Consider the following 144,179-nt stretch of genomic DNA (forward strand, 5'->3'; position numbering starts at 1 on the left):
AGGGGGTTGATCTCTTTTCCCTAGGACCACGTGATAGAGGAAATGTCCTGAAATTGTGCCAGGGGAGGTTTAGGTTGGAGACCAGGAAAAGATTTCTTCATTGCAAAAGTGGTCAGGGATTGGAACAGGCTGCCAGGGGGGGTGGTGGAGTCACCATCCCTGCAGGTGTTCAAGAAATGTGTGGACATGGCATTTTGGGACATGGCATTTTGGGACATGGTTTAACAGCCATGGTGGTGTTGGGTAGGTGATCAGACTCAAGGTCTTTTTCAACCAAAACAATTCTATGATTCTGTGATAATTCTGTACATCTGTCAGGTCAGTTGATCTATTACAGCAGTGCCAGGAGCAGCACAGAATTGTGTCATTATTATTGAAATATGCTGAGTGCTTCTAACTTACCAAATTTGATACTAATCCCAAGCTCTTAAAAATGCATTGATATCATTTATTCTTCAGAGATTTTGAAAGTAGGGTAGAGGAAAATCTATGCTCAACTGGAGCTCATTTACAGTAGTAGGATACTGCTGCTGAAATCTCTGGGATGGTTCTCAGAATTCATGAGTAGGGTTTAGTTGAGGAGGAATTTTGAATGTGTTGAACTGGGTGAAATGCAAAGTCTTTGTGCAAAAAACCCACTTCTAATCTTAGCTGAGTAGCAAACACACTGCCCTAATGCCCATGCAATAATTGCATGACATGATGAAACACAAATCCATGTGAAATGTCAGTTTGGAAGGGACTTCTGGAGATTGCCTAACCTGGCATGCTAGAAATCCTGGGTCAGAATGTTGTAGAGATTAAAAGTCATATTTATTATACTTTACAGCTCCTCCTCATCCAGATAAGGCTTCTGAAAACATCTTCACCTTCTGTTTTTACCTCCATCCTAGTTTTGATAGAATTTCTACCTCCTTTGCAGATCCTATTCTTTAAAGTCAACAAAAAAGCAAACCATCTCCTGAAATGTTATGACTGTGGATGCCTCCTCCCTGGGGATGTTCAAAACCACGTTGGATGAGGCCTTGGGCAGTTGAGTTGAGTTGAGAGGTGTCCCTGCCTCTGGCAGGTGTGTTGGAGTAGATGAGCTCTGAGATGCTTTCCAACCTGAGCCATTTTACAATTCTATGAATAAAAAGGACATTTGCGAAGCTGGTAACAGGCAGCAAACAAAATGGTTGCACAGACAGGAACAGTGGCTCTTCTCTGGACCTACTGCAGCAGGTCAATGTCTCTGGTTTGGGCCCCAGAGCTGGACAGAGTACTGCAGAGCAAAGCAGAGGGGCAGAACCACCTCTCTCAACCTGCTGACCACCCTTCTTTTGATGCAACCCAGGTCATGGAGACATTGAATAGAAGGTTGGACTCAATGATCTTGCAGGTCTTTTGCAGCTTAGTGATTCTGATTCATAATCCTTCTTCAGATCAAGTACCCAGACTTAGTGTAGCTTTTGAAGAAAGGTTGAGCTGTTAATATATAAAATGGCATTTTTAATAATTTCTATATTATTTTTTTATCCTCCTCTTTTGTTGCCTTCTCTTGCCGGAGCTGCATCTCAAGGAAAAGAATTTATTGATCTGCCAAAATATCCTGTGTGCAGTTAAAGATCTCATTCTTCTACACTTTACCTTATAGCCTAAAGAAAAATCTTTCAGATTCTGAATTCAGAAAAGCCCCCTAGACAGAGCCATATGTACTCTTGCTGTAACATTCCCTCAGAAGATGGTCAATAGGGTTGTAGAAGCTAACCATAACATTTTGAAATACCATCCCTTCTTCCATATGACTACTGCAGAGGCTGCCAAAGGAGAACAGAGTGGAGGAGGAGGATCCTCAAAAGCTGTTAGCTTTGGACTAAAATCCATAAAATTTGGTGTGAAGCTATTACAGCTAGAAGGTTTTCCACGTTTAATGCATGCTTCCAAAAGAGTTGCCCAACTAACATGCTGCCAGAAGGGAAGATTTTGCTCCCTGCATTCCTTGCTCTTTCAGGAGAGGGCTGTGTTAAGGTGAGGTAATATTCCAGATTTAAGCCTAGCTTATGCGTTCCTGAGGGACTATACCCAAAAATTCTGCTTTCTGAAAAGAGAAGGGTAAGGAGAATGATCAGAGGACTGGATGTCCTGCAATGTGAGTAAAGGTTGAGAGAGTTGGGTTTGTTCAGCTTGGACAAGAAAAGGCTGAGGAGAGACCTTATTACCGTGGACCAGGAAATAAAGGGTGGCTACCAGGAGGATGGAGACTTGGAGACTTCCTTTTTTACAAGAAGCCCCATGGAGAAGACAAGGGGTGATGGGGACAAGTTACTGCTGAGGAGATTCCCACGGGACTCCAGAAGAAAATGTTTCCCCACGAGAATAGTTGGACATTGGAATCATCTCTCAAGGGAAGCAGTGGAGTACCTGGGAGTTTGAAGAGTCATCTTGACAGGATGCTGGGCCAGCTTATTTCAACTGTACTGTTAGCTCAGAAAAGTTGGAGCAGATGATCTGTGGAGTCCCTTCCAACCTGGCATTCTGTGATTGTGTGACTTTTTTTGCCAACAACTTAGGAGACAGTACTGTGCTATGGCTGCAGTTAACATCAAAGGCTGTCCCATCTCCCTGTTTTCCATGACTGGGAATTCTTGTCTCATGGCATTGGAGTACTTTGGAGGGGAAACTGGGACAGGCAAGGGAATTCTTCATGTGTAACTTTCAATGTGTTTCACTTTCTGGTGGTTCATATATGAGCTGAATAAATCCAAGTGATACATAAATTTCTGAACCTGGTATTAGAGGAGCCCAGCCCTGTGCTTAGCCCTGCTGGGATCTAATTTTCTCTGCACTCTTGATTTACTTGGAAATTTGGATTTTATTTGGCTGACAGAAACTGTATGGTACTAGTAAATCCACCCAGCCCAGCTTAAGGTTGGAAACTGTTGCCATTATAGTGCCAAGAGATAATTAACTCAGCAATGTTAACACACATGCTTGGCACTCAGTTATCAGACAGGGTAGGAACTGGATGTGACAAGATTTCCACCACAGCCTTCTACTGACTGTGCTGTCTGCTCTGTCCCAGCTGCCCTCGCACCTACTCTTCCTCTGCAGCCACGCATCAGTTTATTCAGGTATCAGTGAGAAAAGATGGAAAAATTAGGTGCCAGGAAGCACTACTAGAAACCCATGCAACTGTGCTTCCTCTCCCAGGGCAACTTTCCTTCCCTTTGCTCCTCAAAAGCTACCCATTGTCTGGCTCACCTCTTCACTCCATGTTGACCAACAGAATCCTGCCTCCTAGGAAGAACAAATGAATTTCAGAAACATGCACATACTGTGAAAATCTTTGTCCTTAAAATGATAGTTTACTACAGACGCCAGCAGAAGTGATATTTAAATGCCTATGATTCGAAAGCTTTTTGTTGGAAAGCCACCATTTGGTGCATTTGATTCATGCATTTGGTGCATTTGGTCCTTGCATTTGGTATATTTGGTCCATGCATTTGGTGCATTTGGTGCATGCATTTGGTGCATTTGGTCCATGCATTTGGTGCATTTGATCCATGCATTTGGTACATTTGGTCCATGCATTTGGTGCATTTGGTCCATGCATTTGGTGCATTTGGTCCATGCTTGGTGAATTTGTCCAAGGAAGTCTGAAGTGAGTTGTCTAAATCAGAAGACAGCTTTGCACAGGAGATCTAAATGGCTTGCAAATATTTCATTATTGACAAGATAAAATGCTCTATGCTTCAGAAGTGGCTGAAATCTACCTGCTTGGAAACAGTACCTATGGTATTTAGAGACTGGCTACAAATCTTTCCTTCAAAGCAGTTTTACTTCTAGACCTCAGTCATGGTGTTAAAAATCCCAAGAGTGGCCTGCTACTGCAGTTGTTATCAATCATTATTCATTTATCTCTTCACTATCTCCTGCCCTGAGAAAATTATAGAATCATAGAATGGTTTGGGTTGGAAGAGACCTTAAAGACTGTTTAATTCCCCACCTTCATGGACAGGGATACCTTCTACTAGACCTGGTTGCTCAAGACCTTGCCCACCCTGGCCTTGAAAGCTTCCAGGGAGGGGACAGCGACAACCTCCCTGGGAGGTTATCCTTTACTTGGTGGCTAACTTCAGGTGACAGGATAAATTCCTAGACAGGCTGGGTGATATAACAGTTATCTGAGTGAATAATTTATGAACACTTCCATCCTGGAGGAGGTTTTCTAAAGTAGGAAGAAAGAAAACAAATTCCTCAAAAATGCCTCAACATCCCCACCACTGGAAAAAAAAAATAAAAAAAGGAAAAGAGAAGCTCAACAGATGTTTTCAACACACCCCACATGAACAGTCTTCCAGTAGAATGAAGGGAGACTGTTGGATGAAAGGAGAGGGCTATGAGAATGATCAGAGGACTGGAAGCTCTGTATGTGAGGAAAGGCTGAGAGAGCTGGGTTTGTTCAGTGGAGAAAAGAAGGCTTGGGGGAAACCTTATTACCATGGACCAGGACAGAAAGAGTGGCTTCCTTTTTACAGGGAGTCTCACGGAGAAGACAAGGGGTGATGGGGACAAGTTACTGCTGGGGAGGTTCCCATTGGACTCCAGAAGAAAATGTTTCCCCATGAAAACAGTTGGACATTGGATTCATCTCCCAAGGGAAGCAGTGGAGTCCCCTGTACTTGGGAGTTTGAATAGTCATCTTGACAGGGCGCTGGGCCAGCTCATTTCAACTCTATTGTGACCTAGAAAGGTTGGACCAGATGATCCTTGGTGTCTCTTCCAATCTGATGTTCTATGATTCTGTGATTCAGAACCAGTAAACCGCACTAGAATTCATATTACAAATCTCAAAGTAACAGTATAGTTTAAAACCAGCACATAAAATACTTTACCTGGCTTGGGAGCAACAGCAAATCAAGTATCCTACTATCTAGCAAAGAAAAAAAATCAAAATACTTCTGAAAAAGCCATGTGGAAGGTAGAGCTAAAGTAAGATTTGGCAGTCCCAGCAATACCAATGGCAGCATGCTGTATGAATCTGAAACGTGAGCCCAAAAAGAATCCAAAGTAGTGAGAGCAGCAGGATAAGGAAGGGATTCTGCCCCTCTGCTCTGGTCCCACACGACCCCACCTGCAGTACTGCATCCACTTCTGGAGCCTTCAACACATAAAGGACATGAAGCTGTTAGAGCAGGTCCAGACGAAGCCAGGAAGATGATCAGAGGGCTGGAGAACCTCTGCTGTGGGGACAAGCTGAGAGAGTTGGGACTGTTCAGCCTGGAGAAGGGAGGGCTTCAAGGAGAGCATAGAGGAGCCTTCTAGTACCTGAAGGGAGCTACAGGAGAGCTGGGGAGGGACTTTTGACAAGGGCTTGGAGTGACAGGATGAGAGGCAATGTCTTTGAGCTGGAAGAGGAGGATTGAGACTGGAGATTAGGAAGAAATTGTTTAGAGTGAGGGTGGTAAGATACTGGAACAGGTTGCCCAGAGATCTTGTGGATGTCTCCTCCCTGGAGGTGTTCAAGGCCAGGTTGGAGCCTTGAGCAACCTGGTCTAGTGGAAGGTGGCAGGGTGGTTGGAACTAGATGAACTTTAAGGTCCCTTCCAACCCAAAACATTCAATTAATTTATGAATGGCACTGAAATGTTTTGGAAATCCACTTCTAAATATTTGTGACAGAGATGTTGGGCTGTGAGTGTTTTTGGAAAGCCAGGGGAAAGCCTTAAACTTTGGAGTCGGTGGGTACCTACAGTTCTTCTCCAGTTTGACCTGGATAAAGGAATGCTACTTGGAACTTAACTCTTCCAGATCTAAATTCCAATACTCCAAACTTAATCACCTAAACCAGGAGGGTTGGCATTTTTTTCAGTGATAGGGTGCCTAGAATGGCTGAGCTATGGGCAGGCAATCTGGACAGAGAAGGAGATAACGCAGCTGCATTTCAAGATGCAAGTCATGCTGGTGTATTTGGGCAGCTCTGTGATATTACATGAGCCAAAGCCAACACCAATTTCATAGGAGAAGGGTTAGAATTTAGAATTAAGACAAAGGGACACAGCTAGAGAGCTGATGATACTGTGGGCTGAGATTTCAGATTATTACAGAACAGATATGGAAGAGGGTTCAAATATGCAATTATTCATTAGAACTAGATTATATATTTAAGGCTAATATTTAATAGCAGAAGACATCCTTGGCTACAGAAGCAATGATTGCTAGTAAACTCTGTGCCTAATTTTAATCAATGTATTCTGTATGAAATGTAGAGAACTGTAAGGAATTCAGAATCAGAGAACTAGAGAATGGTAAGGGTTTGGAAAGGACCAACGGAGATCATCCAGTACAACCCCCTGCCAAAGCAGAATCACCTAGGGCAGGGCACAGGAATACATCCAGACAGGTCTTGAAAGTCTCTGAAGAAGGAGACTTCATAACCTCTCTGGGCAGTCTGCTCCAGGGCTCCAGCACCCTCACAGTAAAAAAATTTCTCCTCGTGTTGAGGTGGAACTCCCTATTTCTTGTTTGTGTCCTTTGTCCCTTGTCCTTTCACAAGACACCACTGAAAAGAGCCTGGCCCGTTGTTCTTGACACCTGCCCTTCAGATATTAGGTGATCCTGCTCTGGGAGGGGGATTGGATTAGATGATCTTTGAAGGTCCCTTCCAACCCCTGCCAGTCCTTGCTTCCGTGATTTTGTGTGAGTCCAGTAGTAAATCCACTACCACCTTCTTTAAAGTGCCTTTCTATTCCAGGCAGATACAAACAAACTCTCTATACAGTTTTCTTTGTAGTAATATTTGTTTTGGAGTGGGATCAGCAGTATTCTCTAATCCCCATTTTTGTTAGTAGTCCACAGAAAAATATCAAAGTGACAATTATAAAGTACAGAACCCCACTGCATCAGCAGAAAGTACATCAACATGCCAAGCAACAGTTCTTCCCCTACAGCAATACTGCTTTGTGTAGGAGATATTTTCTATTCAGGCAGCCACCTTAGAGAAGTGGACAGTATTTGGGATAATTCCCAAATATCAAAGACTGCAAAGTAGGCAGAATTCAAAGAAGACAGCCAAAATATTTCTCTTTCTTTAACCCTGAGAAAGAGTCTTTTAAAAAGTGCCAGGGTAGATTCTATTCTCACTGATGAGTTTGAATAATATTTTGTTCCACCAAATCTACCCATTGAAATGAAACTGAAAATGCTAAGAATCTCCATCAGAGTTGTTGGGCTCAGAGGAATAAATATGAGAAGAAAGAATGAAAATAGTGTTATAAACTGAAAGAAAAACAACAAATACAAAACTACCAAGAAATTAACAGACTCAAGATAAATATATGGCAGGGTAAAAGAAAATTGAAATCTTATTTATTTTAATATTTTTTCTTTTCTCCACTTCTTGTATTAACAACACTGAGCTATGATTCTGTGGTTTTATGATTCTATGACTATGGCATTTGTGAATTTGCCCCACAAGTTATAGTTAACTGAGTGAAACAATTCAGAGAAGATGACAAGAAGAAGCAGAAGTTCCAGACACAGTGGCAGAGATTAAATCTTTCAATGGAAAGGAAGCAGAAATAGAAGAACCACTTCTTTTCCCTTGTTATTTTTCTTTGGTACTTGTAATGTGAAACTATTTTACCCTGCCCAGGCTCAGCCAGCCATCAGGAGAAGGTAGGCTCAGCCTGTGAAGGGACCAGTGGCAGAAATACATAACATGGACTGATTCCCATGAAGGATGAAAGGAAATCTAGAGGAAGCTTGAGTCTTATTTCTACTGAGTGCTGGCTGCTACTCTCTGAGAAGCTGAGGCAGGAGCCCCAGGTAACATGCTACAAACTCCACTGAGCAAGAGAATCAGGACTGAGGTGAGAAACACAGCCAAGCACGGGACCGGTTAGAACAAAATGAGAATAACAGGGGAGCAGCACTAAAGAGGAAGGTTTTGTAAGAAAAGAACAGTCAATATGCTGCCAGACATCTGTAATGCTGGGGGCAGAAAGAGAGAGAAAAGCTGTGGGAGATCAGCTTCTGTAGAAGCAACAAAAAGCAGTAGCTGGAATGAAAGAAACCAGAAGTCATAAAGAGATAAATAGACTCTATAAAATACAAAGAATCAAGGCTTGCAATGTAGATGCCATTGCTGAAGATCATGATACTGACAAAGTCCACAGATATACTTCTTAGATTCAAAGATTCATAGAATGGTTTGGGTTGGAAGAAACCTTGAAGACCACAGGCAGGGACACTTCCACTAGAACAGAAATCTTGTAAAGCAAATGAAAAAGCTTTTTATTGCCTCACATTCACTTCATTGTGTTTAATTAGCCATGGTTTTATTTATATGCTTCCAGTACCTGAAGGGCCCTACAAGAAAGCTGGGGAGGGACATTATATGAGATCTTGTTGTGATAGGACAAGGAGCAATGGCTTTGAGATAGCAGTAGGGAGAATTTTTTCCTAATCTTCATCCTAAACCTCACCTGGCACAGTTTCAGTCTGTTTGTCATGCTGCCACCTGATACTAGGGAGAAGAGACCAACCCCCACCTCACTGCCACTTCCTTTCAGGTAGCTGTAGAGAACAATGAAGTCTCCTTCAGGCTAAACAACCCCAGCTCCCTCAGTCTCTGCTCAAAAGACTTGCTCTCCAAACCCCTCACCAGCTTTGTTTGCCTGCAGAATTATACTTGTTCTTGTGTCATATTTAATTCTTTCAAAACTAGGTATGTTTTTACATATCCTCTGTTTTCTAGAGCTAGAGTGTAAAGCAAACAAAGTGATAGAGCACCAAAACAGCAAATGACATCTAATAGCTCCCAGAGAAAATAGGCAGTGGTTTTACAAGAAGGAAAAGGGAGACAGAGGCATAAAATGGAAAACAAAGGAAAGATTTTTATGGAGGGTTTTTAAAAACAGAATCATAAAAAATCACCATGGGAGCAAAGAAGTCAAGAAAGTTGGACTGGAAGAGAAAAGAATATTTAGGAGTGGCAACAGAGAAGAAAATATGTCAAGGTTGTATGAAAAGGATGTATTATGAGAGACAAGGAGGTAGGAAGAGTTTGAGCACAGCAAATGGTGAGACACTGGATAGATTGCCCAGGGAGGTCGTGGATGCCCTCTCCCTGGAGGTGTTCAAGGCTAGGATGGATGAGGCCTTGAACAAGCCAGGAGAGTGGGAGATGTCCCTGCTCATGGCAGAGGAGTTGGAACTAGATGATCTTTGAGGCCCTTTCCAATCCAAACCATTCTATGATTCTATGAATTTCTACGATGTTGGGGGCAGAGATGCAAAGAAAAGAGGAAGAAATAAGAAAAAAAAAATAAAGTAGTAGAAAAGCAGGGGTGCACATTCAGAAACATCTACATACACACCTGGTTTGGGCTAAGAAACCCAGTGGCATCCTAGCTTGTATTAGAAACATCATGGCCAGCAGCCACACAGTTGTGAACACTCCCTTGTGCTCTGCACTGGTGAGACCACAGCTTCAGTGTTGTGTTCAGTTCTGGGCCACTCTCTACAGGAAGGACACTGAGGGACCAGAGCATGTCTAGAGAAGGGCAACAAGTCTCATGAAGGGTCTGGAGAACAGGTCTGGAGAGGAGCATCTGAGAGAACTGGGGTTGTTCAGTCCAGAGTATAGAAGGCTGAGGGGAGACCTCATCACTCTCTACAACTACCTGAGGGGAGGTTGGGGCGAGGAGGGGCAGCCTCTTCTCCTTGAGGTCAAGAGACAAGACCTGAGGAAATGGTTTCAAGCTGTGCCAGGGGAGGTTCAGGCTGGATATTAGGAAATATTTCTTCACTGAAAGGCTTCTCAAACATTGGAATGTTCTGCCCAGGAGAGTGGTGGAGTCACCATCCCTGGAGGTATTTAAGCAACATGTGGACCCAGTGTTTAGGGATGTGGTTTAGTGTTGACCCCTCAGTGATGAGTGAAGGGTTGGACTGGATGAGCTTGAGGGTGTCTTCCAACCAGATATATTCTGTGATTCTGTGATCTCCACTGAAACAACAAAGCCAAGAGGGAATTTTTGAAGAACAGTTTGGGTTTTGTTTGGGTTTTGTTGGTGATTTGTCTGACTCTTGGGAAGTTGAGAAAAGATGGTAATAAACTGTGAACGTCTTCCTGACCAGTGTTGATCTCTAGCAAGAATGCATGGCTACTGCTTGCTTGAAAATGTCTGATTAAATCCTCCTGCAGTAATAATATTCTGTACATAGAATCATAGAATCATAGAATCATAGAATCATAGAATCATAGAATCAAGAAGGTTGGAAGAGACCTCAAGGATCATCGAGTCCAACCTGTCACCCTAAACCTCATGACCATCTAAACCATGGCACCAAGTGCCACGTCCAATCCCCTCTTGAACACCTCCAGGGATGGTGACTCCACCACCTCCCTGGGCAGCACATTCCAATGGCCAACCACTCTCTCTGTGAAGAACTTTCTCCTCACCTCCAGCCTAAACCTCCCCTGGTGCAGCTTGAGACTGTATCCTCTTGTTCTGGTGCTGGTTGCCTGGGAGAAGAGAGCAGCCCCCTCCTGGCTACAACCTCCCTTCAGGTAGTTGTAGACAGCAATGAGGTCTCCCCTGAGCCTTCTCTTCTCCAGGCTAAACAGTCCCAGCTCCCTCAGCCTCTCCTCATAGGGCTTGTGCTCAAGGCCTCTCACCAGCCTCGTTGCCCTTCTCTGGACATGCTCCAGCAATTCAACATCTTTCCTAAACTGAGGGGCCCAGAACTGGACACAGTACTCAAGGTGTGGCCTAACCAGTGCTGTGTACAGGGGTACAATGACCTCCCTGCTCCTGCTGGCCACACCATGCCTGATGCAGGCCAGGATGCCATTGGCTCTCTTGGCCACCTGGGCACACTGCTGGCTCATGTTCAGCTGCTGTCAACCAGTACCCCCAGGTCCCTTTCCACCTGGCTGCTCTCCAGCCACTCTGACCCCAGCCTGTAGCTCTGCATGGGGTTGTTGTGGCCAAAGTGCAGCACCTGGCACTTGGATTTGTTGAATGCCATCCTGTTGGACTCTGACCATCTGTCCAGCCTGTCAAGGTCCCTCTGCAGAGCCCTTCTACCTTCTAACAGATCAACACCTGCTCCCAGCTTGGTGTCATCTGCAAATTTACTGATGATGGACTCAATCCCCTCATCCAGATCATCAATAAAGATATTGAACAGGATGGGGCCCAGCACTGATCCCTGGGGGACACCACTAGTGACAGGCTGCCAGCTGGATGTGGCACCATTCACCACCACTCTCTGGGCTCGGCCCTCCAGTCAGTTCCTAACCCAGCGCAGAGTGCTGCTGTCCAAGCCACAGGCTGACAGCTTGGCCAGGAGTTTGCTGTGGGGTACAGTGTCAAAGGCCTTGCTGAAGTCCAGGTAGACTACATCCACAGCCTTTCCCACGTCCACCAGGCTGGTCACCTGATCATAGAAGGAGATCAGGTTGGTGAGGCAGGACCTGCCCTTCCTAAATCCATGTTGGCTGGGCCTGATTCCTTGGCTGTCCTTCAGGTATGCAGTGATTGCCCCCAAGACAATCTGCTCCATGATTTTCCCTGGCACTGAGGTCAGGCTGACAGGCCTGTAGTTCCCAGGTTCTTCTGTCCATCCCTTCTTGTGGATGGGCATCACATTGGCCAGTTTCCAGTCTTCTGGGACCTCTCCAGTGAGCCAGGACTGGTGGAAAATGATGGAGAGAGGCTTGGCCAGCTCATCTGCCAGCTCTTTCAGCACCCTAGGATGAATCCCATCAGGTCCCATGGACTTGTGAATATCCAAGTGACTCAACAAGTCTCGAACTAATTCCACATGGATTTCAGGAGTACAACACTGCTCCTTGACCCCATCGACCAGCTCAGGAGGCCAGTTATCCTGAAGTCCTCCTGCCTTACTGTTGAAAATGGAGGCAAAGAAGGTATTCAGAATCTCAGCCTTCTCCTCATCCTTAGTTACAATGTTACCCTCCACATCCAATAAAGAGTGGAGGCTATTCTTGCCCCTCTTTTTAGCATTAATATATTTATAAAAATGCTTTTTGTTGTCCATGAGTGTAGACCAATAATCCTAATACATAAATGGAAGCTTTCTGTTCATCCTCTCCTCCAGCAAACCAGAATAAGCAAATATTCCTTATAGCACTATGTGCAATACTCAGTACAAACAAGACGACTACATAAATCTCTATGTTCTCTATGTTTGATACACAAAAGGGCTACAAAGATGATTAGGGGTTTAAACCTCTCTCTTATGAAGAAAGGCTGAGGGGCTTGGGGCTTTTGAGCCTAGAGAAGAGAAGACCTCTCAGTCTCATATGAAGAGAAGACTGAGAGAGGGTCTTATCAAGAGAAGACTGAGAAGAGATCTACAAGGATAGAGTTATCTCTCTTAAGATATTTGACTGAGAGACCTGGGGCAGTTTAGCCTAGAGAAGAGAAGACTAAGGGTGGATCTTATCAATGTCTACAAATATCCCAAGTGTGGCTAACAGGGGGATGGAGTCAGGCTCTTTTCAGTGATACCCAGTGAAAGGACAAGGGGCAATGGATATAAACTCAATCACAGGAAATTACATCTCAACATGAGAGAAAACTACTTTACTGTGGGGGTGCTGGAGCCCTAGAGCAGGCTGCCCAGAAATGTTGTGGAGTCTCCTTCTCTGGAGACTTTCAAGACTCATCTGAATGTGTTCCTGTGTGACCTGTCTTAGGTGATCCTGCTTTGGCAGAGGGGTTGGACTTGGTGATCTCTGAAGGTCCCTTCCAAGCCCTAGCATTCTATGACTCTATGACTATGATCAATGCTTATAAACCCTTAAGGGGTAGGTGTCAGGAGGATGGGACCAGTCTTTTTTCAGTGGTGCTCAGTGACAGAACAAGACATAATTGGCACAAACTTGAACATAAGAAATTCCATCTAAACATGAAGAGGAACTTCTTTCCTTTGAGATTTGTAGAGCAGTGAAACAGGCTGCCCAGAGAAGTGGCAGAGTCTCCATCTCTGGAGTCATTCAAAACTTGCCAGGACACTGACCTGGGCAACCTGCTCTAGGTGAACCTGCTCTGTCAGTGGGCTTGAATTAGATGATCTTTGGAGGTCCCTTCCAACTCCTATCAGTCTGTGATTCTTTGAGAGGATGAGAAGCAGACTCCCAATCTGCGTGGATGCACTGCCATAGGTTTGGAGCTTAGGATGTCAGTATAAGAATGTCATTTCCAGAGTAGCCTTTATATCATGATGCACAACAAACTTTTCCCATCCCTTTGAGGGTAAGATTTATGACAAACCCTCAAGTAACTTCGGGCAATTGCCTTCGACTGCTCTGTAGTGTAGTGCCTAGCATGATGTTGGCTTTACATCTGCTGGAATAACAACACAAAGATCTCACAACAGGCTTTCTGAGGAAACGATAGCTTCAGCCATCTGGAAAGAGTTGCAAGGTTCCTGCCTGCACATCTGATTTTCCTAGAGTATTCCTATCAAGCATTCAGTGCAAAACTTGAGAGGACAAGAATTATCTATGTTTCTCTGCTTCTCTGGAAGTGTGTCATGTACAGGCTCTTCTGCATAGCTCTTTTTCCCTTTTTTAACTTTTTTTTTCAAGGGGAAAGACTGTTAAGTGCTTTAGCAGTCAATGGCACCCCGAGTCGTCTGCCTGTGTAACTGCACAGTGAATCTCTTTAGCACTTCATGTGAAAGATTCCTCCACATCTCTGGGTGCTGACTCATATCCTGCAGCATCACTCAGGAGCCACTGCTTCTACCTGAGCAATCCTCAAGCTTTCTGCAGCAAAGAATGTATTTTTAGATATTAAGTTCCCAGTTTAGCAATGTATAATGGTTACTTCTCTTTCAGAAAGAACATTTCCATTTGACTTAAAATCTGGCCATCTCTGTGGGCTCTCAATTATTATTTGATAGAATGTTAGGGGTTGGAAGGGACCACCAGAGATCATGGAGTCCAACCCCCCTGCCAAAGCAGGGTCACTTAAAGCAGGTCACAAAGGAATAAGTCCAGGTAATTTTTTTAAAGTAAAAGATGTTTTTTTTTCCTCATGTTGAGACGGAATTTCCTGTGATTGAGTTTACATCCATTGCCCCTTGTCCTATCATTGGGTATCAATGACAAGAGCCTGGCTCCATCCTGACAGCCACCCTTCAGATACTTGTAGGCACTAATAAGATGTCTCATCCTTCTCTTCTCCAGACTAAACAGCCCCAGGTCTCTCAACCTTTCCTCATCAGACAGATATTCCAGTCCCTTCATCATTCTCTTAGCCTGCTTTGGACTCTCTCTAGTATATGCCTGTCCCTTTTGAATGGGGAAGCCCAGAACTGGACACAATATTCCATTTGTGGTCTAACTATGGTTGAGTAGTGGGGAAGGAGAGCCACCCTTGACCCAGCTGGCCACACTCTTCTTAATGCACCCTAATACACTATTGGCCATCTTGGCCACCAGGACATGTTGCTGTCCCTTGGATAACTTACTATCAACCAGGACTCCAAGGTCCTTCTCTGTGGAGTTACTCAAGCAGGTCAACCTCTAACCTGTACTGGTGCATGGTCTTGTTCCTCCCCAGGTGTAGGACTCTATACTTATCCTTGTTGAATCTCATTAGGTTCATCTTTGCCCACCTTCTGTCTGAGCAGCACTGCTCTTTCCTGCTCTATTGCTGTGAAAGAGGGGATTGTTTGCTCCTGAACACTCCAGTATAGTCAGGGCACTCCTTTAGGAAGTGGAACACCTCTGATTCAGTCTCCCTGTGCTGGTGTGAGGTAGAGTATAACTGATTCTGGTCAGTGCTGTGGCTTTTTAGCTCTACTCATTCTCTGCACCTTCTGCAGCTCAGGGAATGTTCTCACAGACAGTGGCTGCTCCTAGCAGTGAGAACACTGATGGGCAAAGTTAGTCCCAATAGGTGGGGTGCAGATCAAGGGCACTGCTATATCTTGTGTGCTATGTGGGGGTGCAGGGAGGATTGGAGAGTTCAGGTGACCCTAAACTGACCAACAAGGGATTCCATCAGATGGACATCATATTTGGTGTAAAGCTGAGACATCACAAGGGTCAAGCTTCTTTTTCTTCTTCCTCTTCTTCAGTGGCCAACATCTAAGGAGGGCTCTGTTCATTCTGCCTTCGGTCTCAATCCATGAGTTCCTGAGTCCATTTCCAGAATCCAGCTCCCAAATCCAGTTTCCATCTGTCACTGAGTGCAGTTTGGGTCCTCTGGCACAGCATTAGTGGTGACAGTGACTAACTGCTATTAGGGTGTTTGGATCGGTTTGTATCTACTTGTATCTATTTTATTTGATTGTTATTATTTTCCTTAAAGCAGGTTTAGTTTCTTTCCCAACCCATCAGTCTCTCTCACTCATTCCCTTTTTCTTACCTTTGGGAAAGACAAGGGTCTGGTAGAGAGCGTCTGACATTTGATTAGTGGCCAACCCAGCCATGAAATCATAGAACAATGGAATCATAGAATCATTAAGGTTGGAAAAGACCTCTAGGACCATCAGGTCCAAATGTCAAACCCTTGGCACCCTGCAGTCTCTGGCAAGAGGAGGAAACACCAGTCACTGGCTTCCTGGGTGGAGAAGTGATGCTTGGGTTTATCCTAACACTGAATAAAGCAATTTGTGGTTGAGAATTTTTCAAAAGAAGGAAAAATTATTTCAGATTTTTATTTACAGCATCTGAGCTCATTGCTGTTCAGCTTAGTGACAAAGTTTATGCTAGAGCTTTTCATGCTGGCCAGTTGTCTCTTGACAACACTTCTGGAGTGCTGAACTTGTGACTGTATCTACTTCAGTCTTAGAATCATAGAATGCATTGGGTTGGAAGGGACCCTCCAAGGTCCTCTTGTCCAACCACCTTGCAGTCAGCAGGGACATCTCCAACTAAATCAGGCTGTCCAGGGCCCCATCAAGTTATACCTTGAATGTCTCTAGAGATGAGACCTCCATTACATCCCTAGGCAACCTGTTCCAATTTTTCAACACCCTCATTGTGAAGAACTTCCTCCTGACATTCAACCTAAATCTCCCCTGCTCCAGTTTCAAATCATTGCTCCTTGTCCTGTCACACAGACCCTTCTAAACAGTCCCTCCCCAGCCTTCCTGTAGGTCCCGTTCAGATATTGAAAAGCAGCTCTAAGGTCTCCCTGGAGCCTTCTCTTCTTCACCTAAATTTCTGGTTAATTCAACCATGCTTGTTTCAAGCCAGGATTACATTGTAAGGCACAAGTAGGAAACCTGGCTTCCCAGACATACAATCTGTGTGCTCTTGTCCTCAGCAGAGTAATTTTTGCCCTCTGAACACAAGTCCCTGGAATCAGAAGGGGATCCATTTGCTAGGCTGTGGAGTGGTCCAGTCAATTTCCTGTCTACATTTCCATTTGAATCAGCAATCCCAACAATGCAGTTACCCCATGCACAGCAGGGGACAGCCTAGGCTGAGGTACAAAGCCTCACTGAGAAAGAGCTATCAATTAGCAGCCACACATTTACTATTCTAGCTGCATTAGAAAGTCATTAAGTTTACTTGGTCCTTCTTTCAAAGCTGCAGGGGCAAGTAAATAAACTTCAGAGAAGCCACAGCTGTTAGATGAAGATGTTTGACATAGGCACTGAAAGGCTTCTAGAAAAAAAAAAAAAAAAAAGAAACTCTTTCAGATCCAGCTTGGGGAGGGAGCATAGCAGTGGACTCTGATCACAGAAACCTTGATCCAGGCTTTGGGGGCACTTGCTTACGGCGTCATAAAGTTGGGGTTTTGTTCTTCATAAAGGGCTGGGGTTACAAAACCACAGTGTAACCTCTGCAAGCTGACAGCACTAAATTATCTGGGCACAGCATGAATGTTTCAAGGCATTAACAAGTAAACCATTAGTCTGCATGTTCCAGTGAATTAAAGTGAGCTCCTTAAAGCACAGGTGAAGTTTCATGGTGTGGCCATGCCTGTTAGAGCAGCCATGCGAGAGAATTTCTCTTTGCTGGTGCCAGGGGAAGGCAGGGAAATAAATCATGGGGCCTTTAACAAAATGGTTCAGTTTCAGCTGGGTCAAAGATATTCAAGGGCTTTTGTTCAAATCACATTGGTATTGCACAACATTGCAAAGGGACAAGTTAAAGTTTTATTAGTGCCAAGAGCATGCACTTCCAAGTCTTAATGTGTTGGAGCTTTTCCATGTTTAACACTTAATTTGCTGGGTTTAAAGAAGACCCACGAAGAATGAAGAAAGACTGAGAGAACTGGGGCTGTTCAGTCTGGAGAAGAGAAGGCTGAGATGGAACCTTATCAATGTCTATAAATACCAGAGGTGTGGATGTCAGGATAAAGGTGCCAAGCTCTTTTCAGCAGTGCCCAGAGATAGGATGAGGAATGATGGGCACAAGCTGGAAGACAGGAGGTTCCACCTCAACATGAGGAGAAACTTCTTTATGGTGAGGGTCATGGAGCATTGGAGCAGGCTGCCCAGAGAGGCTGTGGAGTCTCCTTCTCTGGAGACTTTCAAAACCCACCTGGATGTGTTCCTGGTTGGCCTGTCTTAGGTGATCTGGTTTGGATCTCTGACAGCTACTGTCTTAAATCCAAATGTTTCATGCCCTTAGGGTGGTAATTATTTTACACTTACTGCTTGCAGTGAAAGCTGTTGCAGGCAGTATGGATCACACATTAAGAACTCTTGGGTACATCTCTATAGGTCTCTTTCATCATGTAGATTCCTCAGGCACCTTTGGTGCTTCTGACCAGTAGAGGTCGCTGACCATACTGCTCTGGTCAGCAACCTCTAATGATGTTGTAGCTCCTTTCATGATATTTCAATCTTCAAAATTGTTCATGAGATCCATCCCAGCTAATTCTACCATCTCCTTAGACATGCAATCCCAGCTGGCATCCAGGCTCCTTTATTGTCAAGGAAGTTTGATAGGTGCCTCTCTTCAGATGTTAATTTACAGACTCACTGTAGATGAATCCTTTTTGTTTCAGGCTAGACAACCTAATTTTGAGCTGGCAAGGACTGGACCAGAGGAAATATACCCTGGCTGTCCATTTCCCTTTGTATACTGTGAGGGAAAGAAGCTGAAGATGGTTCTTATTCTTCCTCCCTTCTTCAGAATGCAGCTGCTACAAAGAAAGGAAGTCTCTGGGGAAGTGTCTGTGCTCACACTTAGATTTCACTCCAGCTGCTGGTAGAACAGCAGACTCATGTTCATTTCAGCAAAAACCACATTTTCAGCTTGTTTCTTCTTCTTTATGTTTATGAAATTTTATAATAGTCTTCATGGTCACAAAAGTGATCCTATTACCCAGTAACTTGAGTTCTCAACTGTCTGGCAATTCAGGAAGGGACAGGGTGCATTCCAGAGGTGCTGGCCAGTGTTTTGGGAGCACTAACTAAAATACTTAACTAAACTGGAACTTTCCAGCCTTTTAGGAATGACATCCTTGAGCAATTCAGATATCAGTTTCCTAACAGGTTAAGTTGTAGATACCTTGCACTTGATGTAGTGTATTTAAAACAATAATGCTTGCAAAATGCTTTGATTCAGAGCTGTGAGGTGGTAACCCCTGAGGAGACCTCATAACAGCTGGTATGCACCACCTAGAAACACCTATTTTGTGCACCAGAACCCTGACACCTTCAGGAAGGACAGGGTTGTGTTGAAAAGAGCACAGAAAAGATGCTGAGGGGACTGGAAGATCTCTCTGATGAGGAAAGACTGGGAGAATTGGGGCTTTTTTACTGGAAAAGAGAAGACTGAGGGGGGATCTCATCAATGCTGATCCATACTTCAAGAGTGGGGGTCAGGAGGATGGGACCAGGCTTTTTTTCAGTGGTGCCCAGTGACAGGACAAGGGGCAGTAGGCACAAACTTGAGCATAAGAAGCTCCATCTAAACATGAGGAGGAAATTCTTTAATTTAGGGATGGTAGAGCACTGGAGCAGGCTGCCCAGCGAGATGGTGGAGTCTCCATCTCTGGAGACATTCCAAACCCACCTGGATGTGTTCCTGTGTGACCTTCTTTACATGATCCTGCCTTGGCAGAGGGGTTGGACTCGATGATCTCCAGAGGTCCCTTCAAACTCCTACCATGCTCTGTGATTCTGTTTCTGCATAGCTGGGGTAACAGAGCAGGATCCTTATGCAACATGTACAATGTTAGGTCACGGCCTTATGTCCTCTGGAGGGTAGTTACATATATAAAATCATATTGTGCTCTTTATTCTACCTTTTCTCCTGCCATCAAACTTCTAATTATACTGAATATATTTATTTTAGGACTTTGCCCTGTGGAACTTGCATATATACTGGAAATTTGCTAAGGGCTGTGGTTTAGCACCAGACTTGGTTGAGCTGGATAATGATTGGATTCAATCATCTTAAAGGTCTTTTCCAACCGAAATGATTCTATGCTTCTGTGATTGCTTTTTCCTTATTATTTCCACATTTACATTTAGTCCAGATTTCCCCCAGCTAAGCTTTTCAATGGGGATTCCTATCCCTCAACTGTAGGTTTTATCTCTGGGAAACCTGGTTTCAGGCATATTTTCAGCCCCCATCTATTTTCTAAAGATCCCCAATCTTTGCTTTTTTTTTGTTTTGTTTTGGTTTGGTTTGGTTTGTTTTTTCCCAAGATTTGCTTTTATCTTTGTCCTAAGATTGAATGTTAGGTATGTTTGTGTTTGAAGCAGGAAGCAAGCAATCACTCTTGCTCCTTTTTCTAGTCCAGTGCTGGCTGAATGTTGAAGGATCCTTTTACTCTATCAGTTTTGCTTTTGACTCTATGTGATTTGTCACTTGGTAATCTAGTCCACTAAGCACTGAGCATTCTCTCCAATGTGTTGAGACTGAGCTGTCTCTAGTCTGCACACTGACATTGTTTTATGTTTTTTTCTCACTATGCTTCAGCCAAGAATGCCTCAAAAATCCTTCAAAAATAACATGAAATTAGGAATGTTGTAAACTCTCCCTCCCTGTACAAAACATTGCTTGTGTGACTCAGAAGTCCCACAACTTTTAGAAAGGCTTGAAGTGTTTCTTCCTCTTGGTTTCACTACAAAACTTACCTCCTGGTAAGGCTGGTATTCTTTCTGGTCATGCAGAATGTCCTGGGACTAAATTTGCTCTTTCTTACCTAAGCTAGGCTGTTAAACAAATTTAGTGGCATTGCTTCAATAATGCTGAATTTAACAAGTGCCCTTTGTTTAACTTTTTCTCTCATGCATCAATTAATTTTCGTGCTTCAACAGCTACTGGATTTTTGCTGCACTGCTGGAGCCTCTCTTCATCATCTTCATCCCAGTGGTTCTCTTTCTTACAATTAGACAGTAGTCTTTTCATAGAATCACAGAGTACTAGGGGTTGGAAGGGGCCTCTGGAGATCAAGTCCAACCCCCCTGCTAAGGCAGGATCACCTAAAGAAAGTCACAGAAGAACACCACTAGGCAGGGTTTGGAATAACTCCAGGAATGAAGATTCCACCACCTCCCTGGGCAGCCTGCTCCAGTGCTCCGGTAGTGGTAAATTAAAGAAGTTCTTCCTCATGTTTAGATGGCACTTCTTATATTCCAGTTTGTGCCCATTACCCCTTGTCTTGTCACTGGGCACCACTGAAAAAAGACTGGTGTCATCCTCCTGGCATCCACCCCTTTAAGTATTGATCACAATTGATGAGGTCCCTTCTCAGTCTTCTATTCTCCAGACTAGAAAGCCTCAATTCTCTCAGTCTTTCCTCATCACAGAGATGTTCCAGTCTCCTCATCATCTTTGTAGCCCTTTTCTGTACCCTCTCCAGCAAGTCCCTGTCCTTCTTGAACTGGGGAGCCCACAACTGGACACAATGCTCTAGATGTGGCCTCCCCAGGGCAGAGTAGAGGGGGAAGAGGACCTCTCCTTGCCACACTCTTCTTGCTGCATCCCAGGATGCCCTTGGCCTTCTTGGCCACGAGGGCACATTGCTGTCTCAACTTTATGTTTCAGCACACAGTAAAAATGAGTCTTCATCAGGGTAACAGATGAATAATACAAAAATCACCACAAATATTTGTAAATGGGTAAGAATGTGGCTCTGTCTCTTAGTTAGCCTAAGTAACATTGTTAGCACATTCTGGCAGTAGATGACCAGGCAAAACCAGAGAGGAAGATATTGTAGGCTTCTGGCCTACCTTTACAACTTCATAACACATCACGTGGGCTTCAATCTTCTCTACGTGAATTTGGGTTAAAAGCTCCATGTGCTTCACTTTTCGGAGCCCCTCTGCACTGCATTTGTCCAGCTGCCACACAACATTACAAGCCACAAAATCAGGGAAGCCCTGAAGCTAAAGCCACATGAAAACCAAAGAAAACCTCACTTTGCTGTCACTTGGCAAACAGTCAGTTATTAGAAGATTCTGATAGCTTTTGGCTCAACCCTGCTGCTGTCGCCAAGGAAAAAAAAAAAAGAAAGAGTGAACAATTCCCAAAGCACACCACGTGAAGTCTGATCTTCCAAAGCAACACTCTGGAAAAGCTGATAGCAACCAAAATCCCTGTGATGAGCAGGATGAGGGAGGGGATTCTCTCCTACGCTGCTCTCTGAGACTCAACCTGGAGCACTGTGTACAGTTCTGGCGCCCCCAGAATAACAGGGGAGTGGGTTCAAAGAAGGACAAGAAGATGATCAGAGGGATGCAGAACCTTCCTTATGGGAACAGGCTGGGAGAGTTGGGGCTGTTCAGCCTGGAGAAGGCTCCAGGGAGACCTTAGAGCAACCTTCCAGTACCTGAACAGGACCTACAAGAAAGCTGGGGAGGGACTTTTGACAAGGGCTTGTAGTGATGGGATGAGGGGCAATGACTTTGAGCTGGAAGAGGGCAGATTGAGACTGGAGATGAGGAAGAAATTCTTTCCAGTGAGGGTGATGAGACATTGGAACAGGTTGCCCAGGGAGGTTGTGGATGCCCCCTCCTTGGACATGTTCAAGGACAAATTGGACAAGGTCTTGAGCAACCTGGTCTAGTGGGAGGGGTCCCTGCCCATGACAGGGAATTGAAACTAGATGACCTTTCAGGTCTCTTTCCAACCCAAAACATTCTATGAATCTGTGAATTACCAACTTAACATTACAGCCAGAGCCGAATGAGCCTCCATGTTAAGCAGATATTAGAGGCACGACTAAAGCTCAAGTATACATGGTGAATTCCATCTGGACTTTTTTATAACTCTTCATGGGATTCAAGCAATTATTTCTTTTTATCTGGAATTCTCCAGGTCTATGATGCCTTAAAATGCTTAATACATTTGACATTCAGGCACTGGAATGGGCTGCCCAGGGGAGGTGTGGAGTCACCATCCCTAAAGCTATTCAAGAAATGTGTAGAAATGGCACTTTGGGACATGGTTTAATGGCCACAATGGTGTCAGGTTGAAGGTTGGACTTGATGATCTTAGAGGGCTTTTCCAACCAAAACAATTCTAGGATTCTATACTTCTATGACTGGGCAAAGGAGATGCCTTGTAGTGAAGTATAAACCAGGTATCCAGTACATCTGGATGGCCTGTGGGATCTCTTTCATAAAATCACTGCCACAAGGGCAGTAGATAAGGAGCATGAACCAGGAAATCATCATCAGGTTTTATTCTGAGATTTTCTCCAGCAGCAGAGAGACAACATTGGCATCATTCCCACAGGGCTCAAATAATGCAGCAGTTCTGAAAGTCTGACAGTGGATGACAAAAATCTGATGATACCCAACAAATTTCCCAGTGCTGTGATCATGCAGCTGCAGCCAGCTGCTCAATTTACTCCTTGTAAATCCTTTTCAAAGTAGAAGGAGAAAAAATAATCCATAGCAAGCAATGTCCAAACCTAACCACTCTCTTCCTTGTTTCATCCTGTACTGTGTCCAGCTGGTTCTTGGACATGGCATTGGAGAACCTATTGCTTGTCCAACCTTTAGTGTTCCCTTGTCAACCACTCATGGAGCCCTATAGTGACTTTATGCCTCTAAGAGATTCCCAGAGGCAGCTACTGGCTGAAGCAGCTGCTCTAACAGGAGTCTGAATGGAGTTTGCTTTTTATTTCTAGTTTCTGGATAAGCCTGTAAGATTTTCCTCCTTTTTATTCACCCACTTATATGTACCTCATCTTACTGTCTAATACTAAATATCTTTGTTCCCACATATAGCAGAATTCATGACTTTGACTCCAAGCCTTCAAAAGCGATCCTGACCTAGAAAAAAGAGTTGTTGAATACTACAAACCCATTGATTTGGGTTATGAAAAGTTCTGATTTTTCTAAATGACAACACATTTTTTTACTTTTTTTTTTTTAAATGCTGAAATTTTTGTCCTGTTGGAAGAAGGAATGTAGGAATGTGCCTGGGATAGCTGGCATCCCATCAGCTTCAGATCAGCCGAGCTTCAGCTTAACTTTGCTCTTCTGAGTCCCCACCTGGAGGACTGCATCCAGTTTTGGTGCCCTCAACACAGGAAGGACATGGAACTGTTGGAGGGGGGCCAGAAGAGGACACAAAGATAATCAGAGGGCTGGAGAACCTCCTGTATGGGGACAGGCTGGGACAGCTGGGGTTGTTCAACCTGAGGAAGAGAAGTCTCCAGGGAGACCTTTGAGCAGCCTTCCAGTACCTGAAAGGGCCTAGAAGAAAGCTGGGAGGGGACTTTTAACAAGGGCTAGTAGTGACAGGATGAGGGTCAATGACTTTGAGCTGGAAGAGGGGAGATTAAGACTGGAAATTAGGAAGAAATTCTTTCCAGTAAGGGTGGTGAGACACTGGAACAGGTTGCCCAGGGAGGTTGTGGGTGACCCCTCCCTGCAGGTGCTCAAGACCAGGCTGGATGAAGCCTTGAGCAAGTTGACCCAGTGAAAGGTGTCCCTGTTCCTGACGGTGGGGTTAGAACATCTACTACCTCTCTGGATGACCTGGGCAAGTGTCTCACCACCCTCAGCATAACAAATTTCCTCACATCCCATTGGAATCTCCTTCTTTTAGTTTAAAACCATCACCTTTTGTCCCATGACTCCATGCCTTTGTCCCTTTCCAGATCTCCTGTAGCCCTTTCAAATACTGGAAGGCTGCTCCAAGGTCTCTCTGGAGCCTTCTTGTCCTCAGGTTGAACCACCCCAACTCCCTCAGTGTTTTGTGACAGGAAAAGTGCTCCAGCCCTCTTGTCCCCTCATCCTGGACCTGCTTCAACAGATCCATGTCTTTCTTGTGCTGAGTCTTGATTTTACCAAGTTGACTCTTAAATCTGGGATAGAAAAATCCCATCTTGGGTTGAAATTAACCATGCAAAATTCACAGGCAAAATGAAAGCCCTTAAAAGGCAAAGGAAAGGGGCTGGTTCTGAATGCTATAGCTAAAGACAGAACAAACAGGCTGGTTTTAGGCTCCACTCTGAAAAAGAAAAAGATAATTTGGCAAGAGATTGTCTCATCATATTGTTTTATTTGGCTTTTCAGCCAGTGTTCCATTTTTAATGCTCACAAAATGAATTGTGAGAGAGCAGAGGAATGTCTTACAGAGCACTTTGCAAGTCTACTGTCACCAAAAGGTATAGCCTAAAATCACTGCTTCACACCACAGGTGCACACACTGCCTGCAAAACTCTCTCCATCTGCTACATGAAAACAACCCTGAATGCAGTGGATAGGAATGTAAATTATTTTAAAAACCCATAGAAATAAATTCTTCCATACTCCTGTCACTATGCTGCTGATCCAGAGGAAACCTCCTTGGCTTGTCAAGTGGCGTATTTTTAATTATTTTTTTAACAGCTTAATATCTCAGGGTTCCCAAGTGGGATGTTTTAAGAAAGATTTTGAATTAATCCATTAATTATAGACTGGAGAGATGTGCAGAAGACAGACTGGAGATTACGTCTGCAGAGCAAAACTTGGTTCTGATTTAAACCAGAGATTACAGAGAAATTCTATACAATGAGGGTGGTGAGACACTGGAACAGATTGCCCAGGGAGGTTGTGGATGCCCCTTCCCTGGAGGTGTTCAAGGCCAGGTTGGACAGGACCTTGAGCAACTTGGTCTAGTGGAAGGTGTCCCTGCCCATGGCAGGGGAATTGGAACTGGATGATCTTAGTTCCTTCCAAGCCAAACCATTCTATGAATTTCTTTGCCCATTCAAAACTTGATTCGTCAGTTGGAGAGTCAGAAGGTCATCAGCAAAACTCATTCACCTTTCAACAGTCCAATCTGGCCTGTGCGAAAGCAGAATGGAGAGTGGCGTCTGACAGTTGATTTCCGTGCCTTGAATGAAGTAACTCCACCCATGAGTGCAGCTGTACCAGACATGATGGAACTCCAATATGAGCTGGAATCCAAGCAGGCCAAATGGTATGCTACCATAGACATTGCTAATGCTTTCTTCTCTATTCCCATAGCAGAGGAATGCAGGCCTCAGTTTGCTTTCACCTGGAGAGGCATTCAGTACACATTCAATCATTTGCCCCAGGGGTGGATTCACAGTTCAACCATCTGCCATGCAGTGATCCATGATGCTTTGGAGAAAGGTGGAGCTCCAGAACACATTCAGTTCATAGATGACATCATTGTCTGGGGTGAGACTGCTGAAGAAGTCTTCGAGAAAGGTAACAAAATCATTGACATTCTCTTGCAAGCTGGTTTCGCTATCAAGCGAGACAAGGTGAAAGGACCTGCCAGAGAAATCCAGTTTCTGGGAGTGCGGTGGCAAGATGGTCGCCGTCACATCCCAATGGATGTGATAAACAGAGTCTCCACCATGGCAAATCCCATCAACAAGAAAGAAACTCCGCGTTTCTTGGGCATAGTGGGATTTTGGAGACTGCACATTCCTGGATACAGTCAGATTGTGAAACCTCTCTATGATGTGACTCGAAAGAGAAACAGTTTCCAATGGGGTCCTGAGCAACAAGCAGCCTTTGACCAGATCAAGCGAGAGGTAGTCCAAGCGATGGGTCTGGGACCTGTCCGAACTGGTCCAGACATTAAGAACATTCAGTACACGGCCGCGAGTGACAATGGTCCAACCTGGTGCTTATGGCAAAGAGCTCCAGGGGAGACACGAGGACGTCCTCTTGGTTTCTGGGGTCGTGGCTACAGAGGCAAACTACACTCCAACAGAGAAAGAGATTTTAGCTGCTTATGAAGGAGTGAAAGCTGCTTCTGAAGTGATTGGAACTGAGTCACAACTTCTTCTAGCTCCTAGATTGCCAGTTCTGAATTGGATGTTCAAAGGCAAAGGTTCTTCACCACATCATGCAACAGCTGCTACCTGGTCTAAGTGGATGGCTCTAATAACACAGAGAGCTCGAATGGGAAATCTCGAAAGGCCTGGTTTGGTGGAGGTGATCACAAACTGGCCAGAAGGCACAAGCTGTGCTAAACCTCCAGAGGAGAGAGTAACTCACGCTGAGGAAGCTCCTCCTTACAGTGATCTGTCTGATGATGAAAAGAGATATGCTTTGTTCACAGACGGTTCCTGTCGTCTTGTTGGGAACAAGCGGAGATGGAAATCTGCAGTGTGGAGTCCAACGCGCAGAGTTGCAGAAGCGAGAGATGGAGAAGGAGAATCCAGTCAATTCGCAGAGGTAAAAGCTGTCCAGCTAGCTCTTAACATAGCTGAACGTGAGAGATGGCCAAAGCTTTATCTCTACACTGACTCGTGGATGGTAGCCAATGCCTTGTGGGGTTGGCTGAAAGACTGGAAGAAGAATGGCTGGCAGAGGAAAGGAAAGCCAATCTGAGCTGCAGATCTGTGGCAAGACATTGCTGCTCGCATTGAGAGAATCCCAGTGAAAGTGAGACACATCGATTCTCACATTCCTAAGAGCAAAGCTACAGAGGAACAACAACACAACCATCAGGCAGATCTAGCTGCAAGAGTTTCCCAGGTGGACACAAACTCTGATCCTGATCCTGATCTTGACTGGAAACACCGAGGTGAGCTGTTCTTAGCTCGGTGGGCCCATGACTCGTCAGGACATCAAGGCAGAGATGCAACCTACCGATGGGCTCGTGACAGATCCATTGACATTTCCATGGATGCTATCACACAAGTCATCCATGACTGTGACATTTGTGCTGCTATTAAGCAGGCAAAGCGGATCAAGCCCTTGTGGTACGGTGACCGATGGTCCAAGTACAAGTATGGTGAAGCCTGGCAGATTGACTACATCACTCTACCTCGTTCTCCATCTGGTAAGCAGTATGTGCTGACTATGGTAGAGGCAAGCACTGGATGGCTGGAAACTTATCCAGTTCCTCATGCAACTGCACGTAACACCATTCTTGGTCTGGAAAGACAAATCCTGTGGAGACATGGAACTCCAGAGAGGATTGAGTCGGACAACGGAACTCATTTCAAGAACAATCTTGTAAAAAACTGGGCCAAAGAGCACGGCATCGAGTGGATATTCCACATTCCCTACTATGCACCAGCTGCAGGGAAGATCGAACGCTACAACGGTTTGCTGAAAACCACTCTCAAAGCCATGGGGGGTGGATCTTTGAAAAACTGGGAGAAACATTTAGCACAAGCAACCTGGTTGGTGAATAGTAGAGGTTCAGTGAATCGAGCTGGACCTGCCCAATCAGATTTGTTGCGAAAGGAAGAAGGTGATAGAGTTCCTGTTATCAGAGAAAAGAATCTGTTAGGCAAAACTGTTTGGGTATTTTCTCCTTCAGGAGAGGCCAAACCTGTCCGAGGGGTGGTTTCTGCTGAAGGTCCTGGTCACACCTATTGGGTGATGCAAGAAAATGGTGAAATTCAGTGTATTCCACAAAGAAATCTAACTTTGGCTGAGAGAGGTTAAATTCAGAGTGTTGCACAGATACAGCATCGCGCCCAAGAGGAGAGTTCATGAGACATACGGTGCACGAACCCTGAGAGCCCTGAGTCACCTGAGAGTCCCTGTTCCTTTCTTTGCTCCATCTGCGAGGAAACAAGCTGTTTGCTGTTTTTCCTGTGATTTGACTCTTTTGAATCATCTACATCTGAGATAGCCGGAATGGACTATGGTCTTTATTCACCTATTGTTGTAGATATTATTTTAGATTAGATAAATGATAGTAGCAGCCAATGGAATTGTTTAGAAGGGGTGGACTGTGATGGTTTGAAACTGTCTTTTTAATTTTTCCTTGCAAAGTTCAGAACAGAGAAAGTGAAAGAATGTAAATAAGTCACTATTGGGTGTAAGAAAGCAAAATAACGATTGTTCTAAACACTTCCATTGGATAGATAGAAATGTTTAAGAACTATTACCCAAAACAAAGTAGGCACTCTGCACATTCTGCGTTCGGCAGTGGGGGCAGTTGCTGGGCTGTCTGGCTGCTGTTTCTTCTTCTCCTCTGGCTGAAGATAACACACACTGACCTTGGCAGCTAAGTTAACAACTTTCTGCTTAACTAACTCTGCTTCTCTGTCCAGGGGGTCTGGGGGGAAGCTCCTGGGAGAGAGAGAGGCCCCTTTGGGAGGGTCCCCTTGGGGGGAAGCAAAGGGAGATTGGTTGTGCTTTTTCTGTTGATTGTATATATTTGTGAATGTTGTGAATTTTTTATATTTGTACATATTCATTGCATTTCATCGTAGATTTGAGACTCTGCTTGTAAATACAGCTTTCATTTGCTTCCAGACTGGGCTAGCCTGGTTACTTGGTAGTGGTGGTGGGGGGAATTTCAGCTCACACCAACACATCTATGAACTTAGGTTGTAATGCAAAAATAGTGTATTCTACAGGGCTGGTGAGGTCTGTGTTGTTTACTCTGGAGAAGAGGAGACTGAGGGAGTCCTCATTGCTCTCTACAACTCCCTGAAAGGAGTCTGGAGTCAGGTGGGAGCTGATCTCTTCTCCTTTGTATCAGGTGATAGAAAGAGAGGAAATGACCTGAAATGGTGCCAGGGGAGGCTAAGGTTGGAGATTAGGAAAAATTTCTTTGCTGCAAGAGTGATCAGGGATTGGAACAGGCTGCCCAGGGAGGTGGTGGAGCAACCATCCTTGGAGGTGTTCAAGAAATGTGTGGACATGGCACTTTGGGAAATGGTTTAAATGCAATGGTGGTGTTAGGTTGAAGTTGGACTTGATGGACTTGGAGGTCTTTTCCATCCGAAACAATTCTGTGATTCTGCATGTTGACAAATATAAGACCAAGGTAGGCATCATACTTTGAGTTTATTCCCCAAATCATTGGCCAAATCCCATAAAATCTCCCCAAATATTCCAGTTCAACTCTTTAATTAAATAGAATCTCTGTGTTCTGAATACAGTCTCCTCATCCCAAGGGGACAGCACTGAAAATCTGAAGACACTGGAGAACAGATGATTAATCTTCAGGAGAAATAAAATATTATAATAAATCCAGTATAATCTTAAATATCTTTCCACAAACTTTGCAGAAATGCCCTCATACATTTTTAGCATGACTGGGGTAATTTTCAGTCTAAAACTCTTTAACATAGAAACAAGAAAATTATTAGATGAAGTTAAACTAGGATTTAATGATGATGAAAGCAATCTCTAACTACACTGTGCAAGAATAGTTTATTACTTCTTCAGAAGATACAGCAAATCTGCCTGTCTGCCAGTGCTCTTAACAGAGACTACACAAAAACCTGTGTAATAAAAACAAGTACCTAAAGGTTTACCTCTGACAGGTGCTGAGTGCCTGACAGAAGCTGTCAGGATGCTCCTCAAAATGTCTGATTTTCACAGAGGCAGAATAACTGTGAAAGAACGTTTCTGACCTCAAATAAATGCTACTTTACCAAGCACTTTCTAATTTGAATTGCAATGAAACAACATTGTTTATATGCAAGAGATTTCTTTTTTTCCTAGTCCTTGTTCTTTTTCTGTCAGGAGGATAGAGCCAGGCTCTTTTCAGTGCTACCTAGTGACAGGATATGGGGCAATGGACAGAACCTCAATCGCAGGAAATTCTCATTCAGCAGGAGGAATTTTTTTTTTTTTTTTTACTGTGAGGGTGCTGGAGCCTTGGAGCATACTGCCCAGAGAGGTTGTGGAGTTTCTTTCTCTGGAGGTCTTCAAAACATGCTGGATGCAGTCCTGTGTGACCTGTCCTAGGTGATCCTGCTTTGAAAGGGAATTGATCTGGATGATCTCTGGAGGTCCCCTCCAACCCCTACCATTCTATGATTCCACAAGGACTTTGTTGCGGAGCTGTGCCCAAGTAGTTCTCTGTGCATATGATTCTGAAATAAAAGTGACTTTATGCTGGAGTGATTATTCCCCCTTGCAAGCAGAGTCATTTTTCTGGAACTGAATGCCTGCACTGGGGAGTTATTCCAGAACAGTTAAATTATATCAAAATTGCAATAACAGAAATTATTAGGGAATAGCTCTGCTGGTTAATTTCCCCTGTGTAGTGCAGACCAAAGGTTGAGTTACATCAGAATGTGTTATAGATCATTATGTGATCGATTGATGTAGGGTGAGAGGGATTTTAAAAGGGAATTGCTGCCATTTAAGACAATTCCTCATACAACTCTTTCTCCCTAAAATAAAATGGCAGTTAATTAAGCTCTCTATCTAAGAAAGCTTAGTTAAAAAAAAATAGCAAGTTTAAGCCCAGGAGATTAAATTATTGTATCAAACCCCATTCAGATTAGAAAGAGCATCTTTGATTGCTGTTCCCCTGTTTACTGCCTCATGCATGTGTCTTCCAGATCGGGTTGTTCCCCTTCCCATTCACAGTGACAGCTGTCATCACACCCAGGAAACAAAACCCTCTTGTCTCTGTTCTGGCTAAGCTTTGGCTCTTTCAATAGGTTTCACTTTGTGTCCTGCAAAGCGTGAAAAAGCAGGAACAGCATGTGAATCTGCCTCTCTGACACAAGTCTTGCTCAAAGGGCCTCCTCCAGATAATGAGAAACAGGGAAGGGAGAAAAGAGGGAACCTCCAGCACTTCAGAACAGGTCTTTAGAGGCTGTTAAATGAAACAAACAGAAGGTCTGTAGATATGGTGAAAAATGTAGAAAACAGGTCTGGTGAGGAGTAGCTGAGGGAACTGGGGTTGTTTAGATTGGAAAAGAGGAGGCAGAGACTGCATAGCTCTCTACAACTCCCTGAAAGAAGGTTGGAGTGAAGTGGGGGTTGATCTGTTCTCACATGGTGACAAGAGACAATGTCCTCAAGCTGTGCCAGGGAAGAATAAGGGCAGAGCATTCAGGGCAGAGGATTGGAACTTGATGATCTTTAATGTCCCTTCCAACTTAAACCATTCTATGATTCTATGAAAGAATTTACAAGATTCTCCTCTGTTTCATTTTTAGTATATTTCCTAAGAAACTCCAAGTCTGCGATGCCTTGTCCCTAGTAACAAGTGATGGCCCATGAGAAAATGTCCTCAAGTTGCACGAAGGGAGGTTTAATTTAGAGATCAGAAGAAATGTCTTCACTGAAAGGACTATTAAACACTGGAATAGGCTCCCCATGGAGATGGCTGAATCCACATCCCTGGAGGTGTTTCAGAGAGGCAGAGATGTGGTACCAAGGGCCATGGTTCAGCATCAGACTTGGTAGAGTTAGAGAATCAGACTTGGTAGAGTTAGAGAATGGTTGGACTGGATAATCTTTTTTCAGCTGTAATGATTTTCTCCTTCTCTGATTCTTTAGCACAGTGTGATTCATGCCTTTTTTCAAATGGTGTTAGGTTTCCAGTTTTACCATACCCCAGTCTACTGCAACTGAGGGTCTAACCAGTCACCTCTCTGTTACCCAGAAGGGGTAAAAATGAGAAGATGCTGTATGTGGTCTGATGGCTGAAGAGAAGTGGAGTCTCAGTACATGATATGGTGATATTGATGCTGTAGTCAGGCTGAAAGAAATTATTCTTTCCCTACCCTGGCTGACTGCCTGGCCCCTGGCACTGGCTCCCTTTAGTTCTAAGGTAACACTGAAGTTGCTTTACCATTTTGTACCTGGTTAACACTGATACCATATCTGCTCTGATAGTTCAGGTTGCCATCTTACTCCAACACCTGCCACGGGCAAGTGACCCAGTAATTTTCATCAACTGAAAGGCTTTTAGATTACAGGGTCTGCTACAATCTTTTAATGTGACTTCCAGCACAAACCAGACTCTTTGTCCTTGGACTACACCTTTTAAAGGACTAAGCAACAGCCAGGAAAAACAAACAAGATGCTACATAGTAGGTATTCCTCTCCAGCTGACTCAATTACCTCTCTGCCCTTAAGCCACAGGTCCAAGGATATTTGGTTTCTGCCCTTTAATAGCTTCTCAGTTAGCACAAACAAATTCCAGAAGGATAGCACTCTTCTTGGGAGAAGTTTTGATGGATACTAGCACATTAAATGTCAAAGAGAAGAGAACTCTCCTTGTGGGGGTCATTTGCTATTACAGTGTACAGTATGACTGCTTATCTCGGGTCGCAGAGGTTCCTTGCTGCAGGGAAGGCTGAGAATGTCATTAGTGCACTGTGCCCTGAGATAACCTGCAGCATATCATTAAAACATCTAATGACTGCACGACCCATTGACCTCCATCACTCATTTGCTAACAATGTTTGTTAGTTACAGGCACCAGGGAAATCACTGCTGAGTGATTGCTTATCCTTCTTTTGCTGCTGATGATATTTGCTGATATCTAACAAACAAATAAAAAAAATAGAAAGCCTTTAAATTAGCTTTAATTATATTATCATAGATTCATGGACTGGTTTGGCTTGGAAGAGACTTTAAAAACCAACCCCCCTACCGTGAGCAGGGACACCTTCCACTCAACCAGGATTCTCAAGGCCCCATTCAACATGGTCTTGAACACCTCCAGAAGGCAGCATCCACAACCTCCCTGAGCAACCTCTTGCAGTGTCTCCCCACCCTCACTGTCAACAATTTCTTCCTAAGCTCCAGTCTAAATCTCCCCTCTTCCAGCTTCAGTCCATTCCCTCTTTCCCTGTTACTACAAGCCCTTTTGTGTCAGTGTGAGCTGAAATTCCCCCCCCCCCCCCCGACAATAACCAGGCTAGCTCAGTCTGGAAGCAAATGAAAAGCTGTATTTACAAGCAGAGTCTAAAATCTACAATGAAATGCAATGAATATGTACAAATACACAAAATTCACAACATTCACAAATATATACAATCAACAGAAAAGCACAACCAATCTCCCTTTGCTTCCCCCCAAGGGGACCCTCCCAAAGGGGCCTCCCTCTCCCAGGAGCTTCCCCCCCAGACCCCCCTTGGACAGAGAAGCAGAGTTAGTTAAGCAGAAAGTTGTTAACTTAGCTGCCAAGGTCAGTGTGTGTTATCTTCAGCCAGAAGAGAAGAAGAAACAGCAGCCAGACAGCCCAGCAACTGCCCCCACTGCCGAACGCAGAATGTGCAGAATGCCTACTTTGTTTTGGGTAATAGTTCTTAAACATTTCTATCTATCCAATGGAAGTGTTTAGAACAATCAGTATTTTGCTTTCTTACACCCAATAGTGACTTATTTACACTCTTTCACTTTCTCTGTTCTGAACTTTGCAAGGAAAAATTAAAAAGACAGTTTCAAACCATCACACCTTTTAACAAGCTCCTCCCCAACTTTCTCATCAGCAGTATTCTGATGATCTGATGTGTATGTGAATTAAGTGTATGTGAGTGTGTTTGCTGGGTCTTTCCTGTCATCATTCCTTCTTCTCCCTCCTCTCCACACTGTTCTGCCACATCATTCTTGTTACTGAAATAATATTTTCACTTAGCCATGGCTTGCCATCCAGTTTTGGGTTCTACTAGCTGCACTTTTCTTTTAAAAGCATGTTATACAATAATCTGGAATAGAGATTAATCCAGTGAAGAGGCTAAATACATAAATAATTGGCATCAGTACTGAAAATGTCCCTTTACCCCAAGCCTGTTAGAAAAAGAGCAGTTTGAATTCTTAAATTACTATCTTTTTCTGCTGGTGTGAAGTATTTGCTACTTCTCTTAATAAAAGACTGCTTCCATTAATCCAAGCACTTTCAAGGGCGTTTAAGGCTATTAAGCAGTTAAAGCTGACTGGAACTGAAAGGTATCAGCTTAGGGTTTTGTTTGTTTGTGATGTTTGGGAGTGAGGGTGGGTGTCAAGAAGGTGAAGATAAGGTAGCTGTTTATTTAAACTATTTTGCAGCTGATAATAAACAAAATTGGTGGTGTTTTCAATAAAACTTACATTTCCCTTGTGAGTAAAGGTCTGTTCAGCAAACCAAATTAACCTGATGTTTATCCCAATTACGAGCAACTGAATTTTCTTTAGATATAAATCAAGGCTGAAGAAGAATGTTAAATACACAGAATCACAGAATGGTAGGGCTTGGAAAGGACCAATGGAGATCATTGAGTCCAACCCCCTGTCGAAGCAGGGTCACCTAGGGCAGGTCATGCAGGTACACATCCAGACAGGTCTTGAAAGTCTCCAGAGAAGGAGACTCCACAGTGTCTCTGGGCAGCCTGATCCAGGGCTCCAGCACCCTCACAGTAAAAAAGTTTCTCCTCATGTTGAGGTGGAACTTCCTGGGTTCCAGTTTGTATCCATTGCCCCTTGTCCTATCACAGGACACCACTGAAAAGAGCCTGACCCCTTCTTTTTGACAGCCACCCTTCAGATACTTATAAGCATTCATAAGATCTCCTCTCAGCCTCCCCTTCTCCAGGATAAACAGCCCCAGGTCTCTCAGCCTTCCCTCATCAGACACATGTTCCAGTCCCTTCAGCATCCTCATAGCTTCTGTTGGACGCTCTCTAGCATATTCCTGTCCCTCTTGAACTGGGGAGCCCAGAACTGGACACAATGCCCATATGGAGTCATATTCTGATTTTGTGCTTCCTTGAAACCTGACAGAGAGGGGTGTAGCTTTCACTGCCTTCAGTGAATGATGACAGCCCAGAAGAAGGCATTGTGCACTGCTAGAGTTAATTAACATTGCTGGTTCCATTCAAGGCTGAGCTGATGTCCATAGCCAAATCAGGACATCTATCTCTGGCTGCCAGATTTCATGAGAACAACAATGTGCAACTAAAGCCAAATTATGTTGGTACTTCAACAATTGCCTCAGCTTTTGAGATTTTCTTCCTGTGCAAAAGGCAGTAGTAAGATAAATAAGGGTGCTTGAAATTCTTCTGTGGTGTTTGTGCTTGAGAGAATTTGATTCTCTTAACAGATTTTTTCCTTTTTGAAGCAGAAACAAGTATGCTGGGTTCTTCAAAGTCCCACTCACAATGATTTTATCACTTCAAATCACCATCTGTGAATTTAAGTTAATGACTAATGATATTGTAAAGATAACATCATGAAATGCATAGGAATGTAATGTCTGGAACAGAGGTCCAGCAAGAAACAACAATCAGACCAGCTAAGGATATTCTGGGCATGGGATCAAATCAGTGAGTAGAGTACCACAGTTTGAGGATGCTATTAAGAGAGCAAACAATATTTGACAAAGCTGAAAAGAGTTACAACCAAACAGAAGAGCACTTGTTGCAGTCTGATAATACAAAGTTGATCATCATCTGGGATACAGCAATAGCCAGGAAAAGCTTAGCATGAAGACATACAAACAAATGACTACAGCTTAATGACATCTTGTGCATCACCTGATCTCCAGGAACTGACTACAGCAGCATGCTCTGCCACCAGCAAATGTTATCTAAAATGCATTACAGAATCACAGAATTGTGTTAGGAGTTGGAAGGGACCTCTAAAGATCATCCAGTCCAAGCCCCCCTGCCAGAGCAGGATCACCCAGGACAGGTCACACAGGAACACATCCAGGTGGGTTTTGAACGTCTCCAGAGAAGGGGATTCCACAACCTCCTTGGGCAGCCTGCTCCAGAGCTGCAGCACCCTCACAGTGAAAAAATTTCTCCTTATGTTTACGTGGAAACTCCCCTCCTCTGCTCCAGCTTGCACCCATTGCCCTTTGTCCTGTCATTGGACATCACTGAGCAGAGCCTGGCTCCATCCTCCCAACACTGCCCTTCACATCTTTATAAACATGAATGTGGTCACCCCCCAGGCTCCTCTGTTCCAAGCTAAAGAGCCCCAGCTCGCTCAGCCTTTCCTCAGCAAGATGTTCCACTGCCTTCAACATCTTTGTGGCTCTGCTCTGGGCTCTTTCAAGCAGGTCCCTGAGGTCGTTCTTGACTTGAGGGGCCCAGAACAGGACACAATATTCCAGGTATGGCCTCACCAGAGCAGAGTAGAGGTGAAAGAGAATCTCTCTCAATATACTAACCACACCCCTCATAATCCACTATGACACTGACCTTGGCTACAAGGGCCACTGTTGGCTCATGGTCATGCTTCTGGCCACCAGGACCCACATTGATCTAAACCACAGTGAACTTCCTACACTGCAGTAATTCTATCCAGTGTTGTGTTACAACACTTAAAACTTTTAACTAGGTTTTGTTTAAGCCAATGCAGATTTAGTCACTAACTTCAAAACTGAAATTCCCAACCCAGGGAACTCAGAGGAGACACTCATTCTGACTTTACCTTTCTTAAATTTCAGAGCAAAGACTCTCGCTTTCAAATCTCCGAACTCTTGAAGAAATATTGACCCAACACAAGTCCCTTTATTTTCTTTCAGTCTGGTCAGTCATTTAATAGAGATATTCTCTATGGGTCTTTATATTTCACTGTTGATTTTCTTCAAGATTGTGAGATGATGCACTAGTACCAAGTTCCTCTGAAGCACTTTTGCAGAGAAAATGCAACCATCAAGTGCTACCCTTCCACAAAGTAACACTACTATTTTTTAATCCAATAAATAATCTTCCAGTCAGTGCAGTCTACTTCTGAGTACAATCCTAAGAGGAGGAAGAAACACAGACCTCTTAGGACTTGCAAATTTATCACGGCAATGATGGAAAGCTCACCATGAGCTAGCAATGGTCTCTGGCAGTCCAGAAGGCAGCTGTGTGCTGGGCTGCATCCAAAGCAGTGAGAGCAGCAGGACAGGGAGGGGATTCTGCCCCTCTGCTCTCTGAGACCCCACCTGCAGCACTGCATCCAGTTCTGGTGCCCCCAGAATAAGAAGGACATGGAACCACTGGAGTTGGTCTGGTGGAGGCCATAAAGAAGATCAGAGAGCTGGAGAACCTCTCTTATGGTGATAAGCTGTAAGAGTTGGGGCTGCTCAGCCCAGAGAAGAGAAGGCTCCAGGGAGACCATAAAGTGCCCTTCCAGTACCTGAAGTGGGCTAGAAGAAAGCTGGGGAGGGACTTTGCAGAAGGACTTGTAGTGACAGGACAAGGGGCAATGGCTTTGATCTGGAAGATGGGAGATGGAGACTGGAGATTAGGAAGAAATTCTTGACAGTGAGGGTGGTGAGACAGTGGAACAAGTTGCCCAGGGAGGTTGTGGATGCCCCCTCCCTGGAGGTGTTCAAGGCCAGGTTGGACAGGGTCTTGAGCAAACTGGTCTAGTGGAACATGTCCATGCCATGGCAGGGGGTTGGAACTGGATGATCCTTAAAGTCCCTTCCAACCCAAACCATTCTATGAATTTCTATGACTCTATGAATCTTGTACTACCAGATATGAGAACAAGTACTTATAGAATCACCTTTGTGGCTTTGTGCCTGTTTGTTTTTAGCTAGCAGATGTCCTTGAAGGGTCAATTCATAAATCTGGAGAACCTGCAAAGTCTGGGAGGTGAGAAAGTTTGCTTAAAATTCCTGGACAATCAGGCAGCAGTAACTCCAGGTTTGTGGCACAGCACTACAGTGTAATCTTGTGTCTACCAGGGAATAATGAGGTGGACGCATCATAAAGGATGTGTAAGAGAAAGAGGAATTTGCAGTCCTCTCAGATGAATGAAAGGCATGAGACTGGCTTCCTGGAATTTGAACACATCAGACTGGTAAAGTTCTCAGGTAAAAGAGGCTCAGCCAAAGCTGATAACTACTTGTAGACTGTGACAGAACTCCTGCCTTGCTTTCTCAGAGCTTAACCAAGGAACCTAGCAAGTGTGAGGCTGACTAATTAGGGCCCTTGTGAGGGATCCAAAAACAAGCTGAAAAAAATGCGAGAACAATCATCTTTTAGGTGAGATTTGGGTGCTAGCCACTTTGGATTCCATCACCATCCCTGGAGGTGTTCAAGAAGCATGTGAACGTGACACTTTGGGACATGGTTTAATGCCCTTGGTGCTCTTAGACTGATTTGATGATCTTAGAGGTCTTTTCCAGCTGAAACAATTTTATGATTCTATGGTCCTGTTGATTAAGCACCAGACAAAACCCACTGATAAAATAAAAAAAAATACTCAACTAATCACATGAATCCAGGAGCCAGGGTAAGCTGAACTCAGAGATCTCTTCCAGCCACAACAATTCCATGATTATAGACTCTGCTTTTCAAAGTTGCTTACACATAACAATTGATGTGGTGCTGATAGTAGCTGTGTTGAACAGGGCACTTCTCTTTTTGGTATCCTTCAGTACTTCACTGCTTCCTCAGCAGTGGGGAGAGGTGATAATTGTGTGTAGAGTAGGTTTGCTGAGGGCTTGATTTTTTTTTTCCCATACCTAGTATCTATTGTATATTTCTGTCACAGCTTTTATTATGTTCCAGTGATGGTTTGACAGTTTTTTATTTTCAAATTGGCAGTTCCAATAATGATGTACTGCTCAGGAAATCTGTAAATCTTCTGCTGGATAATTCCCCTGTATATTTTTGTTTAATGTACTCGGCAGCATTGTAATGGATTTAAAATTACATTTATTGTGCATGTTACTGGGTGACAAGGGATGGATTTCAACCATTCCTTTCCCAGGAAACACAGCATTAGTACTTGAGGCAGGAATACTGCTTTTACATATAGGCTACTCATCACAATTTAAACTTACCCTCTGACAGTGATTCAGGTAAACCTCCTGTGTTCTGTAGCCAAACTGGAGAGCTCAGCAGGCACTGAGTATTATCAGATTCTCATGCTTCAAGGGAAAATGTTTGTGTTATGATTACATTAAAGCTGCTGTTCCTGATTCTTGCTGTACCACCTTAATATTGTCCAGTCTGAGAGCATCTCCTTCTGTGACCCACATGGAGCCTCTCTGTCTGAACATGCTGTTGGAGTGGGGCTGTAGTGAAGTGGGTGCTGGTCTCTTCTCCCAACAGCTAGAAATAGGATGAGAAGAAATGGTATTAAGTTGCACCAAGGGAGCTTTAGGTTGAATATTAGAAAACTTCTTTGCTGCAAGAGTGGTCAGGGATTGGAACAGGCTGCCCAGGGAGGTGGTGGAGTCACCATCCCTGCAGGTGTTGGAGAAAAGTGTGGACTTGGCACTTTGGGATATAGTTTAATGGAGATGGTAGTGTTGAGCTGGCAGTTGGACTTGATGATCTCAGAGGTGTTTTCCAAACTTCATGTTTCTATGATTTCCTATTCACATGTACCTGACTGCAGCAGGGGAGGAGGGAGATGGGAGGAGAAGGGTGGGACACCCAGCATCTCTCTGCTCTTGGGCATATTAAGGGAAGATTTTGTTGACCAGTGCTCATCACTCTCATTTAAATCTAACATTGCGTCTGAAAGCAGAACCCTATTGCTGGTGCAGGCTCAGAGACCAAGCCAATCTCATCAGGATAAGTCATGGTGAAGGCAGTAATATTGCCAACCACAGAACTGGAGAGGAGCCCTTCCCATCAATTCAGTCATGAATCATGACAGCTTCTGCCCACACTTATTCCTGACAGAGCTCCTCCTAACAGGAGCTTGGTGCTTTTTTGGCCACCCATCAGACTTCACTGTCATCAAGGAGACTTACAGAACCTTTTATCAAATGCCTCTAAATATGTTACCACAACAAATTATTCTTAAGTTATGTTCGGACAGGCTGATGGCTTCTTGATTAATTAACCAGCATAGGCTAGAAAACAAATAAGATGGGCAACCATGCCTTTCCCCCCTGAAAGAATCATAGCATTTTTTAGATTGGAAAAGACCTCTAAGATCAAATCCAACCTTCATCTAATTCTACCAAGGATGGTGCTAAACCATGGCCCTCAGCACCACATCTCTGCCTCTTTGAAACACCTCCAGGGATGGGGACACAGCCACTTCCCTGGGCAGCCTGTTCCAGTCTTTGAGAACTCTTTCAGTCAACAAGTTTCTTCTCATAGCCAACCCAAACCTCCCCTGGAGCAACCTGAAGACATTTTTTCTCATCCTATCACCTGATAGTAGGGAGAAGAGTCCACCCCCCACCTCAGTGCCTCTCTTCAGGTAGTAGTAGAGAGCAATGAGGTCTCCCCTCAGCCTCCTCTTCTCCAGACAGAACAACCTCGGTTCTCTCAGCTGCTCCTCACCAGACCTGTTCTCCAGACCCTTCACCAGCTTCATTGCTTTTCTCTGGGCTTGGTCCAGCACCAAAATGTCTTTCTTGTAGTGAAGGGCCCAAAACTGAACCCAGTACTCAAGCTGTGGCCTCATCAGTGCTGAGTCCAGGGACACAATCACTCTCCTGGTCCTGCTGGCCACACTATTGCTGATCCAGGCCAGTATGCTGTTGGCCTTGTTGGCCACCTGAGCATACTGCTCATGTTCAGCTGGCTGTTGATCTTTTTCCTCCTCACTCAATGAGCATCTAACAGATCCTGCCTGCATATAACCATGGATGCTATTAACATGTTCTCTGATGGGTGTTATACTCAGGACATAAACTCCTCTCTCCTCTCTACCTGTGATTCCTTCATGGCTCCCACTGGCCTGGACCCAAAAAGGGGAAAATGTTCCTTGAAGATTCTTGTACTATTTGTTCCCTAAAAAAAACAAAACAACAAACCCAAACAACCAAAAAAAAAAAAAACCCCAAACCTTAAGAAACGAATGAAACATCTTCATTCCAAAAATCTTCCTTAAAGGATGTGGGAAGTGGTAACATTACAATTCAATCAGCAGATTTTATTCTAGCATTGATGTTTTTTCCCCTGTGATTTAGACCTATCTTTCCCCAGGATTCTTTTATTTATTGTGTGGGCACAAGGGCAGGAACACAGACAAAATTGATTTTTCCCCTTCTTTCTTCTTTTATTCCCTCTGGTGAAAGTTGCAAAACAGTTTTTGTTTTATTTTTTAAAAAAAGAAAGGAAGAGAAAGTGGCAAGAATATCCCTTTTGTCTCTAGTTGGAGAAAATCAAGTGTCAGCCTATTTCTACTTTAGTGCAATAAAGTGTTGTCACTGCTGAACAGAGTGACTGCTTCTCTGGAATATTACCCTCTGATGCAGACATTTTACTGGCCTAAGGAAAATAGCATCAGGTTTGGTTTTTCCTTGCTCACAGTAGCTACAGCTGCCCATTTGTCTCTGCAAACAGGCCATCCTAATGTCATACTTCGATGGTGGGCTTGCAGAAACCATTGAGAGGGCTGTCCTTGACCATTAGTTTCAAAACATTTCTGTGGTTGCCTAGCTAAAGATCCAGCTGGGTGCTTATTGTGGTTTGAGCTGGCTAGAGTGCCCCATCACCTCTAAAGACAGGAAGCTACACTGTCTGAAATGACTCTGCTTTGGAAATACTGAACCAGGGACTCTCCTGGATGTGACGGGGTTCCTTCAATGTCCTAGTGAAATCTTCCTTTCTAATGCCAGGAAAGCTGCTGCCTGCCTAGGATCAAAGTAGTGCTGCCTGGACCTTCTCTGTTTTATCTCCTCTTTTTCCTTTTTCCCCAGAATTTTCCTTATTGTCTTTTCTACCTCTGATGATAGTAACTTCTGGGTAAACTGCTAATGTGAAGGAAAGTAGGCACTGGTCAGGCCACACCTCAAATACTGGGTTCAGTTTTGTGTCTTTTGCTACAAGAACATTAAGGGGCTGGAGGAGTTCCAGAGAATGGCAACAAAGCTGGTGAAGGATCTGGAGAACAGGGCTGGTGAGGAGCAGCTGAGGGAACTTGGGGTGTTCATCCTGGAGAAGAGGAGGCTGAGGGGAGACCTCATTGCCCTCTACAACTCCCTGAAAGGAGGTTGCAGTGAGGTAGGGGTTGGTCTCTTCTGCTTAGGATCTGGTGACAGAGGGAATGGCCTGAAATTGTGCCAAGGGAAGCTTAGGTTGGAGATTAGGAAATATTTCTTTGCTGCAAGAGTGGTCAGGGATTGGAACAGGCTGCCCAGGGAGGTGGTGGAGTAACCATCCTTGGAGGTGTTCACAAAACATGGGGACATGGCACTTTTGGACATGGTTTAATGACCATGGTGGTGTTAGGTTGAAGGTTGGACTCAATAATTTTAGAGGTATTTTCCAACCAAAACTATTCTATGATTCTATAATAAATATATCCCCACAGTTTTTCCAGGAGCCAAGGCTCTTTATGAACCATCTAGTTTCAATGTACTTTTGTCTCTTCATATTATTTTTTAAATTTGATGCTCATTTGCTCTTCTTTAAAAAAAAAAAAAAAAGAAAAATGTTTATATTTCACTTTAAAATTCATGCTACCAATCACAATTTCTCAGACAGGAGTTAGCAGAGGATATGTTACAAACTAAATCAAAACTCAAATAGAAGCATCATGTGTGGTAAAATTCAGCTGAACACAATCATCTTTAAATCATCCATGAAGCTACAAAAAATTTTTTTAAATGTTAACTTTGATGTTATTCACTGGGACTCTAAAGAGAGTAATTAGCATTTTTTCTCCTTTGACACCATGACTGATACTCTCTCATCTTTCCTGAGAACCTGCTTACAGAAACACAACAAAATATTATGAACAAATAAGAAATGAAGTGTGGGTGAGTAATGTTGACTACAAGTGACAGTGAGTGAAGTGTTGTCATGTAATTTCTTTTTCCCATCAGCTCACACAAGCCACATTTAGGAAGGTCACAGAATCACAGAATGAGGGGGGTTGGAAGGGACCTCTGAAGATTCATGGATGCATAGAATGCTTTGGGTTGGAAAAGATCTTACAGATCATCTTGTTACAACCTCTCTGTCATGAGCAGGGACACCTTCCACTAGCCCAGGTTGCTCAAGGCCTTATCCAACCTGGCCTTGAACAGCTCCAGGGAAGGGACATCCACAACCTCCCTGGGCAACCTATTTCAGTGTCTGTCCACCCTCACTGGAAAAAATTCCTTCCTAATCTCCAGTCTCAATCTCCCCACCTCAAGCTTCAATCCATTCCCTCTCATCCTGCCGCTGCAAGCCTTTATAAATATCCTGTTTCTGACTTTTGTGTAGCCCCCTTCAGGTACTGGAAGGCTTCTATAAGGTCTCCCCAGAGCCTTCTCCAGGCTGAAGAGACCCAAGTCTTTCAGCCTGTCCCCATAGAGGAGGTGCTCCAGCCTTCTGATCATTTTTGTGGCCATTTTCTGGACCTGCTCCATCATTTTGATGTAGTTCTTGTATTTGGAGCACCAGAACTGGACACAGTATACCGTGTGGGGTCTCATGAGATCAAAGTAGAGACCCCTCTGCTGGAGCTGGGTCACCCAGAGAACATGTCCAGGTGGCCCTGGAATGCCTCCAGAGAAAGAGGCACCACGACCTCTCTGGGCACCCTGCTCCAGGGCTCTGTCACTCTCAAAGGGAAGAATTATTTCCTTATGTTGAAGTGGAACATCCTGTGTCCCAGTTTGTGTCTACTGCCCCTTGTCCTGTCACTGGAAAGGGCTGAGAAGAGTCTGGCTCCATGCTCCTGACACTGGCCCTTCAGATATTGATAAACATCAAGAAGAAGATCCCCTCTCAGTCTGCTCTTCTCCAGGCTAAACAACCCCAGCTCTCTCAGCCTTTCCTCATAAGACACATGTTCCAGTCCTCTTAGCAGCTCTGTGGCTCTCTGTTGGACTCTAACCAGTGGTCCCTTGTCCTTCTTGACACAGAAGCTCACAGTTGGATGCAGTATTCCAAATGAGTCCTGATTAGGGCTAAGCAGAAGCGGAGGTCACCCTCTTTGTGATCTGTTCCACTGAGCACTAACCTTTGCCGTTCTGCTGCATGCTGACCACGAATTCCTTCACCCTGAGTTTAGTCTAGGGTTGTGACTACTTGTTCTCTTTTTAAGCCGACTGCAAGGGTTGAAGAGCTTCACGTTTCTTACTAGGAGCCACCTAATTCATTGCTAGAGGATACAACACTTCCTGGTTTCTTAAGGAAAGAGAAGAGCTAAGCGGATGGGGGATTTAAATCTTTCCTCTGGAAAAGATGGGGAGAGAAGTTTATTCTTAGCAGGACTCTCCTGCAGTTAAAATCCATCTCCCATCCCAAGTTTTGCCTTTGTGTCCACAAAGGAGAGCAGTCTTAAAATTGAGGAAGGCTATTATCTAATGAGATCAGAAGAAAACATTTTCACCTCTGCTTGTAGCTTTTAATTCAGTCTCCCACTGGTTATTTTTAAGGTGTGCATCCTCATGACCTCGGGCAGCTCAGAAATTGGACATTCCTAAAAGCCTTGCAATGACTGGAGATAACAGATTTCCTGTAACAGGGACTGGAAAATTACTTCCAAGAACTTGGACACAGTTTAATATGGTTCCTGTATTATTATTTGATTATTCTGTTTCCTCTGTAAGTGCACAACTCTAAGGCAGCACTGCAATTACAGAATCACAAAATGGTAGAGATTGGAAGGGACCTCTGAAGATCGAGTCCAAACCCCTGTGCTGGAGCAGGATCACCTAGGGCAGGTCACACAGGAATGCATCCAGGCAATTTTGGAAGCTTCCAGAGAAGGAGACTCCAACACCTCTCTGGGTAGGCTGCTCCAGTGTTCTGCCACCTCAACATAAAGGAGTTCTTCCCCATGTTTAAATGGAAGTTCCTATGTTCAAGTTTGTTCCCATTACCTCTTGTCCTATCACTGAGGACCACTGAGAAGAGTCTGGACCTATCTTCCTGACACCCACCCTTAGATATTTGTAAGCAGCCTCCTCTTCTCTAAGCGTCTTTGATTCAAAAATCCATTAAGGTTGTTGACTTAAAATTATTTTTTTTTTCTGTCCTCTAATGGAAACACACAGCAGCTCATTTTCTATCATCAGGCCATTTACTGGTATCAGGTGCAAGTGTTATTTACCCACTCCCTAGGGAGAAATCCAGCTAAAGAAGGCAGCCAAGTATTTTGGTCCAGTTTTTCCTACTCTTAGAATCATAGAATGGTCTGGGTTGGAAGGGACCTCTAAAGGTCATCTAGTCCAACCCACTCTGCAGTAAGCAGGGACATCCTCTACTAGATCAGGTTACCCAGAGCCCTTTCAAGCCTCACCTTGAATCTCTCCAGGAATGTGGCCTCAACCACCTCCCTGGGCAATCCATTCGAGTGTTCCACCACCCTCATGGTAAAGAACTTGCTCCTAAACAATCTTATGAAAGTGAATAAAGGGAACACAATCCACTTATCAGAACTGATCTGTCTCTGTTGAATTCAAACAGGTCATGGTTTACTTCATACATTCCTAAAAAGATATACTTTTCACAGGTTCATAAATTGTATTGTGTTGGATGGGACCCTCCAAGGTCACCTTGTCCAACCCTCCTGCACTTAGCAGGGACACCTCCAACTAGAGCAGGATGCCCAGGGCCACATGGAGTCTGAGCTTGCATGTCTCCAGGGATGAGGCTTCTCCTTCTCCTTCTTCTTCATACTTCATACTTCAGACTTCAGACATCTTCATCATACTGCTCCTAACAAGGACTCCAGAACTGATTTACATGAGCAAGGATCTCCGTTTTAGCCTTATCCACAGTGACTAACTTGTGGACAGACACTAGTTTATGTGTGGATGTCAGGAAGAAATTCTTCCCAGAAAGAGTGACTGGCCATTGGGATGGGCTGCCCAGGGAGGTGGTGGAGTCACTGTCCCTGCAAGAGTTTAAAATAAGACTGGATGAGGCATTTAGTGCCATGGTTTAGTTGATTAGATGGTGTTGGGTGATAGGTTGGCCCTGATGATCTTAGAGGTCCTTTCCAACCTGATTAATTCTGTGATTTTTTCTTTTAAAATATCCATAAATATGTTAAAATTGGACTCTTGCTGTTTCATCCTCTTCCTGGACTACAATAGCATATTCAACATGACTAAGCCATTCCTAACTGAGTTTTTGTACTACTCAGTGAAACACATCCAATTAGAACATTTAGTGACACAATATAAAAGAAATTTAAAGAAAAAAAAAAAAAACAAATTACACTTCCTCCTCTACGATTAGCCATATGAGAAATTGATTAACAAATAAAACCCAATTAGTGACACAGTAAAACATTCCAAATACATTCCCCAAACCTAACCAAGCTGAATGATCAAATATTGCTACAGATGAGTAGACTGCTATGGGATGGGTTCCAAAAGTGATTACAAATGGCAACCAAGGAGTCTGCATGTTTTGATACCTGAAGATTACACACTCTCTCTCCCTCCCTGTCTCTCACCTTATTTTATTTTAGTATTTTATCTTCAAAGACCTGATTAAGTTAGAGGCTTGAGTTTCTGAATCCGTCACTGTAATCATGATGTTGAAATCCTAATGACCCTTGTTACTGCTAACAACTGGATGCTGAAGAATAGGCTTCCTTCTGCTACCATTTCTAGAGATATTGCCTAGATGAATCCCTTGCCTAACTTCATCCTTTCCCTAAGGACATAGAACTGTTGGAATGAGTCCAGAGGAGGACCACAAGGATGATCCAAAGGCTGGAGCACCTCTGCTATGAGGACAGGCTGAGGGAGCTGGGGTTGTTCAGCCTGGAGAGGAGAAGATTCCAGGGGGACCTTAGAGCTGCCTTGCAATAGCTGAAGAGACCCTACAGGAAGGCTGCAGAGGGACTTTTCATAAGGGTGCCTAGAGACAGGACAAAGGGAAATGGTTTGAAACTGCAGCAGGGCAGATTTAGATTTGACATCAGGAGGAAGTTCCGCACAGTGAGGGTGGTGAAACACTGCACAGGTTTCCCAGGGATGTGGCTGAGTCCCTGTCCCTGGAAACATTCAGGGTCAAACATGATGGAGCCTGAGCAACCTGATCTAGTTGGGGAAGTCCATGCTGAAAGCAGTGGAGTTGGACAAGGTGACCATAAAGGGTAAACCTTATGCACTCTGGGATTCTATGATTTAATTCATCCTGTTAAGAGCCACAACAGCAGCCTCAAGCTAGCAAAGGTATCTGGACTGCACTTGTAGAATTCTTGGGGAGGGCATCTTGGTGAAGTTTTGTGGCTGAGTCGAGTTGTGAAGGTGCCTTTCAGCCCCCTGCTCACCCATCAAAGGAGGGTGAGCAACAAGACATCTGCATTGCTAAGGTATTGAAGATTCTCTCATATATGTTCTCATTCCACAATAGAATTGAAGTGAGGCTGTTCAACACTTTTCAGCAAAGGCCTCAATAAAAGCAGAATGTCCACTTCTCTCTTCTCAGAAACTGGAAGAGGAATAGATCAGCCCTCTCTCTGGAAATATCTGGGTTTGCCTCTCTGCTCCATCCTCCACGTAAAATATATTTGGAAGACTTCTGGTTTTTCAAAGGAAACAAGTTTTGTATTGCTCTGTGTTTCCTTGGTTTGGTTTGGGGTTTGTTTGTTGGCTTGTTTATGTCTGTGTGATTAATCCCAGTACTGACATGCCAGGGAGGCAGGCACCTTTCACAGCATCACAGAATGCCAGCGTCATCACAGGGACACCAAGGATCATCTGCTCCAATACTATTACTTTCTAAGTAATAGTAGAGTTGAAATGAGCTGGCCCAGCACCCTGTCAAGATGACTCTTCAAATTATCTGATGCAATAGAATCCACCACTTCCCTTGGGAAATGATTTCAATGTCCAATGTTTGTCAAGGGAAATATTTTCTTCCTGAATCCAATGGGAATCTCCCCAGCAGTAACTTGTCCCCATCATCCCTTGTCTTTTCCATGGGACTCCTTGTAAAAAGGGAGTCTCCATCCTCCTGGTAACCACCCTTTATGTCCTGGTCCATGGTAACAAGGTCTTACCTAAATCTTCTCTTCTCCAGGCAGGACAAACCCAGCTCTCTCAGTCTTTCCTCACACGCAGGGCTGGCAGACCTCTGATCATTCTCCTGGCCTTTCTCTGGACCCTTTCCAGCCTCTCCACATCTTTTTTATACAGCAGGGACCAAATCTGAATGCAGTGCTCCAGGTGTGGTCTGAGCAGTGCTGAGCAGAGTGGGACAATGACTTCTTTATGTCTGCTGATGATGCTTTCTGTTACCAAGGATGACAACTCCTTACCTTCTTGTATTCTTTTCCCACACAAATACCAGCAGAGTTAAGCCACTGTAATCATGACTGTCATAGCAAGTGCCTTGAATAACCAGTGGAGAGGAAAGATTTCCTGCTGAATAGCTGAGCTGGCTGCCAGCACCCAGTCTCATTTTTCAGCTGTTCCTTCAGACTATTAAGTTATCAACAGGTGCTCACTAATGGGCAGAGTCAGATGGTGTTGGTGCTGCTGCGCTGATTCATTCTCACCCTGGGCTCACCACACACCTTCAGAGAGATGTGCCACCAAGGCTGTGGCAAGCAACCTACAATCTCTTTTCCTTCCAGCCACTGTAGTGTTGCTCGCCCTTCCTTGCCTTCTCCCCGGACTCCCACTTGGATGACAGCTTAGCAGTTTTGTGTAAGTGTTGGCATCCAGCTGAGAGACTTGGTAGAAAGCCATCGCTGAGAGGCTGGGTGTTTGCCTGGGAGTGAGTCTGAAAATTTCAGAGAATCCCTGTTTGGAGGTAGATTTCTTGAGGATTAGGTGAACATATCACAGAATCATGGCAGATGAAAGGGACCTCTGAAGATCATATAGTCCAATCTCACTACTAGAGCAGGGTCACCCAGAGTAAATTACACAGAAACATGTTCAGGCAGGTTTGGAATGATGACAGAGATTCCACAACCTCTCTGAGTATCCTGGTCCAGAGCTCTGCCAACCTCAAAATGAATTGTCTCCTTGTGTCTAAGTGGAACTCCTCTGTTCCAATTTGTGCCCATTGCCCTTTGTCCTGTCACTGGGCATCACTGAGAAGAGCCTGGCTTCATCCTCCTGGTGTATAAGCATTATAAGCATTAATGAGACGTGCCCCTTCGCCTGCTCTTCTCCAGGCTAAACTGCCCCAGGGTCTCTCACCTTTTCCTTGTAAGGTAGATGTTCCAGTCCCCTCAGAATCTTGGTGTATCTCTGTTGGACTCTCTCCAGTAGTTCCTTGTCCTTCTTGAACTGGGGAGCCTAGAACTGCACCCAGTACTCCGAATAAGACCTTAGCAGGGCAGAGTAGAGGGAGAGGAGAACCTCCCTTGACCTGCTGGCCACACACTTCTTAATGCATCCCAGGAGACTGTCATCCTTTTTGGCCACCTGGGCGTATGCTGACTCATCTTCAGCTGCTGTCAACCAGCACCCCCCAAGTCCTTTTCTGTCAGGCAACTTTCCAGCTACTCTGCCCCAAGCCTGGAGCATTCATGGGGTTGTCATGACTCAAGTGAAGGACCTGGCATTGGGCCTTGTTAAGCCTCATACAACTGACCTTAGCCCATTGGTGCAACGTACACGGATCCCTTTGCAGAGCCTTCCTGCCCTCCAGCAGATCAACACTCCCACTTAATTTAAAGTCACCTGCAAATTTACTGAGGGTGTCTCAATCCCCAGCTTACTGTTCTCTGCAAACTGACTGAGGGTGCCTCAGTCCCCTCATCCAGATCATTGGTAAAGACATTAAAGAGAACTGGCCCCAGCAGTGAGCCCTGGGAAGTACCCCTGGTGACCAGTCATCAACTGGATTTAACTTCATTCCCCACCATTCTTTGGGCTCAGCCATTCAGACAGTTTTTCACCCAGGTAAGTGTCTACCCATCCAAGCCACGAGTAGCCAATTTCTCCAGGAGGATGCTGTAGGAGACTGTGAAAAGTAAAAAGACAATTGGGCTGCAAAATAGGCTCCTCCTGATGCTGTACACCTGCCTAATAAGTTAACACCACACCTTCTAATGGTCTCTTCTTGCTCTGAGAAATAAACAGATCTCTGTGATTAAGATGCCCTTTAGGAAAAAGATAGCATCATTCCATTACAGTCATGATTCAGATGGAAGGTGATTACAGAAGATTTGTTGCCTTCATGTCCAAATTCCAAGCAATCGATATGAGACATTAGCCGCATATGTGTTTGGATCTGTGGAGGGTGAGAAGGTTGCCATGCTTCAAAGATAAGCTGTTTTTAAAAAACACTGTTGGCTATGCCACAGAAACACAGCAGAGGAGCAGTAGCAGTGTGAGCACCAACTTGTGGTGCTGAATCTGACAGCTGGTCCATCCAGGTCTGTGTTTCCCCCAAACAGCAGCTTTCGGTTGACATTTCAGAGTGAGATAAGGGTAATGACCAGACATCAGTCAGGCCTATATCCCTTTGGTGTTGATACAGTATAAAACCCTGAGCAGTTTCCATAACTACATCTTACCCCGAGTGCTTTTGAGTTCCTGATTCTAATAACACTCTGCAGCAATAACTTTCTCAAGGGAATGTATTGGGTGGGAAAGTTTTTTTTCTCATAATTGTAGAATCACAGAAAGGTAGAAGTTGGAAGAAACCTACAGAGATCATCAAGTCCAATCATTCTGCCAAGGCAGGGTCACCTAAAGAAGGTCATATAGGAACACATCCAGGTGGGTTTGGAATGTCTCCACAGATGGAGACTCCATCACCTCTCTGGGCAGCCTGATACAGGGCTTTGTCAATCTTAAATTAAAGAATTTCCTCCTCATGTTCAGATGGAACTTCTTATGTTCAAGTTTGTGGCCATTACCCCTGGTCCTGTCACTGGGCACCACTGAACAAAGCCAGGTCCCATCCTGCTGACATCCACCCTTTAAGTACTGATCAACATTGATAAGATCTCCCTTTAGCCTTCTCTTCTCCAGACTAAAAAGCCCCAATTCTCTCAGTCTTTGTCATCACAGAGATGTTCCAGTCTCTTTAATCATCCTCATAACCCTTTTCTCTACTATATCCAGCATGTTGGTTTTGAACTGGGAACCCCAGACTTTGGCACAATACTCCAAATGTGGCCTCACCAGGGCAGAGTAGAGGGGGTGGAGAACCTCTCTTATCATAATGCATCCTCAGGCCTAGAGGATACATAACCTTAAGTTCTAAAATGGTTATTAATGATCAGCTCTGGGTAAATGTGACAGAATACTTCAGGAGAATATTCAGAATTTGCAAGGATATCTTCTGATTGTTTTCCATTATGAATTTGCTGCAGATTGATCATCAGAAATGGTGAATAAAGGGTATTCAGGTTGGAGGGGAAACTAGGGTTAAATTCATGTTCCACAAGCTGGTGGGGGTTTTTTTGGGTTTTTTTTGGTTGGTTGGGGTTTTTTTTATGTTTTTCACTATGAATTTACTGGAGACTGATCATCAGAAATGGTGAAAAATGGGTATTTGGGTTGGTGGGAAAACTAAGATTAAATTCAAGTTCCACAAGATGTTTATTTTTATTAGGAAAAAAAAAAAAGTATGTTTTCAACAGCTAAGTGAACTTCGGTGATATCTACAGCTCAGTTTGTCACTTGTCCTCCATTAAGACCCCATTCTCCAAGTGATCCCGGTGGAGGGAATGAATAAATGCAATTATTTGAACAACAGAATCCAAATTAAACTTGGAGTTCAGTCCCACATAAAACATCCACTCAAATCAAAGTACCACTGCCTGAAGAGTAAATACTAAGTATGATTTTTAGTAAAGCATTAATTCATTAATATTATTTGCAACCCAGTTGAGGACTTTCTAATAAAATACAGATTAAACATTACATTTTACCGACTGCTCCACTACCTGAATGAGTCAATGGATGAAATCATGCATGCTGGAGTACTTCATAAGCTCTTAAACTTTAACTTTCACAGTTTAATCCAGTGATTGTTTAATGTGAAAAAAGAAAAGAAAGCCTGGGCCCATTTTGCAGCTCTTGTACATCACTTAGCACTAACTATTCAGAATGACTGCCCAGACCATAAAGACCTTCCAGTACCCGAAGGGGGCCTACAAGAAGGAGGGAGAAAGACTGTTTCCAAAGGCCTGCAGTGATAGGACAAGTGTCAATGGTTTCAAACTAGAGAAGATTTAGATTGGATGTTAGGAATGAGTTCTGCCCCATGAGCATGGTGGAACACTGCAACAGGTTGCCCAGGGAGGTAGTTGAGGCCACATCCCTGGAGATATTCAACATCGGGCTGGACAAGGCTCTGAGCAACCTGATCTAGTTGAGCAGAACTTGTTCCTAACATCCAATCTAAATCTGCTCTTCTCTCCTTTCAAACCAATGTCACTAGTCCTGTCACTGCAGGTCGTTGGAAACAGTCCCTTTGCAGCTACCTTGTAGCCTCATTCAGGTACTGGAAGGCTGCTCTAAGGTCTCCCTTGAGTCTTCTCCAGGCTGAACAATCCCAGCCCCCTCAGCCTGTCCCTGCAGCTTTGTATCCTTTGGTCCATTTTCACCCTAGCAAACCAAAATAGCTTTCATAGCAGTAAATTTTTCGAGTTGTGTCTTTGCAGTGACAACAAGCACATCCTGATGAATAATCAAGTGAGCTGATATAAATAATTAACAGGTTTTCTCAGTATTTTTAGAACACACTAATTCTGGCTGGGTCCTGGCATACAGAACAAGAGGATGCTTTGTAAAATCCCCTCTTGTATTCTAGAAGTGTTGCTGCCCCCCCCCCGCCTTTTTTTTTTTTTGTTTCTTTTTTGCTTGACTTTCAGATTCTTCTTTCCTCTTGAAGTGCAACACAACAAAGGCAACCTACCACAGTAGATTTTTTTTTCAGTCCATGACTAATTAAGCATTCAGCTTTAATTTAAAAATAAATTGCATTAAAAAATATAGGTTTTTTTTTTTTTTTTAATTTCCTGGATGAATTTTTCCTTTTATAAAAGGGAAGGTTAATTAATTAAACATCACAGGTTATGCTTTCCTTCTTCCCGCAGATTTGTTTTCGGGGTGGGGGATGTGGTCTTGCTTACTGTTGTGAAAAGCAAGAAATCCTGCTACAATAAATCAAAAAGTACAGCTGAATGCCAAAAGAAAGCACTTCCTGAATGGCTCTCCTGTGTAGCCACATGATTTAAACTGATATTGACAAGCAGTACATTATATTTTGGGTGAGAAAATGTAGTTGGCATCGAATCACATAGAAATGGAAAATAAATGAGAGTATTTTTCAAAAAGAAAAAGAAAAAAATATATATATATATTTAGAGCTCCCAAGGCTTTGGGGGTGACCATTTTTCTACCTTCACACATTCTAACAACAACCCGAAGAGATGCGTTTGCCATTTCTGGCAAGAGGACTCTGTGAGCAAAGCACATGATATTTGATAATGCTGGGCTCTAATTCTCCCCACCCTTGTGACTTTCTTTTCAAATAACAGCACGTCTTTCACTCATGAGTGCTTTACACACACACCCTTTTGCGAGGATGAGGTGATTGAATATATGACATCACTGCTGCTAACAGCAGGAGACAAAAGAGAGGCATTTGCATGAGAAGGGTGGCTTTCTGGAGCAATGGAGAGAGGGAGGGTCATAGGGTCACTCCTCTGTTTGCAGGCTATGGATAGTGCTATAAGCTTTTCCATTCTGTGGGGCTCACAGTCAGCAAATAAAGCCCTGGGCCCTTTGCTGACTACAAAAAGACCATTATCCCCTGATAACAGTTGTGCTGGCTGTGACTTTTTCATTGCACTAGGAGTTCATGTTCAATGGCTCTCTGAGAGAAGCACAAGCCATTCTGCCTCTCCTTGCTAAGGGTTTGCTGGGTGAGAGGAAGGGATGAAGAACAGGGGGAGTTGGAATCATAGAATCATATAATCATAGAATGGTAGGGGTTGGAAGGGACCTCCAGAAATCAAGTCCAACCCTCCTGCTAAAGCGGGATCATCTCAGGCAGGTCACACAGGAATACATCCAGACAGATCTTGAAAGTTTCCAGAGAAGGAGACTTCACAACCTCTCTGGGCAGCCTGCTCCAGTGCTCCGACATCATGTGTTCAAGAATTTCCTGTGTTCCACTTTGTATCCATTACCCCTTGTCCTAGCACAGGACACCCTTGAAAAGTGCCTGCCCTTTCTTCCTAGCACCCACCTTGCAGATATTTTTAAACATCGATAAGATCCCCTCTCAGTCTTCTATTCTTCAGGCTAAACAGCCCCAGGTGTCTCAACCTTTCCTCATCAGACAACTGCTACTGTCACATAGCCTCCCGCACAGCTTGTCTTTCATTTGACCTCTTTATCATAGCAAATGGCATGCACATGCTGTGCAGGAATGAATAGATGAGGTGCTGGATCACAACAGTTCCTCAAAATGCCAAATCCAACCCAACATAATCCTTCCTGCAACTTAAGAGGTCCATAATGACCATACAACAACAGGAAATGTTCAGTACTGGATGCCACATTTTAATAAAGACATTGAGGGCATGGCATACAAGGAGCAGCTGAAGGGACTGGGTTGTTTAGTCTGTCAAAGGGGAGGCTGAGGGGAGACCTCATTGCTTTCTACAGATCTCTGAAGGTTTCAGTGAGGCAGGGTTTGGTCTCTTCTCCCTAGTGTCAGGTGTTAGGAGGAGAGGAAATGGTCTGAAACTGTGCTAGGGAAGGTTTGGATTGGAGATTAGGAAAAATTTCTTTGCTGGAAGAGTGGTCAGGGTTTGGAACAGGCTGCCTAGGGAGGTGGTGGAATCACCATCCCTGCAGGTGTTCAAGAAGCGTGTAGATGTGGCACTTCAGGTTGCAGTTTAGATGGTTTGTGGTTGGACTTGATGGTCTTAGAGGTCTTTTCCAACTTTAATGATTCTATGATTCTATGAATTTGTGTTTCTTTTGAGTGTTTTTCTTCTAATACAGAAGTATTGGCTCATACAATAGCTTTGGATGAAAACCAAGTAGCAATGTACTTTTTGTTTGCGAAAAGAAATCATGATCTGAGATTACAAAGTTCTGGGTGTCTGAAAATATTTTTGTTTGTTGCACAACAAGATACTCTTCTCAGCTTCAGGGAGAAAATGGGAAGCAGGCTGTTCCTTGTCATAATTTTTTAATAATAGGGAGAGGAGTACTTTAGGTAGGAGTAGCTCTTCAGGCTCTGGAAGCACTTTCCCTGGTTGTGGAAACAGGCAGAATTTGTGTTATCCCTTTCAGCAACATCAAAGTGATTCAGTGTTATAGAAGGTTTCTCAAAAGGACTGGGTGATATTGCAAATGAGGTACACCCAGGCTGCCTCCATAAAGTGACAAAGGTAATGGGAAGGAGTACAGCTCCTCCTGAGATGTTTCTTTAAACAGATATTGTACAAACAGGCCTTGTCAAAGTTCAAATCAGGCAGCTTTAGACCATCAGAAGAGTTTGATTAGTCTCCTCTTCCTGCTTACTTTTACAAGCTGTCAATGTCTGTCTCCTTGTTGCCAAAAAAAGGTCAAAGACTTTCCCTAATGTTTTTACTAGCTGGCTGACCAGAAAGCCATCCAGACAATACTGCATCAGTAAAGTACTCTGAAGGGGACACTGACATCTTAAAATAACAAAAGCTGTGTCTAAATTCAGAGTCACAGAATCACAGATTAGTAGGTGTTGGAAGGGACCTCTGGAGATCAAGTCCAACTCCCCTGCCAAAACAGCATCACCTAGGGCAGGTCACGCAGGAATATTTCCAAGCTGCCCTCCTTGGAAGTCTCCAGAGGAAACTTCATCACCTCTCTGGGCAGCCTGCTCTAGTGCTCTGCCACCTTCACAGAAGTTCCTTCTCATGTTTAGATGGAACTTCCTGTGTTCAAATTTGTTTCCATTACCTCTTGTTCTGTCTCTGGGGACCACTGAGAAGAGCCTGGCCCCATCTTCCTGACACCCACTTCCTAAATATTTGTAAGCATTAATAACATTTCCCCTCAGCTTCCTCTTCTCCAGGCTAACCAGCCCCTGCTCTCTCAGCCTGTTCTCATATGAGTGATGTTCCAGATCCCTCAGCATCTTGGTGGCTGTATCCCAGACTCTCTCCAGTTGTATGAACATCCTGCTCCAGAGGTCAGTGAAACAAGACCAACGATTCCTCCCTATGCACCAAAAGCCCAAATGGGCCACACCCCCCACTTGTTCTCCTGCTGCACCTGAGGTGACCCTAGCACAAGAAAGCATCATATGTTGCTGGTGCTGCAGTCATAAGCAGAAGAGCCAGACTGCTCTGCAGAGCAGGGTAGTTATATATTCACTGTGTGTGACCAGCTGCTCAAAAGAGGAGATGAGCACAGCACTAGAAAAACACGAGGTGTGTTTGTGTGATACAGCTGTGTAGGTAGACAGCTCCAGCACTCTTCCTCACTTGACCCCAGGAAGTTTCCATCATTCATTTATCTACTTATTCATTTTAGTGGCTATTTGACACCCCTTCTGAAGCCTAAAAAAAATCAAGCCTCCTGCTTCAGCATTTGGCTCTCTCCCTGCCATATGGCTGCTCTGATTCATCCCAGCCATCAGCTGGTGAAGTGCACAGTTCGGGGATGTTTTAAATTTTTCCATATTTGAGGGCAGGAGGATTTATGTGTTGCTCATCTTTTTGATGTCCTAGACTTGGATGTGCCAACTAACAATACTTATTACTGTCTAAATTAATGGTGTGGGGTTTTATTCTCTCAGAGGAGTATGCAGGAGACAGGAAGGCAAAAATGGGCAAGCACTTCTCTTCAGATTGTTTTTGTAGAAGAATTTCAATTCTAATTCTCTCATGCCAAGGCTGTGGGATCCTCTCTCTTCTGTAGATTTAACCTAATTCCCTCACAGCAAGTGCAGCTACATTAAGAAAGAATAGACCTTGCTGTGTGCAAGTGATTTAAGCTGCAGTTGCCAAGGGTTGGAGTTATATTTACTCTCAAAAAAAAGCTTATCTAAATGTGTTTTAAAATGTAGGAAAGAGATGACATTAGACAGCATTACACACTGGCCCCTTCTGTAAGTACCAACAAATCATTCAAACAAATATACAGAGGGAAATCCAGGCAGGAAAATTGTTCTCTTAAAAGGCACATTGCAGGGCTTGCCCACTATGGAACCTCAAAATTCATGGCTACCCTGTTCCCCAGAGGCAAGATAACACTTCTCTGCCAAGCCTCAAATTGTGAAGTCCAGAACTCATGCTGCCACCAAGGCCAACACCAATATATTGGCCAGGCATTGGAACAGGCTGCCCAGGGAGGTGGTGGAGTCACCATCACTGGAGACGTTCAAAAAACATGTGGCACTCTGGGACATGGTTTAATGGCCATGGTGGTGTTGGGTTGATGGTTGGGCTTGATGATCTTAGAGGGCTTTTCCAAGCAGAAAAATCCTGTGATTCCATGACTCTGTATCCCCCATCTACACTGTAACTAACAGATAGACACACTCTTGTAACCACAGCTGCTTCAGACAGATGTTGTGCACACATCTGCCAACCACAAATTCACTGGGAATCAAAAGAGTTTACTCAATCTATTACCACAACATCAAGTTGATCATATGAGTCACCAAGAGCAGCTGCTTTGGAACTGGTCTATTGGAGAGGTAGATCTTGGTGTACAGAGGGTTTGCTGAGGTGTTCATTTGCTAGGGAAATGCCAGAGAGACCCACCAGGAGCTGGCAGCTCTCACAGGACAGGCTGACCAGGCATGGGCACTGCCAAGGCAAAACTGAAGCTTGGCTAAGAATGTTGAACTGCTGGATTTGGTCCAGAGAAGGCCACAAAGATGAGCAAAGGCTAAAGCACATCCTCTAAGGGGACAGGCTGAGGGAGCTGGGGTTGATCAGCCTGGAAAAGAGAAAGCTCCAGTGAGACCTTAGAGTAGCCTTCCAGTACCTGAAGGGGACTACAAGAGAGCTGGGGAGGGACTTTTGACAAGGGCTTGTAGTGATAGGATGAGAGGGAAGGGATTGAAGCTTGTGGTGGGGAGATTTATGCTGGAGAGTAGGAAGAAATTGTTTACAATGAGGGTGGTGAGACACTGGAGCAGGTTGCCCAGAGAGCTCATGGATACCTCCTCCCTGGTGGTGTTCAAGACCAGGCTGGACAAGGCTTTGAACAACCTGGTCTACTGGAAGGTGTCCTTGCCCATGGCAGGGGGGTTGGAAATGGATGATTTTTAATATCCTTTCCAACCCAAACCATTTTATGTATCTATGAATTCTACAAATCTACGACAAGGACATGCAATATTTCTAGACCTCCACAGTGACCAAGGGTTCATATAAATCCACTGCTGTGTGCTTACATCTTTATTCAGCTACTGAGGGAGTCACATCAAAGCCCTGTTTTGGCTTGGCTCAGTGAACAGAAGCCAGCAGGTGCTGAACGTTTTTGCAAGTTGGACAGATTTGTTTTCAGCCAGGCTTTGTCTGTCTTGTTTATTCAGAAGATAAGCTTTTGGAGTCACAGGCTGTGTCTGTCTCCGGGTCCAGTTCTGAGTCACTGAAGCTAGGAGATTTATCTTAACAGGGGCTCAGGCAGAGTCTATTGTGTAGGACTTGGTGTCAGAAAGAAGATGTGGGTAGTACTCCAGAGGTGTTAATGGCAATTGACTTCTGCAGGCAGAAGTGGGTGCTGAGTACTTCTGATGTGTGCACTTCTGATTTAACACTACACAAGAAAATTGAATAAATAGAATCATAGAATCACAGATTGGTTTTGGTTGGAAAAGCCCTCCAAGATCATCAAGTCCAACCTTTAACCTAACACCACCCTGGCCATTAAACCATGTCCCAAAGTGCCACGTCCTCACATTTCTTGAACACCTCCAGGGGCAATGCTGCATATATGCCATTTAAAAAAGAAAAAGCTCTTTAAAGTAGCCCCAAGTTGAACTTCTCAGAAGTGTGACCCACAAGATTTCTGGTCTGCAGGAAAATCACAGCTGTGATTCCTAAGTAGTGTTTATCTTCTGTTGAGCTCAGCCACAGTTGGCCAGTTCAGCTATCCAGCAACAAAATGTGAAAAATAGGGATTTTCATTTTTGCAATATGAAAGCCCTGTAAACTGAACAAATCATAGAATCATAGAATTGTTTAGATTGCAAGAGACCCCCAAGATCACTGAGTCCAACCATCAACCCACACCACTAGGGCCACTGTACTGTGGGGTCTTTCAAAGCACTGACTGCTAGCACTGATGTCAAATGAAGACTCCTCAGAGTTCAGATAGCTGATAAAGGCCAGCATGAAGAGCTTCTGAAAATCTCAGCCCTATAATCCATTTAATTGAATTAATCAATTTCCTTCAAAACATAGAAAACTGAATAGAACTTTAAAAGGTGTGGTGCTCCTCTCATCAAAAATGTTGCACACTTACCTAACATCTTCCAGCTCTTGAGCTATCCATAGAGTGCTGGGATATCCTGATGTAATGAATGATCAGAGGACTGGAAGCCATGCCATGTGAGGAAAGGCTGAGAGAGCTGAGTTTGTTCAGCCTGGAGAAGAAAAGGCTTGGGGGAGACCTTATAACCAAGGACCAGGACAGAAAGGTTGGCTACCAGGAGGATGGAGACTGCCTTTTTACAAGGAGTCTCATGGAAAAGACAAGGGATGAAGGGGACAAGTTACTGCTGGGGAGATTCCCACTGGACTCCAGAAGGAAATGTTTCCCTGTGAGAACAGTTTGGTATAGGAATCATCTCCCAAGGGAAGCAGTGGAGTCCCTTGCGCTGGGGAATTTGAAGACTCAGCTTGACAGGGTGCTGGGCCAGCTCATTTCAACTCTACTGTGACCTAGAAAGTTTGGACCAGGTGATCCTTGGTATCCCTTCCAACCTGGCATTCTGTGTTTCTGTGAATGCATCAGTGAATTCTGCTTAGCAGAAAATGAGTTGGTGACTCTAGCAAGCATCAGCTGCTGAGCTGCTGAACAGTTGCTGCAATCAAGCCTTTGAGCAAGCACATTAAGATAAATCCCCATTCTTAGTGAGTATCTCACGAGCAGTTTAATGCAGAGAGGCTAGGAGCTCTCTTTTTTAACTCTTACCTGGTAGATCCCAAATCACTGCTTATTTACTTCTGCTGAATAAAAGCATTAATTGATCCTGCCAGGATAGGTAGCTGTGGATTTTAAGGATGGTAAGCATTCAGTGATTAAGAGACTTGAACATCTCTCATATGAAGAAAGACTGAGAGAGGTGGAGTTGTTCAGTCTGGAGAAGAGAAGGCTGAGAGAGGATTTGATCAAACTCTATAAATATCTGAGGGGAGGGTGTTAGGATGAAGGTGATGGTCTCTTTAGTGGTGCCCAGTAATAGGACAGTGAACAGTGGGTACAAACTGGAAGACAGGAGATTCTACCTCAACCTGAGTAGAAACTTTGCTGTGAAGCTGAGGGACCCTGAAGCAGGCTGCTCAGAGAGGTTGTGGAGTCTCCTTCTCTGGAGATTCTCAAGACTCATCTGCATGCATTCCTGTGTGACCAGCCCTAGGTGATCCTGCCCATGGCAGGAGGATTGGACTGGATGTTCTTTTGAGGTTCCTTCCAACCCCTACCATTCTATGATTCTATGATTCCGTCCTGGACTTTGGGAAAATATTTTTTTCTCTTTGAATAATAGGAGAAAATTGAGATTTTATATGCACAGAATTATTATTGTGCACTCCTAAGTTCTTATTCTGTAGGAGAAGAGTACAGCAACAAATGTGATAGAGATGAAACAGGTAGCTCTGAATAACCAGGCTGCTCAGACCAGTTGTGGAGTCTTCTTCTCTAGAGAGATTCCAAATCTGCCTGTTCATTGTGATCCTGGGAAACTTGCTGTGAGAGACCTTGCTTTAGCAGGGGGTTTGGACTTGATGACCTCCAGAGGTCCCTTCCAACCACTACCATTCTGTGATTCTCTGAAACTGTGAAGTAGGGGAGCAAGAACCATAGCAGTGACTGTGTAACAACATGGAGTGCTTCCATATTACATGTCACAGACCTTGCCCTACACCTGTCTGACAGTGCAGTCAAAAAATACCTGACACAAAACCTGCCAAATCAAAAGTTATCTGCCAGAGGAAAGGGAGAAAATGTTGCCAGTGGATAACCGCAGGTGTTTGTCTAAAACTGGAGGAGGTGCAGGAAGCAAAGATGAAGAAACAAGAGAGATTCACGTGCTATGACCTACCACAGTAGAGGGACAAGCAAAAATTGACCTAACCGATCGAAAAGAGGAGTACGGAGTATGTTTGGTGAGGGTTGAAACCAGCTGCCAGCTGGAGACTTTCAGAGTGGGTTTTAAATATTGATGAGCCTACATTGCTCAGAAGCTGACTGAAACTTCTGGGCATAATATTTCATTTAGCACATTGCAATAAAGTGCTGCAGTTGTCTGCAAGGAATCATAGAATCATTAATGTTGGAAAAGACCTCTAAGATCATCAACTCCAACCTTCCACCCAACATCTCCATGAGCATCAAACCATGTCCCAAAGTGCCACAGCTACTCTTTTTTGAACACTTCCAAGGGATTTTGACTCCTCCACCTCCCTGGGGAGTCTGTTCCAATCCCTGAACACTCTTGAAGCAAACAAATTTTTCCTAATCTCCAACCTAAACATCACTTGAGGGGATTACCTTTTGCCCTATTGTTAGTTACTTGGGAGAAGAGCCTCACTACAGCCTCCTCTGAGGTGAAAAAGTTTCTTATCAAGCTTGTACATTACACCCATGGTTGTGATATCTGTCAAGTTTGGGCAGAAGGTGACCTGACAGACATCCCCCAGGCTATTCCTCCTCCCAGTAGGACAATTTCCTGTGTTTTATTAATGGATACATTTTGTACTCTGTTGGCTTTTATTTCTTTTGTACTTCCTTTATTAGATCAAGAGCAATCAGAGAAATAGCTGGTAAGGTTTTCCTTCTACAGAAGTCTTAATCAAAAGCAATTGATTTTGTTTTCATAGTCATTGTAATTGAAACATGGGAGGCTTTTACCCTAACACTGATGTATTTTGATTTGAAGTACAATTAGTGCAAGTTTCCATTTACCTGAAAAGATAGTGGGGGGGGTTTATATAGAAAAAAATAATTAAATATTCTTCACACAATTCCTTAACCAATTAAAGAAAAACATTTTTTTCTTACTATGTCATAGGTCTACCACTGCACTTCATGTAATCATATAATGTTAGGGGTTGGAAGGCACCTCTAGAGATCATTAGATCCAAAACCTTCTGCCAAAGCAGGGTCACCTAGTGCTTGTCACACAGGAACACATCCAGACAGGACTTGTCAGTCTCCAGAGAAGGAGACTCCACAGTGTCTCTGGGCAGCCTGATCCAGGGCTCCAGCACCCTTACAGCAAAGAAGTTTCTCCTCATGCTGAGGTGGAAATTCCTGGATTCCAATTTGTATCCATTGCCTCTTGGCCTACCACAGGACACCACTGAAGAGATCCTGAGCCCTTCTTCTGGACACCCACCCTTCAGATATTTATAAACATTGGCAAGTTCCCCTCTCAGCCTTCTCTTCTCCAGGCTAAACAGCCCCACATCTTTCCTCATTAGACAGATGTTCCAGTCCCTTCATCATCCTCGTAGCCCCCACCAGGCATTGCCTAGTCTATTCTTGTCCCTCTTGAAGGGGGGGCCCATAACTGGACACAATACTCCAGCTGTGATCTCACAGGGCAGAGCAGAGGGGGAAGAGAACCTCCCTTGACTTGCTGACCACAGTCTTCTTAATGCACCCCAGAAAACCATTGGCTTTCTTGGGCTGAGCGGCACATTGCTGTGCTATGGATAACTTCTTGTCCATCAGGACTCCAAGGTCCTTCTCCATAGAGCTGCTTTCCAGCAGATCAAGCCCTAATCTGCACTGGCAAGTCTGCACTTGTCACCCTGAGGGACATCAGACTTAGAAACTAGGCATTACTGGGAAGCAGTTTGGGAAATCTTCAGCATCCTAAAAAAGGCAGTGGCTGAGTTTAAGTAAAAGAATATTGTTGAAGTTGGAACCTCAGCCTTAATGCAGGATCCTATCTTGACTGAAGGTGATGTTTAACATGCCAAAATCCTTTTTTCTGTAGCTGAGTTGCCAGCAAGTAGGTGTGAAGGTGAGCATTAATAGGGCTGGTCTCCTGTCATCTAGAAATGTCCCAAGTCTTGGTAATTTGTGCTTATAAATGTGTATCACAGGGGTCAAATACCAATGAAAGGACTTGGGGAATGTCAGAATAATGGGGGAAAAATCTGTTTGGATATGAATTATAAGTGCATGATAAAACACTGGTGGATATTTTATTAGAATTTTGTAGGTTTTCATAGATTGATTCATAGAATGATTTGGGTTAGAAGAGACTTTTAAAATCATCTTGTTCCAACCCCCCTGACATGGGCAAGGACAGGCTGAGAGAGCTGGGGCTGTTCAACATGAAGAAGAGGAGACTCCAAGGAGACCTTAGAGCAGCTTCCCAGTACCTGCAGGGGGCTACAGGGGAGATGGGGAGGGACTTTTTACAAGGGCGTGTAGTAATAGGGTGAGGGGCAATGGCTCTGAGCTGGAAAAAGGCAGACTGAGACTGAAGATTAGGAAGAAATTCTTTCCAGCAAGGGTGGTGAGACACTGGAACAGGTTGCCCAAGGAGGTTGTGAGTGACTCCTCCCTGGAGGTGTTTGAGATCAGGATGGACAAGGCCTTGAGCAACCTGGTCTAAGTGGAAAGTGTCCCTGCTCATGACAGGGGTCTTGGAACTAGGTGATCTTTAAGGTCCTTTACAACTCAAACTATTTTTCAATCTTTGGTTTTTTTGCCTTTTTTTCGTTTTTTTGTTTGTTTGGGGTTTTTTTTGTAACTGAGAAAATTTGTCAAGAATTGTCGTTGGGGATTTTTCAGAGAGCTGTTAATTCAATGCTGTGTGCAGCTGCAGAGCATCATTATGCCAAATGTACTGAAATGAGGCCCTGATTTAGTTAGAGGGATTCTGCAGGAACTGATGAAGGCATCCCTTGAAGAAGAGTTGAATACATGTCTCCAGAGCTCCTGAAACAGGCACTTGGACAGTACACCAAGCAATTTAGAAAACCAAGTGAACACCCATAAAGCCTATACCAGGTAGCTGGCCTTCTCTAATGCCCTAACTCAGTACCCTCTTCTCATTCAGATCAGATTACCATGCATTTAATCTTAGGTCTGAGTTTAGGCCTTGATGACTTCATTAGGAGTTAAATCCACGCTGAAGTTAAGAACAAACATGGAAAAATCCAAAATCCAATGTGAGATGCAGCAGGTATCATAGAATGGTTTGTGTTGGAAGAAACCTAAAAGATCATCTAGTTCCAACTCCCCTGCCACGGGCAGGGACATCCCTAGTAGGCAATGTTGCTCAAGGCCCCATCCCAGCAAAACTATTTGATAACAATGTATGAAACAAGTCTGCCTCTTGGGCTTGAAAATATTATCCCTAAGCTATAAGAAACTTTAAACTTCACATGTACTTAAGCACCTTCCTTCTAGCCATGTCACTGGGTATTTGACATTTAAATACTGAAAAGGCAGAGGTCCTCAACACCTTCTTCAGCAGAGGAAGTTGGAATGAGGTGGGAGTTGGTCTCCTCTCCCTAATATCAGGTGTTAGAAGGAGAGGAAATGGTCTGAAATTGTGCCATAGGAGATTAAAGTTGGAGATTAACAACAATTTCTTTAATGCAAGAGTGGTCAGGGATTGGAACAGGCTGCCCAGGGAAGTGGTGGAGTCACCATCCCTGGAGGTGTTCAAGAAATGCGTGGGCATGGTGCTTTGGGACATGGTTCAATGGCAGTGGTGGTGTTAGGGCAGTGGTTGCACTCGATGAGTATTGAGTCTTCCAACCAAAACTATGGTATAAATAATGTGTCAAGATGAGACATTAATTTGCCTTTCCACAATTTGGAAACAATTTCAGCAGAAGAGTAGCATGATGCCACCCACACTGTCTATTTCCCCTTCTTTCGTTTATTTATTTTTAAAATCAAGTGCAGGCTGAAATTCTGGAGATACTGTTGTGTTTCCACAAAACAAAGCCACACAGGCAACCAAGCTTGCCTTCATTCACACAGTTTATCACCTCAGGAACGTGAGACTCATTAGCATTCACCTTGCAAATGTGTTTGAAAATCTGTGCAAACAGATTGCATTTAGATTTTGGAAACCTGATAGACTAGGAGGAATATCAAATGAAACTGATCTTGTAAAAATAAATCCAGTAACAAAAGACAAGAAGCAGCTTGCCTAGCAAGTCACTGAATCATTGGATCATAGAATTATAGTCATAAAACCATAAAGTCATAGAACCATAGAGCCATGGAGTCATAGAATCATAAAGTCAGAATCACAGAATCACAGAATCAATAAGGTTGGAAAAGACCTCAAGGATCATCAAAGTCCACCCTGTCACCCAAGACCTCATGACCACTAAACCATGTCACCAAGTGCCACGTCCAATCCCCTCTTGAACACCTCCAGGGATGGTGACTCCACCACCTCCCTGGGCAGCACATTCCAACAGCTAACAACTCTCTCCATGAAGAACTTTCTCCTCACCTCCAGCCTAAACCTCCCCTGGCATAGAATTATAGAATCATAGAGCCATGGAGTCAAAGAATCCTAGAATTGTTTTGGTTGGAAAAGATCTTTGAGATCATTGAGTCCAACCATTCTCTAATCCTACAGGGTCTGGTGCTCAACCATGTGCCTCAGCACCACATCTCTGTGGCTTTCAATCAGAATTTCCTGTTGTTTCATGCATCCAGATGCCTCTCTGCAAACCACTACCCACATCTTCCTTTCCCAAGAAGGGTTAAAGTCCTTCTACTCTTGATGTGACTTCAAGTAGGCACAGAAGTTGTGCTTGTCCATGTGAATAACTCACCCCTCTTCAAACCCTGTTATACTCTTTTCTTCAATGATTTCCTGTAGCATTGAATTCCATGGGCTGATAATGTGCTACTTTAAGACACTTTCCTTTCTCTTAGTTTCACATTCTCTGCCTGCCAGTTGCATCAACTTTTCTCTTCCATTTGTGTCATGGGGCTGGGGCTGGCTGTGGAGGAGTACCAGATCTCTTTCCCCTAAACCATTCTTTATTTCAGATGGTCCTGCTTATACTCCTGCTTTCTAAACTAAATAGCCTTGATTATTTTAATTGTTCCCAACATTTTGTCTCTTTTCTACTCACTTATCCCTTATCTATGTAAAGCTTTACTGCCTGTGGCACCCTGGTGCTTTGAGTTGAGACAGAGTACCCTGCGTACAGTATAAAGGAATAAAAAATGTAACAGCAAATAATGAAATCCCAGGCTGCTCCAATATTTCATGGAGTCAGAGATTGCATTGGGTTGGAAAGGACCCTCAAGGTCATCTTGTCCAAGCCCTCTGCAATCAGCAGGGACACCTCCAACTAGAGCAGGTCCCAAGGGCCACATCAAATCTGATCTTAAATGTCTCCAGGGACGGGACCTCAACCACATTCCTGGGCAACCTCCTCCTGGAGCACCTTTTGAGAAGATATGACATCTGAGATGCTCAAGAATCTTCCTCACAGGGAGGTCATAGAATCACAGAATATTTTGAGGTGGAAAGGACCTTAAAAGTCAACTACTCAGGAAAATTGCTCCATCAACTACAGCATGAAGCCCATTGCAGTGAGACCTTCCTTGGATGGGACTGGGCCTGAAGCTGTAGGGATGAGAAGTTTTAAAAAGAAGGAAAAATAGAAAAAGAAAAGACAAGAAAAGAAGAAAAAAATCTATGAAGGCTATTTAAAAAAAATTAAAGGTTATTCCTAATTTCTCTGCCAGAGGAAAACTGAGGTTTCAGACAGGCTGGGGAAAAGTCCCATGCTGAGCACTGTTTAGTAACTAAGAATGGTGCAGAAGACAATTTCTTTCTTTTAGCAATCCCTATTAATTATTTATTTGAATCAATCATTCCCTTCTTATACACTCTTAGCAGCACATCAGCCTGCTGGTATTGAGTGTTAGATCCTGTTCCTGAAATACTCAAGATAATTTAGGTCTCCAGGTAATTTAGATCCCAACAGCCTCTGAAAAGCAGTTGGGCTCTTTCTCCCACTCCATAGCACTCCACATTTATCTACTTTACATAGTAGCTGCCACCTAATCATGTTGCTGGAAGGTTTGCTCAGTCCTGTTTGGTCTCACACAGAATCACAGATTGACAGAATGCATCAGTTCAGAAGAGAAGCCTCAAAGGTCATCTTGCCCAACCACCCTGCAGTCAACAGGGACATCTGCAACTAGAGCAAGTTGATGAGAACTCCAACAAGCTTGATTTCGAATGTCTCCTGGCATGGGATCTCCACCACATCTCTGGGCAATCTGTTCCAGTGCTCCACCACCCTCATTGTGCAGAACTTCCTCCTGATGTCCAACCTAAACCTACGCTAGTCCAGTTTCAAACTACTGACCCTCATCCCATCACTACAAGCCCTTCTAAACACTCACTCTCCAGCTTCTTGTAGGCCCCCTTCAGATACTGACATGCTTCTGTACCATCAGCCCAGAGCTTTCTCCTCTCCAGGCCCAAACTCTCCCAGTCTGTCTTTGCAGCAGAGGTGCTCCAGCTCTATGATCATCTTCACGGCCCTCTTCTGGACCTGCTCCAGCAGTTTACTCACGTTGGAGCCCCATAGCTGGACACAGTACTCCAGGTGAGATCTCACAAGCAGAGTAGGGCAGCAGAATCACCAGCTAGCTTTTATTTACTGTCTAGAGGTAGTCTAAAGCTAAAGGGATAACAGAATCAGTTTCAGAGCCAGGCAGGCAAGGTGCCAGGGGATTATTCCACCTGTAATTTGCCCCATGCAAGACATCCAAGGTATGTGTAACCCTTACCTTGCCACAGTGATATGTCAGCATATATCAGCATACCTTGGGAAGAGTGTCTGTGAGGGTTTCTGCTTTGGGTTTTCACTTTTACATTTTATTTATGTATTTATTGCTAGTAGAACAATGACAGGGCAGTTCTTAGGTCTCTCAGACATACTTAATGTGACAAATAGGACTGGGGAAGCAATTGTCCACCTCTACCTAGCAGTGCTGAAGCCACACTTCAGTTCAGCTTTGGAGTCCCCACTACAAGCAAGACATTGAGATGTGGGAGAGTTTCCAGAGAAGGGCAATAAAGCTGGTGAAAGGTGGGGAGAAGAGGTCTGGTGAGGAGCAGCTGAGGGACCTGGGGTCGTTTAGCCTGGAGAAAAGGAAGCTGAGGGGGGTCCTTCTGACTCTCTACAGCTCCCTGAAAGGAGGTTGGAGTGAAATGGGGATTGGTTGCTCCTTTCTAGTAATAAGTGACAGAAGGAAAGGAAATGGCCTCAAGTTGCATCCACAGGAGGTTTAGATTGGCTGTTAGAAGAAACTTTTTCCCTGAAAGGGTTCTCAAAGCCTGGAGTAGGTTTCCCAAGAAGGTGGTTGAATCCTCACCCCTGGAAGTGTTAAAAAAAGGCAGGGCTGTGATGCTGAGGGCCATGGTTTAGCACCAACCTTGGTAGGGTTAGAGAACAGTTGGACTGGATGATCTGGAAGGGCTTTTCCAACACACAAATACTATGATTCTAGTCTGTAATTCTGCTTGCCACAATCTTGGAATCATATTTTCCTTCACATTTGGTTATCCATGAGGATTCTTTTCAGCTCTAAAAGAGTTGTGTTGGGTTAGAGGGCAAGGAGGTGATAGTTACTGAGGTCTAATGCATGGACTGGCAGCCTACCCTGCACTTCTGTCTCAATTGAGTGAAGTACAGATGTTTTAATTAAGCTGGTTTGTTGTGGGTTTTTTTCAGGATTTGAATTCTTTGGAACTTGAATCTAAACCATCAGCTGGTAGGTGCATGTGAATCAAAAGTGAATGCAATGGTCAAATGAAGAAAAATGCTGGAAAACTATCTGTCTTGGTATTCTTCACAGTGTCTGTTACCATAGCATCTAAACAATTAGGGCAGCTGGTGCTGGCTTGGAGAATACTTCTAAATTCTTTAATAAAATACATCTGCATTTTAGATTAACAGCCTTTCATACCATGCTTATTAACACCCACCTACCTTTTTTTTTCCCTGGTGTTCAGCAGATTTTTGCACAGACCTGACAGGATGTTTTTATAGCCAACAAAACAAGAAGCATCAAAAATGGAGCCCATTTCTCATTCTGAGGACATTAACGCTCCTGCATGGACTGCATGAAATCTACGGCCACCAGGTTGTTCAAAGGGCTGATTGCAAGCAACCTAATACAATAGAGCACTCATTTTAATTGCCTGATATACTTATTAGTAGCATATTCATTGCTGATGAGCTAAAGTGTCATGTTATATTAGCAGCTTGATCAGTGACAGTGAGATAAACTGGTAAAATTTCTTTCTGCTTGGCAGTTTGATTACCTTACAGTTATCACCACCCTGCAGATCACTGTCCAGTTGACAGGAATACTGAAATAGTCAACAGCTCATCAGCTATTTCCATATTTCTTTCCTATTATCTGCTGGTGTCCATAACTAACACACTGTTTTTTTTCTGTAAAATATTAGATGTGGAACAGTAGAAATTATTGGTACTTACTAAGCGCTTTGCACAGATTACAGAATCATAGCATGGTCTGGGTTGGAAAGGATGTCCAAAGGGCATCCAGTCCACCCCCTCTGCAGCAAGCAGGAGCATCCTCAACTAGATCAGGCTGCCCAGAGCCCTCTCAAGCCTGAACTTGAATATCTCTAAGGGATGTGGCCTCAGCTTCCTCCCTGGGCACCCTGTTCTAGTGTTCCACTACCTTCATGGTGCAGAACTTTTTCCTAACATCCAATCTAGATCTACTCTTCTCTAGTTTGAGGCCATTGTCCCTCATCCTATCACTACAGACCTTTGTAAACACAGTTACAGAAGGCATCAAGTTGGAGGGGACCCTCAAAAGTCATTTTGTCCACCCCCCCTGCAGTGAACAGGGAGATCTCCAACTAGATCAGAGTCACATCAGATTTGATCTTGGACGTCTCCAGGAGTGGGGCCTCCACCACATCTCTGGGCAACCTGTTCCAGTATTTCACCACTCTCACTGTGAAGAACTTCCTCCTGATGTCCAGCCTAAATTTACCCTGCCCTAGTTTCAGACCACTGACCCTTACCCTGTCACCACAACCTGCCCTGGGTGATCCTGCCAGGGATCTGTCAGGGGAGCTTGTATTTAACTCCAAAGATCTCTGCTTCTCTTCCAAGCCTGAATAATCATTGAATGGCTTTGAATTGGAAGTACCTTCAAGAGATGGTAACAATGAGGGTAGTAAAATACCGGAACAAGTTGCCCGGGGATGTGGTTGAGACCCCATCCTTGGAGACATTTAAGATCAGACTTCATGTGGCAGCCTGATCTAGTTGGAGGTGTCCCTGATCATTGCTGGGGATTGGACAAGATGACCTTTGAGGGTCCCTTCCAACCCAATGCAATCTGTGAATCGTGCCTATCTCAGGAAGCATACCTAGTTTTTTTTTGGACAGAGTCAATTAAATATTGCAAATCCCACGTGGGAACAGACTTGGGATTTTAATACACAATGAAGAAGAAAGGGGGAAAAAGTGTTCTAACCTTTGAATTAGGGACATCCAAAATAATTTCTCACTTCAGTACTTGAAATAGGATGTAATGATAGCTATAAAGTTGATATTTATACTGCTCTGCAGAAGGCTAAAGGAGATAAAACTCTCTGATAATTACTTCCTGTTGTCTTCTACAGATTTTACAAACCATGTGGGGCCCTGTTTGAATGAGGCAATTTAACATAAAGCAAATCTTTTAGAAGCTCCAATACATTGTGTGAAAGTTACACAATGTTAATCAGTCAAAGCATTCAAACAATTTTTATTCATCAGAAAAAAGAAAAGATTCCTTCCCTTTGCAAATATTTCTGAACATTTAAACACTTTATTAAATTGCACAAAGCAGTCAGTGGGCTTTGCCTTCAAATAGAGTGAAAATAAACATTGTTTTTCAAGTGATCGCCCTTGTTTGACTTTTTCTTCCATCTATGAGGTTTATCTAGTGACCAATCAAAATTCCAAGGTAAACTCAGAATTCTTTTGGTTGGAAAAGACCTTTAAGATCATCCAACCCAAACATTTTGTAACTCTGGTGCTAAACCATGGCCCTTAGCATCACATCACTGCCTCTTTGAAATACCTCCACAGACAGGGATTCAACCACCTCCCTGGACAGCCTGTTTCACAGATTGACAACACTTTCAGGGAAGAAGTTTCTTCTAAGATCCAACCTAAACCTCCCCTGGCACAATGTGAGTTCCACACCAGGCTCAATCCTCCTATCACGGAGCTGTAGAGAGCAAAGAGGTCTCCGCTTAGCCTCCTCCAGACTAAGCACCCCCAGTACCCTCAGCTGCTCCTCAGCAGAAATGCTCTCCAGACCCCTCACTGGCTTCCTTACCCTTCTCTGCACCCACTTCAGGACCTCAGTGTCTCCACTTTTACTTCCATTCAGTAGCAGAATGAGTGGTGGCAGGGGAATAGAACATTGGAAAGCAGTGCTGGGTTGGTACAGGTTTCTGTGAACAGCTCTTGGTACATCTAGTGAACCTTCCTTTCCTGTCACTTTTCTGCTGTCAGGGGAGGGAGAGCATGTCTCCTGACAGGCAGTTCAAGGCCACCAAGGTGTGCACTTGGTCAGAACTTCCCTTGCCAGGAGTCCCAATCTTTCTCCACTGATCGCAGAGGGAGCTGACAGATGCTGTCTAATAACAGTCACTGAGGATATTTTGCTTCCCTCACAGGAGTCAAGAGCCTCAGGAAGTCCTGGGCTAGCTGGCTGTGACCCCTTAGTGCAGATTTTATGTCCTACATCCTCACCTCTTACCAGCTGCCTCTGTGGTATGTCACACAACAGTGATGGCATCTAGCCAAGGTAGGGTAACTAAAGCAGGAGGAAAGCAGCAAATGCTGGCATCATGTTGCTACTGCCAGCCCTATCTCAAAGCCCCTGCATTGTACCAGATCAGATCAAGCTCTCCTTTGAGAGAAACAGTCCTTATTAATTTGATGGCATGTGCACACAAAAGTTCTTGATTCCTAAACAACTCCCCCAGTGCCTCCCCCAGAAACTGAATAATAACCATCTGGTGGTCCAAATTTTACAAAGCATAGATATGCCAGAATTTGCTTGGCAAGATTTTAATCAAAATTAAGGAGGCAAACCTGCCAACAACAGCCTCCTTCACTCTACAAGCCTGAGTCATCTACAGACACCATCCCTCCTGTGCTCTGGAGGAGACAGGTGTCCTGTGGGAAAAAAAAATAGAAAAAAAACCCCACAGTGTATGATTGTTTTGTTAAAAGTTATACTTAGTGGGGAGCAAAATACATTTCACAGATATTTGTATTTCTAACATTTCTCAGCTCACAGTTCTCAATTCTGAAAACTTTTCAATCCTTTCCTCTATTTCTTCCTCTACTGTCTCTCCTTGCTCTACTCTTACTTCTCTTCCCCTGTCCAGTTCTGGACACCCCAGCTCAAGAAGTGTGTTCAAGAAACATGTGGACATGGCACTTGGGGACAAGATTTAATGGCCATAGTGGTGTTGGTTTGAAGGTTGGACTTGATGATCTCAGAGATCTTTTCCAACCAAAACAATTCTATGAGTGAAGCTGTGCTGCACTTATGCAAAGGCATAAGGCTGCCTCCACATCATGAAGATGACTCCTCTAGCATGGACTGTGGGTCACAGTAATCAGCTCCTCCCTTTCCACTATTTACACTGCCACTGGTGATGGATAGGAAGGCAGCTGGAAGCAAGCAATGCCTACTTTTCAGGAACTGGTAGCATTCAATAAGTAAAAGTGTTTAAAAAGAGGTTGTGCTGGGCTGAAAGGTCAGGCCCTTGCTGTCTCTTTTTCTTGATGACCAATTTATCAGTGTTTGCATTCTGATGATTTGAATCTCTTCCCTTACACACATGAAACAGTATTTCATTTAAGATGGAGGCCCTTCTTCAGCACCTCTCCCACAGCAGGGTGTTGATTTCAAGACCACATGTCAGCATTAATCAATCTGGTGTTAATTTGAGGTTAGCTAAAGGAATTTCATTGCGTGTGAGTAGAGAAATAATGTTATGGAACAGAAATAGCATAGCCACTCCAAACCAAAATGTTTTCGCCTCTAGAGTTAGTGATAGATTTTGTTGATCTTTTACCCAAATTAAAAAAAAAGTGCCACAAAAAGCCCAACACAAAAACACAGACTGCCAGGTTGGAAGGGACCCCAAAGATCATCTGGTCCAACCTGTCTAGGCAGTAGTAGAGTTGAAGTGAGATGGCCCAGCACCCTGTCAAGCTGAGTCTTAAAGCGGTCCAGTGTAGGAGAATCCACTGCTTCCCTTGGGAGATGATTCCAATGTAGGAATAATTTGACATTGTGTTTGTATTCTGTTCATTTCTGGGCACCTCACTATAGGAAGGACATCGAGGTGCTGGAGCTTGTCCAGAAAACATCAACAAGGCTAGTGAAGGGCCTGGAGCACATGGCCTGTGAGGAGGTGATAAGAGAGCTGAGGTTGTTCATTGGAGAAAAGAAGGCTGAGGGGAGACCTCATTGCTCTCTACAACTCCCTGAAGGGAGGTTGCAGCAAGGAGAGGGCAGCCTCTTCTCCCTGGTGGCAAGTGACAGGACCAGAAGAAATGGTTATGAGCTGTGTTGTGGTTGACCCTTTAATATTAGGCTGAAGGTTGGATTGGATAATCTTGAAGGTCTCATCCAATCAAATATATTCTTTGATTCTGTGACATCTCAATCAGGAAACGGGGTTGCTCTTTTCCCCCTTTCTTTCTGCTTAATTCTGGGAGATATCTGCCCTGAGCAGATGGATTCAAAGCCTCTTGATATTTAAGTTATCCTGAAAAATCCACAGGATATTGATTTAATGTTTTCAATAAGTCAAATGATTTGGCTACTCATCTTTGCCTCATGCAGGAATGGAAGAAAGCTCTACTTGTACATCCAGGAACAAAATCCACCAAATCTGAGCAAACTGGGCTGAATTGCTGCATAAGCCCCATCCACCTTGTTCACACTCAGGTACAGTGACTGCGTTTCTGACAGCCAGGGAAGAGAAACTCGAATCTCAATGCCTTATGAAATATCAGAGAACAAAACTATCCTCACTTTATGAATGTCACCACTTCCAGGCTCCAAAACACATCAGCATGCTGCCAGTTGGGAAGGTTCTTCCCAGTAATGGACCAGCTGACAGAGTTTTCAGGAAACTCCAAGCACATTTTTAACATTTTCTACCAGAAAAGACTTGATACTGTCTGCGCTCATTCATCTTTTTCCTTCGCCATACACCCAATCCATCATCCACCAAATGCTCATCCCACTGGGCTGCTAGTTCCGGATGAAAAAATAGGAACAGCCCAGCTTGTTTCAGGAATATGCCTTAAATCCATTTTGGATTCAAATGAATCACAGAACCAGAGAATTGTTTGGGTTGGAAAAGCTCTCCAAGATCCTCATTCCAATCATCAACCTCATACCACCATGGCCATTAAACCATGTCCATGTGTTTCTTGAACACCTCCAGGGACGGGGACTCCACCACCTCCCTGGGCAGCTTCTTCCAATGCCTGACCACTCCTGCAGAAAAGAAGTTTTTCCTAATCTCCAATTTAAACCTCCCCTGGCATAATTTCAGTCCATTTCCTCTAATTCTATCACCTGACACTAGGGAGAAGAAACCAACACCCACATGGCTCCAACCTCCTTTCAGGGAGTTGTAGAGAGCAGTAGGGTCTCTTCTTAGCCTCAAAACATCAAAGAAAAGGATGTTCTGTTTGAGGATCTGAAAACTGAAGGAAAATTCCAGGATTCCTAACAGAAATTACCAGGCTTTCGTTATATGAGCTGGGGGCATCCCTATAAAATCACCCTTGCCATTTATTCTTGATATCCCTGACAGAGTGGTGTCCATATTTTGACAAATGTCTGATGTGACAGAGATTTTCAGGGAGAGATTTACTAGGGCCTGATCAGAGAACAGGGTAGGAACCTTGCAGTATGACAATTCTTCCTACTCCTCCCCCCGAACACAGCTGTGTTCTCAATGTTAAGTGGAGCCAGGTGCTACTAATAGAGCATCTGCCTCTCTAAATAGAAAAGCCCCAAGTGGTTGATGACTTTTTGTACTGTGTTCTTCACTTCTGTTTGCCTACTGTGAGTCAGTGAGAAAGGTAAAAACACAGTAAATATTATGCAATTAAGGTAAAGTTAGAGTAGCAAAGAAGCATTTAATTAAAACATTTGGTTTGCTTTTATTTCTTTCTTTATATATGCCTGGAATAGCTGATGAAGGACCAAATTCTCCACATGACTAGGTGGTTTGGGACTTGGTCCAGGTAATATGTCAAACTCAGCTGAAATCATAGAATCCTGGAATGGTTTGGGTGGGAAAGGACCTTAAAGATCATCTAGTTCTGATCCCCGTGCCATGGGCAAGGACACCTTCCACTAAACCACGTTGCTAAAGGCCTCATCCAATGTGGCTTTCACCATTGCCATGCCTTGAGCCTCCACAACTTGCCTGGGCAACTTCATCTAATAAAAAGATATTCATTCAGCAATCAAGTAAAGGACAAAGAAACCTCAACACCTGAACTTGTACTTTCTCTGAGATACAAAGTTGCAGAAGCCACTCGCAGGAAATGATTTAATCTAATTGTTTATTGTTAGCAGAAATAGCATTAGTAACAGTGTTTCATTATTTTGGTTTCTTCTTGGTCTGCTTTAGTTTGAAGTCGGTTGCAACCTTTTCTTAGTCTAATACTAAACTGGATATTCTCTACCTAAGAAATGCAATAAAATGCTTTGGGGGAAAGCTTATAAAAACACTTTTCTTCTTGCATTGGTATCTGAGACTCATAGAATTGTTTGACCCTTAAGATCATTGACTCCAACTATTACCTAAATCCTTGTCATGTGTGTATCAGATATTCCACAGACAGAAAAGGATTTATATCCCAGAAAGGACGAAAGAATTCTATGTGTGCCATAATATTGATCATCCTCTTCATTTGGAGAAACTCCCATAACACTGGATCACTTCTAAATGATTATTTTTTTTCTCAGTAAGAACTTTCATAAGGCGTTGTTCAGCCATTAATAAAAGCTGAGCCCTTGTGCATGCCCTGAATGTGGTCTGCTACAGCAATGTTAGTTTTTATTGACTGATAAGAAACATGATTTTTTTTTTCCCATGAGAAAATTTACTCTGTGAGCTAAAGCTTAGAAATGTGTGGACATGACACTTGGGGACACAGCTTAATGTTCGTGGTGGTCATAGGTTGATGGCTGGGTTCAATGATCTTAGAGGATTTTTTTCCTGACTCAGACAATTCTATTCTATGATTTAAAGTTTTTTGATGCTTCTCTATACCTTTTATTTTGCAGTGCAAGCTCTGAGATGGGTGCTTGCAAACTGTTGTGCAATTTGGCATATAGAATTTGTTTAGCGTAATAAGCTTAGAATTAATAGCTCAATTTGTTTAGGCCTTAGGCTGCAAGCTGTGAACATTCACCTAGATCTGTTGCTCCAGAGGAGGTTTGGGTTGGATATTAGAAGAAAATTCTTGACTGAATGGGTTCTTGAAGACTGGAACAATCTCCCCAGTGAGGTGGCTGAAGGTGCTTCAAACACACAGAGGAGTGGTGCTGAGGGATATGTTTTAGTACCAGCCTTGGCAGAGTTAAAGAATGGTTTGACTCGATGGTCTTAAAGGTCTTTGCCAACTGGAATAATTCATTGTTACTCTTACCTAGTTAAGCAGAAGCAAGCCTCACAGTCAGTTTAAGCCAAAAAATAAGGAAGTCACAATCACAGAATCACAGAATGCATCAGTTTAGAAGGCACCCTCAAAGGTCATCTTGTCCAAGACCCCCTACAGTCAGCAAGGACACCTCCAGGTAGATCAGACTGCTCAGGACCCTATCAAGTTCATTCTCAAATGTCTCCAGAGATGGGACCTCCACCACATCTCTAAGCAACTGGTTCCAGTACTTTACCACTCTCACTGTGAACTTCCTCCTGATGTCCGACCTAAATCTGCCATGCTCCAGTTTCAGACCATTTCTCCATCATCATCATCACAAGTTGTAACATTAGAGATAAAAGAAATGAGTCTCCTCGAGAAACCGGAAGGAGCCAATGAAGAATGGGAATATCCCAGACCCTAATGTGCAAACTAATCACAAACAAATGTGCACCTAATTGGTGTAAACTCTTGCATGAGGGGTGAGGTAATTAGATTGAAAAACTGGAAATCCCCAGTTGTGGATTAGCAGAAAAAATGCATGAGAAAAGCAGTTCTTTGTTTAAAGTCTCTCTTTGGAGGTACTCAGCCTGAGCTGTAGTGCTAATAAAAGAACTTCATGGAATTTCCTTTTTGGCTTATGGAGTCAGTGGAAACCTAGAGTGCAAGCCTGTTGTGGTGGCTGGCATGCCACATTTCCATGACAAAACAAAGTTTCAAGCACTGTTTCAGAAGATGGTTGAACCACTGAGCTTCATTATGGATGTAATTGGTTCAGATGGAAGTATTTGATGCAGCATGGTAGAGATGATATTTAAGTCAAGTTTCTTAAATATGCACATTTAGTGTATTTAATTGACTGTAAAATAATTATTCTGTGCTGTATAATTACATTATGGCAGGGAACAAGGCTTCTAAACATCTCAGAGGCAAACAACTACAGGCCCAGAATTAAGACATTTTTCTCTCCTAAAACATACAGTAAAACAACTAAAGGATTTTCTCTCTGTAGTGAGGTCTTTCCATCAGACCTGAGGCTATATTTAAGAAGAGCCTTTTAATGTGGTGGCATTCTTGTTTTCTACCCTTCCTTACGCCATTTTAATTTAGCAATACAGATGGAAATACACCTCAAACAGATGGAAATACACCTCAAACCATGGGCAGGAATGAGGATTAAAATGTCCATACAGCATCAGTGGCTTCAGATAGATCAGAATATCTTAAAGGTAGTCATATGGGAATTGGTGGTGGTCAAAGCAGCAGGCATCTTCTGAGTGTAATTCAAGATACTTGAGCTGAATGAAGTTGGATGATGTGGTAATCTCCCTCTGAACACTCATCTGTGGACTAACTAGAGTTAGGTTGCTTGCAAGGAAGATAGGCAGGAAATCTGTTTTCCTCTTCTCTGAGAATTTTAGCCTGGCCATAAACAGGGGGAGGTAGAAAGCAGTATTAAGAATGTGTGCTAGAGAGAAGAAAGATGGAATAGAAGAGAGATGAGATGGAAAGAAGAAAGATGATGGAATAGAAGGAAGAACGTTGGAAAGGAATGGAACAGAATGAAATGGAATGGAATGAAAAAGAAGAAAGATGGAATGGAATGGAACGGAACGGAATGGAAAGAAGAAAGGTGGAATGGAATAGAATGGGATGGAAGAAAGACGGAATAGAGACAGTCCATTTTTACCTAAAAGAGGTGTCATGCCCCTGTCTCATGGGCAGGGTGGGTGTTCGTGGCTTGCAGGGAAGCAACTTCTTACACTTCTTCCCAGAAGCATGGTAGCTGTGCTGCAGGCTGAGCTGGGATGCTCAGCAGCACTTTATGCTTATTCACTTACCTACTTTTTGCTGCCTAATGCTGTGTCATTAATCAGATTGAACAGTCCCTCCCCAGGCTTCCTTTAGGTCCCCTTCAGATATTGAAATGTACCTCTAAAGTCTCCCTGGAGCCTTCTCTTCTCCAGGCTGAGCAGCCCCAACTCCTTCAGCCTGCCTTTGTAGGAGGGTTGCTCCAGCCCTCACCTTTGTGGCCTCCTCTTCACCCACTGCAGCAGGTCCATGACTCTCTTGCCCTGGGGGCACCATAGTTGGACACAGCTCTGCAGGTGAGGTCTCTCCAAGCGGAGTAGAGTGGCAGAATCACCTCCCTCTTGAACCAGCTCTTTTGTGAAGTCTCCTGACCTGCACTCAGCTATCTCATTGTGCTTTTAGGGTGCTCATTGCTGCACAAGAGTATGACTTGCCTGGCCAAAAGGGTTTTTTTTGAATAGGAATATGTTCTCAAAAAAATCATGGGATCACTAAGGTTGAAAAAGACCTCTGAGATCATTGAGTCCAACTGTCACCCCAACACCACCATGCCCACTAAACCAGAAAGTCATAGAAAATGCAACCTTGCCATTGAAGCCTAATGCTATGTTGTTATCATGAAGCTTTGAGCCCTGAACCAAAGAAAGTCTCTTCCATTTCTACAGAGGTAGATGTAGAATTGGTGGAAACTCTCTGAAATCCCTCAGGACCATAAATATCTGGATCTCCACTAACAGTGAGAAGTAAGAACAGGAATATTAACAACCCTTTTGAATAGACAAGGATTGCCACAAGAGAGGAAATCCTGATTTATTCCTTTGATTAATAATAAATCATGTTGTCCTTTCAGTAGACATCTTCAACACTTAATATTTATCACAGATCATAGATAATAGGATATCCCAAATATAGCCCATTAGCTTTAAGTACTGGAGGACATTAGCAGAACATTCTTTTTGTATGCAAAGGGGGAAAAGAAATAGGAGGTGGATTTGATAAATTGTTGGTCATGGAAAATTTGAACAGCCCATCTTCTCCCTTCTCCACATGTAATAAATTTTTTAAGATCAGAGTGTATGTCAAATGGAGTTCATAAAATGGAAAATGACACTATTTACTTTCATCAGATAAAATGCTGTCAAAATTTATGGCTCCACACCTCAGAAATCTGCCTCAATGCTGACTGCTGTTTTGTGTAGCACTTTAGCAAGCCAAACTAATAGGGCTATAAACCAAGTTAGGCCACCAGAAGTTATTTGGAGAAAAAAAAGTCTTGGAATGTAAAAATCCTAAATTCATAAGTGGAAGCAATATTCCAAGTTCCTCTGTCTTAGAGGTCTTTTCCAATGGAAATAATGCATGGAAGCATAGATTTGTGGAATGGTTTATGTTGAAAGGGATCTTAAAATTCATCCACTTCCAACCCCCCTACCATGGGCAAGGACACCTTCTACTACATCAGATTGCTCAAGGCGCCATCTAACCTGGCCTTGAACAGTCTCAGGGAGAGGGCATCCATTGACATCTCTGCTCGACCTGTTTCAGTGTCAGCAACCTCGCTGTAAAGATTTTCTTCCTAATATCCAACATAAATCTACCCTTCTCAAGCCTAAAGCTTAGTTCTATGATTCTGTTCTATAATGTGAGCAGCAGGACCAGTGAGGTGATTCTCCTCTGCTCTGCTCTGGTGAGACTCCACCTGGAGTACCACATCCAGCACAAGAAACACATGAAATCTTTGGAGCAGGTCCGGAGGAGGACAAGAAGATGATCAGAGACCTGGAGCACCTCCCCTATGGGCACAGGCTGAGAGAGTTGGGGCTGTTCAGCCTGGAGAAGAGAAAGCTCTGGGGAAAGGGATATAGCAGTGCCCTTGGTCTGCACTCCAACCCTTGGTACTCTCTCATCCATTCAGCATTCTCACTGCTAGAAGCAGCCAGCCACAAACTAAACCATGTTTGTGAGAACATGCCCTGAGCTGCAGAAAGTGCAGTCTGAGCAGAGACTGAATTGGAAAGCCACAGCACTGAGCAGAATTGGTTCTTCTTTAACTCACTCTAGGACAGTAATAATGAACACCAGAAGGACTTCTTTACTTTGTGATTAGAATTCAGATTTTTATGCTGTACTTTCTCTGTAGCATTGGAGACTGAGACAGGGAAAGACTCAAAGCTTACCTTAAAAGATTGTAACCAGGAGAAGATATTCAAGATGCTGGAAACTACTAGCTTGACTTTCAATGTGTGCTTCGTGTTCTCGTTTCAGAGAATGTCAGGACTGTTTGATAGATGTTCTCATTTCACAAACCCGAAGACATCCATGCTGAAATCAGTGTAGGTCTTGCTACGGGAAAAAACCTTGCACAGTAGAGGAACAGAAGAATGCTGTCATCAGTGTGCACAATGCTACTCACTCAGCTGATGCTGGTCCTGCCGACACAGCTCACCAAGAGACTACCACCCAGTGAGTCCAGGGGAGGGCCACAAGGATGATGCAAGGGCTGGAGCGCTTCTGTTATGAGGATAGGATGAGGGAGCTGGGCTTGTTCTGCCTGGAGAAGAGAAGGCTCCAGAAGGACCTTAGAGCTGCCTCCCAGTACTTGAAGGGAGCCTACAAGAAGGCTGGAGAGGGACTTTTCAAACAGTGTCTAGCAACAGGACAAGGGAGAATGCTTCTAAACTATGGGAGAGAGAGACTGGACCTTAGGAAGAAGTTCTTCAGTACAAGAATGGCGATACTCTGGAACAGGTTACCCAGGGAGGTTGTGGGTGCCTCCTTCCTGGAGGTGTTTAAGGCCAGATTGCATGAGGCCTTGGGCAACCAAGTCTAGTTGAGATGCATCCCTGCCCATGGCAGGATGGGGTGGAGTAGATGATCTCTGAGGTCCTTTCCAACATAAGTCATTCTGTGATTCTCCTTGGAACATCAGGGGCTTTCTCTCTGTATGTCACACATTCTGAAGCTCCACCTTTTCATATTATTAGTATATCTGTAGGAAATTATTTTTCCAATTATCAGGTGCTTGAGATTCACTCTGACACTTAATCAACCACAAACAGCTTATTGCTTGATGTGTTCAAGTGCCATGAACATTATCTCTTAAATAGCACATCTTGGTTAATGCTTTAATTAGTTGCTGTTAAAAGACATTATCTTATTGTCTTCATGCTTGTCTAGATTTTCTATTTGCTGTAATTATCAGATAAAACATGGGTATAGAGTATTAGGAGAAACCAAGTGTATGTGATTTCATCCATTCTAACAATTTACAAATAAAGACGTTTTTCTAGGTAATGAAAGAGGGAGAGCAGAATCACTGAATCACTGGGGCTGGAAAAGACCTCGAAGATCATCGAGTCCAACCATCAACCTAACACCACCATGGTCATTAAAACATGTCCCCAAGTGCTATGTCCACAAGTGTTTTTTTAACACCTTCAGGAATGGTGACCCCACCACCTCTTTGGGCAGCCTGTTCCAATTCCTGACCACTCCTGCAGCAATAAAATTTTTTCTAATATCCAACCTAGATCTCCCCTTGTGCACTTTGAGGCCATTACCTCTTATCCTGTCGTTAGTTACTTGGGAGAAGAGGCCAACACTGGACCTCACTCCAACCTCCTTTCAGGGAACCATAGACAGCAAGGAGCTCTCTTCTCAGCCATCTTCAGGTTAAACAATCCCAGCTCCTTCAGCCTCTCCTCATAAGACTTGTTCTCCAAACCCCTCACCAGCTTCTCTGTACCCACTCCAGCAGATGTTATCTTAGAGCACAGAGATGGAGGCAAAGCAAAGACAACCTGCCAGCACAACAAACAGTCAGAGCATCACAAAATGGTAGGGATTGTAAGGGACCTCTGGAGATCATGCAGTCCAACTCCTCTGCTAAAGCAGGGCCACCCAAAGCAGGTTGCACAGGATCTTGGACAAGTGGGTTTGGAATCTCTCCATATAAGAAGACTTCACAACACCTCTGGGTATCCTGCTCCAGGGAGAACCTCCTGCTTCTTGTGGGCACCTACTGCCCCTTGTGCCATCACTGGGCAGATGCACAACGTGTTGTAAGCCTCTCTTTTTCAAATTCCTAGGACTAAATTTAGGCAAAAGGGAGATGCTCTTCTCTTATTTCAGTGATGCAGCACAATAGAGCCATAGAATACTTTGTGCTGGAAAGGACTTTTAAAGGTCCCACTCCCCACCTCTAACTAGAGCAGGTTGCTCAGAGCCTTGGCCAATCTGACCTGGAATATTTCCAGTGATTCTAACACCTCTCTGGGCAACCTGAGCCAGTGTTTCACCACTCCCATTCTAAAAATTTTCCCCATGTAGCTAATCTGAACCTACTGTCTTTTAGGTGGGATTCTCTGCAGTGCTTTGTCTTGATCTATCCAAACCTACTCCAGTCAATTTCAGAAGAAGGGTCATGCTTCCAGTGTTGCCTGTTGAGATTTGCTGCTACCTCAAGAGTGCCTGTAACCAGCAATAATACAAATCCCCTTACTGTGCACAAGAAAGCTGGGAAAGCAGATCTTGATCTCTCTTTATACTAGAAACAGTAGGATATACATTGGGACAGATTAAGGCTCTGTTCCAATACTTAATATATGATGAGCTTAAGTATAATTGCAATTTAGTCCAACTGGTCAAAGCAGAGCACACACTTCTTCGAATTGGAGAACCATAAAGGGATTTTACAACCAAAACAACTTTAAGATCATCAAGCCCAACCATTCTCTAATGCTACCAAGGCTGGTGCTAAACCTTGGCACTCAGCACCACATCTCTGCCTCTTTTAAGCATTTCTAGGGATTCAACTACCCCCCTGGGCAGCCTGTGCCAGTCAATAAGAACCCATTCAGGGAAGTCTTTTCTTCTAAGATTCAACCTAAACCTTCCCTGGTGCAACTTGAGGCCATTTCTTCTCCTAGTGGTCATTACTAGGAAGAAACAACCAACACCCTCCTGGCTCCAACCTCCTTTCAAGAAGTTATCTTGTTCTACCTCACTCAGTGGTCCTCTCTACTGCTGCCACTGGGGAATCTATGGAATGTTTGCAAGCCTTGCAAAAGGTAATTAAAGATAAGCTGACTTCCAATAAACTGAACTCATTTAACATCAGCTCACATCTGGAAAACCTAAAGGTATTGCAGCTTGGAGCTGGATGAAAACTATGTGTCCAGTTCAGTGTGGTCCTATTCCAGAACTGCTATCTCTAGAAACAGTTATAACCAGAATTGCTTTCTGGATTCCAACACAGAGTGGAGGGTGCCTGAAACTCACTGCCAGTGCAATAATATAATAATGTTTAAGACATCAATTCAGCAAACACACTTTGAGCCTTGAAAGATGTATTCTTTATTACTGAAGTTCGAAAATACAGCTGGGCAAAATTCTTTTCAGAAGATAGCAAGCTCAAAAAATGTGGTTTCATGAGTTTTCAGGCTGGAGCTGACAAATTGTTTTGAGGAAAAAAATTGTGGGCTGTGATATCAAAGCATTTCAATGCTTTCTCAAGTAGAGTTTTCCACTTCTTAGTTAAGCTCTGTTCATAATTAAAATGGAAGGGGGGGGGGGGGGAAAAAAAAAAAAAAAATCAACAATCTGAAGCCCTAGGAGAACTTATTTACTTTGAAGCTTGTCAACATGTTGCAAAAATACTCCACTGTTTCCTCTTGGATTTCTAATTTAATAAAGGTGGAGTGTTTTTTCTGTCTACCTAAAACAATATTTTATTTCAACACCACTACCACCACCTTTTTTTGACTCTTTTCTTTTCATATTGCAACCAGGACATAGAGTTTCAAAACCTATCAAGTCACAAGTGAAATTCAAATATGCTAATGCTAATGTTAATCATTTTAAGATGTTTGCAGGCGGGATTAAAATGCAGCAATTCCTTTGATGAAAGGAAAAAAGGCTGATCAATTCTTGCAGCTAAGCTTATTCACCACCAGGGTTGTTTTTTCCTTGTAGGGGAAGTGGGTTTTACTGAGCAATATTCTCAGCACATGCAGACTGCAGACATTTATTAGACTGATTTCCTCTCTGTCCTTTCCCTCCTCCAGCTTCCTCCCAGCTCATATCACAGTTCATGGATGGCTGCAGTGGCTGTGTTCTCCAAAGTCCACATTTATCACCTTCTGCCCACCTATTGGAGCTGCTTCTGTAGTCATATTTAATTTATTGATTAGGATCATCAGGGGAGGCACAACTCATCACTGGTCCCTGTTCTGTGAACTCACTTGAGGGTAGCATCCATAACCAGAGCTTCCAGAACATACATGCATGGAAATGGTCTTGAAGGATGTTTCTTGGATGTGTTTTTCTCTCCCACAGGCACACTGTTGACCTTCAAGCTCTAGATCTCATTCCAGACTAGTTTTGCACACGATTTACTTCCCTGTGGAGGATCCATCATTGTAGCTCTGATGTAGAAGATGCCCTTTCTTCTTCCTTCCAAAAACAAAAGTCAGATGGGTTTTGAGAGCTTAATGAAATACCTTAAAAGACTAATTTAAATACATACATATTAAGAAACTCTTGGGGGGGGGAGAATAAAAAGCAAAGGAGAATGCATTAAGTGGAATATTCTAATTTCAAACTGATTAATTTTGCAGATGTTGACAATCCATATTATAACATGATTAGTGGAATTTATGATCCACGTGATAAATATGGAGAATCAGTAGGTGAAGAGCTTGTTCATTCCTCCTGTTGCATTCCAGGTTATGTTTATTTCAATTGCTTTAATTTGAGAACATCAATAAATCTCACTAAATAAACTCATCAAATCTCACTAAATAAGCTTCATATGGATAAAGATGGAGATGTGCTGGATGATACAAGGTCTTATACTCCATCCTTCTGAAAATATTAGCATACCTCTTTCTTGGTCTTTCAGCCAACTGCCCTAATTCATGGTTTAAAGTGATGAGTTGAGCATCATCAAGGTCCCATATAAGAAGCAATGCCAGAGAAAGCATTTTACATCTTTGTTCTCAGATTAAGAGAAGTCTTTTTTCTGTAGCAAACTGATTGTGCTACCTATCTGCTGGCATATAGTGGTATTTCTTCCTCTTCCATTGCCAAATATGATTGAGATTTCCAAGAGTACCTATTTGAGCTGGATACCCACATCATAGAAAGAGGTTTCAGCAAGGAACAATGCAGAAGATCCTCAGAGGTCCTACCACAATTGTAAGTAATTCTGAAAGCTGCTAGTCCCCAAATTTGGCTGCAGCTTTTTTACTTTCATGCATCTTGTTTTAGAAACAGCTTTATAAACAAAATGTTGCTAGCTGAAAAAACATGGGGGAAAGAATAGCACTTAAAGGTGAAGGACACATTTGTGGAGATGTTAAATCATCACTATGTTGTGGATGGAAGGCAAAAAATCATAGAATCATGGAACTGTTTGGATTGGAAAGAACCTTAAGGATCATTCAGTTCAACACCCCTTTGCCATGGGTCCCATGAGTTGATCAAAGTGGCTTTCAACACGTACAGGGTTGAAGCCTCTACAGCTTCTCTGGGCAACCTGTTCCAGTGCCTCACCACCCTCATAGGGAAGAAACTCTTCCTAATGACCAATCTAAACCAAGATTCTTGCAATCTGAAGCCATTATTTCTTATCCTGTCACTCCATGTCTTTATAAAAAGTCCCTCTCCAGCTCTCCTGTAGCCCCCTTCAAATACTGGAAGAATATTCCAGCGGCTGCTTCCTTCCGTATGCTAGAGGTAGTAAACACATTATATTCAGAAAGGTCACTGGGACTTAGTGCAGAAGGGGTGGACTTCTATTGCTAGCTTTCCTCCCCTCTCTGCTCACTGTAAACTCTGTGAAACTGCATTTGTTTCCTATTCCCACCATAGGCCTAAAGTTGGGGGCAAAATGATTGCAACTCATTCCAGTATTAGTCCTAATCAAGTTGATCAAGCTGCCTTTTCAGTGCTGGGGATACTGGTGCAAACAAGGAGCAACCAAACACCACCACAGCACCAAAGGAAATGCTCAGCATCTCCATCACTTGATTATCTCTGTATGTTTTTTTTTTTTCCTTTTTCCTCAGTACTGAGCTTAAAATCTACTCTTCATGCTTGGACAAGCAGCATTTTCTCACTCCCCATTTGTGGGAGGACCAGCCTGAGCCACTGGGGCCAAAAGACCAGGAGTTTTTGTCATCCTCCTGTCCACAGGAGACCAAGGATGTAACTCTCACTGGATTTGGTAGTGCTGTGCTCATAGCTGAAGAAGGAACAACTCCTGGCTATACTCAGCTATGTTCAAGTAAGCAAGAGGTGCATTTTTCCCATCTGCCTGCTGGCTTTGCCAGCAGAGGGGAGGAGGTGGAGGCTCTGCACAAGAAGCTTTTTTGGGACACCAGGACACATGGAAACAGAGGCTGATCACTGCCTTCTGCCTTTTCCATATTACTCCCACTGACCTTCCCTCAACCACTCAGTGATGTCATTTTGTGCAAACGTACAAAATCCTGCCTTTTCCTGATGCCAGAAACTGTAGCACTTTCCTGGGGGAAGGCTCTACCTCCACTATTTTTGCACCCATCCCAGAGCTAGGGGTAAGACCCTCAACCAGCCAAGATACCACAAAGAGGAGCTCAGCCCCAGTAAGAAGGAGCAGCCAGCACACAGCGCTGATATTGGAGGAGTCATCAACCCTCTTCCTACCTAGACTGGGGGGCCACCAGGCCCCCCAGCCTTTGTCCCCCCCCATTGCCCAGTGTGCACCATGGGTACTCACCAGCAACAAGAGGAGGATCCCTCAGCCCAGATGGGCTCAGCTTAGGGCTTCTTCCTCTCCTGTGGGGATTAAAAAGGGAGTGGGCAGAGAGAGCAAGTGGCTGCACCTGGGGTGGGAGGAGACTCCAAGAAAGCCCAGGTGCTCTGGGATTTAAGGCAAAAAACAGGAGGGTGGGGTGGAAAAAGGGTGGATATGGTGGTGAAAGGAGGGGATTTGAAAATAACTTCATCTTCCATGAATTTTTTTATAATGCACATCTGCAGTTCATGGTTTGCTTTGCCTTCATGCAAAAACAACAAACTCAATCAATACTTCATAAAATAAAGCACAATTCAAGGCTGTGCCTTGAATATTTGGTTCAGTTTTGGGCCCCTCAATATCAAAGAGATACATTTTGTTGCTTGAGTGTGTCCAGAGAAGGGCAATAAAGCTGGTGAAGGGACTGGAGAGCAGGGCTGGTGAGGAGCAGCTGAGAAAGCTGGGGGTGTTCAGCCTGGAGAAGAGGAGGCTGAAGGGAGACCTCATTGCTCTCTACAACTCCCTGAAAGGAGGTGGAAGTGAGGTGGGGGTTGGGTCTTCTCTCTAGTGTCAGGTGATAGAATGAGAGGAAATGGCCTGAAATTGTGCCAGGGGAGGTTTAGGTTGGAGATTAGGAAAAAAATCTTTTCTGCAGGGGTGGTCTGGCATTGGAACAGGCTACCCAGGGAGGTGGTGGAGTCCCTATCCCTGGAGGTATTCAGTAAAGGTGTGGCCATGGCACTTGAGGACATGGTTTAATGGCCATGGAGGTGTTGGGTTGATGGTTGGACTTGATGATCTCGAAGGTCTTTTCCAACTGCAACGATTCCATGATTCTATGAATCATGTGCTGATGTAATCTGAACTCAGAAGACGCTGATAAAAGGGTGAAGCACTTGCTCACCCCGCTGTACTTGCAGACTACACTGTGCTGACAGAGGCACTGCTGTTTACAGGGAGGTGGGTGATGCAATCCACCCCTGCAGATTTCAACAAGGGCTTACTGTCAAGTCCTGCATCTGGGGAAGAGCAACTCCATGGGTCAGCGCAGGTTGAGGGCTGATGTGTTAGAGAGCAGCTCTGGGGAAAAGGACTTGGGAGTCCTGGTGGACAACAGGATGACCATGAGCCAACAACGTGCCCTTATGACTGAAAAAGCCAATGGCAATCTGGGGTGCAACACGGAGAGTGGGGCCAGGCAGGTTGATAGAGGTTTTCCTCCCTCTCTGCTCTGCCCTGCTGAGGCCACATCTGGAATACTGTATCCAGGTTGGGCTTCCTAGTTGAAGAAGGGCAGGGACTTGCTGGAGAGGGTACAGCAAAGGGCTACAAAGATGAGGGGACTGAAACATTTCTCTTACAATGAAAGTCTGAGAGAATTGGGGGGTTTTAGTCTGGAGAAGAGAAAACTAAGGGGGGATCCAATCAATGCTGATCAATACTTAAAGCCTGGGTGTCAGCAGGATGGGACCAGGCTTTGTTCAGTGGTGTCCAGTGACAGGACAAGGGGTGATGGGCACAAACTTGAACATAAGAAGTTCCATCTAAACATGAGGAGGAAATTCTTTAATTTAAGGATGCTGGAGCAATGAACCAGGCTGCTCAGACAGGTTGTGGAGTTTCCATCTCTGGAGACATTCAACACCCTCCTGGATGTGTTCCTGTGTGACCTTCCTCAGGTAATCCTGCCTTTGCAAGGACGTTGAACTTGATGATATCCAGAGGTCCATTCCAACCCCTACCATTCTGTGCTTCTGTGAATGATGAAGGGGTTGGGAGCAGCATGAGACCTTCCACTACACCTGTACATCTTGGACCTGAGGGCAATGAATATGTCTAACCACAGCCTTGTGTGCCCTTTTTCTGAGCTGCAGAAACAGAAGGGCAAGGGCTGATCTGTGAAACTGCAGAGGGGTGATCCCATCCTCAGCTTGTTTAAACAATTAAGCAATTTTAACCAATCCTCAAGCAAGTGCCTGTACTCCTCCATCCCTTCCTCCCTGCAGTGCAAGCAGACCCTCTTTTAGGTTTGCATGTGTGGAGCAGTATTTTTTAACAAGTCTTTAGCATACAGTTTCTTCAAGTGTGATGTGCAGCAGGCAGCTCATTAAGATGAATATTCCTCTAATTGAGTGTTTTCCACTTACAACTCAACTAAGGTATCATTTGGCCAGAAGCCAGACATGAACTTATGAAGCAAGGTACATGTCTCATTCAGCACATCCTGCAATACACCCACAGAGCTGTGTGCTGCCAGGCTGATGCAAGCTTGGGAGAAGGGCTCAAATCGAAGAGTTATACCTGATCTGCATTTTCATTGTCACCTTCAACACTCTCCTGAGGCTGTGGGAATATGACTCCAGTCAAAGGCAGCCTTTGCTGTGGTAATTTATTTTTTTTTTTGCCAATACAGTTTGAATTTTTGACCATCACTAAGAGAAAGAGAGTGAGTTGCTGGAGTGCATCCACAGAAGGGCAAGAAAGTTGGTGAAAAGTCTGGAGAACAGGTCTTGTGAGGAGATGAGGGAACAGGAGTTGTTTAGTCTGGAGAAGACAAGGCTGAGGGAAAACTTCATTGCTCTCTACAACTCCCTGAAAGGAGGTGGAAGTGAAGTGAGGATCAGTCTCTTCTCCCTAGCATCAGGTGATAGAATGAGAGGAAATGGCCTGAAATTGTGCCAGGGGAGGTTTAGATTGGAAATGAGGAAAAAATTCTTTGCTGCAGAGGTGGTCAGGCATTGGAACAGGCTGCCCAGGGAGGTGGTAGAGTCCCCACCCCTGGAGCTGTTCAAGAAATGTGTGGACATGGCAATCTGGGACATGGTTCAGTGGCCATAATAGTACTAGGTTGAGACTTGGACTCTAAGATCTTGAAGTTCTCTTCTAACCAAACCAATTATTCTGTGATTGGAATAGCATTAAAGCAGTTGCATACAGTTGTAAATGTGCACACCTCTAAAGAGCAATATGAATAGGGAAGATGTTGTTTAGCACCACCAAAAAAAAAAAAAAAAAAAAAAAAAGAAGGAAAAAAAGAGCCAGGAAAAAGTAATCAGAGAAATTGTGGATGTCACCTGAAAAACAGTAGTTTGGGAGATTTTACTGAGCATGAAATCTTGACAGAACAGAAACCTGACTCTTGAAGGTGCATTCTTCACAGCTAATGCCCAACTATGGAGAACTTGTTTTCTGTGGTATAACTGGCTTCATGTTGCATCTTTATGCTTTCTTTCCTGTATAGAAAGGGCAAGACAGGCTCCCAGGCTGAGATTTTTAAATCAGTCAGTATGGGTCTACATCTGATCCTGCCACGGCAAATAGAAACCTTATCTCTGATTTTTGAAAAGGAAAAGATTTGTGTTTGTGTAGGAGGGTTTAGAAAACACTGCCTTGTTGTTTTCAGTTGTCCCTTCAGAAAAAAAAAAATGCCTGTATTTTATGTTCTGTGTCTTTAGCCTGTATCTGGGGCTAAACTATAACATCACCTGATGACCCCTCTTCAGCAGAAAAGAGAAAGGCATCAGGAAAAGGAGATCCATGAGTTCAAGTGAAAAGAGATTTAATCAAACAGCCAAGCTGGTACCAATGCCCATATCAAGTATGAAAGGTTATACTCAGCTCAGCAAATGTACAAGAGAGCAGTCCTCAGGAGAAGGACAAGGAGGAGAAGGGAAAGGAGGATCTCAAGCAGGAGGCTCTCCTCAGCAAAATTCCCTCTTTATATTAAGCATGATGATCATAGTCTGGGAAACACCTGTGAGCAGTCTCAGGTCAGGAGTCCTGCCTGACTCTAAACTGCTGATGGCCTGTAATCCATGGCTGGCCTGGGATTCTGTCCCACTCAAAAAAAAAAAAAAAAGAAGAAATGAAAAGGACATAGATGTCATTTCACAGCCTTTGTAAAACCATCAGGAGTTTACCATTGGAAAAGGCTGATGAGCTTTCCAACAGGGGAAAGAAACCAACCAAAACATAGTATGTCTAAACTTAATAGTATTTCCAACTTCTCTTTGCCTGGGTACCCCACTGAGAGTTGGTCAGGCTCACAAAGTCAAACACTCCTTTGCACCTGCGTCTCACCACTAAGTCCTGTCAACTCAGCTTTTCAGGGCCCTTGCCCAAGGAGCTTGAGTCCTTTTCCAACTTGCAGCAAAGGTGACTCAGCTGGAGCCCAATGCACTTTCAATTTCCATAAGTAATGTTTACAAATTGACAACCTAATGCCTTTGGGAAAAAAAAATTCTACCATTTCATTCTCAACATTTCTTCAGGTAGCTCTAGTCTCCCTCTCAATTATATAATGCATACTTAACAATTATTTCAACATGAATTTTGAGATAAGGAAAAGCTTCTAAGGAATAAAAGCTTCTAGTCAAGCACAAAATCAGGAACAGTGTGACAAGCAGGACCAGGAAAGTGACTGTCCCCCTGGACTCAGCACTAGTAAGGCTTGCGTTTAGTTTTGGACCTCTCACTACAAGACATTAAGGTCCAGGAGTGGGTCCAGAAAAGGGCAACAAAACTGGTAAAATGTCTGGAGAATAGGTCTGGAGAATAGGTCTGATGAGGAGCAGCTGAGGGAACTGGGGGTGTTTAGTCTGGAGAAGAGGAGGCTGAGGGGTGACCTCATCATTCTCTACAACCTGAAAGGAGGTTACAGTGAGGTAGGTGTTGATCTCCCTCAAAATTAGTGATAGGATGAGAGGAAATGCCCTTCAGTTGTGTTTGGGGAGGCTTGGATTGGATATTGGAAGAAACCTTTTGATTGCAAGGCTTTTCAAAGACTGGAACAGGCTGCTCAGGGGGGTGGTTGAACCTCCACCCCTGAAGGTGTTTTGAAGAGGCAGAGATGTGGTTCTGAGGGACATGGCTTAGCAGCAATCTTGCTAGAATTAGAGAATTATTAGATAGACAAAGGTCTTTCCCAACCAAAATGGTTCTATGATTCTAAAATACATACTAGAAATTTCCACTTTCTTTGTTTACCAGGCTGTTCTTTAGCTCCAGCTTTGCCCTCAAAATTATCCATGGAGATCCCAGGTAATGTGAGAGAAAACTGTTGGCTCAATGGGAATCGCCAGGTAAGGAAAAAGCCTCAGCCTGAGTAGGAGTAAATGGTTGCTGGGAAGACTTGCTGGCTTTGTTTCTCAAAAAGGCCAAAAGGGAAACCAATGGCACAGTTCAGAGAATGCTGAGCAGAGGAACTAGCCCAGAATTTGACACAGCTCAGATTTTGCCACCTCTCCTTAATTTTTATTTTATTTTTTTTTAATAAATTAAAAATTACAATCTTTCATAGAAACATAGAATCGTTTTAATTGGAAGAGCTCTCTAAGACCATGGAGTCCAACCATCAATTCAGCACCACCATAACCATTAAACCACATCCCCAAATGCCATGTCCACACGTTTCCTGAACACATCCAGGGATGACTCCACCACCTCCCTGGGCAACCTGTTCCAATGCCTGACCACTCTTGCAGCAAAGAATTTTTTCCTGTCTTTTTGGACAGCAAAATACTTCATCCTTCTCAACAGAGGGATGTGATCATCCAAAGAATTTCTCTTGTTAAGATACTTGCTAACACTGAAGCCAGGACAATGTATTCATCAGGTTTCTGCATTCTTTAAGGCACCCTGCCAGTATCCCATGCTTTCAGTGCCCATGTGACCTGGTTGTAGGTTGAATTATAGACATTTTTTTTTGATTGGAAAAGATTTCAAAGACCATTGAGCCCAGCTGTAAGCTGATGAGCTGGTTTCATGCTCTGAAGAGGCTGCAAACAGCAAATTCACCTCTTTGCAAGCTCCCAAGAACAGGGCTGGCTGGGTCAGCAAGGTAAAGCTTTGTCAGAGTGGACAGAACTCAAACATGTGAGGCACTTATTTCAGAAATCTTTCTCCAAGCAGGGCTGCTGAACGGAAGTGAGAGGTTGTGGAGACTCTTTCTCAGAGATTTTCAAGACCCATTTGGATGTGTTCCTGTGAGACCTGCCCTTGGTGACCCTGCTTTGGCAGCGGGGTTGGACTTAATGATCTCTGAAGGTCCCTTCCCACCTCTACAATTCTGTGATTCTATGACTCTATGAAGAGTGCTTCACTCATCTGTAGCTGGACAAGGCTCCATAAGTTCATTCACTCAGCTGATTTATTAGCAAATAAAACTTTTTAAAACCACAGTATCAAATGCCAAAAATGTTGAAAGGAAACTGCACAGTGTGGACTGTATTAAGAGGGTTACTTAAAGGTAATATATGATTTCCCCATAAAGTACTGATTACTATGGCACAGATTCAAGGACCTCAGTGATGCATGCCTGAAGAAGTTGCAGCTGATTTTTCCAGAGAGGATACTGGACTTTTAGCACTGGACAGTTCACTTAGGTAAGCTCAAGTGAATTGGAATCACAGAATGGGTTGTGTTGGAAGGGATCCTAACCATCGTCTAGTTCCAACCTCCCCACCATGGGCAGAGACACTTCCTGTGGGACCAGGTTGAGGAAGGCCTCACTCAGTCTGCTTTTGAAAGACTTTACCAAGACTTTAAGTGCATCTCTTCTGACATTGGGTGGTAGATCTTGATGAAAGTTATTTTCTTAAAGAATGGCGACAATGGAACCAAATATTCCAATTCCAGGAACTGCAGCAGAATTAAAAACAAAACTCAAAGATGAGAGAAACACATTAGGGGTAAGCAACCTGAGCAGAGGACTGGTTACTAGGAAGACAGGATAGAGGAATATTCCTTGCATAACTCAGGAGGGTACTTTTAGACTAGATATTAGAAAGAAATCCTTCCCAGTGAGGGTGGTGAGACACTGGAACAGGTTGCCAAGGGAGGTTGTGCATGCCCTGGAGGTGTTCAAGGCCAGGCTAGATGAAATTCTTGAGCAACCTGGTCTAGTGGAAGGTGTCTCTTCCCCATGGCAGGGGGGTTGGAACTGGATGATCTTGAAGGTCCCTTCCAACCCAAACCATTCTAGGATTCTAAGAACCAACGGACTGCACACAAATTTTACATTTCTTCCCCAGTGAGGGGGGGATGGATAATCAAGGCATTGTGAACCAAAAAAAAAAAAAAATGCATGGAGAGTCATGGATTTCAGTCAACAGAGTTGTCCAAGAGATGAGTGATGTTCCTGTAGTGGCTGAAATTTGGACCCATCTCCAATTATTCCCTGCTAGTAAAGGCAGGCAGCACACACCACACTGTACTCCTGTCTCCACATCTGGGGTCCTTTTCCCAGAGAAACTCAATAGCAGCAGAATACCTGGTGATTGATTTCCTTTGAATGTTAAACAAGTAAAGAACATGCCATTAATAAAATCCAAACTATGGAAATCTATCTGTCGTCACTATGATGAATCTAGCCCATAATTCCTCAAATCAAATCCCTCTGTGAAAGCAATGGCTGTTTCACAGATCAATTTGTCTGTGTGTTCAGAGTAAATAAAAAATGAGCTGCCCAGAAGCTAAACTTTGAACCCATCTAATTGAAAATACATTTCAGTTTCTAGAGTTGATTATTCACACAGGGGAATGGTTTGGCTTTCTTATGCCTATGGCTGGAGTCACCATCTTCAAATATTCTTTCCAGCAAAGGTAGGTGCTCAGGATGGCTGCAAAAATAAACCATCAGCACAAGGAGTGAGTTTGATGAGGACATTCGATGTATGCTCAATCATAATCTCTGTGCACTGATACGACTTCAAGAAAATTCTTTGTAATGGGGTGTTTTGCTCTCAAGATGAGGAGACAATGTGATCTCTACCTTGCAGTGGTGAGGCCAAACAAGAGATAGGGCTGCATCAAAAGAAGTGTGACCAGCAGATGAGTGAGGTGATTCTCTCCCTCTGCTCTCATAACATCCCACGAGGAGTACTGCATCCAGTTCTGGTGCCCCTGACACAAGAAGGACATGGAACTTCTAGAGTGGGTCAGAGGAGGCCACAAAGATGATCAGATGGCTGGAGCACCTGCCCTGTAAAGACAGGCTGGGAAAGCTGGGGCTGTTCACCCTGGAGAAGGGAAGGCTCCAAGGAGACCTTAGAGCAGCCTTCTACTGCCTGAAGTGGGTTAGAAGAAGAAATCAGGGGAGCGACTTTTGACAAGGACTTGTAGTGACAGGAAGAGGGGAGATTGAGACTGGAGATTAGGAAGAAATTCTTTCCAGTGAGAGTGGTGAGACACTGCAACAGGTTGCCCAGGGAGGTTGTGGATGCCCTCTCCCTGGAGGTGTTTAATGCCAGGTTGGATGAGGCCTTGAGCAAGCTGGTCTGGTGGACGGTGTCCTTGCTCATGGCAGGAGGTATTTGAGCTAGGTGATTTTTAAGGTCTCTTCCAACTCACACCATTCTGTTGTTCTATGATTAGTGGATTTCAGTGCAATCATGTCCAAGGGTTGAAATAAAATCACCTTCTGAAGCCTATCCTGACCCATACAACAAACACTCCCCTGTGGGTGCAGAGCCAAGGGACTTAGATTTAGCAATGAGCCACCAGTGATAAGTATCTTGCAATTAACAAACTGCTGCTGAGAGGATTGAAGGTCAGAGGGTCTGTTAGGTTACAATATATTATGGTTGGCTTCTTTTGGTTGTTTTTCCAGCCAAAAAGAAGACATTAAGAATGTTGCCTTACTTTAATGGAAAAAAAGATACATAAAAGGCAAGTGGCAATAGGCTCCAAAGAGTTCTTTACCCCCTAAACCAGTCATGAGTATTCAATCTTCTTTCACCATTCCTCTTTCAGCGTGGATATGAAGATGAAATCCAGTAGATGCACAGGTGGCAATCTTGTCTTTTGATATATTTCCCCAGGAAGAATTAGGGATCCTAGACAGTTGTGCTTATTGCTTCCTAAACAGTGCAGGAAGAAAGGCATAAAATTGGAATCCAGAAAAAGCCCCAACAACATTTACAATGTTGCTGTTAAGAATTAGCTATTGGGAAACAGTGCCCTGGGTTTGCTCCAGTAATTCTTTCATATAAAACATAGAAATAAATCCATGAGGACAGACAGGACTTGGGTTTGTTCCAGCAACTCTTTCATATAAAACTTAGAAATAACTTCATGAAGACAGACAGGACTTGCACCTTCGCCACCTGACTGCTATTCTACCCTCTCTGCTCCCTTTCCCAATACTGCCAGTCCCAAAGAGTTCCCTTCTGCTGGATGCCAGTTTTCAACAGCTCAGCTACTCCTGCTCAAACAGCCCCTTGACAAGTAATTAGGGAATTCAGCATAGGGTCAACCCTTCTCCTCCACTCTCTGCTGCATGTCTTTATCAGCAGCTCAGACCTTCACACTGGGACAGAAATTATGAACTACCTCTGACTTTTAAAGAAGGAGCCCAACATCTTATCGTAAGCACATGATAACTTTCAAGTCTTTCTTTCCAGCTTTTCAGATGCAACTGATTAAAGAAGTGTTTTCCTGTCAGTCCCCTCCCCTCAGTATTGGGTATTAGATAGTGTAAGCATTCCTCATCTATATTCTCTGTTGAAAACCCTGCACTGAGACATGCAGAGGCCTTGCCTCTGGTTCCCATCTCAGCATTGTTGGCATCTGTTACTGGGGCCTGGCTATTAAGCTCTAAGATCATAGAATCATGGAATTGTTTCAGTTGGAAAAGCCCTCTAAACTCATAGAGTCCAACTTTCAATTTAAGACCACCATGGCCACTAAACCACATCCCAAAGTGCCATGTCCACATATTTCTTGAACACCTCTAAGATGTTATAAGCTCTAAGATGTTACACAAATGAGCAACACAAAACTGAAACCACTTTTTTGTTGTTGTTCTGTCCTTCTGCAAGATCATCCCTCTTGAAACTCTCAGAGAGGATTTAGTATACCCTAGCCTGTGCAAAGCCTTCTGTTGTCTTTGCTACAGGGTGAGTGAGTAGAAACATGCACTTTCCAGGGAATGGGATGGTATCAGATGATGCCTACCTGGGCCAACTGAGGATCCAACCCATGAGTCCCAGCCACCCACCTACAACAAGTCCTGGTGCCTGAACAGTCCCAGACAAGCCATGACTCTTCCTCAGTGCACATGTGCAACAGCCAGGGTACTCTACAGACAGTCTCCTGTGGTTAAAGCTGAACTACCCCAACCTGCACAGAGGCAGTCCTGTCCACCCACAGTGCTCATTAGCCCCAGAATGATTTCTGGACTTTGCAACATCTCTAACGCTTTTGAGAGCGAAATGATGTTGGCTGAGAGGGAAGACCTGGCAGAAGGATGGGAAACAGCACTCTGCTGTCTCTAATCACATCCATACTTTGTACATTTTCATCTGCAGAAACCACTTAATTCAATATGGATGCACAGCTACAAGAAAGAAGGAATCAGGCTCATATTTTACAGATCAGGCACCAGTGGAACTTAACACTCACTTAACTTCATGAAGTTTTCACATGTTACCCTCTTCTTGCCAGAAACAAAGAATAAGAGAATCCTCAGAATAAAAACCTAGTGTCCAACCTGACCATTAAAATTTGGCAGGAAAGCAAAAAAGTTTGTACTGCTAAACATCAGCTGCTGGAGGAAAGAGGAGTAAGGCAGAGGAAAGGAGAGCTGAGCTCTGAGAAGCAGCTCTCAAAGAGCCCAGTGTAACAAAAACACACTAAGCAATATGAGCCAGCAGTGTGCTCAGGTGGCCAAGGCAGGTCACAGAGCACTGGAGCAGGCTGCCCAGAGAGGTTGTGGAGTCTCCTTCTCTGGAGGCTTTCAAGACCCATATGGATGTGTTCCTGTGTGACCTGTGCTGGATTCTATGGTCCTGTTCTGGCAGGAGGCTCGGACTCTGGATGATCTCCAGAGGTCCCTTCCAACCCTACTATCCTGTGATCAGAAATAGTGTGACCAGCAGGACCACGGCAGCGATTGTCCCCCTGACCTCAGCACTGGTGAGGCTGCAGATTTGGTCCTGAGTTCAGGTTTGGGGCTCTCACTCCAAGAAGGACATTGAGGTGCTGAAGTACATCCAGAGAAGGGCAACAAATCTGGTGAAGGGTCTGGAGAACAGGTCTGGTGAGGAGCAGCTGAGGGAACTGGGGGTGTTAAGACTGGAAAAGAGGAGGCTGAGGAGAGACCTCATTGCTGTCTACAGCTCCCTGAAAGGAGGCTGAAGTGAGGTAGACCTTGATCTCTTCTCCCTAGTAACAAATGATGGGACTAGAGGAAATGGCCTCAGATTGTGCCAGGGGAAGTTTAGGTTCAACATTAGGAAAAATTCTGCACTGATTGTGTTCTCAAGGCCTGGAACAGGCTCCCCAAGGAAATGGTTTAATCCCCATCCCTAGAGGTATTTAAAAGCAGTGTGGGTATGGTGCTGAGGAACATGGTCTAGCACCAGAGTTTGCAGCATCAGGTTAATGATTGGACTCGATGACCTTACAGGCCTTTTGCAGCCGAAACAATTCTATGATTCTCTAATAAACTTTTACTGGGAGTAGTAAACAGCAAAGACAGGTGATGAAGGAAATGCAGGGAATGATAAGGAAAAGAGAAGTCTGCATGAAGACAATAAGCTTGCAGAAGCAACACTAACATTATGGCAATTAGGTGCTACAAGGTGTACAGTCTTACAAGTCCACTAGTGAAAATGAAACCAGGGCCACACAAGCTATGAAGACAGACAAAAGCTTGTGCGGTTATATAAAGGAGCAATCTTGCTGAAGGAACACTCTAGGCTTTGAAAGACAGAGCAAACCTACAGAACCACGAATCTCAATGACTTCCTTGCATCTGTGCTCATCAGGGAGATTGGAGGAAGCAGGAATAATTTTGCTGCATGCAGACAAGGAAGGAGAAAATGAACAAGTGAGGAGGGCACCAAAAGAATGAAGAAAGAATTAGATCAATCAAAACAAAAAATCAGATAACTCCAGGAACTGACAGAAAAGTATCTCAGGAAGAAATTAGAATCAAACCATTCACAGACATTTGCAGTTGTAGGATCACAGAATCATAGAATTGTTTCAGTTGGAAAAGCCCTCTAAGGTCATCCAGTCCAACCTTCAACCCACCATGGCCATCAAACCATGTCCCAAAGTGCCACATCCACACATTTCTTGAACACCTCCTGGGATGGTCAGTGTCAAAGACTTTACTAAAGTCCAGGCAGACAACATCCACAGCTTTCCCCTCCTCCACTCACAGTGTGCCCTTGATGCAGGAGATCAGGCTTGTCATGCAGAACTTGCCCTTCATGACTCTATGCTGTAGAAGGGGATCAGGCTTGTCAAGCAGGACCTTCCCTTCATGAAGTCATGCTGACTGTGCCAGATCATCTGGTTCCTCTGTAAATGCTGCTCAAGATGATATGCTCCATGACCTTCTCTGGCACCATAGTCAGTCTGACAGGTCTGTAAGTCCTCCTTCCAGCCCTTCTTGTAGATGGGCATCATGTTTGCCAGTCTCCAGTCAGCTGGGACCTTTCCAGTTAGCCAGGACTGCTGACAAAGATGGAGACTATCTTGGAGAGGATTCTGTCAGTTCTCTCAATTCTCTTCCCTTAATGTTAGCAGGGAACCAGAGAGAAACTAGTGTGATATCACTTATTTTGTGTGGCATCCCTTATTTAGTGTGGCACCAAAGGAGGAGTGCTGAAAACCCAGCTCTTTACACCAAGGCTAACAGATGTGTTCCAGTGAAGCAATGAGCTGATTTTGATATTTGCTGCGTGGGAAACTGGCAGAGAGTGTTGATTAATGACACAGATGTAACTACATTTGTTCTTTAAAGACAAATTAACAATCCCACCACAGCAAACCTCCAAAGAGTAGATGTTTTATGTCCACATGAAGTTCAACTTTGTTTTCTTCAACGGCCTGTCTGCTGCTGTTCCATAAACCTGCCCTTTAATAAATGTCATAGATTATGACAATGTTTGGGGTGGAAAAGGCCTCTGAGATCATTGAGTCTGACCAACCTGTCTTCATGGCCCAGCCCTGCTTTCAGCTGGAGACTGTCATGAATCCATGATTATGGCATTAAACAGTTGCAATGGAAATAGTAACTGTGTCACAGGTGCATTACCAAGATTCAGAAGTAAGCAAGAGAGGCCATGGAAGTGCCAAATCTTTAAAGCATGATCTTTGTAAACAAATGTATGAAATACTAGTGGAAAGATGACACTGGAGACATTTAGATGTTATCAGTCTTGATATCTCACTAAGATGTAATAGCTGCCTGGAGAGCAGCTTGTGAGAAAAGGACCTGGGAGTTCTGGTGGACAGTAGGATGACCATGAGCCAGCAATGGGCCCTTGTGGCCACAAAGGCTAACGGCATCCTGCAGTGCATCAGGAAGAGTGTGGCCAGCAGGTCAAGGGAGGTTCTCCTCCCCCTCTACTCACCTCCCTGGTGAGGCCACATCTGGAACACTGTGTCCAGTTCTGGACTCCCCCATTGAAGAAGGAGAGGGACTTCCTGGAGAATGTACAGCAAATGTCTACAAATAAGCTGAGGGGAATGGAACATCTCTGTGATGAGAAAAGTCTGAGAGAATTGGGGCTTTTTAGTCTGGAAAAGAGAGGACTGAGGGGAGATCTCATCAATGCTTATAAACACTGAAGGGGTGGGTGTCAGGAGGATGGGACCAGACTTTTCTCAGTGGTGCCCAATGGCAGGTCAAGGGGTAACAGGCACAGACTTGAACATAAGTTCCATTTAAACATGAAGTGGACCTTCTTTGATTTAGGGGTGGTGGAACCCTGAAGCAGGCTGCCCAGAGAGGTGGTAGAATCTTCATCTCTGAAGACATTCCCAACCCACCTGGACGTGTTCCTGTGTGACCTTCTTTAGATGAACCTGCCATGGCAAGGAGGTTGGACTCAATCTCCAGAGGTACCTTCCAGCTCCTACTGCTCTAAGATTCTGTGAAAAATGACACAGCCCTGCTTGGTTTCGTTGCTGGGGAGCATGAATACCATCGAACATCTGCTTGAGTGCTACAACGAGAATGTGTTTTGCACATCAGCTCTAAGACCAGATATTATCTCTGACAAGGTGATAGTTATTATTTTTTAGCATTTGGATTACAATATTTGAGATTTTGCTTGGAATATCAGTCCCTGGCTACATGTGGTTTTATATTAAGATCATAGTGTGTGCTCATAATACATCTGTGAGGAAAAAATTGGAAGTAGGAACCAAGCCTGCCCTGAAGGAAAGCAAGAAGAGACTCAAACTTCCACTTTTTTTTTTCCAAGAGAAATTTTTTTGTCTTTTGATTTACTGTCATTTTCTCTGCGCCTGGCTTCTGACCTTGTTTTTGTTTGCTGGTAGCAGAACTGCCCATATGAACCCATGCAAAACAGAGCTTTGACATTACAAAGAACTTATTTGCTCTGCTTAGTTACAGTCACCAAGGTTAGAAAGCTGACACTAATATAGTTGCTCTAATTGGTACACACAACTTCGTTGCTTGGTTCTTTCCTGCTGTGTGACTGCTCTAACCTTGGTTGGTTTCCATGATATGTAAAAATGGAAGTATACACCAAAAATAAGAAAGCAGCAACTTGGTAGACTGATGAGCATTAAGATCTGCTTTAGTTGGGACCTTAGTAGGTCAAAATGATGAGATGAGATTTTCTGTCTGCTGCAGAACAAATTGGAAAACATACAGCACAGAACTCACCTGTGGGTGGAAGTGATGCCATTTTTAAGCTATGTTTGCACCTTCAGCTTTTGAGGACTGCCAGAGAAGTAGGGACAAGTCAGTGCAATTTCTACAACCCTAAGGTGCCTTCTGAAGTATAGTGCCTTCTTAGGGGACACAGTCTCAAGTTGTGCCAGGGGAGTTATAGGCTGGATATTAGGAGGAAGTTCTTCACAGAGAGAGTGATTGCCCATTGGAATGGGCTGGCTGGGGAGGTGGTGGAGTCACTGTCCCTGGAGATGTTCAAGAGAAGCCTGGATGAGGCACTTAGTGCCATGGGCTAGTTGATTGGTTGGGGCTGGGTGATAGGTTGGACTGGATGATCCTGGAGGTCTCTTCCAACCTGATTGATTCTATGATTCCATGATTCAGCAGGGCAGAGTAGTGAGGGAAGAGAACCTCCTTTGACCTGCTGGCCCCAGTCTTCCTAATGCACCCCAGGTGCATTATGATAGCTGTTCTCCACTTCCATACTGGCAGCACTGGTACTGCTGCAATGCCAGATACTGTTGACCACTTAGGTTTGAAGCTCTCTGTAGCAGTAGATGGTCTAATCAGGATGGCAGATCATTGTATGGTCTCCAGGCACACCTTGGTGCATCCATGGCAATGCAGTTTTTGAGCAGACTCCACCTTATCCCATATATGTGGCTTCTAATCAAAGTCAGGGATGATTTACTCTAACGAGCTGTTACAAAATGCCAATCTAATTAAGCTGAGGCAGAAAGATATTTTCCAAACTTATCAGACTTGTTTACCAGTTCAAGTATGAGGAAAAAAACAAACTCAGTCTGAAGACATCTTCTGCAGTTGCCAGTTCTGCCAACCATGGCGTTGGTGAACATGCCAGGAATGCATTCCAGCTGTCTATCATTTGAATAAAAAACCCAAAAGCCCAGAATGCAAATGAACTGGAACATTTTATTCCATGTGCTATGAAGACTATTGAGCTGAGGCTGATGTCTGGCTTTCCTCAGAGTGTGTTTAGAAAGAACAATTCCTTTGTTTTTCTTAAATTATTTTTAGGAAATTTACCCCCTCAAATCTCTTGATTTTCATCTCAGCTAGCAGCTCAGATTTGCTGAATGTCAAATCTTCATTCACTAAATCAATTTCATTCTGTCTACATGCAAAAAATAATCCTGGTATTGTTCTTCTTAGTTATGGTGATGCTGAAAACCAGAACTTAGAATGTGTCAGAGAGAGGTACCTGTGGCTTTGGTGTTTCTGCCTCCAGTTAACAATAGCAGAAAACAATTATTTTTGGTTCCCCAAGGCTACTTGAAGAACAAACATCTTGACAAGCCTTGGAAAAGATGCAAAAATGATCATGCACATCTATTGGAAGTGCCCATGCAGCAGTGACAAAAGAGGCTTGGGGCACTGTGGCTAGAAGGCAGTAGCAAAAGATCTAAGGGTACAGGTTGACAGCCTGCTGAACATGAGCCAGCCTGTGCTCAGGTGGCCAAGAAGGCCACCAGTATCCTGGCCTGGATCAGAAACAGAGTGGCCAGCAGGAGCAGGGAAGTGGATCATGCCCCTGTAGTCAGCACTGGTGAAGCTGAGCCTTGAATCCTGGCTTCAGTTTTGGGCCACTCACTACAAGAAAGACATTGATGTGCTGGAATGTGTCCAGAGAAGGGCAAGAAAGATGGTGAAGGATATGGAGAAGGCATCTTCTGAGAAACTGAGTTACCTGGAGTCACTCTGAAGAAAAGGAGGCTGCGGAAAGACCTCATTGCTCTCCACAACACCCTGAAAGAAAGTTGCAGTGAGGCTCACCTCTTGGTCTCTTCTCAATAGTATCAGGAGACAGGAGAGGAAACAGCCTGAAATTGTACCAGGGGAGGTTTAGATTAGAGATTAAGAAAAGTTTCTTTGCTGCAAGAGTGGTCAGGGATTGGACCAGGCTGCCCAGGGAGGTGGTGGAGTCACCATTCCTGGAGGTGTTCAATAAATGTGTGGAACATGGCACTTTGGGACATGGTTTAATGGCCATGGTGGAATTGGGTTGATGGTTGGACTTGATGATCTTGGAGCTTTTTCCCAACTGAAACAATTCTATGATTCCAAGAGCCAGGCTCTGAATCCTGGAGAGTGCTGCTCCTTTAGGGCTGTGGTGAAAGGATTAGATGAGAGCAAGCACCATGTTTACAGGAGAAATAAAATCAACTGGTAGAGATATGTGAAGAACACAGCATGTGTTTCACACATGAAATGTGGTGAAACACTGCAACTATTAAACAAAAGGCATCTGCAATTTATTTCAACATTTCATCTGTAGAAGGAGCATTCAGCTGTACTAATTTCTCTCAAAGCTTTGCATTTAAGGGTATGTGTTTAACCTTAAGTCAGATTTTCCAGTGCTGAAAGCAAAAAGTGATATCATTTCCAGATGTAGATTTCAGTAGATCATGTCCTGAATAATTAAGGGCTGTCAGATCTGAGTGGGCCAGTAATTGAAGCTGTAGAGAATACAGTTTATTGCCAAACAATAGCAGACCTTCAGTGAAAAGCAGAAATCACATCTCTCTAACACAGGTTTTTTTTTATTCTGGGAATAAGGTTGGTGGTATAGATTGAAAACATCAGATTCTCTTTCCAAATGGAAAAGTTAAATCAAACAAAAAAGCAGTTCCTGGGAGCATTTTTTATGCCTGCTGTGTTATTTGTCTCCCCACATTCCTCTGCTAGCTTGTTGTGTTCTGCTGGAAAATGTGTACAAATTATGCACTTTCCCTAACCTACTCTACTTAGAGGAGACAGAGCTGAACATCAGCTGTTTGTATTCAGCTCAGTGCTGCTCAAAATAGTTTACAGCCTGAATATAAAACTGAACCATCAGAAACAGGATCTCAGCCCTTTGAAATGTCGGCAGATCAAGTTCACTGCACAAGCAGGAGCTGTATTTCTAATCCAGAAGGGCTGCATCATTGTCAAGAGCTCAAGATTATTTAGGTGAGCTGATTTACTAACATGGCAACTAACAAGATTTGTGCTCCAAAGTTTGATTTATACCTGGGATTCATCTTGTCAGATTGACTGTAAATAATATCTGCTAAGAGCAACATTTTAAATGGTCCATTTGCAGTTGGCTCAGATTGCTCTTAAGCCTGTGTACGTTGTAAGGTGTGTCAAACAGCAGACCTAAATTCCTCTTTGTCCCAGGCAATGTAGGACAGTGCTGGAAACAACAACAACAAGAAGATACTGGCAAATGGGACATAGGCAGCTGGCAAGGGCCTGACCCAGCATCTGCACGGGCTAAGCAGGTAGCTCAGTTCAGGGTATTCTGACTCAGCTGCTCCACAAGATGGACAGGCCCAAGATGGACAGAAAGGATCAGAACAGTTCCTTTTACTGGCACCCTGGAGCAGGACCATCTAATACTGATATTGTGGCTTCACTAAGGTAGATGGCAAAATGGTCTTTAACTGCAACAGGTCTTTGATTCTACCCTAGGAAGAAAAAAAATAAATGCACTTGCCCTTTTCTTGATCTGCCCTGCAAAAAATGAGGTGACTTGAGGAACTTTGCCATAGAATCGTTTTACTTGGAAGAGTCCACTAAGATCATCGAGTCCAGCCTTCTACTAAGACCACCATGGCCTTCAAATCATGTCCCAAAGTGCCATGTCCACACATTTCTTCAACACCTCCAGGGATGGCTACTCCACCACCTCCTTGGGCAGCCTCTTCCAATGCCTGAACACTCTTGCAACAAAGAAATTTATCCTAATCTCCTAAAGCTCTCATGGCATAATTTCCAGCCACTTCCTCTCCTTCTATCACCTGATGCTAGGAAGAAGAGGTTGACATTCACCTTACCCCTACCTCCTTTGAGTGAGGCAGGCACATCAATGCCTGAGAGTAGACAAAGGCAACAAAAGGCTTTTTCTTTCCAAATCCTGTCAGGTGGCTTCATGAATTTGTTCTTCCACAAGTTCACACCTTTCCTCTCTTATTGTTGACTAGACCTGAGTATCACAATGAAAAACAAAAAAACCAAAGTGTTGAGAGGAAGAATCTTTTGATTTTTTTTCCCTTTCATTTTCTAACTTTAAAAGTTTTTGTGAATGTTAATGAATGAATAAAATAGAAACACGTTGTAGAGCGAAGGCAGTGCACTGTCAGTACAGTTTGGAAGTACAAGTTACAGTTCAGGTACATGGCATCAACTTAAAGTAATGATCTGCAGACAGCTCCCCACAGGGAAATCTGTGGGTTATATATATATATATAACAAAGCCAGTTTGCTATGTATTTTTTCTGTCTTGGGCATACTTGAATAGTTAGAAGTTCATCAAGGCACAAACAGAAAAGGTAGCAAGGACAGAACTCTAAAAATCAGAAAATCATAGAATCTGAAAATCATTTTGGTGGAAAAAGACTTTAAAGGTCACAGAACCACAGAGCTGTTTTGGTTGGAAAAGACCCAGAAGATCATCAAGCCCAACCATTCTCTAACTCTCCAAATGGATATGTTAAAAGGTTGCATGTTGAGTCCCATTTCCTTTTGGATCCAGTGGCAAGCTGGGTTGAGCACAGGGTGAGTGTATGCTGCATTTTCATACCTGTGTTGGACTCAAACTGTCACAAGGCGATGCCATATTTCTTCAGACAGGTAGCTTCATTTCAGCAGCAGGCAAAGACAGGTCCTGTATCCAGCTCCTGGATGATGCTGAGTTGTGGCAATCCAAGTCAGGAGGGTCTGTGTCACTTCTGAAGTCCCTTCCTATGTAATGGAAAGCAGAGCTAGGGCTCAGCATCCTGGCATCCACTTTGCAGCATCTCCACATTCCCAAGCAGCTTCTCTAGGAAACCTCAAGTCCCTGGTACAGAGAAGACATTGAAAGGCAAACCATTTGAATCTACAGGTTCTGCAGCTGAGCTGACAGGTCCTTGGTATTGACTGGGTGGTCATTCTTTGTAATGATGGCTAAGAGGGCCACACAGATGCTTCATCTGCATGCTACAGAACAATGCAAAGCTTTCTTTATAAGGAACTGGAACACCTCTGTGATGAGGAAAAACTGAGAGAATTGGAGCAGGTTTCATCAGTTCTTACAAATACTTAGTGTGGGTGTCAGGAGGATGGGACCAGGCTTTTTGCAGTGGTGCCTAGTGACAGGACAAGGGGGAATGGACACAACTTGAACATAAATGTGAGGCAGAACTCCTTTGATTTAAGCATGATGGAGCACTTAAACAGGCTGCCCAGAGAGGTGATGGAGTCTCCATTTCTGGAGACATTCAAAACCTGCTTGGACTTGCTCCTGTGTGATCTGGTGAACCTGTCTTGCCATGAAGGGTTGGACTTGATGGTGTCCAGAGTTCCCTTCCATCCATTTTGTGATTCTCTGATTTACTGCATCTGTTCCTCAGACACAGAAGTGTTCAGTTAGAATATTTGGTGAGTATCTTTCCATTTGCTTTTTGTTTTGTGAAAAAAAAAAAAGAATATTTTAGAGACTGATGGTGAAGTTGTGAAGGTGGATGTTGTGGCACCAAATATCTATTCCAGATCCCCACCTCCAGTACTAGGAAAGATAATAACTGTACAATCTATAAGCCAGGAATAACTCAGCAGGTTTGCTAACTTACCATGTCAACAGGGAATGTTTATCCTGCACATGTAGGATCAGTTTTACCTCAAGCAGTTTGATACAGAAAAGTTGATAAATTCACAGTGTGTGCTTTCAGCAAAACATCTCCATTTTTATTCTGAGGGTGCTCAGATGTGGCTGAAGAAACCTCCACAAAATGGAAGAGGAGATGGGGCCATGAAGCACACATTGAAGACAAATCCTAAGCTGGATCCTGTATGATCTTTCAGCCGCATCGGATAAAGGCATTGTTCATCCTGCAGTGGAAAGAGGCAAACAAATGTGACCATGTCATGGACAAAGTCCGGACAAGAGTAATGATAATGAGTATAACTAATTAGGAGGGCAACAAAGTTGGTGAAGGGTCTGGAGATCAGGTCTGGTGAGGAGCAGCTGAGGGAATGAAGTTTAGTCTGGAGAAGTGGAGGCCGAAGGGAGACCTCATTGCTCTCTACAACTCCCTGAAAGGAGGTTGCAGTGGGGCTCAGTCTCTTCTCCCTAGTAACAGGTGATAGGATCAGAGGAAATGGCCTGAAATTGTGCCAGGGAGGTTTATGTTGGAGATTAGGAAAAATTTCTTTCCTGCAAGAGTGGTCAGGCATTGGAACAATGGAGTGATGGAGTCACCATCCCTAGAGATATTCAAATATGTATGGACATGGCAATCTGGGGCATGGTTTAATGGCCACAGTGGTGTTGGGCTGACAGTTGGACTTGATCTTAGAGGGCTTTGCCCACCATAGGTTCTGTGATTCTAATAAAGGGAGGCAGCACAAACAGAAATAAGGAAGTCAGCATGGTGCTGCTCAGAGGAGCTTCAAAAGAGTCCAAGGGAAACGCAGAGACCTGTGTAGCATGAAGAAGGTAAAAAGCACCATTTCATTATGGCAAACTGGGAATTACACCCCAGAACTGGAAGTACAGCTCTAAGTGATGCGATTGAGTGCGGCAGAGAAGATAATCTGAGTGCATCATGATTGTGGTGGGAGCATCACAGCTTAATTGCAATGTACTTTTTTGCCATAATGTATCATTACACCCCCTCTGCTCCTCCAGAACACCTGTATTTATTTGCATTAAAGTAGAACTGTAGAATCAGAGAGTCATAGAATTTTTTTTCATTTAGAAAAGACCCCCCCAGGGTCATTGAGTCCAACTGTAAACTTAGGACCACCATGGCCATCAAGTCACGTCCCCAAGTGCCATATCCAAACATTTCTTCAACACCTCCAGGAATGGTGACTCTACCACCTCCCTGGGCAGCCTGTTCCAATCCCTGACCACTCCTGCAGCAACGAAATTTTTCCTAATCTCCAACCTAAACCTCCCCTGGCACAATTTCAGGCTATTTCCTCTTCTCCACTCACCTGACACTAGGGAGAAGAAACCAACCCCCACCACACTGCAACCTCATTTCAGGCAGTTGTAGAGAACAATGAGGTCTCCCGTCAATCTCCTCCACACTAAACCACCCCAGTCCCTCAGCTGCTTGTCACCAGACCTGTTCTCTAGCCCTTCACCAGCTTCACTGGCCTTCTCTGGACACACTCCAGCAGCATAAAACCATACTCCTAGGCCATCAAGCTTTTCAGAACAGCGAACAGGACAGCAGGATGGAGAAAACCACCTACCTTGGCACACTTGGGCCAGCTATGGGAACTTCAGTGCTCTGGCTTTGGGGAGCCAGCCACATCCCATCAATGGATGCTTCACTTCATGTTAAAGATATTCAGGTAGGGTACTCACATGTTTCCTTTGTTCATGTCTTAGATGAGTTGTTTCCAAGGAAATATGTTGTTTCTGTTTATTCATGCCTGTATTCATCCTGAAATCCTCCTTTTGCTGTCCTTTCTTCCTGGGAATGCCTGAAATAGGCATCTTGAGTCTTTCTGAACTCTCAGTTTTTACTTTTCCCCATCACTGGGTATACAAAGAGTTTGTAAAGATCTACCATTGCTCCACTGAAATGATTTGTAATACATGTACACATTTAATGGAAAACAGCAAGCTGCACTACAAACACCTACCACTGATTTTATAGTAGCACATACAGGGTCAGCAATACAGCTGAAACACTTTTTTGTCTGCCTCTTTATTTATTTTTGAAGTGTTCTTAACAGAAAGTCCTTTTTAAGAAAAGAAATAGAAATTGCAAATTCCTTGGGGGAGGGAAGGGGAAGTGCTTTGGCAGGAATATTTCAGGAGTTTTTTTAACACATTGATCCAAAAGCTAACTATTTCTCCTTCAAAAAATAATACAGTGGGAGGATGTCATGATTCTTGGTTTGCCTTTTTTCTTATTTCCCCCCAGATGAACAAAAGTAATCTTTGAAAAGTTGCTATGATGAAGGAAGTGGGGGGAAAACAATTCCCACTGGAAAATGTGGTGAGAAAATAAGGCAATTTCAACCACGTCTCTGCCCAAGTGCTGTAACGTGTCACAGGACAGTGGTGGCAGGCATATTGCTATGTGTCTAGCAGAGGAAGACTAGTTCTAGAACATATATTGATTGGTCTCTTCTCCCTAGTATCAGATCATAGGAGAGGAAATGGCCTGAAATTGTGCCAAGGTAGGTTTAAGTTGGAGATTCTAAAAAACTTCTTTGCTGCAAGAGTGGTTAGGGATTGGAACAGGCTGCCCAGGGAGGTGGTGGTGTCACCATCCCTGGAGATGTTCAGGAAAGGTGTTGACATGGAACTTGGGGTCATGGTTTAATGACCATGGTGGTCTTAGGTTGATCATTGGACTCTATATTCTCCAAGGTCTCTTCCAAGCAAAATGACAAGTCTCTTTAGCCTGGAGCAGAGGAGCCAGAGGGGTGACCTTATTCATGTTTATAAAGATGTGAAGGGCAGTGTTGGGAGAACAGAGCCAGGCTCTGCTCTGTGATGTCCAATAGGACAAGGGGCAATGTGTGCAAGCTGGAGCAGAGAAGGTTCCACAAGAACATAAAACTTTTTCACTGTGAGGGTGCTGGAGCCTTTGAGCAGACTGCCCAGAGACATTGTGGAGTCTCCTTCTCTGGAGACATTCAAAACCACCTTGAGGTGTTCCTGTGTGACCTACTCTAGCTGATTCTGCCCTGGAAGGGGGTTTGGAGTTGATGATCTTTCAAGGTCCCTTCCAGCCCCTCACATTCTGTGTGATTCTGTGCATATAAGCTGTTCCCTGCATGCCTGAGCAGCTGCCTGTCAGGCAGGCTGAATAGTTGTGTCTTCTAAGATACAGGCTGAATAAGCCATAGCCTTCATTTATTCACTGCTTAATTAAAAGCATAGAAGAAAGCTGCTCCACTTGGACTCCTGTAATGCTTGACAAATGAGGTTAAGCAAGTGTGGGGGCAGCAGTGTGATGATTTAGTGGTTGCTACAGACCCAGAAATCCCAGAGTTGTCTCCTGTTTTGTTCCCAGGTCCACTAAATGCAAGCCTTCAGTCACCTCAGTCAGCAGGAGGTGAGAATCTTCCTTAAAAGCAGAGAATACCAGGAATGCCCAGAATCTGGCCCTGAGACCACAGATTTCAGGATTCAAGCATGAAGGCAGTCACTATCTGGATTCTCCTTCTGAATTACCAAGATTGTCAATGGTAGAGCGCTTCAGTACCTTGACAAGCTGCTAAAAAGCCAGTTCCAGTTCTTCCAGTTCCATGCTGAGTGTAGTAGAACTGACTGAAGCTTTGTGGGATTCACTCTAGGTCACTGTGCTCTCGATTATGTGACCTGTTGAGATGTACTGCTTAAGGAAAAGCAGGAGCTCTTGGAACAGCTTCTCACATCCCAGATCTCAGCAGCCACATTCCCAATGCACACACTGAGCTTTTTATCAGTGACAAGACAAAAAAAAAAAAAAAAAAGATACTTCCCACATTTGTGCCCAAAGGTCCAAGCTGGTAGCTTTGAAGATGACTGGTTTCCAGTGGCCAGGCTGCAGATGACACCTGCAGGGAGGAATACTTTCCATCGGGAGGTGCTTCAGGAGGTCTTGTAGATGCTGGACTCCTCCACTTGGGACTACTAAAGGCTGCTGGGATTTTGTTGCTCCTAATAATTTCCTGGCCACCCACGATGCTAATTAGTTATATTTGCATTTTGAGGGCTGTATCCTTTTAACGTGGTAGCCTATACCAGGAAGAGTGTGACCAGAAGGAACAGGGAAGTGATTGTCCCGTTCAGCACTGGTGAGGTCACACCTTGAGTCCTGTGTTCAGATTTTGGGGCCCTAACTCCAAGAAGGATATTGAAGTGAGGAGCAGGTCTAGAGAAGGGCAGTGAAGCTGGTGAAGAATCTGGAGAAGAGGTCTGATGAGGAGGAGCTGAGGCAACTGGGTGGTTTAGCCTGAAGAGGAGGCTGAAGGGAGAGCTTCTGTCTCTCTGTAACTCCCTGAAAGGAGGCAGGAGCCAGGCAGATGTCGGTCTCTTTACTCTCGAACAAGTGATAGGAGGAGAGGAAATGTCTTCGAGTTCTTCCACAGGAGGTTTAGGTTGGAAATTAGAAGAAACTTCTTGACTGAAAATGTTTTCAAAGACTGGAACAGGCTGCCCAGAGAGGTGGTTGAATCCTCATCCCTGGAGATGTTCAGAAGAGGCAGAGATGTGGTACTGAGGGCTGTGGTTTAGCAGTGGCCTTGGTAGAGTTAGAGACTGAGTGGACTTGAAGACCTTGAAGGTATTTTCCAACCAAACCAGTTCTATGGTTCTGTGACTCTATGGTGCACAAAGAGATCCCATCTGCTTTCTACCATGTGACAACACCTTGCAGTGCTAAGACTCAGAGAATCAGTGCATTTGGAGATAATTTCTCTAATCTTCCACAGATTTTCACACACATCCCCTCCAAGCAAGCTGCAATGGAAATTAAGTAGAACCATAGAATTGTTTTGGTTGGAAAAAACCTCTAAGATCAAGTCCAACCTTCAACCTAACACCACCATGACCATTAAACCATGTCCCAAAGTGCCATGTCCACAGGTTTCTTGAACGTCTGCAGGGATGCTGACTCCACCACCTCCCTGGGAACTTAATGAGAAAAGGTTATTGTGCTTTACTTTCATATATTCCCAAAACCTTTCTGTAGATGGGTAAGCATTATCTCCATTGGACCAAGAATGTGGCTCTGGGGCACATGAAGACTAAGTGGATAATCTAAAGCATCAGTGGGTATTATTACTATTTGTTTCCATATTGTATTGCTGCCAACAGAGACCCATTCCTGGGTCAGTTCCCTAGTCACTGCATAGCTCCACAACTAAATGGCAGTTTCTGCACAAATGAGCTCATAACCCAAGTAACGACATGTTTTAGCAGCCAAGGTATTCAGAAAAGCTTTCTGTCTTCCCTGGTTAGCCAGGAAATGAGGCTTTTTTCCCCTCTGTCAAAGGCCTGGCAGGAGTCATCCTTCATTTGGACACATCCGTAACAAACAGCTCTCCCTCAGGCTGACCACAGACAGTAGAGGGAAAAAAAATAGAAAAGAAAATGAACCTGGCTGCCACACTGAAAGCTGTTTTGGGGTGCAGGGAAGCAGAGGCTTAACATCAGCCTGCCAGGCTCCTCACCACTGGGGATCTTGGTGATGGTCTTGTGAGCTCTAAACACTGCACTGCCTCAGAGTCACCACCTGTCCAGGGCAGGGAAAAGTAAAAGGAAAGTCACTTACAGTGTCTGCAAGCAGCACTGTGTTGCTTTTCCAGGATTTGGCAATAGGCAGTTAGGCTGTCCAGAGAGGTTGTGGAGTCTCCTTCACTGGATGCATTCCTGTGTGCCCTACTCTAGGTTATCCCTCTCTGGGAGGAGGGTTGGACTCGATGGCCTTTCAAGGTCCCTTCCAACACTTAACATTTTGTGATTCTGTGAACATTCTGTGAAAATCCTTAATGTGAGCACAGGCAGAATGATACCTTGACACATGTGTCATAGAATCATGGAATGATTCAGGTTGGAAGTGACCTTAAAGATCATCCACGTCTAACCTGCCCACCATGGACAGTGACACTTTCCACTAGACCAAGTTGCTCAAGGCCTCATCCAATCTAGCCTTGAACACCTCCAGGGAAAAGGCTTCCACAGCCTCCCTGGGTAATCTCCTCACTACCATCACTCTAAAGAATTTCTTCCTAATCTCCATTCTAAATGTCCCCTCTTGCAGCTCAAAGCCATTGCCCCTCATCCTGCCACTGCAAGCTCTTGTAAAAAGTCCCTCTCCAGTTTTCTTGTAGGCCCCCTCCTCTAAGATCTCCCTGGAGCTCTCTCTTCTCCAGGCTAAACAGCCCAAACTCTATCAGTATAGTGACCAAAAGACAGGCTTGATGATTTTACAGCTCTTTTCTAACCTTAAGGATCCCATGATTCAATGAAAAAATAAAATCCAGGTAGCTTTGACATTGACAGAGCGTGTGCTGGTGAGAGCTTTTAAATTCCTGTGTAGAAGATTTCGCATCCTGAGCAAAAATCTCATCTAAAAGTAGGCCCATACAAGAAATGTGACGGTGCTGCTCTGCCTGAGTTCAGGTGCGTTTGACAAACATGAGACTCACCAAGCAAACTAAAGGCTTCACACAAGGTGCTCATAGTCATTTAGTTTTTGTGACTGATCCAACTTCAATTCTTACCCTGGAAGAGAAAAAAAATTGATAGATCCCAGAGCAAAGCACTTGTTTCAATAGAGTAAATTGAATCCAAACATGAAAATAATGTGGAAGACCTATTTTCCAGAGCTCTAGGCACACCTAATTAAAGCTCTCGGCTGCAGGCTCCAAAGACTGTAAATTAATCATAGAATCACAGAATCACAGATGGTTAGGGGTTGGAATGGACCTCTAGAGACCATCGAGTCCAACCCCCCCTGCCAAAGCAGGTTCACCTAGGGCAGCTCACACAGGAATGCATCTGGGCAGCAGCACTCTCACAAAGTTTTTCCTCATGTTGAGGTGGAGCTTCCTGCATTCCAGTTTGTGTCCATTGCCCCTTATGCTGTCTCAGGACATTGCTGAAAACACACTGACCTTTTCTTTTGGAAACTCACAAGAAGTGGCAGTTACAGCTGGTGCCTGAGTTCAAATGACAACTCTAATGCTTCCAAGCCACCAGTGAGAGTACCAGAAGATGCCTCATTATAGGCTACGTTTTACATGAGCTTTTTGTTTTACATGGATTCCGGTGGAAAATTTCATTTGTGGTTGTGTAACTAAGACCTGCTTCGTAGGGTTGTGAGAGCCTGACTGTCTCAACCAATGTACAGTACTACCTGGCCTGAATAGACAAGGCATGCCTAGACAGGACGTCTCAATGGCTGTTGATGGCCCTCAACGACTGACCTCCTTTCTAGAGCTACAGGCCAGACCTGTAGTCCTGCCAGATGGATTAACAGGAAGAGATAAGTTCTGCTAGGTGGAATTCTGTCCTTTCCTGGAGTTGATCTTTAAACCATTTCAACTGCAGCACAGAAAGACCTATGATGGGCATTACTCTGGAATCATGGGCATGTGTGAATAGGGGAGGTCACTCCACACCTGAGGGGTATAAAAGGGCAGCAACATTATTGGGTCCAGGTGTTGCATCTACCACAGAAGCCATCACTGGATGTACACCCACAACCAAAGAACTTGGACTAATCCCACCCCTAAGGATGGAACCAAAATTGGTGATATCTTTCTTTCTTTCTTACAATCTCACCCTCTCTCTCTTTTCTTTTTTCTATTTCTCTCTCCTCTCATCCATCCAAGCATCTTTAAGGCACAAGTGACCAAGAGCTTTCATGTAACATCCTTGGATCAAATAAACTGAACTTATCAGCCATTCCATGCCACTTCACCTTCACCTACTCCAAGGGAACTTTTGAATCCAGCACAAACTCCCTGCTGCCCAGGGTTGGCTCAGGAATCAGGTTATGGCAGGCATGCACTCAAAAATATATTGGCTTACATTTGCATAGCTGTGCTTAGGTCAAGTGTGATTAGGCTCTACAGGCACCAGAGCTTTCTGCTTCACTGGGCACAGAATGACTCATCTGTTACTCTGGCAAAATTCAGATGGCTGCTATCAGAGAGATACCTGTGAGGGTGGCTTTGCAATACTTCTCCACCCTACCATTCCCAGCCTTCTAGACAGGCAGTGAAGGTGTACAAACAAGCAGCCATCAGAGAGGATGATGATTATGGCGTTACAAGCCACAGCAAAGCATGGCTAGCCTGAAATCAATCTGAAATGAAAGGCCAGCAAGAAAAACATCAGACAGACATTGATTTCTCCTGACAAGCAGCTAGCACCCAAAGTGGATGGAGTGCTGCTGTACTGAAAATTAAGAGGGGAGATATTTGCAGTGGAATGGAGAGAAAAGTAAGTAGATGGAGCTTTAGTCCATTTTAGAGGGATGACCTAAATAAAAGGGAAAAAAAAAGGAAAGGTAAATTAAGCTGAAGCTGAAGTCTAAGGGAGAAATGCTGACTGTGATCTATAATTAATAGACTAATACCTTTTAAAGCCAAGAGAGACCAAATAATCATTTAATGTGGTGTCCTGCATTAGAGCTGTGAGGAGGACAGGATTTTGAGTTTTTTGACATTCAGCTTTTTTCCAGTTAAATCCTAGAGCTGAGTATTTGAAAACTTACCATGAGAGAAAAATACCAAAAAGGTTTGTGTGAACTCAATAAAATAGATGAAAAAGAAATAAAATAATTAATAAATGGAAATTTGGGGTTAGCCATTAGCCAGCAACTTTATTAAAAAATAAAATAAGATGGAATTATAGAAGGTAGCATGAAACGATTTTCAGAATGAAAACCTGACATTTGGCTTTGAAAAATATTAACATGATAAAATTTGACATTATAGGAGGTCATTCTTCCCTGTCAGAGAATGTGAGTTAAATGAGCTTATTTGCAGAGTATTTTGATTAATATGAGAATAAATTTTCCTTTGCAGAAAAGTGCTGCTCAGATTCTTTTAGGCCCTCTTTCATCTCACATAGAATGGTTTGGGATGGAAGCTCAAAGAACATCTGGTTCCAGCCTCCCTGCTGTGGGCAGGAACACCTTCCACTAGAACAGGTTGCTCAAGACCTCATCCACCTGAACTTGAACACCTCCAGGGAGGGGGCCTTGAGCAGCCTGCTCTAGTGGGAGGTGTCCATGCCCATGCTAGGGTGGCTGGAACTAGATGAATTTTAAGGTCCTTACCAACCCAAATCATTCTACAATTTTAAGCAGCTATGGAGGGTCTCATGCAGAAGGAAATGAGCCTTGTCATAAGAATAGTACATGGTGATTTCTCCCAAGGGGTTGAGAAGTTGTAAAACCACAGAGAGGACTTTCAGTGGAAATGGTTTCAATCGGCTGCGCACTGTGCTGTTTCAAAGGTCGTAGAATCATGGAATCAATAACGTTAAAATAGATCCTAAGATCATCAACACAACACCACCACACCCACTAAAACTTCTCCCAGAGTGTCACTTTGAGTCAGGATGGTGCAGAATTCCTGGAGGATAAGAGTTTGTTTTGGTTTTTTTTTTTTCCCCCTCACCTTGTGTTAAAGAGTTGCAGCAATAACCCATCCACCAAGTTGTGGAGGTGACAGATGGATATGAGAGCTGCTGAATCTCCAGAGAAAGAGCAGGACATAGCAAGAAGAGATAAGAATCAGAGTGCTGAATGTCAGATCACCTAAGGACCCATGATGTGAAAGTGACACCTCAGGGAGAAACATTTGCAGGAGTAAATCTGAAAAAAAATGAAGGAGTGCCTGCACTGGTACTTACACAGGAGAGTAATGAGGGGGTTTTAACTCCTAATCCTCTTGACTGAGATCACGGATACACACCCCACTGCATACATTGCCTGCAGAGTTTCCTGCAGCTCTGGGAAGAGAATATCCCCTTTAAAAGCTTTTTTGCATTCAGCTGCTTTCCCCAGTTTGATACAATGACAGAGTAACCAAACCAAAAAAAGGCTGGGGGGGGGGGGGGGGGGGGGGAGGAAAATGCAAAAACTGACATTTGCACATTGGAGAATTTCAAGAAGTGAAGGATTCTCTGGAGTTTCTCTGTTTTTGACCCATTCTATAATTACCAGCAGTATAAAATGTGTTCCAAAATAATTGCAATCAGGTTAGAAAATGTCAGTTGCTCACCTGTGCATCCTAAAGAAGTGTCTGGGTTGTGCTTGTAAGGCTCCACGAGAAGAATCTCAGACTGAACCTTTTGCAATTCAAAATATTGAGCTGAATGACAAGAAAACTAATCCCTGGTTTATTATTAGACGTGATAAAAGATGCCTGAACATCCTGGATGTTCATATTTTTATTCTGCTCTTTTAATGCAGTGCTACTCTGAAAAATGACTTTGTCAAAAACGTAGCTGAAGCTTTTAAAAGTGAGAACTGGCTATGGAGACACAACACAGAATATCTCAAGGAGGTCTCACATTTGGAGAAGCAGCTCTGCTCTTTCACTTTTCCACACCCTTCAAAAATGGCATCAAACGTGATGCCCCAAAATTGAGGTCCTCAGAATCATCAGACTCCCATGAAAACCTGAGCAAACCCATCCTTGTTCACTGTATTTGTCCTTCATGCATAAGAACTTAAAATCAGAAGCTTATTCCAGACCCTGAAAGGAGCTTTACTGCTCCCATTAGCTCCAGAGCAGTGGAGGCACTGGCTTGTTGTGTATGTTATCTGTGGAGCACACTGGAAAACAGATGAACTGTTGCTGCTTTTGGCCAGTGGCCCCTGGTCCTGCCCTTGGCATCAACTGAGGCAACTGTCTCATCCCACTTGTTGGATAATAAGGGAGGTGAATCTTTATAACCCCTCAAAAAGTGCTGTCCCTGCACGGCAGCAGAATCATAGATTCATAGAATGGTTTAGGTTGGAAGAGACCTTAAAGATCATCTAGTTCCAACCTCCCCCACCATGGGCAGGGACACCTTTCACTAGACCAGGCTACTCGAGGCCTCATCCAACCTGACCATGAACACCTCCAGGGAGGGAACATTCAAAACTTCCCTCAGCAACCAGTTCCAGTGTACACTCTTGCTGTACAGAATTTCTTCCTAAATCTCCCCTCTTCAGCTCAAAGCCATTACCCCTCATCCTGGCACTATAAGCCCTTGTCAAAAGTCACTCCCCAGCCTTCCTGAAGGTCCCCTTCAGATATTGAAATGCAGCTCTAAGGTGTCTCTGAAGCCTGCTCTTCCCTAGGCTGAACAACCCCAACTCTCTCAGCCTGTCCCCATAGGGGAGGTTCTCCAGCCCTCTGATCATCCTCTGGCCTCCTCTGGACCCACTCCAACAGTTCCCTGTCCTTCTTGTGCTGGGGGCCCCAGAACTGCATACAATACTCCAGGTGAAGTCTCACCAGAGTGGAGTAGAGAGGGAGAATCACTTTGCTCATCCTGCTGGTAGAGTAATGACAATGACTTAGAGGAACAACACAAAACAATTTCTCCTTTTTTATAACAACAGTGAACAAGCAGTGCAGATAAAGGCACTTTGGCAGAGGAGTTATTTCCTCTTCAACTACTTTAGAGCAATCAAGGCAACATCTATCAAGGAAAAATAAGTTGAAGAAAATGGAGAGAAATGAGAGAAAAAGGAGATGTTTCACCACCCTTGGATCCAGTCTTGATCTATAGGGATGGGTCAACAAAGGTGCTCACCCTCATATAGTCCCGTTGGTCCAAGACCCCCTTCAAGAGGGCAACTGTCTCATGTGTGCACAGTTGAGTGTTCTAGAGAGTTCAGGAGGTGACAGGACAATAACCAGGAAATTAATCCAGACTCTCTGTGTGGCAGGTGAGAATTCTACCACTGACCTGTCCCCTCAGCTGGTGCATGCTCAGACTGGTGGTTTCCAGCTCTATGGCAGGTAGAGAAAAGCAGCTACCACTCTGCCTCCACAGGGCTCAATTTGTCTCTCCTGTAATTCCTCTTACAATGGTTTCATCTCAAGTAGTTAAGAGACAAGACAGGCCTCCTCTTGGTCATAGACAACATCAGCAACAGAACTCCTGGTATGGAATCATGGAACCATCGAGGTTGGAAGAGACCTCTGGGATCATCCAGTCTAACTGCTTGCCTAGAGCTCACAATCCCACCACTGCTGCTAAACCACTGCCACTACACCACATCTCTCAGCACCACATCCATGTGTCTTTTAAACACCTCCATGGATGGTGACTCCACCACCTTCCTGGGCAGCTTGTTCCAATGCCTGAGAACCCTTTCTATGAAGAAATTTTTCCTAAAATCCAATCTGAACCTTCCCTGGCACAACTTGAGGCTGTTTCTTCTTGTCCTGTCACTTGCTGCGTGTGAGAAGAGACTAACCCCCACTTCACTCCGACCTCCAAGGTAGTTGTAGACGTCAATGAGGTCTCCCCTCAGCATCCTTTTCTGAAGACTAAACAACCCCAGTTCCTTCTGTTGTTCTTCATAAGATATGGTCAAGGCCCTTCACCAGCTTGGTTGCTCTTTGGACACACTCCAACCCCTCAATGTCCTTCTTGTAGTGAGGGACCCAAATATCTCAGTGAACGTTTGCTGCCAATGGCATTACTTAAACCATGGGGCAATTAGCTCCCATCCCTAGAGAGATGTGGATGCCAATAGCCTCCCCTCCCAGCTCTGAAAGTCAGAGCAAGGAAGCTTAGAAGTGTGATTGTTGAGGAAAACAGTGAGTATCCGGGACCATAGATGAAGGGAATCAGCATCCTACGACAGGACACTCATCACATTCACAAGTCAATAAGAAGCAAACCATGGGACCTGCTGGAAATTCATTACTCATGATGGTGTGTGAAAAGGGAAAAACAAATGATTCACTGAGAACAGACTGCTAGCAAGGGAAGGAGTGAAGGAGAAGGAACCCTCTTACTTGTGAGGGGAATACATTTGGTGCAGAATTAGTAAGGTGCAATAAACAGCAGCTCCAGAATGATATCTTGACACAGCAAAATTTGTTGGAAGCAAATCACATGCTAAGCAGCATGCTTAAGTTGATGCTGGGTGAAATCAAATTAGGACTGGATTAAAATGATGCTTTGAAATTGTTTTAGTGGTTCTTATTGATTAGGAAATGTAATTTTACAGGACAATATTATGTATAATCAAAAGACAAAGGTCAGGATATTACTGAGAAATGGTCTTTTATCTTTACAGTAGTTAACAAAGAAGACTAAAAAGAGTAAAACCAAGCGTTTTTGCCCAGGCACAGGCTACTATTTTCTCTTAATTTCAAGTATGCAAAATAAAGATAAAAACCACCAAGAGCTGTCTGCCTCCTTCTTAGAATTACAAAATCATAGAATAGTAGGGCTAAGGAGAGATCATCAAGTCAACCTCCCCTGCCAAAGCAGGATCACCTAGGCCAGATCACATCCAGACAGGTCTGGAAAGTCGCTAAAGAAGGAGATTCCACAATCTCTCTGGGCAGCCTGGTCCTCAGTTCTGTCACTCTGACAATAAAAAAGCTTTTCCTCACATTGAGGTGAAACTTCCTGTGTTCCAGTTTGTGCCCATTGCCCCTTGTCCTACCACAGGACACCACTGGAGAGTGGCCCCTTCTTCTTGATACCCATCTCTTCTGTGGATATTTCTCCCAATATAGCTGCAAAATTTCACACTACTATCTAAAATATTTTTCTGATTTCAGTTTAGTGGAGAAGTACTAAATTTAGTTACATCACAGCTTGTACTGAACAGTCATGTGTTGAATGTATTTGGCTTAATTTTATTAGTTTTGAATAATTAAGGTCTCAATTCTGGAATATTTCCCAGGTTACAAATCCACCAAATAGGTGCCTCAGTGAAGACAGTTCTGATTTGCAGGAATACAACAGGAACATCATCACATCAGATCACAGAACCATGGAATCATAAAATTGTCACTCAAGATCACCAAGTCCAACCTTCAACCTAACACCACCATGGACATTAAACCATGACCCCAAGTGCCATGCCCACACATTTCTTGAACACCTCTAAGGACAGTGACTCCACCACCTCCAGGGCAGCCTGTTCTAGTCCCTGACCACTCTTGCAGCAAAGAAATTTTTCTTATCTCCAACCTAAACCACCCCTGGCACAATTTCAGGCCATTTCCTCTCCCTCTGTCAAGTGATACTAGGGAGAAGAGACCAGCCTCCACTTCACTCCAACCTCCTGTCAAGGAGTTATAGAGAGCAATGAGGTCTCCTCTCAGCCTTCTCTTTTTCCCAAACAACCCCAGTTTGCTCAGCTGTTCCTCACCAGCCCTGTTCTCCTGACCCTTCACCAGTTTTGTTACTCTTGTCTGGACCTGTTGCAGCACCTCCATGTACTCCTTGTGAAAGAGGGGCTTTAGAATGCACACAGTATTTGAGGTGCGACATGAATGGATCCCTATGTAACTCTGTTCTGTATCTGTGCTCATGTAGCCAGAGTTTCATCTGGCATTTCACACATCATATTTACCCACTGAGAAGGAGAATGCATGTCCTCTGATGGGAGACTCACAGACATTAACCTATTATGAGAATAGTGATGGGAAAAGTCCAGGCTGTTAGTATGTGCTGTTGGGTTCAAACAAGGGCTAACAGATGCTTCAAACTGGTCTGAAAAAGATGTTCCACCTTCCATTGGCAGAACCAGTGACTTTTGCAGATTACTAGTGAAAGAAACATCACAGAGCAAAAACGCTGGTAGAAAAGTGTTCCTCTAGAGCCAGCAATGTGTCCTCCTGACCAAAAAGCCATTAAGAGGCCATCAGGACAAGGAAGGCTCTCCTCACCCTCTATTCTGCCCTACTGAGACTACACCCGGAGTATTGTGTGCAGTTCTGGGCTCCCCAGTTCAAGAGAGATAGGGAACTACTGGAGAGAGTCCAAGGGAGGCCACAAAAAGGTGAGAGGACTGGAGCATCTCTGTGAGGAGGAAAAGCTGAAAGACCTGGGGCCAATTCTGGGTGATCTTGAAGCTGTCTCCCAACCAAATCTATCTGTACTCTGTGGCCAAGGAGATCCCCAGATACAGAGTGAAAGGGAGCCCCTGGGATATTCTGGCCCTGGCAAGTTTTCCACATGCCAGTGTATCCACTACATTCTGGTGTTTTTCTGTGGTCCAGGACAGTTTTGGCTCTGTTCAGCCTGGAGAAGAGCAGCCTGAGAAGGGATTATCTCAGTGCTCATTAATAGCTAAAGGGTGGAGGGCAAGAGGATGGGTCCAGACTCCTTTGAGTGGTGACTAGCAACAGGAAAAGGAGCAATGGTTACCAACACAGGAGGTTTCACTTAAACATAAGGAAAAGCTTCTTTGATGTGATGGTGCTGAAGCCCCGGAGCAGGCTGCCCATGGAGGTTGTGGAGTCTTCTCTGCAGAGATTCCAAAGCTGCCTGGACGTTGAGACCCTGGGCAACCTGCTCTGGGTGACCCTGATTTAGCAGGGAAGTTGGGATAAATAATCTCCAGAGGTCCATTCAAACCCAGACCCCACTGGGATTCTGTGAAATGAATTCTGAATTTTCAGAAATTGTTTATTAAGAAGGGTTCTCTTCTGCTCACTCCAGTGGCATGAGAGCATCTCATTCAGTATGATAAAGAAGGTTCAATTTTGATAAAAGGCTGAACTACAGAATTTGTTATGAAAAATTCTATGCTGCATATATGTAATAGAAGAGGTGTGCAAATTCAATATTATCATGGATAGTTTACTATGCCACACAAGCTGAAACGGACAGAACTTGAAAGGTAGGAACAAAATGTGTTCACATTAGTAAAATGAAATATTCATGGCCCATCAAAACAAAAGAAGAAAATAGAAAAGGTTCATTTAAACACTTTTCTGTCAAAAAAAAAAAGAAAAATATTAAATTGACATTCCCCTGTGAAATGTTTTGATTTTTAAAATGCTTCCTTCTCTATTTGGAAAACTATGCAAAAGAAAAAAAAAAAAAAAAAGTCAGCCTGCTCCCCTTGTCAGACACTGGCAATGTAGCATTGATTCCAATGCTTGCTAAATTGGAGGTCAAGCCAGATGGATCCAAGCCTCTCTACTCCAATTTGGAGAGCTAGGCTGAGATGCAAGGTCCTACAACTTGGTTGGGGAAATCTCAAGCACAAATCCAGACTGAGCAATGAGTGGCTCAGGAGCAGTCTGGAAGAGAAGGATTTGCAGGTGTCGTTTGATGACAAACTCACCGTGAGCCAGCAATGGTCACTGGCAGCACAGAAGGCAGCTGTGTGCTGGGCTGCATCCAGAGCAGTGAGAGCAGCAGGACAGGGAGGGGATTCTGCCCCTCTGCTCTGCTCTGCTGAGACCCCACCTGCAGCACTGCATCCAGTTTTGCTGGCCCCAGGATAACAGGGATATGGAACTGCTGGAGCAGGTCCAGAGGAGGCCACAAAGATGATCAGAGGGCTGAAGAACCTCCACTATGGGGACAGGCTGGGAGAGTTGGGGCTGTTCAGCCTGGAGATGGGAAGGCTCTGGGAAGTCTTTCTAGTGGCCTCCCAGTACCTGAAGAGGGTTACAGGAAAGCTGGGGAGGGACTTTTGGCAAGGGCTTGTAGTGATAGGATGAGAGACTGGATTGAATCTTGAGGAGGGGAGATTTATAACCAATGTTAGATTAGATGTATTCTTTAGAGTGAGGGTGGTGAGACATTGGAACAGGTTGCCCAGAGAGGTGGTGGATGCTCCCTCCCTGCAGGTGTTAAACACCACAACTGGATGAGTCCTTGAGCAACCTGGTCTAATGGAAGGTGGAACCCATGTCAGGGGGTTGGAACGGGATGAACTTTGAGTTCTCTTCCAGCCCAAATTGTTCTATGAATCCTCAGAGTGATGCTCCCTCTGGATTGGTCAGGCTGTGCATGTAGCAAATTCTTTGCAAATAGAACAAGAAAGAATCTGAGCACAATGCAGTGGTAAACTCAAATGACTGTAGGTAAAAGCTCTGGAACTACATGATCCTAGTGAGCAGGACATTTTAAATCCCACTCCAAGACATTAGAATCATAGAACTGTTTCAGTTGGAAAAGACCCCTAAGATCATCGAGTCCAAATATCAACTTAAGACCACCGTGGCCTAATGGCCATGTCCAAAAGTGCCATGTCCACACATTCCTTGAACACCTCTCAGCCCTTGGTCTGTTGGTCTCCATTTCCTGATTTAAAAAGGCTTTGCCCTCTCAGAGAACATGATAAAATCATGCATGCTTTTATGTGCTGCTTATTCAGCCTGCACTTCCAGTGAAACCAGTCTTCCCTAGTCATCTCCAGCCTGGTTTCCCCATCCTCTTGACCCATTAACAGCAGGTGATAGCTACACCCAGCCTGCAGGTCTGATAGAAAGACTCTTAGCTTCCCTAAAGGTAATTGCTCACAAATTCCTTTAAAGAAACAAAGTCAACAGAAATAAGTAGGAGTCCACCAGACAGCTCTTTGAATGAGATGCCTAAGTTACTTTATTTCACATCACTCAGTGCACATCAGGAATGAGAAAGATGAATGTGCTTTGCTATTCCTTAGAGGGGATTGGAGCTGTAATTAAGAGAGCATTATCACAGAAGTTTAATTACATTCTTTAAAGCACACAAAGAGCTGGTTTAAAACTTGATTCCACTACTGGCTTTTCACAGAATCATAGAATGATAGAATAGTTTCAATTGGAAGAGTCACTCAGCATCACTGAGTCCAACCACAGCCATTAAACCATGTCCCAAAGTGCCATACACACACATTTCTTAACACCTCCAGGGATGGTGACCCCACCACCTCTCTCTTTTTTTGTCCATGAACATAATCATAGAACTGTTCAGGTAGCAAGAAACAGAATCACCCAGGTAGGAAAAGACCTCACAGTTCATCAAGTCCAACCTATTACCTAATACCTAACACCTTCTGATAACTAAGGCAACATCCAGTCTTTTTTTGAACACCTCCAGGGATAGTGACTCCACACCTCCCTGGGCAGCACATTCCAAGGGACAATTACGCTTTCTGGGAAGAACTTTCTCCTCACCTTGAGCTTAAACTTCTCTTGGTGCAGCTTGAGACTGTGTCCTCTTGTTCTGGTGCTGGTTGCCTGGGAGAAGAGACCAACCCCCACCTGTCTACAGCCTCCCTTCAGGTAGTTGTAGAGAGCAATAAGGTCTCTCCTGAGCCTCCTCTTCTCCAGGCTAAACAACCCCAGCTCCCTCAACCTCTCCTCATAGGGCTTGTGCTCAAGACCTCTCCCCAGCCTCGTTGCCCTTCTACAGACATGTTCAAGTATCTCAATAGCCTTCTTAAATTGAGGAACCCAGAACTGGACACAGTACTTAAGGAGTGGTCTAACCAGTGCTGAGTAGAGGGGAAGAATAACTTTCCTGCTAGCCACACTATTGCTGTTCCATGCCAGGATCTTGGCCACCTGGGCACACTGCTGGCTCATGTTCAGCCAGCTGTCAACCTTTTAGACCATCAGATAGTGAGGAGTTTGAGAGCCAGCCAGCATGCTTTTTGCTTGTTCTTTGTTTAGGCTCATAGAAGTGTTGGGTAGAAAGTTAGACTTGATGATCACAGAATGGTCTAGGTTAGAAGAGACCAGCAAAGATCATCTAATCCAACCCCCAACTTCAAAAGCTTTATGTTGGCAGCTTTCCTAATACAAATAAAGGCAAATTTACTTACATCAAGAGAAACCATCCCATGAAACAGGATAACATGGAGCAGGATAATATGGAGCAGAAGAAGACACAAAACCAAAACTAAGGCTCCAGGATAACACTAAATAGCATCTCAGGACTGTGGGCAGGGAGGCAGGTGTTGGGGAACACAGAAGAGGCTAATCTAGGTCATTAAGGCAATTACACCCTCAAGTACCTGCCTTTATGCATCACATTCTCATTGTCAAGAGAACTATAAAAGCTTGAGGAGGTTAAAGGAGGTTTCTTTTCCCTTCTTGGAGTTCAAAGGAATTTGTGGAGAAAATTGTTGCTCTTTATGTGTTTGACAAATATTCCAGAATGTGAGCATGAAGATTGTCCTTACTTTTAACCTGTGACAGATAGAGTGGTTTTGGTAAAAAAAAACAAAACAAAACAAAAAAAAAAAAAACACACACACTTATTTTAAGATTGCATATTCAAAACATAATGAACTCCTGAATTTACAGTGCAGCTTCTTCCTCTGACTTCACTACTTTGTAGGAAAGGGATGATTTCCTTTCTAAAGGAGGTCTTTTCCAACCTTAATGATTCTATAGCACATAGCATATGAAGGCTTTGCCCTCTGACCGAGGTCTGCAGGCACTGTCAGAGTACAATAAGCAATTTGCCATGCAGATGGAAAGCGCTCTGCATGTTCATTTGCTTCAACATTGATTCTTTGCATCAGACGTACCCCAGGAATGTACTGCACTTTGCCCCTCCCCCCTTTTTCTTTTGTCCCTGTGAATTGTTTCTTTGACCTTTAAACACTACTGAAGGCAGATGACAACGTGCACACAATGCTTTGTCTTAATTGTTTTGGGCGATGTGGCTTCACTCTGAAACTTCTTTCAGAAGCTTTAATTACTCCCAGCGCTGCATTTTACAGCAAAGGGGAGGTATCAAATGAGACAAGGAAGGGAGCTCAGTGGGTTTTGATCTGAGTTCTCTGGAATGGGGAGATCTCACTCTCCCACCATTTGTTAGTACAGATCATTTCCTCCCATTCCTCACAACCGAATCCAGTCGCGGTTTGCATGCTGATGGGGCAAGGAAGTGAGGAGCCGCCTTTGTCGCCGCCTGATAATGGATGAGAGCTGCTGGTTCAGAGGCAGGAGGGCTCTCTGGGGGCCCTACCATTTGCCAGAATATATTACATTTTTCCAAGATTATTGCACGGCAGATGATTAATATTGCATGCTCAAATGGCCTTTTCAAGGACGGAGTGGGGAGTTGGGATGGGGGGGACTAAGGGAGAGCCTCAGAAGACTAATTTCCTCTATGTATGTTGTGATAGAATTGCATAATTGCAAGCAGCAGTTTGGAACTTGCCAGCATAAGAAAAAAAAAAAAAAAAAGGGAAGCCACTGAACAATTTGTAGTCAGCAGAAAGAATGTCTTCACTTGACATAACTAGCAGAGCCCTGGTGAACTCAATGTGGCTTCAATGGTTTGCATCAGGAAAGAATCTAGACAGAAAAAAACTTACTAGGGAAGTGCAGGGAACTCTCATAGGTAAAGCAGTAGATACAGTAGGAGGGGGAAATAGAGTTCCTAAATTAAGGGACTGGAGCATTTTTCTTATAACGAAAGGCCGAGAGAACTGAGGCTGTTTAGTCTGGAGAAGACTGAAAGGGGACATTGTTAATGCTTACAAGTATCTGAAGGGTGGGTATCAAACAGAATCACAAAATCACAGAATGGTAGTGTTTGGAAAAGACCTCTGGAGATCATCAAGTCCAACCCCACTGCCAAGGCAAGTTCACCTATAGCAAGGCACACAGGAACAAATCCAGGTGGGGTTTGAATGTCTCCAGAGATAGAGACTCCACCACCTCTCTGGGCAGCCTCATCCAGTACTCCATCACCCTTAAATTAGTTCCTCCTCATGTTTAGGTGGAACTTCTTATCTTCAAGTTGGTGTCTGTTACCCCTTGTCCTGTCATTTGGCACCACTGAATAAAACCTGGTCCCATTCTCCTGACACCTACCCTTTAAGTTTTGATTAACATTGATGGGATCCTCCCAGAGTCTTCTTTTTTTCCAGACTAAATAGACTCAATTCTCTCAGTCTTTCCTCATCAGAGAGACATTCTAGTCCCATCCTCATCTTTGCAGCCTTTTGCTGTACTCCCTCCAGCAAGTCCCCTCTCCTTCTTGAACTTTTGTCAAGAAGAAGGTGATGGTCCCTTCTCAGTGGTGTCCTGTGATAGGACAAGGGCCAGTGGGTACAAATGGAACCCAGGAAGTTCCACCTCAACATGAGATAAAAATTCTTTGCAGTGAGGGTACTGGCATCCTGGAAGAGTCTACCCAGAGAGGTTGTGGAGTCTCCTTCTCTGGAGACTTTCAAAACCCACCTGGATTCATTCCTGTGTGACTTGCCCTAGGTGACCCTGCTTTGGCAGGGGGTTTGGACTCAGTGATCTTCAGAGGTCCTTTCCAACCCCTACCATTCTATGATTCTGTGGCTCCCATCAGTAAGGTAGTAGTTTCAGCAGGATGGGGAAATACAGTCCCTAAACTAAGGCCAAGCTTCTGAGATGGAATCTACAGGAGTAGCTGGAAGAAAGGTGCCTAGAAAAGTTAGGTGCTGACTGTTCTGTTGTAGCAAAAGATTGTGTTGTGTCTCAATCTGAGTCGAAGAGGTGAGGTAAAGCTGGCAGCTCTCATCCATGGGCAGTATGGAGTAGACAAAGGGCTTCAACTGTTTTAGGGCATCTGTGAAATGTGTTAAAGATGTGCACAGACCACACTGGTCCATGGAATTTGCAAAGAGCTCTGCAAAATCCATAGAGGGGGAGTGTAAGTCTAGTAGTGTATCGGTGTGAGAGCTGAAATCCCCCCCACTGACAATAACCAGGCTAGCTCAGTCTGGAAGCTGAGTAGCAATGCTTTAGGAGAGCTGAGTGGTGTGGGTGTAAGAGAGGGTGGTACAGATCATTTTTTGGCTCTTAACTCTCTGGTGTAGCTCCGACTGTGTTTTGGCAGTGTTAGGAAGACAAGCTCAGTGTAAATGACTCCACAAGACTGAGCTGGGTTTGGATGGACCTTGGATGGGCTCTGTGCTTTTTATAGCTACAGCAGCAGAATTTTTGAAGCATGTCTTCTACCTTTCAGGCACAAGAAGTTGAACCACATTCAGATGTGAACCTAAATAACATGAGAGAATGTCTAAACTGATTCACCTCCCCCTCCTCTAGCCTTCCCAGGAGTTGTGTTCTGAGTACTTTTGGCTGGTTGCATAGATCATGACTCAAAATCTGAGGAGTACATCCATACTGGAACTGTTTCCCCCTCCTTCCACTTGCATGTCCTCCCAGCTGTGCTAGCTGCTACTTCTTCCACTCCTTTAAATACTCTCACTGCTCCAATTGAGGTTCCCCCTAGGATGAGAGTTGCGCAGGGATGCCTTCTCCCTGGCGGTGTTCAGGGCCAGGCTGGACAGATCTTTGAACTTCACAGTGGAAGTGGAACCTGATCTAGTGGAAGGTGTCAAGATGATCTTCAGAGTGCCTTCTAACCCATCCAGTCCATGATTCTATCATTGTATGATTTATGCTTCACTTGCGCTGCCAGCTGTGAGCTGAATGTAAGCTGGGAAACGTAGTTCAGCTCTCACACTTCCTGGTCTTGGCTTCTCAGGTATGAATAGAAGAAAGGCTGAGTTCAGTCTTGGCTGTGCAAGTGCTGTTGGGACTTTCTTTGTCCAGTTTTACGTCTATTGCATGCTAAGTCTATTTCTACATGGGTCTGCCTAGGTATGATTCACATCCCTGCAGGCTTCATCAAAGCAGGTTGCCTAAAGCAAAAAAAGATGTTAGAATATTTTTGTCAAACAAACGTGGTGAGGTCACTACACTTGTGAGGAGACTTTCAGTGAGGACTGGTTGCTTTTTCTTTTTTTTTTAATGCAGTGATTCCAATTTTGTCACAGAACTATTAGTAGGGAAATCCATCTTCTTTTATTTGATGCTTAGGTTATTCACTTATTTATTGTCCCATGAAGGACGCTGAAAACTTAAGATGCTACCAGAAAGAAGCATAGAATCATGGAAATGATTTTGATGGAAAAGACCTTTAAGGTCATCTAGCCAAACCATTCTCTAACGGCTCTGGTGCTGAACCATGTCCTTCAGCACCACATCTCTGCCTTTTCCACACCTCCACAGATGGGGATTCAGCCATCTTCCTGAGGTTGGTTACCAAACTCTACTTCAGTCTTTGAGACCCCTTTCAATCAAGAAGTTTCTTCTGAGATCCAAGATAAATCTCCCCTGGTGCAACTTGAGGCCATTTCCTCTTGTCCTATCACTTGTTACTGGGGAGAAGAGACCAACTCCCACCGTGCTACAACCTCCTTTCAAATAGGGTTCAAGTTGTGGTATCACATATGCTGCTCCTGCTTGTCGTATCATTCCTGATATGGGCCAGGATGGTAGAAGAAACCTAAGAAGAAACTATTTGTAGCACACAGTGAGTGAACAGGGAAAGTTAGTGAAGAAACCTGGGTATGTTGGGACTCTTGGCTTCCTGGTGGTTTTTCTCTCTAGCTAAGACTGAAAAGATTTTTTTTTTAAATTTTAAAATTGGAAAATCCAAATGCATAAAGTGCTCACTCTGACACTGCTGTGCTTCATCAGGAGTAGGACTGTAATCTGGGAACAATGTTGGCTGACTTTTTCACCATCAATTATCTGGCAAGTATTTAGGAACAGTGAATGCTTTCAAGAGAAGTTAGATGGGTGAAGGGGGGCTGGAGAAGGTCACGTTCCAGGTGATTTAACTGCAGGAAATAATCCAGCTCCTTCATAAAACCACTTCTGCATCTGGCTCTTTGATTGCCAAACTATTCGTTCTTTCTAATGCAACAGAGAAATGCTTATTTGGAGAAACAAAATACAGGGCTGCTGCAGTAGAGGAGAAGGCAAATAATTTAAACATGGACAAGCTGTGATGTTGTGGGAGATGTACAGAGGCATTCCTTTGTTCCTTTGTCCTTCTCCTTCATGGGAACAAGCCAAAGCCTTGATAATTGTGGTAATTCAAATTCTAAGCTGTTTGGAGAGACATTTTGCATTCTTGGTTGGCAAAATCAGGATTAAGTCATAGAGATACGACAGAAAAGGTGAAGGGGGCCACAGCATAGCTTCTACGATGGGTCTGTTCTGTGCAGGCCAGTAAAAGGGCTTCCACAGGATTATTTATGTTGGGAAAGTCCTTTGACATCATTGAGTCCAATGCAAAAATCTGATGCATGCATTGTCCTGGATTTAGTGTTTGCAAGTGTCTTAGCAAGAGAAATGCTTTGGATGGTCACATCCTTCAGTTGGGAAGGATGAAGTATTTGCTGTCCAAAAGACAGGAAAAATATATTTCCTGGAAATGTGGTCAGGCATCGCGATGAAGAGGTTGCCCAGTGAGGTAGTGGAGTCATCATCCCTGGAGGTGTTAAAAAATATGTGTGGAGATGGCACATGGGGACATGGTTTAATGGCCATGGTGGTGTTGAATTGATGGTTGGACTGGATGATATTAGAGGTCTCTCCCAATCAAAAAAATTCTATGGTTCTATGAAAAAAAAGGCTACCTTTTTTTTTTTCAAGGAGAGATGGCAAGCTGTGTCGAATTCTGGGCTAGTTCCTCTGCTCAGCATTCTCTGAACTGTGCCATCAGTTTCCCTTTTGGCCTTTTTGAGAAACAAAGCCAGCAAGTCTTCCCAGCAACCATTTACTCCTACTCAGGCTGAGGCTTTTTACTTACCTGGCAATTCCCATTGAGCCAACAGTTTTCTCTCACATTACCTGGGAATTGCATGGACAATTTTGAGGGCAAAGCTGGAACCAAAGAACAGTCTGGTAAATGGATATTTCTAGTAGGTATTTTAGAATCATAGAACCATTTTGGTTGGGAAAGACCTTTGTCTATCTAATTGTGGCAGTTTGAAGAGGTAATTCTCTCAAATTACTTGGGAGTTAACTTCAACTCACCACGCTAATCATTCTCTAACTCAACCAAGTCTGGTGCTAAACCATGTCCTTCAGGACCACATCTCTGCCTCTTTGAAACACCTCCAGGGATGGGGATTCAAGCACCTCCCTGGGCAGTCTGTGCCAGTGTGTGCCAGACCCTGTTCAGTGAAGTTATTTCTTCCAATATCCAAGCAAAATCTCCCTGGGGCAGCTTCAGGCCACTTCCAGTGCTTTGCTGGTGTCTAATAACTGCAGTATTGCAGAAGAGAGGAGTGCAGGTCCTCTTCTGACCCAAGTTAGCAAACTGTTTGTGCAAAGCACACATTCTGTTGTACTGTATTTACATAGCTTAATTGAGTTTTTAAAAGACAAAATCCAAGCAGTGTGCACTTTGGAGCTTTGAGCAACACAGAACCATGAAATCATAGAATCTTTTTGTTTGGAAAAGGTCTTTAAGATCAAGTCCAACCATTCTTCAACTCTACAAACACTTGTGTTTCTGCATTCTTAATTGCAACTTCAATGGTTTTTTTTTTTTTTCTTATTTCTTTTTTAGCTCCTAGGCTTTCAGAGAGGAGAACTTCTCCTTTTAAAATTTATGCGTTGCCACAGGTACAACAGACCCCACAATTCATCTGGCAAGAAAGCTTTTAAACCTCTTTCCTCCTTTGCTTGCAGGGGACCTACTCGTAAATGGAGTGTATGGGTTAATGAATTTGGAGAACGTTTATTTCAGTTGTAGGAAAATTGGGCAAGGAATGCTGCCAGTAGATAATTAAAGAATAAGGTTTGATTTTTTGTGACCTAAAGCAACCTCTGGTTTATGTTGGTTATGTTGAGAGCTGGCTGTAACATACTTAGTCTTGTTTTGGACCATGTCTGGGGAGCATGAGACATTTAACAAGCCCTCAGACACTTATCTCTGGAGGGAAAGGTTGAACCTAGGCAAACACTGGAGCACAGACCTACAGATACTGAGTTAAGGCTATGAAAGCACCAACTTCATTAAAGACCAGGTGTGCACTGCCCTGTATTTGCTGTGACTGGTCACAGAATCACAGAATGGTGGTGGTTGGAAGTGACCTCTGCAGATCATCTTGTCCAATCCTCCCCCAACAGAGCAGGTTCACCTAGATCAGGTTGCCCAGGATTGAAAGTTCAGGTGGGTTTGGAAAGTCTCCAGAGAACGAGACTCCACATCCTCTATGGGCAGCCTGCTCCAGTGCTCTGCCACCCCTTCAAGGCAAAGCTTCTTTCCTTTGTGTTCAAGTTAAACCACATGCATCCTAGTTTGTTCCCATTGTCCCTTTTCCTCTCACTGGGCATCACTCAAAAGAGCCAGCCTCATCCAAATGACTCCCACTCTTTAGATACTGAGCATCATTGAGATCCCCTCTCAGGCTGCTCTTCCCCAGGCTTAACAACCCCAGGTCTTTCAGCTTTTCCTCCTCACAGAGATGCTTCAAGCCCCTCAGCATCTCTGTGGCCCTCCAATGGACTCTCTCCAGTAGATTCCTGTCTCTCTTGAACTGGGGAACACAGAATTAGACACAATACTCCAGGTGTTGCCTCAACAGGGCAGAGTAGAGTGGAAGGAGAACCTAGAGGGGGAGATCGCTCTGGAGCTCAGTATTCATTGTCTTTTAAACCCTAATTCTGTGATGCATGGTCCTTGCCAAATGACCCTGTCTAGTATAGAGGGTACTGCATAAAGCAAAATCCCACAGAGCTCTATCAAGATGTTTCTATCAACTCTTTCCCTGGGTCTAAAACTTTTGGTGAATGAGCTAATAATGAATCAGCAGCTCACGTAGATAGGAGGTTAGCTCATACTCATCCTTGCCAATATTCATTAGCCCTGTCATTGATTTCCTTCAGCATGGTCTATGCATAAGATACACCATCAGCTCAGACAAGTCTGCTGTGAAGCCTCTAGAGCAAGTCAGACAAACCCCTAAGCTATCCCAGCAGGTGTGATGAGGAGATACAGTGGTGGAGAGGACCTGCTGAGCCGTTCATTCCCTTCCCAGCCGACCTCATGGGTGTCTGCCATGGTCAGAGCCCAGGCTGCACGTAGGCAGTTGGTGCTGGTCTTTCTCTGCTGAGCTATTTTTCAAGCAGAAATTACAATGTGAACATTTATTACTGGTTTCTCATCACTCCTGGCTTGCTGTTAGAGAATCAATTATCAGTGGGATTTCACCTCTTTACAATATCTGATTGCTGAAGTCATTGATTAATTAGCAGTTCATTTCAGCTGTAGAGTTTTGATTGTGTTTCTTTGATAACTGTGGGAAAAAAAAAACTGCTTTACCTTTCTTCAGGAAATGGAGGCTGGCTCCTCAGTTCAGGCTTCTGACAAATTACCTACAGTTTATGTGGAGGGTCTCTGCATCCCTTGCAACTCTGTAATGGCCCTGGCAGGGGAACAGCCCCTGCAGAACAAGCTGGTTTGCAACAAGCATCCAGTGGCTACACGGGAATAATCGTTCTGCTTAACCTCATCATTCTCTTGTAGAGGGTGAGGTGGGATCAGTCTCTTCTGCCTAGTCTCAGGTGACAGAAGGAGAGGAAATGGCCTGAAATTGTGCCAACAGAGGTTTAAACTGGATATTAGGAAAAATTTCTTTGCTGCAAGAGTGGTCAGGGATTGGAAGAAGCTGCCCAGGGAGGTGTTGGAGTCTCTATCCCTGAAAGTGTTCAAGAAATACATGGACATGGCACTTTGGGACATGGTTTAATGGCCATGGTGTTCTTAGATTGACAATTAGACTTGATCTTAGAAATCTTTTCCAGCTGAAGCAATCCTACAATTCCATGATTGTATAAATCCCTGCAGAGCTCACTGAGTCTCTGATGTCTCATGGCTCAGCCACACAACCCAGATAATGTTGACTGTCAAGATACCATGAGTCAGCTGAGGGGCAGCAGCTGCCCATGCAACACCCATGACCCTGCCAATAGCAATACAAGGAAGGTGAATTCTCATTCCTTGCAGGCTAAATGAAATCATTTTGTTGTATTGGCCATTGGCTACAAATGTGCATACGTGGATTTTTCAGCAGCTCTGCCTGGACATGGTGTCCTATTAAGGGAAAGTAAATTAAACTCTAGACTAGATCCTCCTAAACTTCTTCAGCATATTTTGCAGCAGCTGCCACACAGAAGGTTGTTCTGTGACATGCAAGATTTCACCATCTAATCTCCATCTCCATCCAGTTTTGGGCTCCCCAGTTCAAGAAAGACAGAGAACTGCTGGAGAGAATTCGATAGAGCGCCACAAGGATGATTAGGGGACTTCAGCATCTCCCCTGTGAAGAGAGACTGAGATCCCTGGGACTGTTTAGTCTGGAGAAGAGAAGACTGAGAGGAGATTTCATCAATGTGTATAAATATCTGGGGGGTGGGTGTCAAGTGGATGGGACCAGGCTGGTGGATGGTTCACAGTGATAAGACAAGGAACAATGGGTTCAAACTTGAACATAGATTTCATCTCAACATGAGGAGAAACTTCTTTACAGTGAGGGTGACAGAGTACTGGAACAGGCTGCCCAGGGGGTTGTGGAGTCTCCTTCTCTGGAGACTTTCACAACCCACCTGGATGCATTTCTGTGCAGACTACCCTAAGTGATCCTGCTCTGGCAGGGGGGTTGGACCTGATGATCTCTTGAGGTCCCTGTGAATTGTGAACTGAGTATCACTGTGATACTGTAATGCATTACTCCGTAACTTTCTGCTTTCAGGCAAATAAAATGTGCATTTTCTTTTCTGAGCTATGGTGACCAGATGTTCCATGTGAACTTGCAGAGTGATCCACATGTTAAACCACATCAGTGTTGCTGGCTGATTTTTTGCCTTCTTACAGTGAGGCAGAACAGAAGCAGCAAAAGGAAAAAGAAAGAGGGAAGCAGAAGGGAAGGACAACCATTCAGGTTTGTGTTTATGGGCTTTTTTTAAAGCCAGCTGAAATGAGAAGGAGGCAAGGGGAGATAAAGGAAGATAATAGGAGTCAAGAGGTCTGTGGGCTCCTCATTAACCCACCCTTTATTCATTCCCACCATTGTATCCACACTATCTTGAGTGCACTGGGGATCGTAAAGCAGGTTGTAGCACTAAGACAAGGCTTACATGGTCAGAAGTGCTCAGCCTCTGCCTCATTCCTTATTTCTCATGTGAACACAGGAAGAGCCCCCCTGTAGCTCCTTCCTCCTCTTGTGCTTTTTGTCTCTTGTGCACAGTGAAGAAGTGAAGCACAGAGAAAAAGGCAGGTCACCCCTCTGCTGGGACATCTAGGCTGACTTTCCAGCCAAGACTGGAAGGCACCTTTATCCTGCTTAGTGCAATTCTCTTCTAGTTCTTCCTTTCCCAAATCAGAAGGAAACTGTAGCAAGACGCAGGTGGTGCCAGTGCCAAGAACTCTTCAATGGCTCTCCTCTTCAGGCCATAGCAGGAAACAAGGATGTCACTTCAAAAAATGTTTTTTTCTGTTGTCAAAATGCTGGAGCTTCAAAGCAATTTCTTCCTGTCTGTGCTCTTAGGCAGTTTGATGCCTGTGCTCATGAGGCTTATGCATTAATGGTAGTTTCGGGCAGGCAGGCTGTGATGGTTATTGGGCTCATTCCACTACAACACAGATTGGATATTAAAAAAAAAAAAAAATCCTGCAAGAGTAGTCAAGGATTGGAACAGGCTGCCCAGGGAGGTGGTGGAATCAGCATCCCTGGAAGCACTCAAGAAAAGTGCAGATATGGCACTTAGGGACGTGGTTTAATGGCCATGGTGGTCTTAGGTTGAAGTCAATGATCTTGGAGGTCTTTCCCTACCAAAATGGTTCTATAATTCTAAAATAATTCTTCCCTAAGAACAGATCAGGAAAAAACATTTCTTAAAGCTCCCCCTCTCTAGTGCTGCGTTGATTTCTTCCTAATGTAACAGAGCAACTTCTTTAAATTCCTGCCACCTCATGGGTCTAAGGACTTAATGATCTCCCTACTCCCATCCTGTGGGATGGCCTTTTGAACCAAATTAAGCCAGAATAACTAAAACCCTTATATTTCTTAGAGGTTTTTCATAGAATCATTAAGGTTGGAAAAGGCCTTTAAGATCATTGAGTTGAACCATCAACCCAATTCCACTATGGCCATTAAACCCTGTCCCTAAGTGCCATGTCCACACATCTCTTGAACACCTCCAGGGATGGTGACTCCACCACCATGCTGGGCAGCCTGTTCCAATGCCTGGCCACTCTTGCAACAAAAAGAGTTGTTTTTTTTTTTTTTAATCTCCAACCTAAATCTCCCCTGGCACAATTTCAGGCCATTTCCTTTCCTTTTATCACCTGATACTAGGGAGAAGACGCAAACTGCCACTTCACTCCAACCTCTTGTCAGGGAGTCGTAGAGAGCAATGAGGTCTCCCCTCAGCCTCCTCTTCAGACTGAATAGTTCTTTCTTCTGTTCCTCAGCAGACTTAATCTCTAGACACCAGACACCAGCTTTTGTAATAACAGAATGGAAAGCGCTTTCCTCTTGGTACTTCTGGAAATGACTAGTGGAAGTCTTGAATTAATACAATGTACTGAAGGGCAACAACAGTGAAACACATGTCCTCAAATCCCCTTCCTGGAGATCCTGAAATTCTGAAGCTCTGGAATGTCTTAATACTAACTTCATCTTCAAAACCACTCTGATTTTGACACTTAAAACGTCAAGTTTCTGCCATCATCTTGCAATGGTTGTGCCATGTCATCATGTCTGAGAGGAGGTGGTATACTTCCTTCTAAAGACTACATTTGATCTACTTAGGAAAGGTATGGGATTTTCATCCATTAAGCTGATCAGAGGTCTTCAGAATGAGTCTGATTTTTTTTAATCAGTGTTTTGCTCTGAGGATGGGAGGAGTTTAAATAAGTGAATGTTCTGTTGCTCCTAGATGTCTCCATGTCATTTCCTCTGAAACAAAAGAAGTGGATCTGAGTCATCCTTGCAGTATTCCATTATTAGACAAAAACACAGTGGTAGCACAGCAGTGAATTATCTCAGCAGACTTGGGGTCTGTAGGATCCACCTCTTCAATGCTCCCTGTACATTGCTGATTAAACCATGGGTGATGCTGCTGCTTTAAATGAGGTTCCAGAACTGCAAGAAGGATACCTTCCTTCTAATTTTGGGGGGGACAGCAAGAGAGTGAAAGAATAAAGGAGTAATATTGTCCTTATTTATTTTTAATCTTTTTTATGATTTACTACCTGAGACACTTACATTTCCCCTGAGAACTGCAATTCTTTGACACCTTTCTTCGATCTCACTATTTATTTGTCTAGGCTGAGAGATCTGAGCTTACAATAGCTGATGTTACACTGAAGTTCTCGCAGGCTCTGGGAGTTTGTGAAATGGAAATTCCCCTCCTGTTTAAAAAAAAATATGCTGTCCTTGGAGAAAATGTCAGCAACATCTAATGCCTTCATTTTGTAAGCACCTTGTTTTTATCAATGCCTGTTGAAAAGTGTGTAGTGGTTTCATATTCTGAATATTATTTCTTTTTTCTGGATGTGAAAAGGTTGAAGGAGTGATCAAGAGTTATCACATTGCTAGAGGGCATTAAAAAAAGGAAAGGTGAAGAGAAGGGCTCAATGTAACTGCTAGCAGCATGTAAAAATGAATGATTTTCCAGCATAACGCTTTTGATGCTGTTTCCATTAGGCTTATCTATGAAAGTTGTGTCCAGCCCTCAGCTCCCCAGTTCAAGAAGGACAGGGATAGACTAGACAGTGTCCAGCAGAGGCTATGAGGATGATGAAGGGACTGGAATATCTGTCTAGTGAGGAAAGGGTGAGAGACCTGGGGCTGTCTAGGCTGGAGAAGAGAAGGCTGAAAGGGGATCTTACTAATGTTTATAACTGTCTGAAGGGTGGATGTCAGGCGGGGCCAGGCTCTTTTCAGTGGTGTCCTGTGATAGGACAAGGGGCAATGGATACAAACTGGAACACAGGAAGTTCCACCTCAACATGAGGAAAACCTTCTTTGATGTAAGGGTGACAGAGCCCTGGTGCAGGCACAGAGTTTGTGGAGTCTCCTTCTCTGGACACGTTCAAGGCCCATCTGGATACATTCCTGCATGACCTGCCCTAGGTAATCCTGCTTTGGCAGGGGTGAGGTTGGACTCAGTGATCTCCAGAAGTCCCTTCCAACCCCTACCATTCTATGATTCTATGAAAGCTACAGAAACTGTCTACCCTGCCAGTTAGTCCTCTACCCCAGGTCACTGCTATTACTCCTGGTTTGTCTTGGCTTCAGCCTCAGTCCTCAGCCTTCCTCATAGCATCCTGATTTCCAGTAATACAGGGGGAGGAAGAAAGAGAAAAAAAAAAAAAAGAAAAAGAAAGCCTAAACCAAGCTGAAAGTGTGGGGAAACTGTTGGAGTTCCTTGTGTGATGCTCCTGTCATGCAGAGAAATGAGGCTGTTCAGGAGCTTATGCGCAGGCTGTGCTCATTCCAAGATGTTCACTTCTCCAGCCTGGAGAGCACGCTGATCTAAATCTCTGCTGCTGAACAAAAGAGATGATGGAAATTCCAGTGCCTAAAGTGTTAGTAAATGTGACCAAACACCACCTGATGAAATACCAGTGCAAGCCATCAGTATCACAAACCTATAGCAGGATTGACTGATGATAGACTTTTCCCAAATGGCACAAAAAAAAATATGGATGTGATGTTCATAAAGTCTCCATGTCAGTAGGCTTGAGACTTGGAGGAGGAGGCTTGATGAAAAAACCAACATGACCTGGCAATGGTCACTGACAGCCCAGAAGGCAGCTGTGTGCTTGGCTTCATCCAAAGCAGTGAGAGCAGCAGGACAGGGAGGGGTTTCTGCCCCTCTGTTCTGCTCTGCTGAGACCCCACCTGCAGCACTTCATCCAGTTCTGGTGTTCCTAATATAAGGACATGGAACTGCTGGAGCAGGTCCAGAGAAGGCCACAAAGATGAGGGCTGGAGAACCTCCCCTAAAGGGACAGGCTGGTAGAATTGGGGCTGTTCATCCTGGAGAAGAGAAAGCTCCAGGGAGAGCTTAGAGCAGCATTCCAGTACCTGTAGGGGACCTAAAGGAAGCTGGGGGGGAACTTTTGACAAAGGATGAGGGGGTTTGAGCTGAAAGAGGGGCAATTAAGGCTGAAGATTGGGAAGAAATTCTTGACAGTGAGGGTGGTGAGACACTGGAACAGGTTGCCCAAGGAGGCTGTGGATGCTGCTTCCCTGGAGGTGTTTGAGGCTAGGCTGGATGAGGCCTTGAGCAACCTGGTCTAGAGGAAGGTGTCCCAGACCATGGCAGGGGAGATGGAACTAGATGACCTTTAAGGTCCCTTCCAACCCAACCCATTCTCTGATTCTATCACTGGTCCAGTATCTGGAAAAAACATATAAGCACGTTTTAGTTAAATCTCTGCACTAAATACATATTTAGAGATCTGATTGCAGTGTGTTATGCCTGATAAAATGGATCACAGGGTGAGAGTAGATGGCACAGAGCATTCTATCCCCAGTGCTCTGCTTGAGAGGCACAGCAAGGTTAGGTTAGAAATCAGGTCAAGCAATCAGCCAAGGAGCGGGGAACACCAGCTTTATGTGCTGTCAACCCAAATCTAACCTGCTGAAAATTTGAGCAAGGCAGGCAGGGATCCTGCCCATTAGTTCTGTGCCCCTGCTGCTGCTGAGGCATTGCAGAAACTCTTTATCTCATCAAGCATATATGCATATACATATACACACATATATATATAAAACAAACAAACAAAAAAGCCAACAACAACAAAAACAACCAGAACACAATCCTCCAAATGAGGGCAAGCTCTAAAAGAAACCCAGGGAAGTGTTAACAAACCTTAGCTGAGATAGCAGGGAAATTTAGAGTGGGGCTTGCTTTACCTAGATCTAGACACCAACAGTGTTAAGTCAGCCTCTTCCCTAAAGCCTTAGACTTGATGTTTCTATGCTTTTTTTACCCTAGAAAATGGATAAATATGATTCCTCTCCTGGAATAATGGAAGCAAACAATTTTAAGCATGAGATTAAAGGACTTTTGCAATTTTTTTTTTTCTTTAATTATAGTTTGGGGTTGGTTTTTGTGGTTGTTTTCATTTGTTTGTTTTGAAGACAGCTGATGATGGCCATGAAGGCAAATGGTATCCTGGGGTATATTAAGAGTGTGGTCAGCAAGTCAAGGGAGGTTCTCATCCCCCTCTACTCCACCCCAGTGAGGTCATATCTGGAGTATTGTGTCCAGTCATGAGCCCCCCCAGATCAAGAGGGACAGGGATATACTAGAAAGTGTCCAACAGACACTACCAAGATGCTGAAGGGACTGGAACATCTGTCTGCTGGGGAAAGGCTGAGAGATCTGGGGCTGTTTAGCCTGGAGAAGGAAAGGCTTAGAGCAGATCTTATGATCAGGCTGTCCACAGCACTTGTGGAGTCTCCTTCTCTGGACACTTTCAAGACCCATCTGGATGCACTCCTCTGTGACCTATCCTAGGCGATCTTATTTTGGTGGTGGGGCTGGTGTCAATGTTCTCCAGAATTCTCTGCCAACTCCTACCATTCTGTGATTCTATAGTACTCTGATATGTAAGAAGAGAAAATTAGTTGAAACAATGGAGTACAGCCTATTTAATTTCAAAAAGAAGCACATTTTAATTGTCTGTGAGTTAGATTGGAAAAAAATCTTTTTGAGTTATGCATTTGTTAACACTGACAATGGGGGTTCATTGTATTCATAGACTCTTCTCTCCTGGGAATTCCTTTGAAGTCTTCAGTTTCAGTTTGGCCATCTTTGTGTCTGTTTTGAGGAAGGAACTTAATGGAGAAAACAGGCTTTGAAAAACCTCTTAGTCTTGGTATTCTGCCCAATGATACACTAGAGTACTTGGCTCTAAGAATGTGCATGTTCTTGAAACAACAGAGATGAAGAGAAATGGACATCAGCACTCCATTACAAGAGGTTTTCCTTCCCTTCAAAACCACTGCTGCAATATTATCTCCATTTGTTATCATGCCCGTTGGGATGTATAGGCTATGTCTAGTCTACATCAGCTGACAGGTCTGAAGGAGGTCTCAGGCACAGAAGCTATCAAGGTTCAGCTTCTCACATTTGCAGTGAATTGAATTTGATGGCTCAGTAATCTCAGCTGCTTTTGCAATCTCATTTGCTTTTGCACATAGTAATTCTGGGAATCCTCTAGAAGCATCTTTGAGCTAGTGTGTGCCTGACCTGTCAATGGTGGGGTCACCTTTTGGAACACACAGATGGAGGAGATGGCAAAGATGGAAGAGATGGCATAGATAGAGGAGATGGCATAGATAGAGGCTGCTCATTCAGCCCTGTGGTATTTTGTTGCTGTCTGAATTGCGGGTTCTGGAAATAGTTCCCACAGAACCTGCCCAAGAGAGGACTGCTATTTTCACATGTATCCAGGGACAATAGTCACATAAAGTTTTGGTTCTCTCTGTATGTGTATGGTAGGGGACACTGTTTTTAAGATGAGAAGAAGAGGCAGTGGATGGACACAGAAGGTTTAAAGATTTTTTTTTTTATTAGGTTGGGGGTTTTTTGTTGTTGTTGTTTGGGGTTTTTTTCTTCACAGGAAAGTAAGAAAGAATCACACTTTTGAAACTTTTGCCTTTCCATGATTTTTTTTGTCCTCCTTATACCTTTTAAAGTTTATCAGCATAGTGAAAGATGGAGGCTTTCAAACCGTTTGAAGGCTGAGATTACTTTTCAGTGAAGTCACTGGGAACTTCACGACTATTTTTAGTAGGGAGGGGGCAGGTGAGCAATCCTTGCCAGCTGACATCAGACAGGGAGTTGAGTACCTCCATGATTGCTCATCTGTTGACAATTCAAGAGTATTTTGCTGTCTTTAAATAGATTGCTTAAAAGGTTGCTTCCAGACTTGTCCCTGAAAACAAGAGGAAACTTGCAGTTTCCTTGGCTGCTCTGGTTTGGCTTCTTTCCTTCTTAACTTGGAAAAACCGCCCACAATTTCTTGTCTGGTCTCCATCCTGAAGTACTTCTGTCCCTATCCTTCACTGACAGAGCTCTGTGTGACTTTGGTCCTCTGTGATCCAGCTCTTTAAACCAGAGAAATGTTGAGCAGAAGGGATGTCTTGAGGTTATTCAGTCTAATCTGCTGCTCAGTTTCTCCTTAATATTTATGCAAGAACTCTGGGAGCATCAATCTTTATAGAGTTATCAGTCTGCTAGGGGTGCCAAAGACTGGAACTGGCTCCCCAGGGAGGCGGTTGAATCCTCATCCCTGGAGGTGCTTAGATATGATGCTGAGGGCCACGGTCTAGTGCCAGCCTTGGTAGATTTAGAGTATGGCTGGACTCAATGATCTTGAAGGTCTTTTCCAACCAAAAATGATTCTGTAGTTCTCTGGTTCTTGACCAACAGCAGTATCTGATGAAAAAATCAGGGCATCTGCAACTATGTCATCACTCCAATTGAAAGCCTGCTGCTCTTTCTTATCTCCTCTCCTTCATTGCAACTATACTTCTTTTTTTCAACTGACCACTTATTTTTGCTCTCTCCCTCTCTCTTTCTCTTCCTCTTCACTGAGTGTCCAACTTTTTGACAGTTTGAAAGACTTTCTTCCTCTTGTTTTTCTCCTCTACATGTGAGTAGATCCATTTGGCTTTATGCAGAGCATTTTCTCTGTCTTAAAACTGGACACAGAACTGTTGGGCACATCTGGAAGCAGCAGATGACCAAGAACTACCAAAAATAGCAAGCAGCACTTTGTTTCCCTTAATGCTGGAGCACTCTACAATAAAAACTCATCATCTCTTGAGCCATTCAATAACTCTTCTTTCAGTAGCA

This window comes from Indicator indicator, chromosome 8, assembly GCF_027791375.1.
Source record: "Indicator indicator isolate 239-I01 chromosome 8, UM_Iind_1.1, whole genome shotgun sequence".
Taxonomy (NCBI): domain Eukaryota; kingdom Metazoa; phylum Chordata; class Aves; order Piciformes; family Indicatoridae; genus Indicator; species Indicator indicator.